We start from the raw sequence: 144179 nt of genomic DNA on the forward strand, positions 1-144179 counted from the left end.
TATGGCTTCATCCATTCTATGAGGAGGAATAGAATTACTCCTAAACGTGCTGAAGATTTAGTGTTTGTTCATTCTAATCTTCGACTTCTTTCAAGGAGGAGGCCCGAGTACAATAGTGGAGAATCTAAGAAGTGGGACATTGGTGGAGATAATTGGGATGAGCCATTTGGAGGACCTGGGTTGCTTGAGGTTGCTTATCTCACACTAGATGAGCCAGAGATGGAGACAAGTATTGTTGAGAATAATGATTATGTTGATGATGATGATGTTGTTGTTCTTTGATAATCTTGTAGTTTAAAACTTGTTATCTTTTTATGTTTTTAGTTTGATGTTGAACTTGTTATCCTTTTATGTTTTTAGTTTGATGTTGAACTTATTATCCTTTTATGTTTTTAGTTTGATGTTAAACTTGTTATCCTTTTATGGTTTGTACTTTAAACATTTTATGTGTATTATTGTACTACTTTGGGTGTTAGTTTACTTATTTGTAGTTCTACATAATTTGAATTCTAGATATAAATGTATTTTATGTCTAAAAATATTAAAAAATGTGTCTAAATATAAAATTTAATTAATTATTTAACCGCCGTGTCGCCGCCGTGTCGTGTCCTTATTTTTCAAAAATTGCCGTATCCCCGTGTCCGTGTCCGTGTCCGTGTCCGTGCAACTTAGTGTACTCATCCACAAGTTGAAAGGAATATCATCTGTTCTTGAGGAGTGCAAGGTCGTTGTCCGAAGTTGATATATTCGTTGTCTCTGCCAAGAAGGGAAACCGGCCGGACTTGGCGATAAATGTGTTCCTTTATGTTTTAGAGAAAGGTTTCATGTTGACGCCAGCTGCTTAAGTATGTTGTATGTAGGCGAGCATGCATGTCCTGGACCTTGTAAGTAATAGAATTCTTTTGGATGCTTAAGACTTAATTTACCCAACTACAAAATTCCTCCTATATGCATGGTCCTAGCTGGAACACACTGGAGATGGAAAATGCTTCCCTTGGATGATTATTGGCTATGGGAGAAGAAGTACAGTTGGTATCGGATTCTTTTGGAACAATTCTTCAACATACTGTCTCTGTTTGTAGGGAAATATGAGACTAATTAACAAAATCAGTAGAGTAAAGAGATGAGAGGTAACTTATTGATTGATTGAGAGCTGAGGTGTGGAAATCAACTCACTGTCTTAAGATAGAAGTGATTTCTCCCTCACATTAAGTGATTAATCCTTGGTGCAGTTTGGATCTGGCAATCAACCCCGAGGATTCAATGGTGATGTGGATAAAAAGAGAGATTACTCACAATAAGACAAGCCGATGGTTATAAGCTGACAGATACAATCAAACTCGTCAGCCTTCATTCGAAGGTATCGACGAAAGGGATATTCAAAAAGAGGCATCGGCAAGAAATGCCCAAGGGCTGACGGGATCATGAAGCTGACGGAATCAAGGCTGAAGGCATAGGGTAAGCTCGACCTTAGTAAGGGATTGCTTGCCATCCACGATTGCGTATATAAGGAAATATCTTGCTCTTCACACTTTGTGATACCCAAAGGGATTCCTGTATGGAAAGGATCCCACGAAATACATCCAAGAAGACTCCTATAAGGAAAAGACTTCTATTCCAAGGAAAAGAGGTCAACCCTCTACTACTATAAAAACCCAAGCACCCTCGCAAACCAAGGTACGCATAATTTACCCTTTCTAGTACTCTAGAGTTGTGAGAATAGTTCTAACTTGACCTTCGGAGGGTATTTGGCCGGTACCACACCGATGCTCTCTGTTAGGTCTTCTTTTTTTGCTGTGCAGGTGCTATTTCGAGCATGCGAGGACTGTGTGGCTTACTGGTGATTTTTTCGACATCATCAAATGGCAAGCTTTTGTTGTGTGCACTCACAGAGCAAATGCCGTGAATTTGTGAATTATTGTTGCATTCTCAAGTGAGTCATTATCTCTGTGTATATATAGCATCACATATGAGAGTTTTTAAGGAAAATCTTAGACAAGGGCCTGCACATTTCCAAGCAAATGCCGTGATAGAAGTTGATTGAGATTTTTCCCTCAACTTTTTGTAACATTGTGGATGTGTTTGTTGGTGAATGTAACATTGTTGAGAAATAACACCATAAATTCATTTTTATCATGAATTAAAAGTTGTTTTGATGTTTCATAATCTTTTTTTATTTTTATTTATTTTTTATTTATATTACATTGTAAACCCTAATTACACTCTGATGAAAAGTATATCAAGTGCTTGATTGTATGATCGATGTAAATTCTGTTCAAGTAACAGTTTTAAAATTTCTGAATTTTGCTTGATCCGTGATGATAGTAAGATATGGGAGTCTATGTGGTATTTAGTTTCTTTTTGAGGCAGTATCAATGTATCATATATATTGACTTGTTTTTCATTCAGCAACGCTGCTGTTGTACTTGTATGGATGAACTACTTGTATTCTCACAAGAGGAACATATAATTGGACGTTTCTTACTATTTGCTTATCTCTTAAGGATCCAAAATTTTAGAACTCTCCCTCCCTTTTGCCTATTAATTAAGTTGTTGTTTATGTTTACTGCCATATTCCATAGGCAATTGAGTAAACAAGGTTCATTTTCACCTCAATGGTCCTTACTTAATATTAATATTTTTGTCTTTTAACATTTGAATATATACGACTCTGGATCTAGCAAAAAAGTCTGAATCGAGTGAGTATTTTACTTTTCATTTTCTTATAAGTACATAAAATTTTCTAGTCTGATATATTTATTTACTCATTTACTCAAGAAAATTTTCAAGTAATTAATAGTGAAATTATTTGTGCTTTTGGAAACGATTCAAGCTGGAACATAATGGTGTGGACACAAAATGCCATGCAGTGAGAGAAGCTATTACAATAATCCAATTCCAAGTCCATTGCGGATGAAGGCACCGGCGGTTCTACTTGTATGTGAGGGTGACCACCCTCACTTGTCAAAAAAAATATTTATACATAAAAAAAAAATTTATATAAATAATTATTTTAAACTAATATGTTCTATGACCAACTTGACTTTAAAAAATTGTATATATATACTTTAAAAAAAATATATTATTTATTAAATTAACCTATTTTGACCACCCTAATAAAAATTTTGAACATTTTTACTTGAGACTCATAAGAATTTGAGTTCAATAAATATAAGAGTAATGCTACTACAACATTTTTACAATAAATTTTATGTGGTAAGCTGTTAATTACTCTAATTCGGGTTCAATATTAACATGTTTTACCCACCAATAATAGACTTACAACTTGTTGCATAAGATTTGTTATGAAATTGTTATGGTCACTTTATTATTCTCATATCAGTATTTGCAATTTGCATTTTATCTTTTATTACTCTCTATTTTTTCTTATTCTCTTTGTTGGTACAAAAAAATTGTAATATTTCATGTATTTGCATGTGTTTTTTTTTTTTTTTTTTTTTTTTGTGTGTGTGACTTTGATATATTCAAATTGCCTCTTTATTAAATTTTGTATAATTTAAGTTTCTTAGTGATCATCCTAAAAAAAATTCCTAGACACTGAATGAAGGAATGTAAGAAATTTAAACAATAGATAATAAAATTTTCTTTTAAGGCTTGAATTCATATTGAAGAATTAATGAAGGTCTAAACGGCCATTATTTCAACTTACCCTTCTGGTTTTCTTATTCTGTCCACTCCTTAATTCTCTCTCCCCCTCCAGCCCTGCAACAACGAATCAAAAAGAAATCACTCATGCAATAAACTTGAAGATTCAAACGAGACACAAAAGGAAGATAAAGGAAGAGATATTTTAGACAATGACAAAGAGAGTAAACGATAGGTAGTAATGGAGAAAAGAGAAATATATGGGCAGTTGAGAAAAAGAAACAACATATAAATGGAGAGATAAGTAGAAAGAATGCGGCTCATAACATTTAATTGACATGTTATTATGAGGTTATTTCTAATAGATCATAAGTAGATAGGTAGTAATATATTATATTGCAGAAAAGAGTACCTTATGGATTATGTGCAATAGTAAATACAAGAGATAGTCTAAAGAATTACAAGCAAACGAAATAGACTGAATGAACTCTACAATGGAACTAATTTCACTAAGACCCAACACAATAGACACTTAGGAAGAATGGACACTTTATTTAGAGTGTAGTACCTATGTCATATTTATGTCGTACCCATGCCATACTGGTCATTTTATGTTATAATTTTTCAGAATTACTTGTGTCACCATGTCGTATTTGTGTCCGTATCCATACCCGTGTCCATATTTCCTAGATAGACACTCAAGTAATGATCTAATAGAAGATTTCCTCAATTACATCACCAGAGCTCTCTTAACAATATCAACATTAGGTATAGGCAGATTGTAGCTTAAACAATTATATTGATCTAGCCGCAGAACAGATTGTAGCTTCACTTGGAAATTAAAATCAACTTACGTACTACCTATTCCTTTGTTCTAGCGGGAATAAATGGTAAAGGAATATTTCATTAAGGAAGAGCAAGGTGTAAACACAGCCCTTTGTTAGTTCTATAGCCTAGAACTAGGACATTGGGGATGGTGTTGGGTGCACGTGACACTCTTTGGATTCTAGCACACACATTTTGTCAAAGCTCATTAATGAGCTTGTTCCAAAAGTCTTCAAAGCAACTTTTTCATTTAGACGTAAATGCACTTTTAGTCTATATATTTTGACTTTTTTCCATTTTGGTTCTTACATTTTAATTTTATCACTTTAGTCCCTAAACCAATTAACACGTGTTATTTTCGACCTTTCCGTTAGTCAACCGACAGAAATAGCTGAGGTGGCAACTGGAGGAATTAAAATATTATAAAAATGCCACATCAGCCATGACACATCAGCATAAAAATTTAAAAAATTAATTTATTAATTTTAACTAAATAAAAAAAAATCAAAACATAATTAAAAATTAAAATTCACTGGAATTAAGATTTAAAGATTAAGAAAAAAAAAAAACTTGTAGTAACTTTCTCAATTTTTCTTATATTTTCTTGTCAACCAAACACAAAATCATCAATAAACACTAAACTCAGACACAGTGCCAAACTCATTTTTCATTTTCCTAGATCTCTCTCTCCCTCTCCCTCTCGGGTCAAACTCCTCTCTTGGCTTTCTCTTATTTCTTTTTCTCCGACGGTCCTCTCCATCGAGTGCCTTAATGGTACTTCCACCGCCGATGAGTGGACTGGCGATTGTTCAAGTCATTCTGGGCTTCGTCTTCAATGGCCCTTACTCTTGATGTTGGTGGTGGGTCGGGTTTGGTGGTCGTGAACTGTGGGTTAAGGACATGCAGCGGCGGTGGGCTATCGTGAGCTTGGTGGGTCAGGCCGTGGGTTGCTGTGAATTTGGTTTTGGCTGGGTTCATGACTTTTGGCTGATTTGGGTTGCTGGGTTATGATGTGGTGGTGGTCGACGGTGGTGTGGTTGGTGGGTTTGTGGTGGTGGTTTTATGGGTAGATTTGGGTTTTATGGGTCTGGATCGGCTACTGCTATTGCTTTTGCTGTGTTGTAATTGTGAACAAGGGTCATAATAATCTTTGTACCACCACATTTGAGATGGGATCGCAATTCGCAAGTAGTAGTGAACACCCCGTTGACCCTTGTAAAAGGGATAGATGAAGATTGAAGGGAGAGAGTGAGTTCAATGACGTTGACGTTGGAAGATGAGATGAGATTAATATATAATATACTAAACTTTCCTTTTTATAATATCTTTGAAATAAATTGGGTTTTGTTTGAGTTTTTGGGTTTTTGAGTGTTTGAGATTTCTAGGTTTTCTTTGATTTTATGATTTTGGGGAAGAAGAAGAAAAACTGATGGGTTTTCAGCATGGGTATTTCAGCATTGGTCTTTGTTCTCTTCTTAGATTTTATTGCATTATTGATTTGATTTTAAGTGGGAAAGGAAGTTGATTCAATGGGTCTAATTTTGAATTCGTGTTCTTGGGTTTAATTTTCTGGGTTTGTGTTCTTGTATTCATAGGCATTTGATTTTATTGTTTTTAATCTTGTTTTTTTTCTTTTTTTTTTATTTAGTTAAAATTGACAAATTATTTTAAAAAAAAATTAGATGCTGATGTGGCATTTTTTATAATATTTTAATTCCTCCGGCTGCCACCTTAACTATTTCCGTCGGTTGACTGACGAAAAGGACGAAAATAACATTCGTTAATTGGTTTAGGGAACAAAAGTGGTAAAATTAAAATTTAGGGACCAAAATGGAAAAAAGCCAAAATGTAGGGACTAAAAGTGCATTTATGTCTTTCATTTATTGAGAAATGACCAAAGCATGGGAGTGGTCTGACTTCTTTTGATGAGAAGTGATGCAAGGCATGTGGGACACCCTGGAGGAAAAGAAAAGAAGAAAAAAAAGGCTAAGGCCATTCGGCCTTGTGGAGAGCTGAAACAGAGAGCCATATTTGGCTATTTTGTGTGAGTTCTAGAGTGAACAAAAACACAAAAAGATATTCAACCACTTGAGAGGTGTAGTCCATGTGAAGAGATAGAGAGAAACATAGTGAGAGTGTGAGAGAGTGAAAAAGAAAAATGAGACATTTTTTCTTTGCTCAAGTTACACACAAGGAAGATAAATTGGTGGAGTTCTCATGGAGTTTTTGAGTGCTACAACCATGGAGATTTTGAGTATTCAGAGGAAGATTTTGCTACTATCTTTGTGGTGAGATTGTATTTACTCATTGAGATTTATTTGTTGTATATCCAATTTATTGTGGACTCAAGTTCAGCATAAACTTGATAGTTGTAATCTTTATTTCATAGTGGATATTTTTCGGAGTTGCCCCGTGGTTTTTCCCTTTACATTAGAGGGTTTTCCATGTAAGATTTGGTGTTCTTGTGTGGTTGTGTTTATGTGATACTTGTAGGTTTTTTTTTTTTTTTTTTTTTTTTTTTTTTTTTGTTTCCATAATATTGCTATTGCTTGGTAGTTATATATTTTAATTCACACGTAGACATTGAGGGGATTAGGATTTTTCCCCAACAAGTGGTATCAGAGTTATTGGTTGCATGAGTTTGATTGTCTTGTACTAAATTAAATGGAGAATATGACTATGAATACTATGGTTAAACTTTCGGCATCGAATTATTCGATATAGAAGCTGATGATGGAGGATGTCCTATATTGCAAGGATTTACATGACCCTATTGAGGGTGATAATGCTAAGCCTAGTGATATGTCAGATAGAGATTGGGAGAAATTAAATAGAAAAACTATTGGGTGTATTAGACAATGCATTGATGTCAGTGTTTTTCACTATGTGTCTTAGGAAATAAAGCTTTTATTGCTAGAAAGCTTGTGAATTTGAAGCTTAGAGAGGGTAAGTCCATTGCCGAGCACCTTAGTGAGTTCCGAGACTTGGTTAATCAGATGGTTACAATGAAGCTAGTAATAGATGATGAGTTGCAAGCTTTATTGCTTCTGATTTCCTTACCTGACAGTTGGGAGACTTTAGTAGTGTCACTTAGTAATTCTGCTCCGAATAGTGTGTTACAACTTGCCATGGTTAAAGATAGTTTGCTTAATGAAGAAACTAGAAGAAAGGATATAGGCAAGAATATTGCACATGCTCTTGTCATAGAGAACAGGGGGAGAAGTAAGAGTAGAAGTTCTAAAGGGTGAGGTAAATCCAAAAGTCGGTCAGAATCAAGAGGAAAATTCAAGTGCTTTTACTATGATAAAGAAGGTCACATAAAATGGAATTGCAAGGCTTGGAAGAACAAACAGAAAGAGGATAAAAATCATTAAAGGGTGAATGATGAGAACATTGCTGCTGTTATAATGTTGGAAGATGAGGTCCTAGCCATAGGACAAGATGATTTTTGTACAGTTTTAGATCCTTATGTTGAATGAGTGATTGATTTAGCTACTTCCTGCCATGTCACTCCAAAAAATGAGTTATTCACTTCATACAAAGCAGGAAACTTTGGGAGAGTGAAGATGGGCAATGATAGTTATGCGGACATTGTGGGAATTGGTGATATTTGTGTTAGGGCTAACACTGGATACACCCTGATTTTGAAGGATATGAGACATGTTCTAGATATTCACCTAAATTTGATTTCCACTCATGTTCTTGATAAAGAAGGCTATGGCAATTATTTCCTTGATGGAAAATGGAGGCTTAGCAAAGGATCATTGGTGGTTGCTAGAGGGAAGATTTGTTGTACACTTTACAAGACACAAGTAAAGTTGTGCAAGGATGTTGTTAGTGTAGCTCAGGAGGATTCTTTGCCTAACTTGTGGCATAGGTGTCTAGCTCACATGAGTGAAAAAGGGTTACAGATTTTGGCAAAGAAGTCTCTCATTCCCTTTGCCAAAGGTACACCACTAAATCCTTGTGACTTTTGTTTATTTGGTAAACAACATAGAGTTTTATTTAATATACCCTCTCCTAGAAAACCCAATGTATTAGATCTTGTTTATTCTGATGTATGTGGTCCCATTGATGTGGAGACTTTAGGTGGCAATAAATATTTTGTTACATTTATTGATGATGCTTGATGAAATGTGTGGGTTTTTGTTTTGAAAACAAAAGACCAGGTATTTGAGCATTTCAAGAAATTCCATGCCATGGTGGAAAGAGAGAAAGGGAAGCCTTTGAAGTGTCTCTATAGTGATAACGGAGATGAATCCACATCTAATGAATTCAAGAGTTACTACTCTGAGAAAGACATTAGACATGAGAAGACAGTTCCTGGTACCCTACAGCAAATTGGTGTGGCAGTAAGGATGAACCGCACTATTGTTGAGATGTATGTTGAGAATGACTAATCTGCCTAAGTCATTCTGGGGTGAAGCTGTTGTGACTGCATGCTGCCTAATTAATAGATCTCCATCAGTTCCCTTGAATTTTGATATTCCAGAAAGAGTATGGATTGGAAAAGATGTTTCTTACTTTTACTTGAAGGTATTCGGGTGCAAGACATTTGTTCATGTGCCTAAGGAACAAAGATCAAAACTTGATAGCAAATCCACTCCTTGTATATTTGTTGGATAGATATGGAGATGCAGAATTTGGCTACAAGTTATGGGATCCAAAAGAAAAGAAGATGATCAGAAGTAGAGATGTAGTTTTTCGTGAGAATAAAAACTTGACAGATTTTGAGAAAACTAAGAAGCCCAAAGCTACAGTTGAAGGTGTTCCTGATCTTACACCTACCTCTTCTTCCTTAGATAATGCCACAAATAGGGAAGAGGTATAAGATGAGGATTATGGTGATGAACCAACTGAATTTGATTTTGATGAGCTAGTAGGTGATGATGTGACAGATATAGATGGTGTTGAGTAGGGGGAGTAGCTTCCTCCACTAGAGATGGTAGAACCTCAGGTGAGAAGATCTACTAAAGAGCGTTGTCCATCGACTAGATACCCCACTTCTGAGTATACTATGATTACTGAAGAGGGGGAGCTAGAAAGTTTTCAGGAAGTATAGTCTCATAAGGATAAGCAAAGTTGGTTGAAGGCTATGCATGAAGAGATGAATTTTTTGAACAAGAATAAGACTTATGACTTGGTGGAACTTCCTAAAGGCAAGAAGGTACTGAGACACAAATGGGTGTTCAAGTTAAAGAAAGATGGTGACAAGTTAGTGAAGTATAAAGCTCGATCGGTGGTTAAGGGTTTCAGTTAGAAACAAGGGATTGACTTTGATGAGATATTTTCTCTAGTAGTCAAGATGAGTTCCATTCGAGTAGTTCTAGGATTAGTAGCTAGCTTGGGTCTTGAGCTTAAGGAACTTGATGTGAAGGCAGCTTTTCTTCATGGTGATTTGAAAGAAGAAATCTACACGGATCGGCTAGAGGGATTCAAAGTGAAAGGGAAAGAACAAATGGTTTACAAGTTAAAGAAGAGTTTGTATGGCTTGAAGCAAGCTCCAAGACAGTGGTACAAGAAGTTTGACTCATTCATGGTGGGTCACGAGTACACAAAGACAAATGCAGATCATTGTATGTATGTTAGAAAATTTCCCAATGGTAAATTTGTTATTCTTCTGCTATATGTAGATGATATGTTGATAGTAGGACAAGACGCTGGTGTGATTGGAAATTTGAAGAAGGACTTGTTCAAGTCATTTGATATGAAAGACTTGGGTGCAGCAAGACAAATTTTGGGAATGCAGATTCTACGTGACAAGAAAGCCAAGAAGCTATGGTTATCACAAGAGAAGTGTATAGAGCGGGTTCTTGAAAGGTTCAATATGAAGCATGCCAAGCCAATCAGTACACCTCTTGGTGCTCATTTTAAGTTAAGAAAGAGATCATGTTCTTCATCAAAGAAAGAGAAGGGAGACATAGCATCAACTATTTATTCCTTTGCAGTTGGAAGTTTGATGTATGCTATGGTTTGCACACGGCCAGACATTGCTCATGCAGTTGGTGTTGTTAGTAGGTTCATGGTTAATCCTGGTAAAGATTACTGGGAGGCAGTGAAGTGGATTTTCAGGTATTTGAGAGGTAGCTATAAATTGTGCTTGGCTTTTGTTGATTCTAAACCAGTTTTGGAGGGTTATGTAGATGCAGATTGGGTAGGTGACCTTGATGGTAGGAAATCTACATCAGGGTATTTATTTACTTTTGCAGGGGGAGCTATATCATGGCAGTCAAGATTGCAGAAGTGTGTTACCTTATCTACAACTGAAGCTGAGTATATTGCAGCTAATGAAGTAGGTAAAAAGATGCTTTGGTTGAAACGGTTTCCCCAAGAATTAGGTTTGAAGCAAGATGGGTATGTAGTTAATTGTGATAGTCAGAGTGCTATAGACTTGAGCAAGAATTCTATGTACCATTCACGCTCGAAGCACATTGAGGTGAGATACCATTGGTTGAGACTAGTTGTTGAACAACAATCATTTGAATTAGAGAAGAGTCACACAAATGAAAATCCAGCTGACATGTTGACCAAGGTTGTGTCTAGAGAGAAGATAAAGCTTTGTGTCGGGTTGGTCGGCATGAATTCTAACTGAAGACTTGGGTTGAGGATCTCCTCCGTAGTGTGCTGGAGGGGGAGATTGTTGGGTGTACGTGACACCCTTTGGATTCTTGCACACACATTTTGTCAAAGCTCATTTATGAGCTTGTTCCAAAAGTCTTCAAAGCAACTCTTTCATTTATTGAGAAATGACCAAAGCATGGGAGTGGTGACTTCTCTTGATGAGAAGTGATGCAAGGCATGTGGGACATGCTGAAGGAAAAGAAAAGAAGAGAAAAAAAAAAAAAAAAGGCTAAGGCCATTCGGCCTTGTGGAGAGCTGAAACAGAGAGCCATATTTGGCCATTTTGTGTGAGTTCTAGAGTGAGCAAAAACACAAAGAGATATTCAGCCACTTGAGAGGTGCAATCTGTGTGAAGAGATAGAGAGAAACACAGTGAGAGTGTGAGAGAGTGAAAAAGAAAAATGAGACATTTTTTCTTTGCTCAAGTTACACATAAGGAAGATAAATTGGTGGAGTTCTGATGGAGTTTTTGAGTGCTACAACCATGGAGAGTTAGAGTATTCAGAGGAAGATTTTGCTACTGGCTTTGTAGTGAAATTGTATTTACTCCTTGAGATTTATTTGTCGTATATCCAATTTATTGTGGACTCAAGTTTAGCATAAACTTGATAGTTGTAATTTCTATTTCATAGTGGATATTTTTCGGAGCTGTCCCGTGGTTTTTCTCTCTATACTTGAGGGTTTTCCACGTAAGATTTGGTGTTCTTGTGTGGTTGTGTTTATGTGGTGCTTGCAGAATTTTTTTTGTTTCCATAATATTGCTATTGCTTGGTAGTTATATATTTTAATTCACACATAGACATTGAGGGGATTAGGATTTTTCCCCAACAGATGGAGATCTTCTAAATTCCTGTCTATATACCAACAATTAATAAATACCAACACATTGAAAATCTCTTCGAAAAAATTATTTCAGCTTTTTTATCAGGGACAACCCATCAAATTTATGATTATTTATAGGCTAGCACATACCCCTTGGATGAGACATAACCATTGTGAACGGATATATCAATTCCAAGCATTATAGCTTACACAAAAATACCATTTAATTAGTACTTCTCTACAAAAACAAGTCTCAAGTGTGTAGGTGAAGCAACACCATCCACTAAGTGAGAAGTTATTGCATATGTGAGAGTATTCGTACTATATTATGGTACGATCACTCGTCACAATTATAAACATCTTTAATCATTGTGCTCTATGAAACCAGTCTTTTTCTCCAATAATTCAAAAATATTCCTCTCCAAATTTTAGTGATTACACTCACGTGATACATGTCAATAAGAGAATTATGAACTGACACTTGATAGTTTGAACCATTTCTTATCACATGAGCATACAATTGTTTGCTCCACCCAATCTACTTGACAACTCATTACAAGACACGTGTCTCATCCACCATTTAATAGATACAAGTAAACAACAGTAGCATAATACCTTCTATAAATCTGATGCTAAACTGCAAGTCGTAGTACTATCATTGTAATTTGTAAAGTTAAGCAGCATCTGTTTTTCTTCAATATCAACTTCCGTCAATACTTTCAAAAAGCCTAAAACTTTCCTCAAGAATCAGATAATTCCAATAATCCAAATCCCATGCTGACTTTCTTTTACAAACAGTTCTTGCTCATTCTCAAACTCACCACAGCTCCAATAATACATCTCAAGCAAAGCAGTATCCACCAAAACAAATGAATCAAAACCGAGTTTCAATACGTCCATGAACCTTTTTCCCATATTCAACATTTGGAAACAAGAACATGACCTCAGAACAAAAGGATAGGTATCTTCATCTGGGTACATATATCATTGGGTACATATATCATATATGGAATCCTTGACCATTTCATGGTACACCAAAAGGGTTCTCTCAAATTCACCAAACTAGGACAAATTTCTCAAAATGGTGTTGTAAAGAACAGAACTTGGGTTACCATATTTTAGTGACTACGCTGCTTGCTTCTACTTTTAGAGTTAGCACCTCCACTTAAGGCTGTTTACGAAGTTAATTTTGATGCTTTGAGGATGCAAGGAATAGAGAGTGTGTGGCCATTTGAGTCTTGGTTCGAAATTTTGAAGGAAAACTTTTGGTTGCGAATAACTGTGATGACTGAGGAAGCAAGTGTTTGCCGAGACAATTTGCAGGGAACTTTGTAATAAAGTACCCATTTATTTTTTTTAAAAATAGTATAAATTAACATCACAAATACGTGATTGATTCAATAAAGTAATAAATACAATAATCGTGGAATATCATTGAGAAATAGAAAGAAGTATTATCAAACTATTTCCTGCAATTCTTCTCGGTATAGAATGGGTAAAGAATCAAGCTACGTATACAAGTCTTGATCTATACAAAACGAATTGGGTTTCGGTGTTTCTTTTGGTTTCATTGATAGCAGAAGAGCCTTACTCGTTTAGGGGCCTGAAAAATTGTAATAGGCTGCTACTCCAGGCTCACTTCGCTTCTTCAAGCTCCGCCCCTTACTTGAAAACTAAAGCGCTAACCCACCTTATATTATTTAGGAAAGCAACCTTTCACGTTAGGCACTCACGTTTTTTGTCTAAGTGGAAGTTGGCGGTGTTGAGTTAATGGAAGTTTTGACACTAAATTGTTGAATAAAAGAATAAACAAAAAACTTTTATTTAAAACTTGACTATTTAAATTACAACACTTAAAAATTATAGGAAGCCTAATGTTTCAAGACTCACTAACACCACACAGCAAATCTACTCTAGCACACTTAGCTTTTACAAGACACGCACCAACTCTCTAGACACCTATTTACTTCACCTAAAACTTTGACTTCTCTTCACCTTACACACTTCACCTTACACATCTTTCACACCTCATTTCACACGTCACAAGTCTCTCACACATCTCATGCCACAAGTGGGAACCAAAGGTTCCAATTTATACAAGCATGAGGTCGGTTAAGCAACCGACATTGAAGCTTCTAGCTTCATCTAATTTCTGCCACCAGAGTTCTAGTAGTTCTAGGCTTTATTTTATTATTATTTTAATATCTAGCCCATGACAGTCTCTTGAATATTCAACAATTTGTGGCTGAGTTTTACTTATACATAGAAGTTTCTACAGATACCTCATAGAGAAATCCAGAAAGAGCATCATGGAGAAATTTCAGGGATGCAAGAGAATTTTCTGGAGAATGAGATAGAGGTGGTGCTTGATTTTAACTGGTGGCGGGCTTGTTGAACTAGATACATGGAATTGGGATCTTTCCTGCATGAAACATTTTTATCGGGAAAGCCTCTTATTCAAAGGACTGATTATTTATAACCCTTTTTGCTTACACGTAAGCCTTGGTAGGACCGGTGGGATGATGATGAGTATATAAATCAATAAAGACCAAAAAGAATAAATGGTAAGATAAATTTTACATCGATGGAGGAAATAACGATTTGGGAAGCAGGGCAAGGATTCTCTACAATGACCACTGTAGACTAATTAAAAGAGATGTAGCGTAGCTTGGTAGTGCCTTTGTTCTGAGTATAAAATGTCACAAGTTCCAATCCTATTATTCCTACCAATTACTTCTCCTCTGGGCAGTCACGAGGGATCCATTAAGATTAGATTAAAATTGGACATACAAAATTTTTTATAGCCAAGGGCCTAATGGACTTAACACGAGAAGGCAAAGTAAGCTCTGCCCTCTTACTATTCTAATATTATTACCATTTTCCAACATAGGGGAGGAATAGTTTATTCCAATTTTATATCATTTGTTGATAGATAGGGCAGAAAACCCCCCTGACGAGAGAGGTCTTTAAGGATATTGTGGAGAGAGTAGAAACTCTTGCTTTTTCTTCTCGCTAACGATTGAAATTCTTTTCTTCCTCATTCCGGCATGATCAAAGAAGCTATGGCTGACTTGGCACCCTTTGAAGACAAGACCTTCCTTTTTCTTTCTATGCTTTTTAGTTTTATAATTGGGAATTATCCCCCTCTTGTTAGGAAGCTAGTGGTTCCTAACGGGGATGGATAGGAATTGTAAGGGAATTGATGAAAATTGTAGGGAAATTGACTTAATTAGAGGTAGTCACTTTCCATAGAGAAATATTAAGAGAGAGAGAGAGAGAGAGAGAGAGAGAGAGAGAGAGAGGAAATGCACTAAGCAATGAGTTGTTATTCTTCAACAATGGAAATGTGATTACAAGTAAGTATTTATAGAGCCATAAAACTATTCTATTGGCTCACATGGCCTTATCCTAATGGACCTATTATTCCCCATGTGCATTAATAATTCCAACATGTGTTAATTGTGATTAACATGCTTGGAATTGTAACTAATTAACTAACTAACTAAATCCGAATAGAACGACAATTATCCATATGCTTATAGCATTCCTAACATTTCCCTCCTCTTCAAAACACCTTGCCCATAAGGTGTTGTTGTAATCTTCATGAGGGGTGATTAGCTACTACACCAATACCTCAAGGCATCTTGACTGTTGAACACACCAACAACTCCATAGCAATTAATCACAGCCCAAAATTTGAGTAAACATGTTTCATTTCGAATTAGATCAACAAATAGAATTAGACCAGCAAATGGACACTCCTAGCAGGACCCTGACCCTTGATTTGTTGGATGATTGAAGCATGCACAACAATCCCAACAAGAAGGTTTACTAGTACACCATCACATATAGGAGTGTGTCCTTCTGGACCAATAAGACCGAATCCTATCATTCTTTGTTGTTTGCAATATACAACATCTTCTTTTTTTGCATAGACCATAGCCAAAGCATCAAGGAACTTGAAACATTCTATACCTTTCCACGTAGCCAATATTTCCTTGTCCTTTGAAACAAATTCTCCATTTTGTAATTACAAAAACCAACTTCTCATTAACTTCATACCCACACATCATTCTGAATGCTAAGGGATGTTCAAATGAATGGTTGGTGAATGGGAAGTACATATCAATCCAAAACATTTCCATAGTACCAACTATATCACGAGGTTCAGAATTTGTCACCTTTGGACAAATCTCCTTTCTGTGCAATAGACCATAAGTACCTAGTGTGATTTTGATCTCTAAGTGATCCTTATTGACGAAGAATGTTGGAGTTATACCAAAATGATGAAGGAACTATTATTCAGTTTTCTTTGTTCACTAAACGCAGTTGATTTACTATTCTCAAGAACCATTGTTTGTTCTTTGAGCTTCTCGGTATTTTTGCTTAATGAACAACAAAGATTATGACATGGATCTTCAAAATCATGGGCAGGTTCAGTTGATTCATGAAGCTGTAACTTGTTGCCTGTACCTTCAAGAAATTGCATCTCTTCTTCGGACATGTTCTTAAGATCCTCTTGCACTCTCAAAAGTTCTTCCTTCATGGCCATGTTAGATTCAACCAAGGCCTTGACTTTCTCTAAAACAACATTGTAAGATTCGTATAAAGCCTTACATCTTCTAAAACTTTGTTCACTATTTGTTGTAATTCTTTCCAAAGTTCTCTTTGGTCACATTCATCTGTCTCAAGATCGATAACTCTGATACCACTTGTTAGGAACTTAGTGGTTCCTAATGGGGATGGATAGGAATTGTCGGAGAATTGATGGAAATTGTAGGGAAATTGAATTAATTCGAGGTTTTTTATTTGAGAACAATTTAATTCGAGGTAATCACCCTCCATAGAGAAATATTAAGAGAGAGAAAGAAAATGAACTAAGCAATGATTTGGTTTATTCTTCAATGATGGAAATGTGATTACAAGTAGGTATTTATAGAACCATAAAACTATTCTATTGGCCCACATGACCTTATCCCAATGGTCCTATTATTCCCAATGTGCATTAATAATTCCAACATGTGTTAAATGTGATTAACATGCTTGGAATTGCAACTAACTAACTAAATCCCAATAAAAAAATTATTATACATATGCTTATAGCATTCCTAACACCTCTACTCCTCTTTCTTTCCTAGCGCACTGCTTTATTGCATGCATTTGATGCAGTATTGAATTACATTCCTATAAGTGGTCAAACTATCTCCCCATCTCAAGGAGATCCTCTACTTTGGTTGGCTAGTGGATCTTCCTCTCTCTGAATTGACATTCTGATTACCCTCGTTGTACTTACTTTTTTGAAGGATCACTCATTAAAGCAGCTTTCTTGAACCTTTAATCTCTCCACATCACTCTTAGGGATTTGGGGGAAGCAGCGGACAATATGACTGAGAAAAAGCTAGCTACTTTTAAATATATATATAAATATATATATATATATATATTTATATATATTTCTTTCCTGCTTGAAGCTATGGCATCCCACCAATCCTAATCCAAAAGGGTGAGTTGATGCTAGGCTAGGGTGGTGCTTTACCTTGTTTGCTCAGTTGTTAATTGAGCTAAATCATTTCCTTTTGAAAAGAATGATGAATTTGCCCACAGAGCGTTGAAATTACTTTCTTTCAAGTGTTTTGATTCATTATACCCCTAAACTACAAGCTAGTGTGCAACGGCTTTTTAGCCATTGTTGTTTGTTGCTTGCAGGCTAAAAATATCTCTTTTGCCTCTCCTCCCTATCTCCATTCTAATTGATTTGCTTCTTCCTTTGCTTTAGTCTGCATTTTTTGGATAGCCGGGATCTGACTTTGATTTCTGATTGAAATGTTAGCTCTAGGTTTTGGGCGACCCATTTGGTTAGTTCAGCTATCGCTGCTAGAAGTCCCTGTCATTGTTTGGCTCTGTACTCCCCGTTTGCGTATCTCACACTCCTAAAGCATATTCTTTATTTCATATTTCATTTTCCTTTCCTGCATTTTTCTTTCTATCTATAGATCGGCTTTGTGCAGATAGATGTTTGCTAGGGGAGATTGGTGCTTGTGAAGTATGCCCTTCTGGTGGGTTGCTGTTCTTTTCTCTGGTTCTTAACCATCAGGGCTTGATGTTAGCATCCTTATTAGAAAAGTTAGGCTTCCTCATTCATTAGACGATGTCGAAGCATAGTGCTACTAAAACGAATTTCCTTTACTCTTGATCTTGATCTACCTTCTATTATCATCGAGGGAGATTCAGAAATGGTCATCAAAGTGTAGAAAGTGAAGATAAATCCCTTACCTCTTTTGGTCACTAGATTGCTTCAGCAAAACAATCTATAGATGCCTTCCGCAGTATCTCTCTCTCATACTCATAGATTAGGAAATTTTGCAGCTCTTAACTTAGCAAAACATGCGAGACATGTTAGTGGTTCTACTATGTGGATGAAAGATGTTCCTACACACCTTCATCATGTTCTTATCATTGATTATGGCTGAGTTTTTTAAATGAAATTTCGAGGTATTTCTTCCCCCCCCAAAAAAAAAAGTGTTACTTTTCTTTAAAATTATTTGCAAATATATCTACATTAAAATAAAAATTCATAACCCCCCCCCCCCCTCCCAAACAAAAAAATATTTCTTTTTAAATTTTAGGCTGGCCAACATTTGTCTATGGATAGAAAAATCAACCTATGTTCCGACCAATTGGGCTAGTGGACTACAAGCCTCAAAAATATTGAAATGGGCCACCGATTGTATTTGTACCGTCTTAGTTTTACTAATGAAATGTCTTATTTTTCCAAATATGGCACAATTGAGCGGGGGTGGCAATTTGTGTTCGAGTGTTGGGTTCGTATCATGTTGATTAATGAGTTTTCGACAATATGGGTCAACACTAACCCGACACGTTTATTAAACGGATCAAGATTCCTCAACCCTAATACAATTTGTTTATTAAATGGGTCAGTCGTGTCGACCCATTTATCAAATTTTATTAAAGTGAAAAAAAAAATAGTATTAACCAAATTGATCTAAATTATGAAAAACCAAAAAAAAAAAAAAAAAAATTTAATATAAAATTCAGAACTAACGAGTAAATGCATCACAAATAATCATTTAAAATTAAAACATATCTCAATATCATAAATAATCGATCACAATATGTTAAAAAAAATAAACCACAACAACTAATAAGTTTATATACCTAGGGTTTGAAGGGTATATTGGTAAAATATTATTTAATAAAATGGGTTAGATGGGTCAAACGGGTTTCATGAGTTGGATACTAATCAGACCCGTTTATTAAACGAGTCAGTTGTGTTAACCCGAATATGACACAAACTAGTTAAGCCTTATTCATAACCTGCTAATTTCATGTCAAGTTGTGTTGTGTTTGCGGGTTGTGTCAAATTTTACTACCCCTACAATTGAGGGATCAAATTTGTACTTAACAAACTTTGTTTCTTAAATTGTAGAAGGAATATTTGTTGTCTCTCCCTCTTTTTTTTTTTTTTTTTTTTTTTTTTGAGAATCAGGAATATTTGTTGTCTTTGATTGGTAAACTCAAAAAAAAAAAAGAAAAAAAGAAAAAAAAAAAGAAGAAGAATATTAAAAATGAGTTAAAAAAAAAATCATATAGAATATAACCTTTGGATTTAGTGTCTAGATTGCACTCTCAGACATTCTTAATAGTAGCTTTGAAAGAAATATTACTGAGAATAGACTAGAGAGAATTGAGTGAGAGAAAATTGTATATTACCTTCACTAAAATGAATATGTACAGGTTTGTACGTTTATATAGATGAACATAGGTTATACTAACAACCTGATGGCAGAATTCCAGGCTCTTAGGAATGGACTCATCTTAGTTTGGGATATATATAGTATCTCCATGGAGTGGGCACTCTCATAGGCAGTGGCAGAGTTAAAAATTTGGGTAAGAGGGCAAGATTAAAAGACAATATTGAAAGTAAAAAATTAATTTGGAAAAAATTAATCGATATTAATATCCACTGAATGAATATTACATTAGGAATAGTAATCTTTATTACTGAAAGTAGAAGATATTTTAATGGAATAACTATTACTATCTATAAGTTTAGTTGTTACATATGGAAAGCTTGTAAAAAATGACGTATATGGAAAATTTATATTTTTGAAAATATATTAATTTTAAAACCTGTTATATGCTCGAAGGAATAGCTATTGCATTCATTTTAAAGAGAAATAACTATTCTTCAATTTAAAGAATAGTTATTCCTATGTAATAACTAATTCATGTAATAAAGATTTAACCAAATGACAAAATTGCTATTACACATGAATAGCTATTCCATTATAGAAGTCATTACACCATACTAAATATACCCTAAAAAAAAACTATATGCTAATGTAATTCTCATACACAATATAACATAAAATGTAAACTTTAATTTAGTTTTTCACACCTAGTTTAATTTACTCAATTGCCCTTGACGATTTTTCATATTTTGAAACTGCTTCATGATTTCTTCACACTCAATAGTCTTGAATACATCTTTCTCAATATATGTAACTAAGCAATCATTTATTCATTGATCTCCAATTCAATTGTGTAATCAATTTTTAATTATGTTCATTGTTGAAAAAACTCTTTCAACGGTAGTTGTCGCAACCAGTAAGATCAATGTCAAGGTCACTAATAAACTGATAGATATAAAATATCCTTTTTATATTTTTACCATTATTTTAATATAAGACTTGTTGGAGTGTAGGTCTATTAGGTGTAAGAGAAGCTACCGTGGCCCGTGGGAATTGAATAAAAGAGAAAACTTAGTTGTCCTTTTGTGTTGGGGTGGTGGGGGGGGGGGGGGGCGCAAATAAGACATTTTTCTACAATATAGTAGTATTATTAGAGAAATTTTAGGAGGTTTAGGGGAGGCACTCCCCCCCCCCTCGCCGTCTTCCCTCCGCCCCTGCCTGTAGATCTATTGGTTTCACATATGTGTTGGAGATATTTCTGGTTAATTTAGGAATCTATAAAGCCACTATTAAAGTAGATGCCTAATTTGTCGTGTGCTAGATATGTTTTAATTTATACCCATATGATGCCCTAATATAATAGTAATGTTGACATTAATGATTTTATTCCATTTCTTCTAATATTATTTCCGAATAAGATTACTTATATTTTATTCATTTCCATTCTTTTATTTTAGAACATCAAAATAAGATTACTTAATATCTTTCTATTAATTTCTTTCATTTCTATCTGATTTTTTTTTCTTTCATTTCCTTTCCATTACTTGCGGTTGGATGGGGTGAAAAGAGGGAGGAAAGAAAATGGTGAGGTAGAGGACTTTTCACTCAGCCCATTGAAATTTTTTCTATCCTCCCCCACTTTTCCATCCTCCCAACTAAACATAGATACATTCAATTCTTTTTTATTCCTTTATGATTTACTCATTCCATTCCTTTATGAACTTCTAAACAAAGTGTTAGGTTATTATGCCTTATTTTAAGTTTTACCAATAAAAATAGAAAGGCTAGTGTTCATTCTATGCCAATTAGGCTTTGTTGCATGTGACTGCGACTAGCAAAATTAGATGAAAATAATTTTTGCAAAAAGAAATGGTGATGCCCTTAAAGGGGTAATGGGTTGGATGTTCATGGACTTTGCTACCTTACAAATGAAATTTGAATAGACTATTGAGCCATGCAGTATGAGTGACTATTGGTTTGATAGACTATTATCATAAGAGGACTTCCAAATTTCTAGGGTGTAGGCATCAAAATTTTTTTTGGACTTATTTTGTAATATTTTTCACTTTCCTAGAAGATGAGCAATTATTAGGTGCCCTTCGAGCACAATGTCATGGTACTCACTTCTCTTACATTCATGATGGATTCACATCAGGTAGTGTATAGATGTGTAAAATTTACACAATCTAGCTTAAACATGACGAACATTAGGTAGTATATAGATGTGCAAATACACAAGTTAGCTATAGTAACTGTGTGTATTTACACGATTACTATATCTGTGTGTATCATTTTAACTTCATCTCTCTCTCTCTCTCTCTCTCTCATCCCAGCAACACTGCCATATTAATCTTTTGCCATTTGAGATCCAATAATCGGTAAAAGCTCAAATCCTAAACCCAGATCCAAAATTCATCAAACTCATATATATCAGCTCCCCTTGGTTCCAGATTGGGCCTTGCTCTGCAAATCAAGGGGTGATGCCCATTGTTCTTGATATGTTGTAGATATCGTGATGATTGGAGATTGGAGGAAGTTAAGCTGCTGGGTGATAATTTTGTTATGGTGGTGGAGGTGGTTGCTGAGATTACTACATTGGAGGCATATGGTAGTGGATTCTTGAATAAGTACAGGTGTTGAATAGTGGGAATTAGGTTGAAGAAGAGAGGGGATTGGGTTCTATGGTGGGAAAAATGAAAAAGAAAAAGATTTGGGTGTGTGTTTACTTAGAAAACAAAGGTAAGACCATGAAAAAAAATAGAGAGACAAAATAATAATAATAATAATAATAATAATAATAATAATAATAAAATGAATGAAAAATTATTATTTTAAGTAAAATAGAAAGTAGAATAGATAATCTAATGTGGGGTGTTTTGAAAAGTGAGTATGTAAAATAGAAAAAATATGTTCTTATGCTAAAATAGATAGAAAATTTTACATAAGCTGATATGAATGCTCTAATATTTCTATACTAAAGTAACTAAACCTAATTTGCCTCTGTCTTGTGAAAGGTTATGGCTTCATGAGACCCCACCTGTCAAACACCAATCTCCATAACTATATAGATGCTTATGTGTCAGTAAATTTCATGGTATAATAATGATAGAGACTCATATTTTAACTACTTCACAACAAATTTTTTAATTACAAATTGTTAATGGTCAATAAATAAGTAATGATAACGGTGGACTCAAATAAATAAGTAATGATAGCAATCACCTAATTGCTATAAGGAAAGTTTTCTTATTAATTACTAACAAAGGAAAAATATCCTTTACCCATAAAAAATCGGGTAAAACCTGAAACTTTCGGGAAGGATAGGATCAGGTACCCATTACCTAATAGATTTGGCCATCCTTACTATACCCAACACACGATAATTTCTCCAAAAGTTGGTCTTAAAGATCAAGGCGATTTAATTTCTCCAACAAGAGAAACTAGCTGGGCTTTTGATTACATCCTACGTTCCAAGTAAGTTTTGATACACTCATACAAGGGCAATTTAATTTTCGCTTAGTACTTTCATATGTGAATGTAATCTACAAAAAAAGGTGGAAATTTTTTTCTAGTAAGAGAATTACATTGCAACGGAACAGGTAGAAATTGAAAAACGTAACAAAAGCCTGGAAAGAGAATTTCTGTTCTCTTTCATGAACACATGCATCATCCCCTTCATAATATGAACATAAACATACATCACATATTTCTTATTAACTTCTCTAATTCACGCTCCCCCCTCTTCAACATTTTTAATTAATGCTTTGGCACTGCTAGCTTCCTTGGCTGTGTCATAGGATGCATGTAATCCAAAAAGGAAATAGTAAACAATCATTACTAGAGTCCATATCCCGAACCTTTCGAACGATGCTTTATCTATAGAACCAAGAAGGAAAATGTTGACGGTAATTGATAATGATGGCAGCCAAGGTACCAAAGGTACACCCCAAACTTTTGGTTCCCTAGCCTGTGGAACAAAAAGCCAAAGCCCGAAAGTTGACAAGAGCCAAATTGGTAGAGTTATTGTATACCCAATCCAACCATCAGTAGATGAGGCCCAATAAATAGCAGTGCCAATTGAAGATCCAAGAATAAGGGCAAGAAACACAATGAACTTGATACGGTTTGCTATTGTTGTAACCCCACTAACATAGTATCGACGCACAAGAAGGCCAATAGCCACAAGCATGAAGATAAACAATGTGGAGATTGAGAGCAAGTTTGAGAGAATCCCAAGTGAAGTGAAGAAGGCAATTACTGCAGTGGCTGCAAGCATGACCACTGTGGCATTGAGAGGAGTCCCAGTTTTCTCATTCACAATGGCGAGCCATGGGGGCATCATGTGTGTACGTGCAATATGTGTGAGATATCGAGCTTGACCCACTGCTGATACAAGCAAAACAGTTGTCATTCCCTTCAATGCACCAGCAGCAACTATGTACTTAGCCCATCCCCAGCCTGCGGCTTCAAATGCCACAGAAAATGGTGCATCTACGTCAATATCTTTGTATGGTTGGATTAGGCATAGTGTCATGGCTAGTAAACAATATGCCAATGTAACAATCACCATTGAGGCAACAAGACCAATAGGAATGTCCCGACCGGGATTCTTTGTTTCCTCAGCCATGGTTGAGACAGCATCAAATCCAATATAGGCAAAGAAAAGCACAGCTGATGCTTGAAAGATGCCACGGACGCCAAATGGTGCAAAATCGCTGTAATTTTTGGCGTCAGCTTTTATAAGGCCTGCAATGATGATGAAGATAATGACAGCAACATGGATGATGGAAGCAATGTAATTGAAAATTGAGGAGCCCTTTGTGCTCATAACAGCCATAAGACAAATGATAGCCAAGACAACAATGGCAATGGGGTCCAGGTATCTATAGTCTGGCGATAAACCATGGGCTACAATGCGGAAATCATTTGGATGGTGGTTCAATAGTGTGGCAAAGTAGGATGTCCAAGAACGGGCAACGGCTGCTCCACCAATCACGTACTCGAGTAGGATGTTTCCGGCAGCAATGAAGGCCATAAAATCACCCAGCTCTACTCTTAAATAGGCAAATGATCCACCTGAAAGGAAAGCAACTTGTTAGCTTTGCCATATTATTTAGCCGTTAATTTGTTCAGATTATTGAAGGGCCAGTAACAATTTTTGTTCAACCGTGCCAGTCAAGGTAAAGGATGTTGTCACGAATTCTCATTAACAAGCAATTAACAAATAAATTGACAACATCTTGAGGATCAAGAAAGTATTAAATCAAAACTATTTGTATTCATCATTCCTTTTTTTAACCTTCAAGTAACACAAGATATGTAAAGATCAACTAGCACCTTTTTTTTTTTTTTTTGTTGTTGAGAGTTTCAACTTATGACGTCTACTTCTGATAATAACTCTTTATCATCAAATCAAGATACCACTTAATTTTTGGTGTAGGTGGGTTTGAACTCCAGATCTCTTATTCAACTATTAGAAACTTTACCAATTGAGTTAATTGGAAACCACCAACTAACACCTCTTGATATTTATAACACATTCAAATCTCCATTTTCCCATTATTATAACTATGGAATTATTAAAATGAATAACATAACATCATTTAAAAAAAAAAATACATACTATATTTTGTGCAATAGGAATGTGCAATGGACAAGGTTATTATCTTGAATGGAACTTATTCATGTGAATTATATATTTGTATAGGAATTTCTCTATTCTCTTTTTATATACACGTATACATGTTATATAAATATATGTAATTTTTTTTTTCAATTAATAAAAAACGTTACATGTTAATTGTCTGAGGTGCCAAACTTTCATAGAAAAGGGTAGAAAAAAAAAGTCAAACATATTATTAGTCCACATATTGCTTTGTGTATCCCTGCTGAACCTTCTCGTTCTAATTACTAAATCAATTATAAGACTTTTTCAACCAAAAGGTGGGTTTGAACTCCAGATCTCTTATTCAACTATTAGAAACTTTACCAATTGAGCTAATTGGAAACCACCAACTAACACCTCTTGATATTTATAACACATTCAAATCTCCATTTTCCCATTATTATAACTATGGAATTATTAAAATGAATAACATAACATCATTTAAAAAAAAAAAATACATACTATATTTTGTGCAATAGGAATGTGCAATGGACAAGGTTATTATCTTGAATGGAACTTATTCATGTGAATTATATATTTGTATAGGAATTTCCCTATTCTCTCTTTATATACACGTATACATGTTATATAAATATATGTAATTTTTTTTTTCAATTAATAAAAAACGTTACATGTTAATTGTCTGAGGTGCCAAACTTTCTAGAAAAGGGGAGAAAAAAAAAGTCAAACATATTATTAGTCCACAGATTGCTTTGTGTATCCCTGCTGAACTTTCTCGTTCTAATTACTAAATCAATTATAAGATTTTTTCAACCAAAAGGTTGAAAGCTTTTTCTTTCTTTACTTCTTTTGCTTTGGTTTTACATGGCTAATTTCATATACAAGTATTTCACAATTCACACCGCTTTGCTATTAATAAATCTAAATTTTGTTTTGGTACTCATCACAACAACCCTCTTTACATGAATTATTTACCTAAAAGCCAGCTTTATTCTTAAAACACATCCTTCTTTACGTAAATTATTATATCAATATCAAGTTGTAATAGCATTCACAGCAAAGATGTTAAAGTGGATAAAAAATTATTTTTAAAAAATTTTAGCTTTCGGCTATAGTAAGCTGTTATCTAGCAGCTCAGCATCAAGTTAAAAATAAAATTCAATTTTTTATTCACCTATCACTATTCCTTTAGTTATAAAATATTTCCTTCTCCTCTGCCCAACGACTCTCTCTTTAATCTCTCCTCACTCTCAGATTTTCTCTCTTATATTTTTTCTCTTCTCTCACTCAGATTTTCTCTCTTCTATTACTCTCTCGGTTATGTTGTGGGTTATGGTGGTTCAAGTTGTGGTTGTGGGTCTCGGTGTTTCAACCGTATGTGGTTCTCGGTGCTTCACGGTGGTTGAAGTCATGGTGGAATGGATTTTGGAATGAATTTTGTGGTTGGGTTGATTTTGGAGTGGGTTCACGGTACTTGAGGTTTTGTGGGTTTTTTTTTTTTTGTTTTGTATTTTTGTGGTGGCTGAAAATTAGTGAGTTCAAGAGAGTCCACATCTCCACTACTCACAACTTACCACATAATGCACTGTGACGAAAATTGTAAAACTTTTTGTAGAACTATCATTTCTCTAAAAATAAAGAATAAGGTACCGTTGTATAGAGCAAGTGCATGAATTTCTTCTTGTTCTATTGAAAACACCAATTGTGTGTGGACTTCACAAATTACGTCAATTTCATGAAGACGAACTAGGATTTCAAAATCAGCTTTTGGACCTTTTGTCCAAAGCATATTCACAATAATACGCGATTAAATATGATATATTGAGTGGTGACCGAATTAAAAAATATACGGTCCATAACTCCATGTTATATTATAAAAACGGCCACCAGTTTCTAGAGCTAGCTCTCACGTTGAGAAAGAAACAACTTAAACTAATATTTTATAAATTATACAAATTAGAGGGCGTATAATAGAAAAATGTGTAAAATTTACCACATTAGTCATTATATAATTGTGTAAATTTACACTAAAACTATTTATTTTTTTTATAAAATTTTTTATTTCTTCTTTAATTAAGTATCTAAGGATGAAGGAAAAGAGTGGATGGTGGTTATTATGTGTGAAGAAATATAAATATTTCAAAAAATAAAGAAAATTTATATTTTAATGCAATATAATGTAAAATAGATGATTTTTGTTGTGGGGTGTTTTGAAAAGTGAGTATAAAAAATAGAAAAAAGTAAGTTCTTATTCTAATATAGATAATGATTTTTGCACAAGTTTATGCGAGTGCTCTAAAAAGTCACCAGAAAATTCTAACTTATCAATATAAAAAGGACACTCTTATATTTAATAACCATTAGGAAAAAAGAAAAAAGAAAACAAAAGTTGTAAAAACTCAAAGTTAAGTTTACTTTCATCGGGCAGAAAACCCGAAAAACAACAATATCCAAAATTAAGTCTAAAAAGTTAGTTTGAACACTCAATTATTAGTACTTTTCAATATTTTCAAATTGGTTCTTTTATAAAAAGTGGTTTCAATAATAATAATGATAATAATTAAAGGAAAAAAATTAATGGATGTTTTAAAAGCATTAGTTTATGAATTATTTTTAAAAACTTTTTATGAAAGTTTTTTAAAAAGAGAAAAAAGTATCTATATATATATTTTACAATTTTTTATACTCTCCATAAAAGTAGTATAAATTTTTTTCTAAAATAGTTTATTAACAAATGCCCTAAGGGGCAAATTAATAAGACACATAATTTTTTTTGAGAGATTATTACAACATGTTGCTAACCCGTAGCTTGAACCTTTAAACTTTTAGATCCCCAAGCAGTTTGTGTATAGGGAGGTACTAATTTAGCTCCCAAACCCTTGACAACCAGACACATAATTAAAAATGGGATTCAAGAGATGACTTAATGGAAATGTGCATAAAGTTTTCCTTCAAAGCGATTAGAATGAATCTTATCTAATGGTAATTTATAGAATCATCCATTTGTATTATTTAAATAAGCCACGTGAGTTATTAAATAAGTCATATAATTAAAAGTACACCTAAATAGTTTTATCAATTGCCACACATAAGTTGGAAGAATTTTCCTCCAATCCAATTAAGTTAAAAAAAATTGGTAAATAATGCATTTCCAAATACTTAACAATTGACACCCCTTAAAATAAACAAATAAATAAAGCTCTATCAAAGCCTAAACATATCAAAATAATTACTCTCTCCTTAATCCTTAACTTAAAAACCCATTTCTTCAAGGCCAACAATTGAAATCAAGGTCCTATGTCAGGTGGGTTTAAGTTATACCTAGTGTAATTTTAAGTAATATTACACTACTCAATATTTTTTAAATGAAAATGAATTTTGACAAATCTACTATTATATTATATTATCTATATATATTCTTTATGTTTGCAAAATTTTAAAGTGATTAAAGATTAATAATTATGTTATCAATCAGTTGTTTAAATTTAAGTTTTTATAATTTAAAATAATGCATAAAAAATGAACTTATAAATCAAATGATAAATAACATCCAATTGACATCACCATTAAAACTTTATAATTAAATGGCCATTAAAACTTGATTGATAGATTACTACAAAAATTAAAAATTCGCAAAAAGACGAAAAAAAAAAAAAAAAAAAAAGCTAGAAAATAAAGATGGTACATACCTGCACTTGGGATCTCAACGCCGAATTCTGTGTAGCAAAAAACAGAGAGCAATGCAGAGACCCCCGAAATGACGTAGGACAATACAACCGCAGGTCCTGCATGTTCTCGAGCCTCAAGCCCTGTGAGGACGAAGATACCAGCTCCAATCACAGCTCCTATACCGAACCACATTAGGTCCCACCACGTCAGCGACTTCTTCATCTCGTGCTGGCTCTGTGCCTTCACGTCCACTAGCTCCGTCTCGTCCGACGACCGAGTCAGCACTCGATCTTTCAGCCTATGTGGTGTGTCCTTCAACGCCCTCAAATAATTTCCCCAGCTCCGAAACGATTCATCAGGGAGAAAATCGTCTTTTGCGCATGAGCACCCTCTTCTCCGAACACTTTCGTCTCCTCTGTATTCTCCCATCTTGATTCAAACTCTCTCTCTCTCTCTCTCTCTCTCTGTTTGTTTCCCAAGAATATAGAGAAAGAAAGAGAGAGAGATGAAAGGAGTATAATGATGAATCTATTTTTGAAGGACACAGGTAGGGAATTAATAAATATTGTGTATATATATATATCAGCTCTAAACGGCAATTCTGGCCACAATTATAAATACATTTATCTAGCTGTATTCTTTTTTATTACTATTATTATAATTTGATTATATAATTAGGTTATTCAATGGAATTCAAATATTTAATTTTCTTTAAAATAGATATCATTATTATTCTTTTTTTTATCGATGTAGCCAACTGTTGAAATTTAATTGTGAATCTTAATATACTGTCATCTAAGATATTGTATTTAAATTTTATCTAACTCATAATTACAACGAAGAGATGCAATTTGAACATGGACATTCCTGCTATTGGAAAAATTAAAATGTGTCACTTAATAAAGCACCTATGTCACTACATGTATATTTAGTTGGCCTATTAATGAGTAATGTGTTGATTTTATGAATCATCACATGTAATGAGTTGGAGAAAAATTTTTAAACCCATTTTAGGAAAAAAAAAAAAAAAAAAAACCTTTGTCCTTTAAAATCTATCTTTGAAAGCTACTTTAAAAGTGACATAGTTTTTTTAAAGTTTTTTTTTTTTGATAAAGTTTTTAAAGGAAATTTGAAGGAAGATTTCTTCAACTTACTAAATAATAACTTAAAATTTGTTTTCCCAAAAATTTTGTCAAGTAATAATTCTTAAAAAGAAAACAAAGAGTAATTATGTTCGTGCATTCACATCAAGGAAAGCAATTGGCTAGAATTAAATGCTAATTCTTAGGAACAATTATTTTTCAAGAAATGTTACTTTAAATAAGTACACTCATATATGGTTACGAGATTTGTTAAAATGAAACTTGAAAAGTCAAAGATTCAAGAAATGTGAAAAGAAGAAATAGAAAAAAAAAAAAAAAAAAATTTAAGTTGACTTGAATGATCCGAGAGTTTCTCTAACGATTGGCGGAAAAGAAGTGGGTTAAAGACTGATATTCTAATATGAGCTATTTGTCTGTGTTGTTATTAAAAAAAATAAAAATAAAAATCATTCAAGCCCGGTAATTTATAGCATTACTTTTATTAATTAGCATAGTCTCTTTCTCAAAAAAAAAGAAAAGAAAAAATTAGCATAGTCTTTGTAGTAATTAACTTGCTCTAGATAGTCGTACTTATACATCAAAGTAAATTAGGTAGTAATTATAGCAGTATTTTTATTAATTAACTTGGTTTACATACAGTAATTATAAATTGAAGAAAATACATTAAAGTATAATTATTAAAGCAGCGTTTTTCATAACTGCCAAAAGATTCGCATTTATATAGAATCTTTCAAACGAAGAATCTAGTTGGACGGCTGGGATTGGATTCATGAGAGGATGATGGGCGAAAATAGCTCAATAGCACCATTTGATAAAATATTTAGCAGTATACCACTATTTGCAAAATTATTAATAATGTACCACTGTTTTGAAACTCGATTATGCAAAACTTGAGTTTTAAATACTCGAGTTTTAAAAAAGTGGTACATTGCTAAATATTTTGCAAACAGTGATATGTTGTTAAATATTTTGGCAAATGGTGTTATTGGGTCATTTTTGCCAAGGATCATGAGTTCGATAAACTCTCATCATGAGTTCGATGAAATTACACATCATCATGCTTCACATGGTATCTCAACTCTCAACTCTCAAGTACACTTGGACTCATGTTTCACATAGTTATATCCCTAAACACACACCAAAATAAATAAATAATTAAAAGATAGTGTATTGAGAAGATCAATTTGAAAGCTTCCTACCACTAGGCTTAGTTGCCTGAGTTGTTCTCGGTACCTTATGTGTCCGCTAACTCGGGGGTTCGATCCCCCGCAATAACAAATTACCTAGCAAAAAAAAAAAAAAAAAAAATTTAAAAGCTTCCTTCTCAAAAAAAAATCAAAATCAAAATCAAAAGCTGGCAAAAATCCTTTTTTTTTTGTTTTTTTTGTTTTTTGCTGAATATATTTTGACCAATTATGATAATGCTTTTTTTTTTTTTTTGGGCTTCAAATTATGCTTTCATACTTTGATCTTGAAATGTATAGGAGCTGAGGTGATTTTGAGAATGAGCAAAAACAAGTTGTAATTAATAAGAAAGTCAATATGGGATTTTGATGATTGGAATTCTCATTCTTGAGGCTTCTCAAAATGGAAATTTCGAGGAAAGTTTTAGGCTTTTGAGAGTATTAAAGGAAGTTAATATTGAAGAAGAAAGATGCTGCTTAACTTTACAACGATAATACTACGACTTGCAGTTTAGCATTAGAGTTATAGAAGACACGTGGTCTAGTAGAATTAGTGTAGTAGTTTGTTACTTCTGTTAGTAGATGCTGCTTCTAATGAATACTGAAAATCTGTCTAATTTACTACAACGGTGAAATTATCCCAGTAAAAAAAGTTGCTAGAATTATCTTATTACACACCTCCTTTCATGCAATGATAGACCTTCCAAAAATTGGGAAAATTATTATATCTGTTGGTGGAGTCCTTTCTTCCCTCACAAAAGGATGTGGGTCTCATTTGGGACTCATAAGTGGAGCCCACACCTCTTATGAGAGGAGAAATAATTCCTTCCGTCATAATTTCTCCTAAAATTCGTCCAAGAATCAAAGTAAACATGGTCAGGGAATCAAAAAAAAAAAAAAAAAAAAAAGTAAAAATGGTCATATTTTTTGGATGTTGGAACACAATCACTGTATAGAATTATGGGGTAATTGATAGGCAAAATATACTAACATGGGCTTTTGGTTAGCTAGAAGGCATCCTACTTCCTACATTCTAAATAAGTTCTGCATAAAATACTTTTTTCATACAAGGGCAATTTAATTTGCTCTTGTTACTTTCATGTGTGAATGAAATTTACAAAAAAGTGGAATTTTTTCAACATTATTACAAAAGAATTACATTGCAACGAAACCAGTAGGAAAAAAAAAAAGGGTAACAAAAGCCTAGAAAGAAAATTTATTTTGTCTTTCATGAACACACATCATCTCCTTCATAATATGAACATAAACTTTTTTTTTTTGGATAAACTGTATGAACAGAAATTACATAAACATATGCATCACACATTTCTTATTTACTTCTCTAATTCAAGGCCCCCTCTTCAACATTTTTCATCTGTTTGGCACTGCTAGCTTCCTTAACTGTGTCATAGGACGCATGTAATCCATAAAGGAAATAGTAAACAATCATTACTAGAGTAAATATCCCGAACCTTTCGAACGATTTTTTATCTATAGACCCAAGAAGGAAAATGTTGATGGCAATTGATAATGATGGCAGCCATGGTACCAATGGTACACCCCAAAATTTTGGTTCCCTGGCCTGTGGAACAAAAAGCCGAAGCCCGAAAGTTGACAAGAGCCAAATTGGTAGAGTTATTGCGTACCCAATCCAACCATCAGTAGATGAGGCCCAATAAATAGCAGTGCCAATTGAAGATCCAAGAATAAGGGCAAGAAACACAATGAACTTGATACGGTTTGCTTTTGTTGTCACCCCACTAACATAGTATCGACGCACAAGAAGGCCAATAGCCACAAGCATGAGGATAAACAGTGAGGAGATTGAGAGCAACTTTGAGAGAATGCCAAGCGATGTGAAGAAGGCAATTACTGCCGTGGCTGAAAGCATGACCACTGTGGCATTGAGAGGAGTCCCAGTTTTCTCATTCACAATGGCGAGGCATGGGGGAATCATGTGTGTACGTGCAATATGTGTGAGATATCGAGCTTTTCTCACTGCTGCTCCAAGCAAAACTGTTGTCATTCCCTTCAATGCACCAGCAGCAACTATGTACTTAGCCCATCCCAAACCTACGGCTTCAAATGCCACAGAAAATGGTGCATCTACATCAATACCTTTGTATGGTTGCATTAGGCATAGTGCCATAGCTAGTAAACAATATACCAATGTAACAATCACCATTGAGCCAACAAGACCAATAGGAATGTCCCGACCGGGATTCTTTGTTTCCTCAGCCACAGTTGAGATAAGATCAAATCCAAGATAGGCAAAGAAAAGCACTGCTGATGCTTGAAAGATGCCATGGACGCCAAATGGTGCAAAATCACTGTAATTTTTGGTGTCAGCTTTTGTAAGGCCTGCAATGATGATGAAGAGAAGGACAACAATATGGATGATGGTGGCAATGTAATTGAATATTGAGGAGCCCTTTGTGCTCACAACAGCCATAACACAAATGGTAGCCAAGACAACAATGGCAATGGGGTCGAGGTAGCTGTAGTCTGGTGCTAAATTATGGGCTACAATGCGGAAATCATTTGGCTGGTGGTTCAAGAGTGTGGCAAAGTAGGATGTCCAAGAACGGGAAACCGCTGCTCCACCAATCACGCACTGGAGTAGGATGTTTCCGGCAATGATGAAGCCCACGAAATCACCCAGCTCAACCCTTAAATAGGCAAATGATCCACCTGAAGGAAAGCAACTTGTTAGCTTAGCCATATTATTTAACCATATATGTTAATTTGTTCTGATTATTGAAGCGCCGGACACATAATTTTTGTACAACCGTGCATGTGTCAAGGTAAAGGATGTTGTCATGAATTCCCATTAACAAGCAATTAACAAATAAATCGACCATATTTCTATGATCAAGAAAGTATTAAGGGTCCGTTTGGATACAGCTGAAAACTGAAAACTGAAACTGAAAAACACTGTAGCAAAATAATTTTTAAATGTATGAATAGTATCGTGGGACCCATTTTTAATGAAAAAGTTGCTGAAAAGTGTATTTTGTGGGACCCATGAACAGTGCATAAAAGCACTGTTTACATAAGAAAAGTCAAAAAGATACAGCTTGACAAAAAAAAAAAATTTCTAAAACGTAAACGCGCGTCTGGGAAGCGCAAAACGTGCTTCCCAAACGCACTCTAAATCAAAACTATTTGTATTTTATCTTTTTTTTAGCATTCAAGTAACACAAGTCATGTTTCTAAAAAAAAAAGAAAAAAAAAAAAAGTAACACAAGACATGTCAAGTTCAATTAAAATTTCCTGATATTTATAACTGGTTCAGAACTCCATTTTCCAATTATTATAACTATGGAATAATTCAAATGAATGACATAAAACAATTTTTAAAAATATATAATATGTTTTGAGCGATAAAAGTGTGTAATAAACATGGTTATCTTGAATTTAATTTATCCATGTGAATTATGTATTTGAAAAGGAATTTTCTCTGTTCTCACGTTATATATATATATATATATATATATACACACACACATATATTAATATGTGTAATTTTTTTCAATTAATAAAAAACATTACATTTTAATTGCGTGAGGAGCCAAACTTCGATAGAAAATGGGAGAAGAAAAAAAAAAGTCAAACATATTATTAGTCTACAGATTGTAGGGAATCAAGCCGAATTCCCAACCTGTGAGAAACAAAAAAAATAGAGAAAACACATGCCAAAGAAAAACAATCACACGCACAAGACAGTATTTATGTGGTTCTGCAATTTGCCTACGTCCATGGAGTTGCGAGGATATCACTATTATCAGGGAAGAATACAGAGTACAACTTGCAGCTACAATATTTTCTCTCTACATAAAACACGGCAACAACACCACACTAAAAAACCCTAATTACAAAAGGCGGTTCCATAATGGGCTAAACGGGCCCAAAACTAGGCTCCACAAAGCCCAACAAATCTCCCACTTGGAGACTAGTTCAATCACCAACATCAAATCGCTATCCTCGAAGAAACAATCCCTCACCCTGCAACTCATCCTCCTGTCCTCAAGCTAGAAGACCAATTGAAGCTGCGCATAGCTTCAACTTCTCAATAATGACACCCTTAGTCAACATGTCTGTTGGGTTCTTAAATCCACAAATCTTCACAAGTATTACCAATTTATCTTCAACAAGGTAACGGATAAAGTGATATTTTGATTGTATATGCTTCGACTTTGAATGAAAAGTCGAATTTTTGGCAAGAAAGATTGCACTCTGACTGTCACTGTGTAGAATGCCCATCTCCTGCTTCTTACCCAATTCGTCTAAGAAACTATGTAGCCAAATCATCTCATTTCCAGCTTCAGTTGCTGTAACATACTCAGCTTCTGTAGTAGACAAAGTAAGAATCTTCTGTAGATTTGAAGCCCATGATATAGTTGTACCACCCAAAGTAAAAACAAACCCAGTAGTACTTTTTCTACTATCAATATCACCAGCAAAATTAGCATCTACATAACCCTGTAGTTTCAAACTTGTACCTATAAAGCAAAGACATGTATCTGATGAACCCTTCAGATATCTCAAAATCCACTTGACTGCCTCCCAATGTTGCTTTCCAGGCCTACTCATGAATCTGCTCACAACTCCCACTGCATGTGCAATGTCTGGCCTTGTACACACCATAGCATACATCAAGCTGCTAATAGCTGAGACATAAAGCACCTTGCTCATATGGTCCCTTTCTTCTTCTATCTTCTGTGACTGTTCTTTGCTTAGTTTGAAATGACTATCTAAGGGTGTGCTAACTGGTTTAGCTTCATTTATGTTGAACCTGCTGAGAACTTTCTTCACATACTCTGACTGTGAAAGCTTCAATGTACCATTAGCCTTGTCTCTAATGATTCTCATACCAAGGATTTGCTTTGCAGCTCCTAAATCTTTCATTGCAAACTGTTTGGACAATTGTTTCTTTAGATTATTAATCTCCTCAATGCTAGACCCTGCAATAAGCATATCATCCACATACAACAGTAATATGATGTAAGAATTGTCAAAAGACTTAACATAGTAACAGTGATCAGCTTCACATTTCTTGAACCCAATTCCATATAAAATTGTCAAATTTCTTATACCACTGTCTTGGAGCTTGTTTTAGGCCATGCAAGCTCTTTTTTCAGTTTGCAAACTAGATTCTCTTGTCCCTGAACAATGAACCCTTCTGGTTGAATCATGTAAAGGTCTTCCTCCAAGTCACCATAAAGGAATGCCATCTTCACATCTAATTGCTCAAGATGTAAGTTTTCTGTAGCCACAATTCCCAGTACCAGTCTGATTGTTGACATCTTCACAACTGGAGAAAATATCTTTGTGTAGTCAATGCCTTCCTTTTGCTGGAACCCTTTAACAACTAATCTGGCCTTGTAACGTTTGCTACCATCATGCTCATTCTTTATTCTGTATACCCACTTATTGTGCAAAGCCTTCTTTCCTACTGGCAATTCAGTTAGTTCCCATGTCTGATTCCCCAACAAGGAATCCATCTCATCCTTCATGGCTAACTCACACTTGCTTGAATTCTCATCTTGTAAGACTTCATCATAACACTCTGGCTCACCACCATTAATTAACAGGAGATAATTTAGAGTGGGTGAATAACGCTGTGGAGGTTTAATGTTCCTGGAAGATCTGCGGACTTCAGCTACAGGTGTACTCAGATCTACCTGTGAATTTACATTCTCTTTATCTTCTTCACCCCTTTTTTGGACAGGACCTTCAGTCAATTCATCTAAGTTGACAAACTCAGATTTCTTTTGATTTATCTCTGTAACATCTGACACTACAGTTGACCTGTCCTTGTACATAACCTGTTCATTAAATATCACATTTCTACTTCTGATGATTTTCCTATTTTGTTCATCTCAAAATCTATAGCCAAATTTCCCATCACCATATCCAATGAAAAAACATATTTTAGACTTTGCATCAAGTTTACTATGAGCATCAGAATCAATATGAACATAAGAAACACAACCAAAAACTTTTAAATGTGAAAACTTTACCTCTTTACAGCTCCAAACCTCTTCAGGAAGTCTGAACTCCATGGGAACTGATGGTCATCGGTTTATCAGATAAGCTGTAGTGCTAACAGCATCAGCCCAAAAGTTTTTGGTAGTCCAGCATGCAACCTCATACTCCTAGCACGCTTATTGAGAGTTCTGTTCATGCGCTCAGCCACACCATTCTGCTGTGGTGTCCTAGGAATGGTCTTCTCCATCCTAATTCCCTATGCAGCACAATACTCATTGAACCCTTCATCTATGTACTCTCCTCCATTATCTGACCTCAAATATTTTACTTTCAAACTTGTTTCTGTCTTAACCAAGGCCTTCCACTTCTTAAAAGTTTGAAATACATTAGATTTATTTTTCAGAAAATAAACCCATACCTTTCTGCTTAAGTCATCAATGAAAGTGATGTAGTATCTTGAACCTCCAAGGGATGCAACCGGAGAAGGCCCTCACAAATCAGTGTGTACTAACTCCAATTTTTTAGCCTTCGGTGTCCTGCTAGTTTTTAAGAAGCTCACATTTTTCTGCTTTCCTAAGATGCGACTTTCACACATGTCAAAATCAATGGACTTTAATTTTGGTAGTTTTTCTTTTGACAGCAGCATCTTCATCCCTTTCTCACTCATGTGACCAAGTCTGCGGTGCCATAGGCTTGTATCAGTACTTGCATCAGCAACTGCAATTGTGTCTCTTGGACTTGAGGTCATGTACAGAGTACCCGTTTTCTTTCCACGAACCAATACCCTAACTCCCTTTGTAACCTTCCAAGTACCACTAACAAATAGTATTGTATGCCCTTCATCATTAAGTTGTCCAACAGAAATCAGATTCCTCCTTAGATCAGGAATATGTCGAACCTTCTCCAGTAACCAAACAGATCCATTGGGCAACAATATCCGGATGTCTCCCATACCTACAACATCCAAGACTGAACCATCAACCAAATACACCTTACCAAAATCACCTGCAACATAATTCTGTATGATTTCTCGGTGTGGAGTGGTATGAAACGAAACTCCTAAATACAAAACCCAATCATCAAGTGGATTGTCTATTGTAAGAATAATGCATCCTGTACCTCTTTTGTTACAACATTAGCAGAATCATCTCCATTCTTCTTCTTAGGACTTTTACATTGATTCCTAAAGTGACCTGTTTTTCCACAGTTCCAATATTGTATTTGTTGGCCTGATCTAGATTTGTTTCTGTTCTGATTAGAATTTCTGGATTTTGATCTGCCCCGATTTGAATTTTTGTCATTTCTTTTGCCTCTTGTCTCAAGGTTTAGGGTAGAACCAGATCCTGAGGTTTCGCTTGCATCTCTTCTGCGAATCTCCTCAGCCAGAATTAAATCTCGTATATTATTGTACTTCAGCTTTTCTTTTCTTGTAGAATTGCTTACTGCCATCCTTATTGCCTCCTAACTGTTTGGCAAAGAAGCCAAAACGATCAAAGCACGAATCTCATCATCAAAATCAATTTCTACAGACGACAATTGATTTGTGATAGTATTAAATTCGTTCAGATATTGTACTACGGAAGCATTCTCTGCCATTTTCAAATTGAACAATTTCTTCATCAGATGCACCTTGTTGTTTGCGGACGGCTTTTCATACATACCGGACAAAGCCTTCATCAGATCTGCTGTGGTCTTCTCCTTTACAACATTGTGTGCAACAGACCTAGACAGAGTTAACCTAATAACTCTTAGAACCTGTTTGTCAAGAAGCGCCCATTCCTCAACCTTCATACTCTCAAGTTTTGTCCCCAAAAGAGGTAGATGCAATTTCCTCCCATAGAGATAATCTTCAATCTGCATCCTCCAATACGCAAAGTCTGTGCCATCAAACTTTTCTATTCCAGACGCCTTTCCTGCTTCCTCTGCCGTTGCTCCCACTCAAACCTAACCCTAGGCTCTGATACCAGTTGAAGGGAATCAAGCCGAATTCCCAACTTGTGAGAAACAAAAAAAATAGAGAAAACACACGCCAAAGAAAAACGGTCACACGCACAAGACAATATTTACGTGGTTCGCCAATTTGCCTACGTCCACGGAGTTGCAAGAATATCACTATTATCAGCGAAGAATACTGAGTACAACTTGCGGCTACAATATTTTCTTTCTATATAAAACACGGCAACAATACCACACTAAAAAACCCTAATTACAAAAGGCGGTTCCACAATGGGCTAAACGGGCCCAAAAATTTTTCCCATTAAAAAACCACGCAACATTATTCGGGTCGGATCGGGTCATCAAACCGGATCAAACAAAACTAGGCTCCACAAAGCCCAACACAGATTGCTTTTTGTCCGTAAACTTTCTCGTTCTAGTTACCTACTTAATCAATTATTAGATTTTTTCAATCAAAAGGTTGAAAGCTTTTTCTTTCTCTACTTCTTTTGTTTTGGTTATACATGGCTAATTGTAGACACAAGCATTTCACACTATTAATAAACCTAAATTACACCTTATTTTGTTTTGGCATTCATCACAAAAACCCTTTTTACAAGAGTCATTTACGTAAAAGCCAGCTTTATTTTCAGGACACATCCTTCTTTTCGTGTAAATTATTATATCAATTTCAACACTGGCGGCTCCACATGCCAAAAAAATGTATATATATATTGTGGGGCCCAAATGATTTACGGGCCGGGCCCATCTACCTGGGGAAAATCCGAAGGCCCAAGCCGAGGAGGGCTATGGCCCAAGCTCGACAAAATAGCCTGTGGATATCGCCGAGGACGGCTCAGTCCTCGGCAGACCCAAAGTCCCCCCCCCTGAAGGAAGGGTAAAAACGGTATAGGATCGAAACCAGGAAGAAAGATCTAAAATATCCAGGGAAAGCTGCTCTTACTGCCATTCAATGCTCTGAACCTGACAGAGCCGCAGTCTTTGGCTTTTACAACCACCCCCAACGACTTTGAATATGGGTTGATGGGACAAGTATCAATTTTGGAAAGGTTGACCTTATACGTGGACAAAGGACAATGAACGCAGGCGAATATAAAAGGGAAAAGGGGTAACCTAAAGAAGGGGGTTGGGAAAAATGGCCAAAAACCAGAGCCACCCAGCCCACCTCCAGGAGAAAGACTCCAGGGGTGAAGGAAAACCGAAACTTGTATGAATACCACAAAAAGCCCACCGCCTGTCGACCAAGGCCTAGCCTTCCAAACCCACGCTCTACAAATGATATTGTTAGGGGCCTTTTCACGTGCGAACCCGACACTGTTACGGTCCGCCACGAATCGCGTCCTTACATATATATATATATTTATATATGCTTGACTGACCTAGCTTGCAAATAAAATAAAATAAAATAAAATGTATATATACACTTGCTAAAAATATGTTATATACTAAACTAACCTATTGTGATCACCCTAATAAAAATATTGAACACTCTAACTTGAGAATTACAAAAATTTGGGTTCAATAAAAATAAGAGTAATGCTATACTTACAACATTTTCACAATAATTTCACAACAAATCTAATGTGGTAAGCTGTTGTTGGTTTTAATTTGGGTCAAATACTGATATTATTTTTTTACCCATCAATAATAACTTTCTGCATAAGATTTATTATAAAAATATTGTGGATGTAGCATTATTTCAAAATTAGTTATGTCCCTCAAACATAATCCTTAGTCACTTTTATAAAATTAAAAAAAAAACTTAAATAACAACAATAAATATTAGCTCAAATAATAGCAAACATAAACCAAGCAAAAACAATATAAGATCAAACAACAACAAGTGAACATATTATTCAACAAAAAAAAGATAAAAATCGCTAACTATTCAAATTGGTAGCTCATTTAAACTATTTAATAAAAATAATCTCTAATTTCATTTTTCTTTAAAAAATGGTACCAAGAAAAATATTGTGAGTTCTTCTTGATGGTGATGATAGTTATACTCTTTATTTTTGGCTTTATAGTTGCAACAATTTTGCTCTCTTTGGCAACTTAACTCACAGTTGTATCAAATATTCAAGTTATCTCTTTATTAGATTTTGTATAATTTAAATTTCTTAGTGACTACCCTAAAATAAATAACTAGAAATGTCACTGAATATCAACGTTTATTAACAAACTTACGGGCGTATTTTTCTTCAACTTTTAAAAAAATGAACTTAATCACATGAGCCGAAACAAAAGTCTAGCATGTGCATGGATTACCTCCGATTCTTGTGAAAAAGACCAATTGTGTGTGGACTTTTTAAAATTACTTCAATTTCATAATGACAAACTGGGATTTCAAAATCGGCTTTTGGACCTTTATCCAAAGCATATTCACAATTATACGCGATTAAATATAATATATTGAGTGGTGACAGAATTCAAAAATATATGGTCCATACTACAAAACTCCATATTATATTAAAAAAAAAAAAAAAAAAGCCACCAGCTTTTCTCAAAAAAAAAAAAAAACAGCTACCAGTTTCTTGAGCTCTCACGTTGAGAAAGGAACAACTTAAAAGTTAAGAGCAACCAGATTTACCCACTCCCACTTAAAAGTTAACGTGACTTTTAAGTGGAGTTATAGTGTGTCTTTGCGTTAGAATTTAGAATTGCTTTCCCTCTCTTTTGTGTGTTTGTTTCTCAAAAAAAAAAAAAAAAAAAAGAGAGCAACCAAATTTAGTAGTCGACAGAAAATTCTAACTAATCAATCATGAAAAGGACACTCTTAATTTTTTTTTTTTTTTGAGAAACTGACTCTTAAATTCAAGAACCATATAAATTATGCATTAAGACAAAATATAAAAAGAAAAAAAAAATTGTACACTCAAAGTTTAGGCGGGTTGGTACGTCCCTGGTTAAAGGAGGTGTCTTAGGTGATAGCTTCAGGGGAAGCATATCTAATAATTAATATTTCTAAGTGAGTGAGTTAAAAAAAAAAAAAAAAAGTTTACTTTCATCCAAAAGAAAAACTGAAGAACAACGACATCCAAAATTCAGTCTAAAAAGTTAGTTTGAGACTTTGAGCTCTCAATTATTATTACTTTTAAAAAAAAATATTTTTCATAAAAGTGGTATCAAAACTTTCTTAAAAAAAATATCCAAAATTCAGTCTAAAAACTTAGTTTGAGCACTCAATTATTGTTATTTTTTTTTTATATTTTCCATAAAATCGATATTAAAACTTTCCTAAAATAACATATTAACAAATTTTCTAAGAGCACCCGTTAACTAGATTCATAATTAAAAAGAAAGCTCAAGTGAATATTATTAAATTTTTTATATTTTCTATAAAAGTGGTATCAAAACTTTTTTAAAATGATATATTAACAAATTTCATAAGATCACCCGTTAATCGGGTCCATAATTAAAAGGGGACTCAAGTGATGACTTAATGGAAATGTGCATAAAATTTTCCTTCAAAGAAATTAGAAGGAATCTTATGTAACGGTAGTTTATAAAATCATCTACATGTATTATTTAAATAGAAATTAGAAGGAATCTTATGTAACGGTAGTTTATAAAATCATCTACATGTATTATTTAAATAAGTCACATAAGTTATTTTATTTATTTATTTTTTTGAAAACCACATAAGTTATTTTTTATTTTATTTTTTTTGATTGGAAAATACTAAACTTTCATTCAAACCTTTGTAAAACTAGTACATCATGTGCACAAGCATGTGCTATTTGACTGGGACAGTCCTCCAGCCAAACCTCCATATTCTCAACATTCTGGGCATGTTGAGCTAACAAGTGGGCAGGGGCATTCCCCTGCCTTTTAACATGTAAAAAATCAAAAGTTCTAAAACCTTGAGCTTTCCTCAGCACTCCAAGAACGATGTTCTGAACCGAAGCCTCAGCTTCAGCGATGCCGTGGATGGTGTTGATAAACAGCTGCGAATCCCCCTCGAACACCACATCCCTAAGGCCCATGTCCTCAGCGAAACTTACACCGATCTCCAAAGCTTTTGCCTCCGTTTCTAACGCTCCGAGAGGTAGGTCCAGTTTCCTGGACATGGCCACTATCACCGAACCCTTCTCGTTGCGCACCATGACACCCACGCCGACCTGTTTCTATCTTGAAAACAGAGCGCCATCAACGTTTACCTTGAAAGAACCCAGTGGTGGAGGCTTCCATTCAACACTGGCTTGGTGATCGCCTTTCGAAATGCACGTCTTCTCCGTAGCTACAAGGAAATCATCAAGAGCTTTCAAAGAGCTCCTCACAATAACCCGACCTGGTCTAATTTTTCCCCCGTGCCTTACCTCATTTCTACTTTTCCAAATACCCCAACAGATCGATACCCATCTCTTCAGTAACCCCGGTTGAGCGTCCCAGCTAGTCCTCAGTCTGTTAAAGGTGTCCACAAAGCTCCAAGACTTTTGGATAACGCAGGGCAGGGAGAGCTTGCTTTCCTTCCAAACCTCTGTTCCACGGTTGCAAAAACAGAGCACATGCATGGCAGTTTCCTCCTGCTTACCACAAGCCTCACATATTTTAGAGCCCGTGATCTTCCTACGGTAGAGAGCATCTTTAGTTGGCAAGATACCGTTACATGCTTTCCACACAAAATGTTTAATCTTGTTTGACAATTTCATGCTCCACACCCCCTTCCAAACCCCATGCACTATAGACTGGTCCGAGCAACCAGAGCTGCCCCCCTTTGCCATGCACTCACGAGCTAGCCTATATGCGCTCCTAACAGTAAACTTTCCTTTCTTCTCTTCAGCCTATACCATTCTGTCCCTTGCAGTCGCCACACTAATCAGAATACTAAGGATTGCCTCCGCATCTTGTGGAAAAAAGAGGTTCCTCACCAGTTCTGTATCCCATTCTAAGCCGTCCTCCCTCAGCAACTCCTTAACCATGACAATTTGGTTCCCAGGTCTCTCTGGAGTGACTACCCTGTAGGTACTACGGGTAGTAAGCCACTGGTCCTGCCACACCCTTATACTCCGACCGTCTCTAACTTGCCATCTCAAGCCCCGTTTGACTAGATGTTGAGCAGCCATTATGCTCCTCCAAGCAAAGGACGCTTTCTTCCCAACCTCAGCATTCACAAAATTCCCGTTGGGGAAGTATTTGGCCCTATAAACCCTCGCAAATAGGGATAAGGAATTCGTTTGAAGTCGCCAGCCCTATTTAGCTAGTAAAGCCAGATTGAAGGACTTTAAGTCTCTGAAACCCAATCCCCCATTTTCCTTCGGAAGGCACATTCTATCCCAGCTCATCCAAGCCACTTTTTTCTCATTCTTGACCTGTCCCCACCAAAATTGTTTCACCATTCCGGTCATCTCATCACAGAGTCCGTTGGGGAACTTGAAGCAGCTCATAGTGTACAAAGGAACAGCCTGTGCCATTGCCTTAATCAGGACTTCCTTACCCACATTAGACAGAAGCTTCTCCTTCCAACCCGTAAGCCTTGAAGCAAGCTTATGTTTCATCTGAGCAAAGGTGTTTTTCTTAGACTTACCAATCAAAGAAGGAAGGCCTAGGTAGGACTCATGAGGTTTGATCACCTGGGCCCCAAACCTAGCCTTAATAGCCTCCTGAACATGAGTGGAGGTGTTTCGGCTGAAAAAAAGAGCCGTCTTGTTCCTATTTAATTGCTGCCCCCGAAGATGCCTCGTAGACTTGCAAAATTCTCTGCACTTCCGCCCCTTCCTTCTCCGATGCCTTGCAAAATATCAGACTGTCATCCGCGAAGAATAGGTGAGAAACACGCGGACCCCTAGCCGAGGCAGCCACTCCTTTCAATGCATTTCTCAGCGCTGCCTTATGCAACAATGTCGACAAACCCTCCGCACAGAGGAGAAAGAGGTATGGGGATAGGGGGTCTCCCTGTCGAAGGCCACGGGATGGGATGATCGTCCCAAAAGGATGGCCATTAAGTCTAATAGCATATGTAACCGAAGACACACATTCCATTACAATATGAATCTACCGCTCATTGAACCCCAACCTCTCCATGATTTTCCGCAGACACCTCCATTCCACCCGGTCATAAGCCTTGCTCATGTCCAGCTTCAATGCCATTTCCCCCTCCTTACCCTTCCTCTTCTTATTGATATGATCCATTAGTTCATGGGCCACAAGGACATTATCCGTGATGAGCCTTTCCGAAAAAAATGCGCTTTGGTTCTCGCATACAATGTCCTTTAATATCACCTTCATTCGGTTGGCTACCACCTTGGAGGCAAGCTTATAAGCCACATTACACAAACTGATCGGTCTATAGTCGGTGACTCTCGAAGGATTTTTTGTCTTAGGGATGAGCACAATGTGAGTTTCATGAAATTTAGGGGGAGCAACACCATGATTAAGAAAATCAACAACAGTTTGAATGACTACAGAATTAACAGTGGACCAATAATGCTGAAAAAATAAAGGAGGCATACCATCAGGGCTTGGCGCCTTCAACGGGTGCATCTGCTTAAGGGCTTTCTCAACCTCTGCTGCCCGAAAATCCTGCATTAGGACCGCATTCATTCTGTCAGTAACTTTAGGTTGAATAGCTTCTAGCATCTCATCACTGACTGTTGGGCCAGCAGACGTGAATAGCTCTTGGAAATACTCAACCAGAATATGGCCCATCGTCTCCTCCTCATCCTGCCAGATACCATTAGTGTCTTTTAGCCTAGAGATGGTGTTCTGTTGATGCCTTTTTGAGGCTTTCTCATGAAAAAAGGAAGTGTTTCTATCCCCAGATTGTAGCCAACAATTCCTTGACCGCTGCTTCCACATCACTTCCTCTGCTGAGAACAACTTATTTAACTCCACTTTTGTCGCATGAATCTCTGCCATGTTGAGCTCACCCCCTGGTAAGCACTCAAGCCATTGGAGCTTCTTTGAAAGTGAAGCTATATTTCGGCCTACGTGGCCAAATTTTGTACTGTTCCAACTTTGTAAAGAGGAACGACATTCAAGCAAGCACCTCCCAAACTGATTTTGGCTTTCAAGGATCCGGCCTCTTTCCCAAGCATTCTTCACTACCTCATCACATTCATCCTCCTTAATCCACATCACCTCAAACCTAAACAATCGTTTCCTTCTTTTATTTCTACTCCTTGGGGGGATAGCTTTCAGGATTAGCATATTGTGATCTGATGAGTGAGTGGCCACGTTGTAAAGTCTTACATGAGGGAACAAAGAAGTCCAGTTTGTAGAGACTAAGGCCCGGTCCAACCTCTCCCATACCCACCCTCGTGCCCCCAGTCTCCTACTCCATGTGAAATCTGGCCCCACAAAGCCCAAGTCTTGGAGCTTACTTTTATTAATGGCAGAGTAGAACGCCCTCATCTGCCATTCCGGTCTCTCTCCACCCCCTGCCTTTTCTCCCCTATGGAAAATCTCATTAAAATCTCCCATACAGACCCAGGGAAGCGCACTCCTTGTGCTCAAGTTCACAAGTAGCGCCCAAGACTCCTCTCTTTTTTTGGTTTCAGGATTGCCATAAAAACCGGTAAAGCGCCATTTCCTATCTCCTCCGTCTTCTGAGACAATTGCATCAATGTGCCTAGGAGAGAAAGTTTGCACATCAACTGTCTGCGATTCCTTCCATAAGAGCGCTAAGTCCCCACTCCTACGAACACTAGGAACAATCATGCCCTGACTTCTTTCCAACTTATGCTTAATTTCAACCATTTCCTCAACATTAAACTTGGTTTCCATGAGAAAAACCAAGCTGGGATCTTCCTCCATAACCGTTTTTTGGAGCGCTCCAACTGTTCGAGGGTTCCCAAGCCCTCGACAGTTCCAAAGCTATGGCACTCATTGTTCCCGGCAGGGCTGCACCGTAGCCGTCGCCTATCCCATTTGTGTGGCTAGCAACTTACCTAAAACAGCAACTTCCGTCTCTAGCTTTGGTCTTTTCCTAACCTCAACAATCTCTGTGATTTCTTCCAATGGATCACGGGTCTTTCGTTTTGCACCTGCATTTTCCTCCTCCACCTCCATGCATGTTATCTCCATCCTAGATTTCTTCTCCGTCGCCTTGGACGTATCCCCTCTCATATTTTCTTTCCCGGTCTTGCTTGCACGTGCATGAGTTTTTCTCCAGTTTGGGCTCTTAGTTCTTTTATAAATTCCTTGCTCAGCATCACTTGATTCTTTAGGCCCAGCTTGGAATATTACCACATAAGTTATTAAATAGGTTATATAATGTTAAAAAAATTTTCATATATATAACTGAAAGTAAACCTAGATGATTTAATCAATTGTCACAAAAAAATTCTCAAAAAAGAAAAAAAAGAAAAAATTGTCACAAAATGGGTTAGAAATTTTTTTCTCCAATCATTAAGTTAAAAAAAAAAAAATCAACAAATAAATGCATTTCCAAATACTTGACACCCCCTAAAATAAATAAATAAAGCTCTATCCGTAGAGCATTGAACTGGCCTCCAATAGATACGGCTAAAGCTTAAACATATCAAAAAATACTAGCCTCATCACACGCGCTTTGCGCGTGCGATGGGACTTTTTTAAAATTTTTATTTTACTAGTCTAGCAAAACAAAAATTTATGTTTTTATTTTATATATATAATTTTTATTTTGAGAATCTAATTTATAAGTGGATAAAGCAATTTGAAAATTAACAGCGCGTGTGATGAGACTTTTTTTAAAATTTTATTTTAGTGGTCTAGCAAAACAAAAATTTGTGTTTTTATTTTATATATATAATTTTTATTTTGAGAATCTAATTTATAAGTGGATAAAGCAATTTGAAAATTAACAAGAGAGTAACCCTATTTTGTAGGCAATGTTTTAGTGGAAGTTAGAGTTGTATTTTTACCAAATTGTCATTTAGTTTTGTCTCTACTTAAACATAGGAGTGTAGAGGCATTTTTGAACCAAAAAAATGAGGAATCCAAACAGGGATAGCCCCTTAAATAATAGTATAGATACTCCCCTCCTTGACTTTAAAAAAAAAAAAAAAAAAAACCCATTTCTCTAAGTCCAACAATTAAAATCAAAGCTATCTCAAAAAAAGAAAAGAAAAAGAAAAAATTAAAATCGAAGCCGTATGGCCAAATCTTTAATTTCCTACGTATTAGCCAATTATATATGGAAGTTAATGTTGACAATATTTTCATAATACTTTAATAATAAAATGGGTCATGATGCTTAGGATAATTGTTAATAAATCATATTAAGAAAGTTTTGACAACACTTTGGTGGGAAATATAAAAAGATATCAACAAAATTAATTATTTATCATTTTCCTATAAAATATTTCTAAAAATAGTTCCAAAATCAATGCCTTTAGGGAATTATTTAACATCTCGCTAATAAAAAAAATAAGTGGTAGATTGTTACTGGTTCAAATTTGAACTTACTAGTGAAATTACATTTTTGCCTACCAGTAATAGTCAATAACAACCTACTACTTAGAATTTGTTGTGAAAAAATTGAGGACATAATTTTTTTTAGAAAAAGATAATATATAAGGCAATCACCTATGTTAACTGCCCCTTCTCCCAAAAAAAAAAAAAAAAAAAAAACCCTATGTTGACTGCCTAATTAAATGACCATTAAAACTTTTTTTTTTTTTTGGAAAAAAAAAAATCATTAAAACTTGATAGATAATCATGATACTAGTAATATAAATAAATAAGAGTGTGACTTACCTCCATTTGTTTTTTGATGGGACATCTTTTTTTATTTTAATGAGAAACTTTCACGTCAATCATTAACTAAACCTTTGTTTTAATGAGAACTAACAAAGTGTACGTTTGGGTTAGAAATGAAAATAAAAATTATTTCACTATTCAGTTTATTTTTGCTATTATTTATGGGCTTCATTACACTTTTTGGCACTATTTATAAGTTCTACTGTACTATTTCAATTAACTTTTACCTTTATTTACATTACTTTCAACAAATAATTTTTCATTACAAACTCCAAACACACCAAAATGTCAAATTCAAAAACAAACGAGAAGCAAACCAAACCTTAAATTAAATAGATTAAAACAAAAATTGAAAATGGAAAAAGGAAATAATGAGCTAGATAATAAGTATGGAATTGGTACCTGCAACTGGGATCTCAACGGCGAATTCAGTGTAGCAAAAAACAGAGAGTAATGCAGAGATACCCGAAACGACGTAGGACAATACAACAGCAGGTCCTGCATGTTGTTGAGCCTCAAGCCCTGTAAGGATGGAGATCCCAGCTACAATCACAGCTCCTATGCCGAACCAAATGAGGTCCCACCACGTCAACGTCTTCTTCATCTCGTGCTGGCTCCGTGCCTTCATATCCACAAGCTCTGTCTCGTCCAACGACCGAGTCAGCACTCGATCTTTCAGCCTATGTGGTGTGTCCTTCAGCACCCTCACATAGTTTCCCCAGCTACGAAAAGATTCATCGGGGAGAAATTTGTGTGTTGCGAAGGAGCACCCGCGTTTCCAAACACCTTCTTGCCTTCCGTATTCTCCCATCCTGATTCAATCTCTACTCTCTCTCTGTGTGTTTGGTTCCTAAGAATATAAAGAGAGAGAGAGAGAGAGAGAGAGAGAGAGATAAAAGTAATGGTATAATGAATCTTTTATGAACCACACAGCTAGCGTATTAATCAATATTGTTTACATACATATAGCTCTATACAGCACGATTTTAGAATTATAAATACAGTTATCTACTTGAATTCTTTTTTCTTTCTCAAAAAAAATAAAAATAAAAATACTTGAATTCTTTTTAATTTTTTAATTTTTTTATTTTTATAGTACTATTATTATAATTTGATTCTATACTATTTAAATTATGTTCTCCAATTGGATTCAAATATTTGATATTTTAATTAAACAATTTTTTTTATATAAAAAAGATAGCATTGGTCTTACCTTAATGATCAATGCAGTCAAGTGTTGAAATTTAATTGGAAAACCTAATATATTCCATCTAAGATAATGTATCTAAGTTTCTTACCTAACCTATAATTACAATAATGAGAGGCAATTTGAACTTGGACATCCATATTGGAAAGATTAAACCGTGTCACTTAACAATGTATCTACATCACTACATGATGAGGTGCAAACTCGTCAGTTACAGTAAGCAGATGGAACTCCCCGTTAGCACCTGGTCCTCTTCAAGAAAGGTGGTCACCGGTGTGGTGCCTGCCACAACGTCTCCGATGCCAAAGTTAGAACAATCAAACTGTTTGCAGAACTAGAAAGTAAGAAGTATCTTTTCAGAATCTTAGTCTCGTACCTTATGCTGCAAATGTGAGAGCTTTATATCTGTGAGCCTGACTGCTAGCCGTTGGAGTGTAAATGCCCTTCTTTCATAACGCCTCAAGCCCAATTATGGGGCTTTTATTAGTCTCCAACGGTTTGCTTTGCTGGTTTCGTAACTGCCCAGGTTACTTGCTGACGCCATTGAATGACCTCCCTTTCCCCGTCGTTGATGGCTTGCTCGTCATCAGGGGGTAACCTCGTCATTACGTTGACCTCGTCAAGGTAACGTGTTCTCGTCAATCCCATCACTACATATATTTTTTAGTTGGCCTATTAATAAGTAATAATGTGTTGATTGTTGAGTTTATGAATCACCGTGAGTTGGAGCTACTTTAAAAAATGATATAATTTTTCTTAATGTTAATTTGAAGGAAAATTTCTTCAACTGACTATATAATAACTTATATTATTGTTATAAATTAAAATGAATATTAAGAAGATAAAGAAATGCATAGAGAAGATAGTAAATAAACTTTATTCTTTAAGTGATCATCCACATAAATTATTATCTATCTTGAATACAAGTGTGTCTTCCTTTGTAATTAGCTCACATATAGACATGGCAAAACGGGCGGGTCGGGTCGGGTCAATCGGGTCACGGGTCAAACAGGTCACGAGTAAAAAACGGGTCATTTTAAGTGGGTTGAAAATGGGTTCGGGTCAATCGGGTTGGGTCAGGTCTGGTTGGGTCGGGTTGACCCGTATTTTTTACATGAAATTTTTTACTTTTTATTTTTTTTTATTTTTTTATTTTTTTTATAAAGAAAACAATATGTATTTGCCATTTGGATAGTTATGCAACATATTACTTGATGTAAAATGCATTATTTTGAATTCACTACTTATATTAAGAATAAACTCAGTTAAACTTATTAATACTTATTCAATAATTTTAAAATTATACAAATCCTAACATTGCTATCTAAAACAAAACAATACAAAGATAAGTAAAACAAATATACAAGTTTTATTTTTACACAATATCAACATTCTAAAAAAAAAAATTACAAATGACTTATTGGATAACTCATTTGATAAAGAATAAAAACATATAAGAAAGTTACAATTTTAAAAATTAATTTTATAATCTATTATCAATTGTGGTTGACACTCTATTTCAATTTGAGATATACATTAAAGTTTGATTGCTTACTTATTTATACCTAGTCTCTTTTATGAAGATCATATCATTGTTAAGCAGCACACACTCTAGGAAATATCATAATTTATTTTGAAAAGCCGTTTATTTTGAACATAAATTGTTAAAAAATAGATCTAAGCATTCATAATTTATGATAATTTGATACTTTGGCTTTACTATTTTCACACTTGTGAATGTGTCTCACACATATTTACAATTTTAAATCTGTTTTTAACTTTACTATAACTATATTATCTTGGCATATACTTTGCTATTTGATATTTAAAACTCTTTACTCATTACATAATGCTCAACCATTTATTTTTCAATTAATTTGCATGCAGTTATGTAAATGTATCAATTGTTTCCTTAAAGCTCACAATAAACAATTAAACCAATATTGTCTTAATTTTACTATTTTTTTTTACCAAAAAAAAAAGTTTTAAAAAAATGGTTCGGGTTCGGGTCGGGTCGGGTTGACCCGCAAAAAACACGAGTCGGGTCACGGGTCAACCTGTTTTTGATTCGGGTCAAAAAAATCGGGTTCGGGTCGGGTATTTTTCGGGTCGGGTCGGGTCGGGTCAGAAAATTCTGACCCGTTTTGCCATGTCTACTCACATATATATACATGTTAAGAATGAGATGGAGAGAACTCTTTAGAATGCAACGCCATGCATTAAAGAATATAACTCCATCCCTTTATGAAAGTAACATCACACACTCTTGTAACTTCATACATTTTACAACACTCCCCCTTGGATGACCACTCACTAAGAATATGCCTCGTTAATAACTTATCAAGGAAAAACCCTGTGGGAAAAAACCGATGGCAAAGGAAAAAGAGTACAGTATTCTTGTGTCACCTTGAGTGCCTTAGGATTGCCTCATTAAAACCTTTTAAAGGAAAACCCAGTGGGAAAAAATCTTAGTGTAGGAAAAAGAGTACAATCAACACATGTCCTTTAAAAAATTTAATCCCTCTTATGAGATCATAGAACTTCCAATGTCCATGATAAAAAGATCCTTGAGTTGATGCATGCCAATGTTGTGCACCATCTTCTTAAAAGTCAAAGTTGGTGATGGCTTAGTGAACATATTGGCCAAATTATCACATGATTGTACCTACTTGACATCAATATCATTGCTCTTCTGGAGCTCATGTGTATAAAAGAATTTTGGTGCAATGTGCTTGGTTTGTTCTATCACCTTTTATATAGCCTCCTCTAATTTGAGTGATACAAGTAGCATTATCTTCGTATAATATCGTTGGACTATTTTTTATTGATGATAATCAACAATTTTCACGAATATGTTGAATTATTGATCTAAACCAAGCACATTCATGACTTGCTTCATGAATTGCAATAATCTTTGCATGATTTGAGGAAGTAGCAGAAATTGTTTGCTTAACATATCTCCATGAAATAGCATTATTTCCATAAGTAAATAAATATCATGTTTGTGATTGGCCTTTGTGTTGATTAGAAAAATAACATACATTAGCATATCCAACTGAATGTGGATTTGATCTATTTGGATAAAATAATCCCAAATTAGTCGTCCCATGAAGATAACATAATATATGCTTAATTCCATTCCAATGTCTTTGAGTTGGTGCAGAATTATACCTTGCTAGTAAGTTAATTGCAAATGCTATATCAGGTTGTGTGTAATTTGCAAGATACATCAAAGTATCAATTGCACTAAGATATAGTACTTTAGGACCAAGAGTTTCTTTATCATCTTCTTGTGGACTAAATGGGTCTCTCTTGACATCAATTGATTGACCTTCCCTTGGAGTGCTCAAAGATTGAGCTTTATCCATGTAAAAGTGTTTTAGGACTTTTTTTGTGTATGTTGATTAGTGAACAAGAATTCCATTTGGAAGATGTTCAATTTGCAGGCCAAGAAATTTTTTTGTCTTTCCAAGATCTTTCATCTCAAATTCATTTTTTTTAACAATTAGCTATTTCTGCTAACTCTTCTAGAGTCCTCACAAGATTTAAATCATCAACATATACTGCGATAATAGCAAATCCAGATTCTAATTTTTTGATAAAAACGCATGGACAAATTGGATTATTCTCAAATCCTTCTTTAAAAAGATATTCACTAAGGCGATTATACCACATGTGTCCAGATTACTTTGACAATATAAGGATCTTTGTAGCTTGATAGAATACATACTTTGGGATGTAGGATTATATGTTTCGGGCATTTTATATCCTTTTGGGATTTTCATGTAGATATCATTATCTAATGATCCATACATATTTGTTGTAACAACATCCATTAATTGCATATCCAAATTTTATTTTGCTATCAAGCTAATAAAAAATCTAAATGTAATTATGTCCATTACAGAAGCATATGTTTTTTCAGAATTAACACCAAGTCTTTATGAGAATGCTTGTGCTACAAGTTGCGCTTTGTACCTTATAATTTCATTTTTCTCATTTTGTTTACGCACAAATACCCATTTATATCCAACAAGCAATACACCTTCAGGTGTTCAGACTACAGGTCTAAAAACTTCACGTTTAATTAGTGAATTTAATTCTGCTTGAATCGTCTCTTTCCACATTTGCAAATCATTTCTACGTCGACATTCATTGACGGTTTATGGTTCATATTCATTATCATTACTTTTGGTAATATCAAGGGCAACTTTATATGAAAATATGTTGTTGACAACAATTTTATTTCTATCCCATATTTCTCCTATATATATATAATGTATCGAGATCTCGTTATTTTTAGGTACCTAATCCTCTTCAGGGGATAACTCATCTCGAGGTTCATTTCCAGGAGATTTTTGTTCATAAATTTTGGATAGATTAATTATTTCTGTGACTTGTTCCTTAGGTATAGCCTCTTTAGTGGCTGCGACTTATTTTTCTTGTACTTTTCTCTTCGGAGGAATTTTATCTTTAACACAAACAGGTCTTCCACGCTTCAAATGATGCTTTGATTTATTTGTTGCTGTATTAATTGATTGTCCTACAGGGACTTCAATCCGTGCTGGAGTATTAGTAGCTAGAATGTGAGATTTCACTATTTTCTTATTGTCGGTGAATACATCCGGCAATTGATTTGCAATTCCTTGCAAATGTTGCAAATGAATAATCCTTTGAACTTCCAGTTTACATTGATTTGTATGAGGATCAAGATGAGATAACGTCAAAACATTCCAAGAAATCTCACGCCGTGCTTCAAGCAACGACTTTTCTCCCCCTAATGGTGGGAAGATTGTTTCATTGAAATGAAAATCCTCTAAATGTGCCTTAAAAACATCACCAATTAGAGGTTCAAGATATCTAATGATAGATGGGGAATCAAAACCCATATAAATTCCAAGTCTACGTTGAGGACCCATCTTAGTGTGTTGTGGGGTGCAATAGGTACATATACAGCACAACCAAATGTGTGCAAGTGAAAAATATTTGGTTGTTGGCCAAGTACAAGTTGCAATGGTGAGAATTTTTGATAAGCAGTTGGCCTAATGTGAACTAATGATGTAGCATGTAATATAGCATGAACCTAAGCATAAACAGGCAATTTTGATTTCATAAGCAAAGGTCGAGCAATAATTTAAAGTCTTTTGATAAGTGATTTAGTTAAACCATTTTGAGTATGTGCATGGGCAACTTGATGTTCAACATCAATTCCAATTGACATGCAATAGTCATCAAAAGCTTGAGATGTAAATTCACTAGTATTATGTAAAAAAAAAATTTCTAATTGGATAATCAAGAAATTGTGCTCTCAACTTAATTATATGAGCAAGAAGCCTAGCAAATGCAACATTTCTAGTAGAAAGTAGACACACATGTGACCATTTGGTTGATGCATCAATTAAAGCCATAAAAAACCTGGATGGACCACAATGTGGGTGTATAGGTCCATAAATATCACCTTGAATTCTTTCTAAGAAAGATGGACATTCAACAACAATCTTTAAAGGTGATGGTTTGATAATTAATTTACTTTGAGAATATACACGACATGGACAATCACTTGGTAAAAGAATATTTTGGTTCTTTAGGGGATGCCCATGAGAGTTTTCAATAATTCGACGCATCATCATTGATCTTGAATGTCCAAAATGATCATGCCAAAGCATAAAAACCTTTGGGTTCAAACACTTCTAGTGTATTGCAACATTTGTTTCAACTGTTCTTATTGTAGTATAATATAACCCAAAAGAGAAAATAGGCTATTTTTCTAATATGAGCTTCTGGCCCTATACTATTGAAATAGTATAAAGAAATTCTTCATTGCCTTCGTTATTGGTTTCAATATAATAACCATTATAACGTATATCCTTCAAGCTGAGTAAATTTCTTCTAGATTTAGAAGAATACAAAGCATTGTCAATACAAAGTTTTGTGTCATTTGGCAATATAATAATCACTCTTCTAGAGTCTTCAATCAAGTTCGATGAACCTGATATGGTATTGACATTGGCTTTGCATAATGTTAAAATTTGAAAATATTTCTTATCTTTAAGAATTGTATGAGTTGTTACAGAATCTGTTAGACAAAATTCTTTACTAGTCATCTTGGAATTAATTTTTACCCGTAAGACCCATGCCACTTCATATATACAAAACATAAATTAAACTTTATTACTTTAAACATAAATAAAGCATATCAAAATAAAAATACTTATTATAATGCGATAATATAGAAAAGAATTAATTGGTATGGACATTTCCATCACCAATCAAGTTATCAAATTTTCCATCATCCTTAAAGAAATCAGAGACGTCAAGATGAGTCGTATCAACTCCATTTGGAAGATCAAGATAATTCATAGGATCTTCAAAATTATTATAATCAACAAAGTTTGTTTCAATTCCTTTTCCCTTTTCTTTTATGGAGGCTTGGTACAGATCTACCAAATGTTTAAGAGTAAGATAGGTACATGACCAATGACCTTCCACACCACACCTATAACACTTATTTTCATGGCCCTTTGATGGTTTATTCTGTAAACCCTTGCCATTTTTATTCTTCTGATGGTAAGGTGTGTTATTCCTTTTTGAAGAATTATGATTACTACACTCTCTATATTGGTTGTTCCAACCACGTCCACATTCATACCCACGATCATTATTTCCTATATGTTTTTCAAATGAGGTTTCATTCGCTTAAGGGAATTGGATAGAATTGATTGGGTGAGATTGATTTTTTTTTTTACTATTTTTTTTTTTTTTATAGTGAAAGCTCATTGTCTTGTTCAGCCACTAGAACACTATTAGTTCACAATACTTTTTTGAACTTATGCACTCAAAATTGCTGCTGTAGAAGCACATTTGAGGCATGATATATGTGTCTTCTATCACATAATTTAATTATGGGCTAATTTTAAATTGCCAAATTATAAATCACTTGCACTTTGATTATTGCAAATTCAAGTGCACATCATATTGAGCTTTTCTCTGGAACTTGTATTTCTCCCACAAATTTATGGGATCTTTTATTATAAAGTACTCACTTTTCATGGAGATGATAGCGAATAAAAATCATTGTTTTCACACTACTAGGATTCATGGTTGGCATCCATAATAATATCTCTAGGATTTATTATATCAACATGGATCTCATCAAGGATCCTTGATACACAATTAGTTTATTAATTTATATCCAAAATTAATAGACATGTGTCACATATAAATTAAATATGCTTAAGATAAAAATAAAAATATCTTATATTTAGCAAGAAACCAATAAGATTATAATCCATTAAATAAACACTAAAAATTTTAAGCATAAAATAATGGGACAAAATGGGCTTCTGCCCTTTTTGGGCAAATTAATTAGCCTTTTTCCCTTCTTTCCAAACTAAATAGGGAAATGCCCCTCTTTTGAAAATCGAGTTTTAAAAAAAAAAAATTATGGAGCCCTATAGTGACGTTTTTAAGGACTTATAGTGACATTTTAAGAACCTATAGTGACATTTTATAACTTGATATTCATGAAATCGAGTTATAGGCAATTTATAAATGTCAAGTTACAAAACGTCACTATAGGTCTTTATAAACGTCACTATAGGTCCTTGAAAACGTCACTATAGGGCTTAAATCGATTTTGAAAAACTCGATTTTCAAAAGAGGGGTATATCCCTATTTAGTTTGAGAAGAAGGGCAAAAGACTAATTAATTTGTCCCAAAAGGGCAGAAGCCCATTTTGTCCTAAAATAATGTGATGACAAATAAATAGGATAATTATTAATTCTTAGAAAGAAAACTTACAATGGGTTAAGAGAACTACATAAATAATCTTTGATGTTTGAAGAACAATTGAAATACAACTTCATTTTCAAAATTGTGTAGAGACTAGTGCTGATGACGTGTTATAAATTAAAGTGAATATTAAGAAGATAAAGAAATGCATAGAGATGATAGTATATAAACTTTATTCTTTAAGTGGTCATCCGCATATATTATTATCTATCTTGAATACAAGTGTGTGTCTTCCTTTGTAATTAGCTCGCATATATATATATATATATGTATGTATGTATGTATGTATGTATGTATATACACACATGTTAAGAATTAGATGAAGAGAACTCTTAAGAATGCAATGCCATGCAATAAAGAATATAACTCCATCCTTTTATGAAAGTAACATCACACACTCTTGTAACTTCATACATTTACAAAAATTATTTTTTTTTCTAAACTTTTGTCAAATAATAATTTTTAGAAAGAAAATGAAGAGTAATTATGTTTCCCAATGCAAAAAAATGGTAATAATTTTCATGCATTCACATCAAGGAAATCAATTGGCTTAAATTAAATACTAATTCTAAGAACGTGTAGACCTAGCTGAGGAGAAAGATTGCCCGAGGAGTTAATAGGTTCAAGGTCAAAGTGAATGTCTTAGCCCAAAGAAGGTAACAGTAATTACCCAAGACAGGTGGCAAAGGAAACTTCCTAACAAATGTGCTATCACCTCTGCATTAAATGCATTGCACCAACTAGACTGGCTACATTAAAGGCTGAATGACACCTGAACAGTGGCATCACAGCCTGTTACTTACTCAGCATGGCCTCAAAAGGAAGGGAAAGGAAGGATGTAACAAGTATCTTCATCAAAGGTTAGAGGAGCCCAATGATTAGGCATCAAATTTTGAGTGAAAGAGAAAGAAAATGGAAAACATACTTGACACGTGTTGTTTCTTACCTTTTTACTAAGTGTAAAGGCTCCTCAGTCGTTTCGAGGAAGACAAAGTAAACAGAAATTCACATTTATTTCTTACACTTTTCTAATCATATGATATTTGCTAATTCTTAGCAAAGAATTGTTGTGATAAGTTTAATTGTTGGCCCAGAATCCCAACTCTACAAGTTAATTGTTGTGGACTTTAGTCCAAGCCCAATACCTTGTTGGGCCTCCGGATTTTTGTCCCACATAGGGGCAAAAATGGCCCATTAGCATTAATTTTTGAAATATTTAGCAACAGAGCACTGTTTCGGAAATAATTAGGGAAATACCACTTTTTCCGAAAACGCCGCTATAGGGCCCGAAAACGTCACTATAGGGCTTAAAAAACGCCACTATAGGGCCCCTTGAACCTGTTATGGGGACTTATAAAAAAAATTTTGCAGGAAAACGCCGCTATAGGGCCCAAAAACGTCACTATAGGGCTTAAAAACGCCACTATAGGGCCCCTTGAAACTGTTATGGGACTTACAAAAAAATTTTGCAGGAAAACGCCGCTATAGGGCCCAAAAACGTCACTATAGGGCTTAAAAACGCCACTATAGGGCCCCTTGAACCTGTTATGGGACTTATAAAATTTTTTTTCAGGAAAACGCCGCTATAGGCCCGAAAAAGTGGTAGATTGCTATATAGTTCGGAAACAGTGTTTCTGAGCAAATTATTTCCAAAATTGATGGTAATGGGCCATTTTTGCCCCACATAGGAGCAATATTGCTATGAGCCTGGTAGAAATCATTCAAAGAATGCCTAATTTAAAGCCTTAGAAGTTCTGAACTCCCTTAAATTAGTCATCATTTTCGTTTAGTCTTCATCATCATCTTCCTATATAAATTCTTCTTGCTTTATTCTTTAAAAAGTGTATTAAAATCATTAAAAGACAACACACATTTCTAATTCTCTATCGACTCCCTTATAGGTGTGTCATTTACTCATTTGTATGTTTGGTCATGGGCATATGTGGGGTTAAGAATAAAACAAGAAACTTTTTGTGTTGGTTTTGAAAAGCATGGGGAGTAGACAGAGAATTAGAAATGTGTGTTGTCTTTAAATGATTTTAATAACACACCAAACATACAACCAGAGTAAATGACACAACAAACATACAACCATCTACAAGAAACTATCTGCACATCCAACCCACGTAATAATAAAAACCCAAAATCCAAAAAACATGAAAACCCAGTTGAATTGCTGAGTATTAATGTTTCTTGCTTACAAATCATAGTAAAAACATATTTCACATACAAGAAAATCAGATAACACCCTTATATTTCTATCCAAAAAAAAAAAAAAAACCCTCCTTATAACATAAGGGGAAGTGATCCACAAATTTTCACAACAAATCCTAGATAATAAGTTGTTATTGGTTATGATTTGCACTCATCCCTAGAATAACTCTTTTGCTTAGCAATATCAACAAGTAATATTATGTCATTTAGGATTTGTTGTGAAAATTATTATAGACATAACATTTTCTCATAATGTAAACCACAACAGCCTATGACTCCATTAAAAAAAAAAAACACGTATATGACCAAACTAAAGGTTCAAAAGAAAAACCCACGTCTCATAGTTCCTGTTATTGGCTTCGATTTATTGTTATACATGGTAATTACCTGAGAAAGACACACCGGAGTTAAAACTGAAACTAGGAATTGAACGGTGGAGATTGGCAAATTGGGAGTGGGTTTCCAGTGATCGTTGATGGGAATTGATCATGATGAGAGGGAATGGAAGGTTTCGAATCTGTGAAGCAGGAAAGTCCCACAGTTTTAAGAAGAGGAATTGAGTGAAAACTGTAGCAGTGCCTTTAAATCTTCTAGAAGTGGCTGATGCAAAGAGTGTAGGGAGTGGCTGCATCGAATTTTGTATGTTGAGAGAGGTCTAAAATATTTTCAATGTCATGGTGCCTCAGGAATTTTTTTTTTTTTTTAAAAATAAGTTTTAAGGTTATTGTTAATAGATAATTTTAAGATATTTTTGATAGCACTTTTATGAGAAATATAAAAAATAAAAAAATTAATTTTTCTTTTTCTATAAAAAGTTTCTAAAAATATATTATAAACTGATATCCTTAGAACATTTGTTAATTTTTGAAAAAAAAAAAAAAAAAGACAACAAATAGTAGTAAGACTATGATTCATGGTTTGAAAAATGAGATATGGTATGTTCACAATATTTTTACAACACCTTTACAACAAATCTTAAGTTGCAAGTTGTTATTGACTATTACTAGTGATGCTTCTTAATAAAAGAAAGACTATTACCAGTGAAAAAAAAGGAAGAAAGTAATTTCAAAATTAGAATCAATGACAACTTACCTTGCCACCTAGCATTTGTAGTGAATGCAGCCAAGGTTATTAGGATCGAAATCCTACACGAGATTGATGAGAGGGTTTAAGGATCGGATTGTAGGATTGACAAGAGGACCGTAAGATCATTTTTTTCGATTAAAAAAATATACTATACATAAACAAAGTAAACAATTGACAGCAGAATTACAAAATATAAAAAATAAAAAATCACCTTCATTGTCAATAGTCTCTCTCATAGTGGCGTCATCGTCGAATTTCTTAGCTTCTCACACTCAGCTTCGACTTTCTAGTAGTCTAGTATCTTCTCTTCTCTTCTATTTCTGTAATTTTGTTTATTAGGTTAAGTTGATGATTGACTAATGATGTGAACCTTAAGCTCTTTATTTTTTATTTTTTTACATGTTTATTTTATAATCTATTTGGGCTAGGGCCACTGTGTTGATCTGTTTACAACTTTTTTTTTTTTTTTTTATCAGTTTAGGGTCTTTGGGCTCCATTTGAAGGCTTGAAATGAGATTTTTTTTTTCCTTTATAGCACATGATCTTTAGTATCGTTATAGGATTGGGATCCTATAAGATTCTAAGATTTTGATTGGAATTTCACACGGATTTCACCTTAGTAGAGATCTTAGTGAGATCTTGGACATTTTAGGGATGTAGGATCTTAGGATCTTAAGTTTCTAAGATTCGGATCAAGATACTGATAAACATGGACATAACACTTTTCTCTAAAAAGTAAAAACTAGAAAGTTCAAAGAACCAGAAGCTAGGGTAAGGATTAATTCCAATGTCTAGTTGCACTAGACCCAATCCAAGTCCCCGGAACCTAAAGAGATTTAAGGTTTTGAACTATTAAATAATTTAATAAGGTTTTGAATTATTAAATTATTGATGACATCATAAATAATTTAATAAGTTCAAAAAAAAAAAAGGAACAAAATTTGAAAAATATGTCTTGTTGATTTTTTTTAAAAAAATGGTGAAATTAAATAATATTTAAGTACATTTTCTCAAATTTTATATAGGACAAATACATTAAAAATACATGTTAAAAAAAAATACGAGTATAATAACACTTAATCCTTAAAATATAGCAAATCATTCCTTAAACAAGAAAATAATTTTGATGTATCACAAATAATAATTCTAAGTATATCAGTCACACTAAATATTAATGATTTAAATTATATATTTAAAGTTTATACATTTTCTAATGAGATTATTTGATTTTTTATAAATATTATATATCTAAGTTTTTTAAACTTAATTTAAAACCATAATTTCTTCACGGGTCTGGGTCTCCTCTGGTTATAAACTTTCCTATTTCCTATCATTTTAATATCCAGATTTAACCGAGTAAATACCCGAGGAAACGTAGGCCCAAAATAATTTATCTTCACAATAGGCATGACCAATTGATAAGCTTGTGATCAACTACACCTCTTGGCATGAAAATAAATTATGCAGAAGTTACATATTCCAGTTAGGAGAAGAAGAAGGTAAGAACAGAGAACTTACAGTAGCTTCAGAGCGAGAATCCACCACCAGAGATTGTATTCTGGGCTGTTCTAATGATGGCAACGAAGCATCATTCCATATGGTCACTTCTGTACCATTTCCCACCCTCCAACGCACTCCCCTCATAATGACATTGCGCCCTTTTTAGATGCTTTTCCGAGCATAAGATCTGAATTGAGAATTAGTAGCTTTCATGATCGAACAGTTTGGGGAAAATTTAGCTTTGAAAATAAGGTAAGAGTGACTATTTATTACAGAGAAGGCGCCAAACTTGTTTAGCCAAAAGTGTGTCGTTAAAAAGACTAAGATCTTTAAGACCCATCCCTCCTCTGATTTTGGTTGACAAAGAGTCTCCCACTTAACCCAATGAATTTTTCGACGGTCTTCCCGTTGTCCCCACCAAAATTTTCGGACTAAACATTCAATCTTAGAGCAAAGACCTAAAGGTAACTTAAAGCAGCCCATGGTGTAGGTTGGAATAGCTTGTACCACAGCATTAATAAGTACCTCTCTTCCAACTTGCTTTTTTCTTTCTTCCTATCAATGATGGTAACCCTAGATAATTTTCATATTGTCTAATCTTGATTACTCCCAATGCAGATTTGGTAAGTTGCCTGGTAGCGTCAAATGTGGCTTTACTAAAGAAAATAGTTGTCTTGCTTTTATTAATTTGTTGTCTAGATCAATTGCCATAAATCTCCAAGATATTAAGCACCTTTTCACACTCTAGTTGATTGGCTCTACAAAAAAGAAGACTGTCACCTTCGGTGCAAAGCAGAAATAGGAATGGTGAAAGAGGATCTCCCTGTTGAATACCACAGGTTGGATGGATCATACTCTTGTGCTCCCCATTAACCAAGATAAAATAGGAGACTTTTTTAATGCACACCATCATGAGTTTAATCCATCTCTCCATAAATCTCATTCTCCTCATCATTGCTTCAAGATAGGACCACTCCACCCTATTATAAGCTTTGCTCATATCAAGTTTAATTGCCATAAAATCATCTTTACCCTTATGTTTCTGCAAGTTATGTAAAGTCTCAAAAGTTACCAAAATATTATCAGAAATGAGTCTACTTTTTGTGAAAGCACTTTGATGTTCCGTAATAATTTTTGTAAGAGCTTTCTTAAGCCTATTAGCCAAAACTTTTGAAAAGTTTTTATACAAAACATTGCATAAATTTAATACGTCGAAATTTAGAGACTAACTCCGGGCTTTTAACCTTGGGAATAAGAGTTTCAAAAGTATGATTTAAATGGAGGAGGGGGGGGGGGGGACAACAGAATTTAAATAACTAAGAATGGATTGAGTTACATCATTACCAACAAGCTGCCGATAGTTTTGATAGAAGAGTGGAAGCATACCATCTGGACCTGGGGCCTTCAACGAAGCCATCTGATTAATTACTGTTTGAATCTCTCATTACATAAAATCTTCTAACAGTAGGGAATTCATATCATCAGTTATCATTCTCTCAATTGAATCCGTGGTAGTACCTGATTGGTTTGGTTGGAGAAGTAAAAGGATCCAGGTAATAAGCAATAATGGTGGCTGCCACTTCATCATTAGAGCTACACCAAGCTCCATTAGAATTTTGAATTTTAGAAATCAGATTTTGCTGGTGACGTTGTGTTGCTCTACTATGAAAATATCTAGAATTCTTATCTCCATGAATTGTCCAAAAAGATTTTGTTCGTTGAACCCACATTTGAGTTTCCTTATCAAACAAATCCTTTATCTCATCTTTTATCTCCAAGACCCAAATTTGAACCTAAGATCATTGCTTCTCCTTTGGCCTAGGTAAGTCCCTCTTTAATTTCAACTCACGTTTAACATTACAAAAATACTTGAACTGCTTCAATTGTGTTTGAACAACCCTTAACAGATAACCACATCTCCTCAAAATGAAAAGGTTTTTGAAATCTAGGTGATTCCAACCCAGCAAGGAAAATCCAAAGTGGTCAATGATTAGAAGTATTTGTGTTGAGATGGTGAACTATGGTCCCTCCAAATTTTAATAACCAATCATTATTGGCAAGCCCCTGATCCAGTTGTTCCCAAATTGAATGCCCATCACTAAAATGCTTTTGCCAAGTAAATTTTAAGCCAACATAGCCTAGGTCTAAAAAACCACATTCATCCATCGAAACTCTGAAAAGATGCATTTGAGATTGATTTCTATTATCCCCCCCGAGCTTCTCAGATAAGCTAACCAATTCATTAAAATCTCTGGAGCATAACCAAGGAAGGTTCATGCGATTATTGAGATCATGCAATAAACTCCATGATCCCTGTCGTAAATGAGTTATTGGTTCCCCATAAAAACTAGTGAATCTCCAAGCATCATTTGTACCTTTATTGATCACAGCATCAATATGATTTTTAGTACTAGTTTCTACTTGTACATCCATAGTATCCTTCCAAAATAGAACCGGTTTGCCCCCTTTATTGTTTCTAGGGACAAAAAACCATATTTCCAAAATCAATATTCCTCTGTACTTCTTTAAGCCTTGCTTCTTCTGCCCATGTTTCAACAATGAAAACGACGGAGGGATATTTTGCCCAGATTAATTCTCCAAGCTCTTTCCCTATATGCAAGTTCCCAAGCTCACGACAATTCCAAACAAGGCAACTCATTGTGTTTAGCGAGGTTGGATAACAGCTTCCAATTCAAAAGGGGTCTTGCCATCAACCTTAGAAACCTGTTTTCACTTACAAGGTAACTGTGGTTGCTCTTCTTCCATTTGGTCTTCCATACACTTATCTAGAACGATTGCATGTATAATAGAGTCCTCAGAACAATTCGTCCTTGCCAAATTTTTCAACCTCAGGTGTTTGGTTTTTCTGGCTCCATGGCACTTGACTCTGACTTTGAAGGGATATTGTGATCAGTTGGAGCTAAATTAGGAATCTCAGAGCTATCACTGTTATTACTTCCGGTAAAAACTCTGTTAGCAATATTAATAGAGGGAGGAATGGATTTCGAAAATACCTCTTTCTGTGGTGAAAGTCGTGGATTGTCAAATTTGTGCAACTCTAAATCAATCAGTTCAATTTGAGATTCAAAAGAATCCTTTGGAGAATAGGAAGCAAACATTTTAGGAATATTGGAGATACCCATAGTCTTAGGAATAATCTCAAGATGGGAACTCTGCACGATATTCTCCCCGTCTCTAGTGATTTCCATATGAGAAATCTCTGGAAATTCAACGCTTCTATCATGTTCTGGGGGCCGGGATGACTCGCCGGTGTTATGGGTAGGCCTAGGTTCACCGCCTTGACCCACTGCCTTCCACTTGTCTTTTTTCCTAGCTTCATTGAATCTTGGAACAATAATCACATTTTTCTTGAACATAGGATTGGCTGGTGCTTGAATCCAAGGGCCGAATTCTTGATCTTCCATAGATAAAGAACCATTACTATTAATCCAAAGTTCGCAGTCTTTGTTGTTGTGATTTAGGCAGCCACACCAGTAACACAAGTTTGGTGATCTCTCATATTTGAAAGATACCCAACTTTCTGGGCCTTCATCCAAAGAAATCACACGACCACAACAAGGAGGGAGATTCACGTCTACTTCCACTCTAACTTGCATAAATCCTCTCCCTTCCACTTCAGAATTATCCATAGACTTATTAACCTTACCAATGGCTTTGCATAAGTCTTCGGCCACTCCACGATTCAAAAAGCGAATAGGAATATCATGGACCTGAACCCATAGTGAAACAATGTCAAAATTTAAGGCACTAATAGGATTGTTATTCTCATACCTTTCAAGCGCAACCAGATGTTTACCAAAGCTCCAAGGTTCACCCAAGAAAATTTTCTCAACCTCCTCTTTATTATCAAATACGAAGAGGAAAATATGATCGCCTATGTTCTTTGCTTTAAAGCCCCTCACTGATCTCTAGAGCGGATTGAAAATCTTGACTATAGCTTCAGTGTTCAGAGCGCATTTGGTAAAAAAATTTGCTGCTATAATATACTCATTCATACTTCTTTCTTTGTTAAAACGAAAATCACCTCCTTCTAGATCATTCAACGAGGGTTTGCTCCAATGTTTCGTTAGACTATCCATGATGCACTCAGAAAAACCACTTGTGTCTCCCTAAACTCACAGAAAAGAAAACCACAAACCCTATTGGTAATTGAGTTACCCTAGGGATAGAAAACCTTACAAGAAGGTACAAAAATTCTACTGGCTAAGGCTTCGCTTGGGAGTTCATAAGGGAAGGAAATGGAATGGAATAATAATAAAGGAATGGAAATGAATGGAATGGAATGAAATGTATTTAAGTAAGGGAAATGAATGGAAAAGAATGGAATGGAATGAAATGTATTTAAGTAAGGGAAATGAATGGAAAAGAATGGAATAGAATGAAATGTATTTAAGTAAGGGAAAAGAATGGAATGGAATGGAATTAAGTAACTTTGATTGGATGTTTTAAAATAAAAGAATGGAAAGGAATTAAAAGGAATGAAAATGAATGAAATGTAAATAATTTTGTTTGGGAGCAACATGGGGGGAATGAAACAGAATCATTTTATGACAATATTACTATGAGACCTCTATTTTAAAATAAAGAGTTGAATATACATGGGTATTTTGGGAGTTTTAGTAAAAAAATCATTAAATCTAATTCTATTCCCTCCAATTCCTCCCAATTTTAGGGGGAATGAAAATTTGAGGTTTTAAGGGAATAGAGGGGAATGAGTGTTCCTTCCTACCCATTCTATTCCCTCCTACTTCGGTTTCGCTTAAGATTTCATAAGGAAAGGAAATGAAATGGAATAGAGTAATAATAAGGAAATGGAAATGAATGGAATAGAATGGAATGTATTTAAGTAAGGGAAGGGAATTGAATGGAATTAAGTAACATTGATTGGATATTTTAAAATAAAGAAATTAAAAGGAATGAAAATGAATGAAATGTAAGTAATTTTGTTTGGGAGCAACATGGGGGGAATGAAACGGAATCATTTTATGACAATATTACTATTAGACCTCTATTTTAAAATAAAGAGTTGAATATACATGGGTATTTTGGGAGTTTTAGTAAAAAAATCATTAAATCTAATTCTATTCCTTCCAATTCCTCCCAATTTTAGGGGGAATGAAAATTTGAGGTTTTAAGGGAATAGAGGGGAATGCGTGTTCCTTCCTACCCATTCTATTCCCTCCTACTTCGGTTTCGCTTAAGAGTTCATAAGGAAAGGAAATAAAATGGAATAGAATAATAATAAGGAAATGGAAATGAATGGAATAGAATGGAATGTATTTAAGTAAGGGAAGGAAATTGAATGGAATTAAGTAACCTTGATTGGATATTTTAAAATAAAGGAATTAAAAGGAATGAAAATGAATGAAATGTAAGTAATCTTATTTGGGAGCAACATGGGGGGAATGGAACAAAATAATTTTATGACAATATTACTATTAGACCCCTATTTTAAAATAAAGAGTTGAATATACAGGGGTATTTTGGGAGTTTTAGTAAAAAAAATCATTAAATCTAATTCTATTCCCTCCAATTCCTCCTAATTTCAGGGGGGAATAAAAATTTGAGGTTTTAAGGGAAAAGAGAGGAATGAGTGTTCCCTTCTACTTAAACTCCCAAACAAGGAAATGGGCTTTCCATTTCCTCCATTAAAACTCCCAAACAAGGGAAGGAAAGAATATTCTAAAATGATTCTTTTTATTCCTTTCCATTCCATTCCCTCCTCCCAAGCGAAGCCTAGAAACTCCCAAACAAGAAAATGAACTTTTCATTCCCTCCATTAAAACTCCCAAACAAGGGAAAGGAAAAATGTTTTAAAATGATTTTTTTTCATTCATTTCCATTCCATTCCATACCTTGACAAATATAATAATTTTTCCAACATTTAGAAAGTCCATGCTTGAAAAGAGGTGTATAGTACATCAAGTGAATAAGATAATTCTAGCAACTATTTTTTACTAGGATAGTTTCACCGTTGTAGTAAATTAGCAAATTTTCAATATTCATTAGAAGAAGCATCTACAAACAGAAACGTTTTGTTTTTTGTTTTTATAAACAATATGAACAGAAACTACTTACATATGCTTCACACATTTCTTATTTATATCTCTAATTCAAGGCCCCCCTCTTCAACATTTTTCATCTGTTTGGCACTGCTAGCTTCCTTGGCTGTGCCATAGGATGCATGTAATCCATAAAGGAAATAGTAAACAATCATTACTAGAGTAAATATCCCGAACTTTTCGAACGATTTTTTATCTATAGACCCAAGAAGGAAAATGTTGATGGCAATTGATAATGATGGCAGCCTTGGTACCAATGGTACACCCCAAAATTTTGGTTCCCTGGCCTGCGGAGCAAAAAGCCAAAGCCCGAAAGTTGACAAGAGCCAAATTGGTAGAGTTATTGCGTACCCAATCCAACCATGATCAGTAGATGAGGCCCAATATATAGCAGTGCCAATTGAAGATCCAAGAATAAGGGCAAGAAACACAATGAACTTGATACGGTTTGCTTTTGTTGTCACCCCACTAACATAGTATCGACGCACAAGAAGGCCAATAGCCACAAGCATGAGGATAAACAGTGAGGAGATTGAGAGCAAGTTTGAGAGAATCCCAAGCAATGTGAAGAAGGCAATTACTGCAGTGGCTGCAAGCATGACCACTGTGGCAATGAGAGGAGTCCCAGTTTTCTCATTCATAATGGCGAGGCATGGGGGCATCAGGTGTGTACGTGCAATATGTGTGAGTTATCGAGCTTGACCCACTGCTGCTGCAAGCAAACTGTTGTCATTCCCTTCAATGCACCAGCAGCAACTATGTACTTAGCCCATCCCAAACCTACGGCTTCAAATGCCACAGAAAATGGTGCATCTACATCAATATCTTTGTATGGTTGCATTAGGCATAGTGTCATAGCTAGTAAACAAATTAATATACCAATGTAACAATCGTCATTGAGCCAACAAGACCAATAGGAATGTCCCGACCGGGATCAAGAAAGTATTAAATCAAAACTATTTGTATTTTATCCCTTTTTTTTTTTTTTTTTTAGCATTCAAGTAACACAAGACATGTCAAGTTCTATTAAAACTTCCTGATATTTATAACACGTTCAGATCTCCATTTTCCAATTATTATAACTATGGAATAATTAAAATGAATGACATAGCACAATTTGTTTTTAATATGTAATATGTTTTGAGCGATAAAAGTGTGTAATAAAACATGGTTATTCTGAATGGAATTTATCCATATGAATTATGTATTTGAAAAGGAGTTTTCTCTATTCTCACGTTATATATGTATACATGCATATATTAATATAAGTCTTTTTTTTTTTCAATTAATAAAAAAACATTACATTTCAATTGTCTGAGGAGCCAAACTTCCATAGAAAAGCGAAGAAAAAAAAGTCAAACATATTATTAGTCTACAGATAGCTTTGTGTCCATAAACTTTCTCGTTCTGATTACTAACTTGATCAATTATTAGATTTTATCAATCAAAAGATTGAAAGCTTTTTCTTTCTTTACTTAATTATTTTGTTTTGGTTATACATGGCTAATTGCAGACACATTTCACACTATTAATAAACCTAAATTACACCTTATTTTGTTTTGGTATTCATCACAAAAACCCTCTTTACAAGAATAATTTACGTATAAAAGCCATCTTTATTTTCAGGACACATCCTTCTTTTCGAGTAAATTATTATATCAATATCAAGGTTTATTAACAAACTTACGGGCATATTTTTCTTCAACTTTTAAGAAAATGAACTTAATCACATGAGCCGAAACAAAAGTCTAGCAGGATTAAAATAAAAGCATGTGCATGGATTTCTTCCGATTCAATCTTGTGAAAAAGACCAATTGTGTGTAGACTTCTAAAAATTACTTCAAATTCATAACGACAAACTAGGATTTCAAAATCGGCTTTCGCACCTTTATCCAAAGCATATTCACAATAATACGCGATTAAATATAATATATTGAGTTAGAAAAGTTATATAATGTTAAAAAAATTTCATATGTATAACTGAAAATACACTTAAATGATTTTATCAATTGTCACAAAACAATTCTCAAAAAAAAAAAAAAAAAAATTGTCACAAAATGGGTTAGAAAAGGTTTTCTCCAATCGTTAAGTTAAAAAAATTTCAATAAATAAATGCATTTCCAAATACTTGACACCCCCTAAAATAAATAAATAAAGCTCTATCTGTAGAGCATTGAACTGGCCTCCAATAGATACGGCTAGAGCTTAAACATATCTAAAAATATACTCCCTCCTCGACTTAAAAAGGCCATTTCTCAAAAAAACCCAGGTTTCTCCAAGGAAAAAAAAAAAAAAAAGACTTAAAAAACCCATTTCTCTAAAGATCCGTTTGGATACAGCTTATTTTGCTGAAAATTGAAAATACTGTAGCAAAATAATTTTTAAATATGTAAATAGTACTGTAGGACCAATTTTTAATATTTTTTTCCTAAATAAAGTGTTTGTGGGTTCTGTGAACAGTGCATAAATAGTGCACAATGTCTCCTACACAGTGTAATCTGCGTGCATGAACAGTGTAGTTTACTGTTCATAAACCTAAATACACTATTCATGTCTCATGAACAGTGCAAGAGGAGTTGAAAAAAAAAAGAAACGCAAAAAACACAAACGCGAAATCATCCATATCCAAATTAAAATCGAAGCTGTATGGCCAAATCTTTAATTTCCTACATATTATCCAATAAAATATGGAAGTTAATATCCACAACCATTTCATAATACTTTAATAATAAAATGAGTCATGGTACTTAGAGCAATTGTTAATAAATCATATTAGGAAAGTTTTAACGTCACTTTTGTTCCATTAAATATTTCTAAAAATAGTTACAAAACCAATGCCCGCCATAAGGCATTATTTAACACTTCCTTAATAAAAAATACGTGGTAGGTTGTTATTAGTTCAAATTTGAACCTACCAATAAAATTATATTTTTGCCTATCAGTAATAGTTAATAACAACCTGTCACTTAATATTTGTTGTAAAAAAGTTGAGGACATATATCTTTTTTTTTTTTTTTCAAACGCTCTATTTGTTTTGATAGAAAATTGTGTGTAAAAATAGTTTTTGTATTTTCCAGTATTTGGTATCATAAAAAAAATGAGTCAAAGGAAAACTATTTTTGGTCAACATAAAAAGTATGACTTATTTTTATAGATTGTTTTTCATTAAATTTTTTGGAAAACAACTATATCTCACTGCAAACTAAATAAGGGAAGTTAGGAGGATGTTTTCAATTCATTTAAAGTTTCTACCAAATATTCACCAAAAAAAAAAAGTTTCTACCAAATATTAGAAAAATAAAATAGTTTTATAGAAAATGTTTTTTAAAAAATGACTCATTTTCTAGAAAATATCATTGCTAAAACAAACAGAATGTTAATATATAAGACAATCACCTATGTTAATTGCCTAATTAAATGACCATTAAAACATTTTTTTTTTTTTGAGAAAAAAAAATGACCATTAAAACTTGATAGATAATCATGATACTATTAATATAAAGGCTAAATTTCAAAACTCACCCTCTAAATTTCAATACCTTTCATTTCAGTCCTTTAAGTTTGCCATTTGTCATTTAAGTCCTCTAAGTTTTAAAACACCTCAATTTAGACTTCCGTTATCTTGCCATCCACTTTTACCGTGAAATTACCAAAACTACGTTGTTTTTCCCTTAATTAAAAATTTGATTTTTATTTTAGTATTTATTTCCTAAAAAACATTAATTAAAAAAAAAAAAAAAAAAACTATTTGGTAAACCCACCCTCCACATAAAATCAATAAAAAAATCCACCCCAAAACCACACCCTAACCTGAAAATTGAGAGAAGAAGAGTGAGAAGTAGACTGAAATTGAGAGGGGGAAGGAGATTGAGATTGAGTTATATAACTCTTCCATGAACGACAGCTACCATAGGATCCATGGTGAAGTTCTCAGTCACGAAGTTGCCTGGAAACTTACCTGTGATGATGAGTTTGGCAATGAGTTTCACTCATCTGACATTATCTACAAGAAAGCCGTTGATAAAGGAATAGCAAAGATCAAGCCTTTTATGGAACTGAATTCTTAAAATATGTTACTATCTCACAGTGCTTAATGGGTTCTAATTGGCAAAAGATTAGGAATGGGGTGGGTTTTTCTTTGGTGGGTTTATCGAATAGGTTTTTGTTTTTAATTTCTGGATTTTTTAATTAATATTTTTTAGGAAATAAATAATAAAATAAAAATTAATTTTTTATTAAGGCAAAACGATGTAGCTTTGGTAATTTAATGGCAAAAATGGATGGTAAGATAACAAAAGTCTAAATTTGGGTGTTTTGAAACTTAGAGGACTTAAATGACAGGTGTCAAATTTAGAAGACTATAGTAAAAGATAGTGAAACTTAGAGGGTAAATTTTGAAATTTAGCCTAATATAAATAAAGATGTGGCTTACCTTTAGTAGTTTTTTTTACTAGATATCTTCTTTTGTTTTGACTAGCTAAACCTTTGTTTCTGTTTTAATGAGAACTAACAAAATGTCAAATTCAAAAACTACCGAGAAGTAAACCAAATCCAAAATTAACTAGATTACTACAAAATTTGAAAAAAGAAAAAGACAATAATGAGCTATATAATAAGGATGGAATTGGTACCTGCAACTGGGATCTCAACGGCAAATTCAGTGTAGCAAAAAACAGAGAGCAATGCAGAGATACCCGAAATGACGTAGGACAATACAACAGCAGGTCCTGCATGTTGTCGAGCCTCGAGCCCTGTAAGGACGAAGATCCCAGCTTCAATCACAGCTCCTATGCCAAACCAAATGAGGTCCCACCACGTCAACGTCTTCTTCATCTCGTGCTGGCTCTGTGCCTTCATATCCACAAGCTCCGTCTTCTCCAACGACCGAGTCAGCACTCGATCTTTCAACCTATGTGGTGTGTCCTTCAACGCCTTCATATAGTTTCCCCAGCTATGAAAAGATTCATCGGGGAGAAATTTGTGTTTTGCGAACGAGCACCCTCGTTTCCAAGCACCTTCCTGCCTCCCATATTCTCCCATCCTGATTCAACCTCCACTCTCTCTCTACGTTTGGTTCCCAAAAATATAGAGAGAAAGAGAGAGCTGAAAGTAGCAGTTTAATGAATCTTTTTATGAACCACACAGCTAGCGTATTAATTAAGAGAATAAAACTCAGTCATCAGGCTAACGAATCTTTTTATGAACCACACAGTCATCAGACAGATCAGAGACGGAACCAGGATTCATACCTGGAAGGGGCCAAAGCTTAAAACCAAAAAAAAATTATGAAAATAAAAACTAACATCTATTTCATATTCAAGAAAATACTACTTACAAAATAAGTATTTCTTAAACATTTCATATTATAAAACACATCAACAAAATATAACATATAAAATAAGTGTTTCTTATTTTGTGTGAGATTTTTGTTTAGTCTATATTTATTTATTTTTATTTTGGTTTTGTAGTTAAAGGGACATGAATTTTATTTATTTATTTATTTTCTTGTAGGTCAATATCTAAATATTTTAGAGGATGAGAGACAAATATAAATAAATAAATAAATAAATAAATAAATAAAAAAATATATATATATATATAAAGGCAAATCTTAATTTTTTATACTAGTTTTTTTTTTTTTTTTATTTTTTATTTGGGGGTGGGGGGCAATGGCCCCCCTCTTGCATAGTGTAGGTCCGTCCTTGAGACAGATCAATTTTTTTTAGTACTATTATTATAATTTGATTGTATACTATTTAAATTAGGTTCTACAATTGGATTCAAATATTTGATATTTTAATTTTTTTTTTTTAGAAAGATAGCACTAGTCTTACCTTATTGATCAATGCAGTCAAGTGTTGAAATTTAATTGGAAAACCTAATATACTCCATCTAAGATAATGTATCTAAGTTTCTTATCCAACCTATAATTACAATAAAGAGAGGCAATTTGAACCTAGACATCCATATTGGAAATTAAGATTACAAAGTGTCACTTAACAATGAACCTCAATCACTGCATATATTTTTAGTTGACCTATTAATAAGTAATAATGTGTTGGTTGTTGAGTTTATGAATCACCGTGAGTTGGAGCTACTTTAAAAAAGGGACCAAGAGTTTTCCCACCAGAGTGGTTCTCCCCGATCATGGGAGAGATCGCATGAGTTCACCAAGTGACTGTCAAATTCTCCTAGCCGACATAGGCATCACAATGCTGTGATGGATGCCATGAGCCGAGCTCTATGAAGAGTGGCTAGGTCGCCATTCTCTGTCGAGATTGAGCGTGCACCAATGTCGAGATGTTTTAACCGACCACCATTCATTTCATACAATGGTAAGGCTGACCTTGTTGAATATATCAGTCATTACATTTAGATGACGTCCTTGTATAGTTAGAATGACACATTTATGTGCAAGGTGTTTCCTTCCAGCCTCGGACCTACAGCTTTAAGATTGTTTAACGGGTTAAGGAAAGGGTCGATTCGTAGTTTTGGTGAGTTAATCCAAGAGTTCGGGGCTCGGTTCATGACTTGTAGTTGGGTGCCCTAACCCGTTGACGTAGTGTTATCCATGAGGATGGGGGTTAGGGAAACCTTTCGGAGTTATGCCAACAGATTGGGACTCTCGCAGGATTCTGAGTTGAGAAGGTGGCTGCTAGCACCTTTAGATTGGGACTCCCACAGGATTCTGAGTTGAGAGATTCGTTAACCATAAGGCCCCCCGAGAGCATGCATCAGCTTATGAGGCGAATAGAGGAGTATAAAAGGCTGGAAGATGATTGACAGCAAAGTAAGGGCAAGGTGCCTGCCATTTCTCAATACGCAAAGGATCCACGGCCTGGGGGCTTCTAGCCGAGGCTGAGGAGGGAAGTGAGAATTCAGGAGCCTAACGCCTGGACCGAGGAGATCTACGTGGCATTCAAAGAGCTCGTTCATAAAATCCTGGAGTGAATTAAGAACGAATCATACTTTCGGTGGCCGAGCAAGATGGGAGGTGACCCAGCAAGAAGGAATTAGAACTTGTATTGCAAGTACCACCGAGAAAAAGGACATACTATCAAGCAGTGTAGAGTATTTAAGGATCATTTGGACCAATTGGTGAAGTCGGGGCACTTAAAGGAATTTGTGGTGGTGTCCGAAAGGCAATGCTACGGGGCAAGCATCAAGAAAAATAAACTTGTGGGATGTCCTAAACAAGTTAAGGTACTTGTGGTGAAGTCCTTTCTTTCTTGTCAGTGGAGTCCTTTTTTCCCTTACAATGGGATGTGGGTCTTATTTGGGACCCAAGAGTAGAGCCCACACCTCTTGTGATGGAAGACAAGCATTGTATAGAAATATGGAATAAGTAATAGGCAAGATATACTAAATGGGTTTTTGATTAGTTAGAAGACATCCAACATTCCAAATAAGTTTCGATATAAAATACTTTTTCCATATAAGGGAAATTTAATTTGTTCTTGTTACTTTCATGGGTGAATGTAATCTACAAAAAAATTGGAAATTTTTGACATGTAAAAGAATTACATTGCAACGAAATTGGTAGAAATTAAAAAGCGTAACAAAAGCCTAGAAAGAGAATTTCTTCTTTCTTTTATGAATACACACATCATCTCCTTCATAATATGAACAGAAACGTTTTGTTTTTCGTTTTTATAGACAATATGAACAGAAACTACATAAACATATGCTTCACACATTTCTTATTAACTTCTCTAATTCACGGCCCCCTCTTCAACATTTTTCATCTGTTTGGCACTGCTAGCTTCCCTGGCTGTGTCATAGGACGCATGTAATCCAAAAAAGAAATAGTAAACAATTATTGCTAGAGTAAATATCCCGAACCTTTCGAATGATGCTTTATCTAAAGACCCAAGAAGGAAAATGTTGATGGCAATTGATAATGATGGCAGCCATGGTACCAATGGTACACCCCAAACTTTTGGTGCCCTGGCCTGTGGAACAAAAAGCCAAAGCCCAATAGTTGACAAGAGCCAAAATGGCAGAGTTACCGCGTACCCAATCCAACCATCGGATGAGGCCCAATAAATAGCAGTCGCGATTGAAGATCCAAGAATAAGGGCAAGAAACGCAACGAACTTGATATGGTTTGCTGTTGTTGTCGCCCCACTGACATAGTATCGACGCACAAGAAGGCCAATAGCCACAAGCATGAAGATAAACAGTGTGGAGATTGAGAGCAAGTTTGAGAGAATCCCAAGAGATGTGAAGAAGGCAATTACTGCAGAGGCTGCAAGCATGACCACTGTGGCATTGACAGGAGTCCCAGTTTTCTCATTCACAATGGCGAGCCATGGGGGCATCATGTGTGTACGTCCAATATGTGTGAGGTATCGAGCTTGACCCACTGCTGCTACAAGCAAAACTGTTGTCATTCCCTTCAATGCACCAGCAGCAACTACGTACTTAGCCCATCCCATACCTACGGCTTCAAATGCCACAGAAAATGGTGCATCTACATCAATATCTTTGTATGATTGCATTAGGCATAGTGTCATAGCTAGTACACAATATATCAATGTAGTAATCACCATTGAACCAACAAGACCAATAGGAATGTCCCGACCCGGATTCTTTGTTTCCTCAGCCATGGTTGCGACGGCATCAAATCCAATATAGGCAAAGAAAAGCACTGCTGATGCTTGGAAGATGCCACGGACGCCAAATGGTGCAAAATCGCTGTAATTTTTGGTGTCAGCTTTCGTAAGGCCTGCAATGATGATGAAGAGAAGGACAGCAATATGGATGATGGTGGCAATGTAATTGAATATTGAGGAGCCCTTTGTGCTCATAACAGCCATAACACAAATGATAGCCAAGACAGCAATGGCAATGGGGTCGAGGTATCTGTAGTCTGGTGATAAACTACGGGCTACAATGCGGAAATCATTTGGGTCGTGGTTCAAGAGTGTGGCAAAGTAGGATGTCCAAGAACGGGCAACCGCTGCTCCACCAATCACGTACTCGAGTAGGATGTTTCCGGCAGCAATGAAGCCCACGAAATCACCCAGCTCAACCCTTAAATAGGCAAATGATCCACCTGAAAGGAAAGAAACTTGTTAATTTGTTCTGATTATTGAGGGGTCGGAACATAATTTTTGTTCAACCGTGCATGTCAAGGTAAAGGATGTTGTCATGAATTCCCATTAACAAGCAATTAACAAATAAATCGACAATATCTCTAAGATCAATAAAGTCTTAAATCAAAACTATCTGTATTACATCCTACTTTTTTAACATTCAAGTGATACGAGACATGTTAACCTCAACCAAAACTTCTTGATATTTATAATACGTTTAAATCTCCATTTTCCAATTATAAAAATGACATAACACAAATTTTTTTTTAAATATATAATATATTCTGAGCGATAAGAATGTGTAATAAACAAGGTTATCCTTAATGGAACTTATTCGTGTGAATATATTTGTATAGGAATTTTTTCTATTATCTATTTATACTAGTGTATAGCCCGTGAGTATGCACAAGTATAATTTAAAAAAAAATCATAATTATACAGTTCAAATTATTCATGATATTAGTTTATACTTTTATTTTAATTATATATTTCTAAAATATGTAATAGTTTCTTTTTATATATATATAATTTAGAATTTAATTACTCTTAGACTTTTCAATTTTTGCACATAATAATTCACTTGCCACAAAAATTAAAAACTTAGATGGACATGTGATGAAAAATTGGACTCCAATTGAAATCCAATTTAGAATCTAATTGGATTTAAACTCTTCGATTTTTACACTCAATAATTCAATTGGCAAAAAATTAAAAATAACACGTGGCACAAAATTGAAAATCCAATTAAAATATAATTAGATTTTTTCTAAGTTTTTACTATATATATATACACATACTAGTGTGTAGTCTCATGCATATATACTAATAAAATTTAAAAAAAAAAATCACAATTATACTTTTTTTTTTTATAGAAGAGATTTAAATTATATATAGTATTAGCTTACACTTTTTTAAATCATATATTTCTAAAATATGTAATGATTTTTCATTATATATATATATATATATATATATATATATATATAATTTAGAATTTAATTGGATTTAGACTCTTTGGTTTTTTTATCCAATAATTTACTTGCCATAAATTTTTTTTAAAAAAATAATGAATACATGGTGGAAAATTGGATTCCAATTGAAATCCAATTTAGAATCTAATTGGATTTGAATTCTTCGATTTTTACACTCAATAATTCACTTGGCACAAAATTAAAAATTAAATAAGACACATGGATTTAAGGTGAACCATATTCAAACGAAAGAAACCGTACATCATTTGAAAGAGTGTGTTTGGCTATATATATATATATATATATGTGTGTGTGTGTACTTATTTTTTCAATTAATAAAAACATTACATATTAATTGTCTGAGGTACCAAACATATTATTAACCTACATATTTCCTTGTGTGTCCCTAAACTTTCTAGTTCTAATTACTAACTTAATCAATTATTCGATTTTTATTTGTCAATCAAATGGCTGAGAGCTTTTTCTTTCTTTACTTCTTTTGTTTGGTTATACATGGCTAATTGCCGACGCAAGCATTTCACAATTCACACCGCTTTTCTGTTAATAAACCTAAATTACACCTTTTTTTGTGTGTGGTATTTATCACAAAAACCCTCTTTACATGAATCATTTACCTAAAAGCCAGCTTTATTTTCAGGACACATCCTTCTTTCCGTAAAAATTATTAGTATATCAATATCAAGGTTTTTTTTTTTTTTTTTTTTTTTTTGAGGAAGAATATCAAGGTTATATTAACAAACTTACAGGCAGATTTTTCTTCAGCTTTTTAGAAAATGAACTTATTCACATGAGCCGAAACAAAAACTTAGCAGGATTAAAATAAAGAATAAGGCACCTTTGTAAAGAGAATTGTGCATGAATTTCTTCCGGTTCTAGTGAAAAAAGACCAATTGTGTGGACTTCTAAAAATTACTTCAATTTCATAATGACGAACTAGGATTTTAAAATCGGCTTTTGGATTCTGAAACTAGGATTGTCCAAAGCATATTCACAATTATACGCGATTAAATATAATATATTCATGAGTGGTGACCGAATTCAAAAATATATGGTCCATAACTCCATATTTTATTATAAAAAACAGCCACCAGTTTCTTGAGCTTACTCTCACGTTGAGAAAGAAACAACTTAGAGCAACCAAACTAAAAATTCTGATAGAAAATTCTAACTGATCAATCATAAAAAGACACCCTTAAATTTAATGCCCTTAAAATATCTATTAACTTTTCTCTTTAATTGTTATTATGATGGTTGAAACCGCTTTTTATAAGAGAATAAATTTGAAAATATTGAAAAGTAATAATAATTGAGTGTTCAAACTAACTTTTTATACTGAATTTTGGAAGTTGTTGATATTCGGTTTTTCTTACTGATGAAATAACCTATTAACAAATTTTTTAAGGGCACCCATTAACCGGATCCATATATAATTAAGAAGGCGATTCAAGTGATGACTTACTATGGAAATGTGCATAAAGTTTTCTTATAAAGCAATTAGAAGGAATCTTATCTAACGGTAATTTATAAAATTATCCACATATATTATCTAAACAAGTTATGTGAGTTATTAAATAGGTTATCAAAAGTTTTTTTTTTTTTTTTTTTTTTTTTAAAGGTCATATAACTAAAAATACTCCTAGATAGTTTTATCAATTGCCATACAATGGGTTGGAAGAATTTTTCTCCAATCATTAAGTTAATTATATATATATATATATATATAATGCATTTCCAAAAACTTGACACCCCTCTAAATAGATAAATAAAGCTCTATTTGTAGAGCATTGAACTGGCCTCCAACAGATACAGCTAAAGCTTAAACATATCAAAAAATATACTCCATCCTTGACTTAAAAAACCAATTTCTCTAAGTCCAACCATTAAAATCAAAGCCCTACGGACAAATCTTTAATTTCATACTAATTAGCCAATTATATATGAGAAGATTGTGTCCACAACATTTTCACAGTATTTTAATAATAAAAATTTTCTTTAAAAAAGTAATGTTAACAGGTAATGTTAACAAGTACTTTCATGGTAATTATTAATAAATCATATTAAGAAAATTTTGACATTATTTTTGTGGAAAATATAAAAAGATGTCAACAAAATTAATTGCTTTATCATTTTCTTATAAAATATTTTTATAAATACTTCCTAAACTAATGCCCTTAGAGCATTTTTTAACATTTTTCTGATAAAAAATAGATGGTAGGTAGTTACTGGTTCTAATTTGAACCTACCTTTAAAATCACATTTTTTTCCTGCTAATAATAGTCAATAACAACATGTTACTTAGGATTTTTGGTGAGGATATATATCCCTTTTTTAATAAATAAGTCAATCACCTAGTTGATTTCCTAATTAAATGACCATTAAAACTTGATAGATAATCATAGTACTAGGAATATAAATAAGGGTGTGGTTTACCTCAAGTAGTTTTTTAAATTGACATCTTCTTTCATTTTAACAAGAAACTGTGATCTTGTCACCCACTAACAACACATTTGTTTCAACGAGAACTAACAAAATGTCAAATTCAAAAACTACTGAAAGTAAGTTAAATCCCAAATTAAATAGATTACTACAAAATTTAAAGAAGCAAAAAGAAAAGAATGAGCTAGATAATATAAGGATGGAATTGGTACCTGCAACTGGGATCTCAACGGCGAATTCAGTGTAGCAAAACACAGAGAGCAATGCAGAGATACCCGAAATGACATAGGACAATACAACCGCAGGTCCTGCATGTTCTCGAGCCTCAAGTCCCGTGAGGACGAAGATCCCAGCTCCAATCACAGCTCCTATACCAAACCATATTAGGTCCCACCACGACAGTGTCTTCTTCATCTCGTGCTGGCTCCGTGCCTTCATATCCACAAGCTCCGTCTCGTCCAACGACCGAGTCAACACTCGATCTTTCAGCCTATGTGGTGTGTCCTTCAATGCCCTCACATAGTTTCCCCAACTACGAAAAGATTCATCTGGGAGAAAATTGTTTTTTACGAACGAGCACCCTCGTTTCCAAACACCTTCCTGCCTTCCGTTTTCTCCCATCCTGATTCAACCTCTCTCTCTCTCTCTCTCTCTATGTGTGTGTGTTTGGTTCCCAAGAATATAGAGAGAAAGAGAGAGATGAAAGTAATAATATAATGAATCTTTTGATGAAGCACACTGCTTGCGCATGAATAATATTGTTTACATATATATAGCTCTAAACAGCACGATTTTATGATCATAAGTACAATTATCTACTTGAATTCTTTTTTTTTAGTACTATTATTATAATTTGATTGTATACTGTTTAAACTAGGTTCTCCAATTAGATTCAAATATTTGATATTATAATTTAAATAGTTTTTAGAAAGATGGTAGTCTTATTGATCAATGTAGCCAAGTGTTGAAATTTAATTGGGAAACCTAATATACTCCATCTAAGATAATGTATCTAAATTTCTTACCCAACTTTATAATTACAATAAAGAGAGGCAATTTGAACATGGACATCCTTATTGGAAAGATTAAAAAGTGTCGCTTAACAATGCATCTACATCACTACATATATTTTTAGTTTGCCTATTAATAAGTAATAATGCGTTGACTATTGATTTTATGAATCACCGTGAGTTGGAGCTACTTTAAAAAAGGATATAATTTTTCTTGAAGTTAGTTTGAAGGAAGATTTCTTCAACTTACTAGATAATAACTTAATTTTTTTTTTAAAAAAAAATTTGTCAAATAATAATTTTTAGAAAGAAAATGAAGAATAATTATGTTTCCCAACAAAAGAAAAAATGTAATTATTTTCATGCATTAACATCAAGGAAATCCATTGGCTTGAATTAAATACCAACTCTAAGGATCAATTACTTTTCAAGAAAGGTTATTCAAATAAGTAAACTTAGATTTGGTTACGAGATCTCTAACAGTTGAAAAGAAATGTTCGAATCACAACTTTGGACACAACTTGTCACATGATGAGTTATGAGTAGTTGAGAAAAAGTGGTGGATCTGTACTTCTACCCAACTTGCCATGACAAGTTGTGGTAAAAATTGTACAATAAGTTGTAGTTCCTAGGATTTCATAGTTAAAATGAAAATTGAAAAGTCAAAGATTCAAGAAATGTGAAAAAAAAAAAAAAGAATGAAAAGGTATCAAAGAGTTTCTCTAATGATTGGTGGAAGAGGAGTGAGTTAGAGAGATTCCAGTATGAGCTATTAACTACAAAAAAGCTGCTTATAGTAGCCTTTTTTTTAGTAGCGTTCAGAAAAAATGCCACTATAGGTATCCTATAGTGGCGTTTTCTGAAGATGCTGCTATAGGGATACCTATAGCTACGTTTAGAGGGCTCTATAGTGGCCTTTTTTTTTTTTTTTTTTTTTAGTTCCCTGATATATATATATATATATATATAGAGAGAGAGAGAGAGAGAGAGAGAGAGAGAGAGAGAGAGAGAGAGAACGTTTAGTCAAGCTGTGGCATAAAACCAGTGTTTTATGCCAGCCAATAAACTCCTGCCACGTGGACAATATTAAGTTCCCACTTAAATCCCTCTCCAAACAGACTGAAAATAGAGAACGAAGAAAAAACTCAAACAAAAGCTCACCACCATAGCCCTCCCTCTTCCATCTTTGCTTGCCTAATCCTCCACCACACCACACACTGGAGCTCACCGCCATAGAGTTTGCCGGAGCTGTGTGTGAGAACAAATTAAGAAAACCCATCTTCCATCTTTGCTTGCCCAAACCTCCATCACACGACACACTGAAGCTCACTGCCACAAAGGTCGCTGAAGCTGTGCGTGGAGCTTGGAAACATATCGAAGCTGCCATGAGCCACGATCCAAAGGTTTTTTTCATGATTTTCCCTTTTTCCCAATTTGGATTTTGAATTATTGATGGGTTTTTCTAGGTTTATGGGTTTTTCTATTTTCTTATTGCTTTTTGATTATTGAACGTAGAGGGTACTGCAAAAACTTCAGTTGAAGGTTTATTTGCCACTATAGATGTACAGGTAATCCTCTCTAGAGTTAGCTTTTTTATTTCTTCAGTTTTCAATTGGTCCTGGACCTGTCAAGACTTATTGTGTCGATTCAGATACCTTACCCAAGACTCTGGTCCAAATGTTGCAACAGTTCAACTAGTGGTCATCTTATTGGTTCAAAAATTGTATTGATTATATATGTTGTGTCTATTAATTATTGCTTGTTGGATTTATGAAGAATTGGGATACATTCAAGGAATTGGTGAGGGGTTAGAATTGAAACTCCAAATTGATAACTTTAGAGGACATATGTTGATAAGAAAGAGTCAGTTGGATTGTGAATTTAGAAGATAATATGAATAAAGCTTATATGCTTGGTTGGGGGTACTCAAATGCCATCACAATTGTAACAACTAATCTTCTCTTAAATGCTTGATTGCTAATGCTTTGAGCAACACTCTCTCTAATATCTTTTTATTGGATTTGTTGGGGTTTTTGTTGGTTGGGTTGTTGGGCTTTTTGTTGCTAGATGCACAAAATGATTGGGGGGTTTTGTTGATCAGGTTTGCTTGGTTTTGTTAAATCATAATGGAGTAGAATGGATGTAAGTAATGGAAAGGAAAAAAGAAGAAATGAATGGAAATGGGGTTTTGTGTTTTACGTAGAAACCACATGGGGTTTATGTATTTTTCCCTTATTTTGTTATGGTATTACTATTAGTATTATGCCATTTTTGGATAAGTAATGGAACTTTATTGACACCAAAAAAATAATTACCCAAGCATATAGGATGTATACAATTGGGGACATTGCCCATGTTTCTAAAGGAAATTGTGATATCAAATTTGTGGTTGTTGCTTTCTTTCTTTTCTTGTTGTCTTTGCCAAGATCATCATTTTCTTTCATTTATAGCACGAAATATTATGCTTTTATTTAATTTAATTTGTTTTGCTTCCTTGCCATAGATTTGTGGTAACTATAGTTGGTGTTAAGGGTCCCTCTGTTATTTTTTTTCTTTAATTTTTTTTTTTTGTTTACTGAACCCTTGGATCTCATTTTGTTTCAATTTTGATATGTCTGATGACTAAGTTTTATTGTTAAGTATAAAGCTTGTTGATTTTGCTTGGGTTTTAAATTTGGGATATTAGCTATGGCTGAATGTGCAGTGATTGAACTAAAAGTGACCTGCTTGTAGTTGGTTTGTGTATAGATCTCTTGGCTTTGGCATTAACCGAGAGTAAGTTCCAAATTTCAGAACATTGGCTGATTTGAATGCCTGATGTGAGTGTGGTAATCATCAAGATCATAGTTGCTACTTGAATGAGCTTTCATATGTAATTGTTTCTTATTAGGATACCCCTTTGCTTATATGGACAATAACGATAGAGATAAGTAACCACACATTTAATGGCTTTGAGTTATCAATTCTTGAGCTAAAATATTTATTTTTGTTGTAATTGTATAAGTATTCTACTATATTTTGTGGTGTTTGTATCCCTTCCTTTGTAGACTTTGTTAATAATTTGAATTTTAGCTTGTAATTATTTAGAGGGAGTCTATGTATGTTGCTTGTATATACTTATCCCAAAAAAAAATGTATGTTGCTTTTATATAGATTTTCTTGTTACTAATACAGTTTGTATCACTTGTCAAATAATAAGTTTACTAATATAGTTTGTTGCTGACTTGAGTTTGTATGATCTCATGCTTGAAGGTGACTACTAATCTATTCCTAGCTCTACAAAATCCAGAGAAATGTCTTTGCCCCTTTTGGAACATTGGTTGAAGACATCCAGTAGAGAGCATCACACTTCAAAAAAGTTTTAGTTTTACAAATTCTTTATGTAATCAAGTAGCTCATGTAATAGCAAAGGAAGCTATCAAGAGAAATTCTAAGGGAATTTGGGTGGAGGAATGCCCCCTTTCCTTCTTAATTCTGTATAGATAGACAAATATATGGTAGACTAGGAAGATATTGTATATGCTCTAGAACATGTCTTGTATGCTAGAGATTTGATATTGTTTCAAAAGCCTTTCAGTCAGAGGTGTCTTATATTGTACTGAGCAAGTTTGCTTTGTTTTGAATTTTTTTTTTTTTCGTAATCTTTGACATAGGTTGTGGACAAATGCTCTAATGATTATTTATATATCAATTGGTTTGGTAATGGTGTACTAGTGTTTTTAGTATACTTTGTACATTTGAATATATGGAATTAGGATACATTTCAGGTTCATAGCTTGTTTTGAAGCAAAAGATCATAAAAAGAAAAATCTCAATGCAAATCATGAATGGAAACAACATATGTTTTTTTTTTTTTTTTTTTTTTTTTTTGAGATATGATTGAAATTCATTCAGCAACAAAGAAACAATACAAAACCAGTCAACACAGTAGTTTCAGAAGCAAGGAAAAACAAAAGGATTAGCACCAATCTAGACCACAACTAGACTTAATTACAAAGAGACCTTAAAGCTTACAAAAGTTACTACAAAAAATCTCACTTGTTAAATTCATAAGAACCTCTTATCACTTATACAAAAGTTGCAAAGGAAATTCAACATGAGATCATTCACTTGTTAAATATGTATCACTAATTGTGCACTTACTGTAACCGAAATTTGTTAAAAAAAGCAAAATAACAGACATTTTAACAATTCTTTTATAAAATCAAAATTACATGGATACTTGTTTAAATTCATAGACAGGTCATGAATTTCGAAATAATACAAGCCAACTAATACTTCTGTACCATACAAACTAAAATTTGACATAATAACAACTCAATTTAGAATAAAAATTGAAATAAAACCTGTCACAATTTAATTTAGAATAATACCTGTCATGATTTAGAATACAAAAAGAGAATTATAAGATTACAAAGATATCTGAAATAAAATCTGTCACAATTAAATATATATATTTTTTAGAAAAGTTTCTAATTGAGAATACATTCACCTGAAATAAAATCTGTTGCAATTCAATTCATAAAAGATCATGTGATACATCTTGAAATAAAATTTGTCACAATTCTTTTGGGAAATTTCTAATTGAGAATACATTCATCTAGAATAAAACCTGTCATAGTTCAATATACAAAAAAAAAAAAAAAAAAAAAAATGGACCCTACATTGGGAATACAAAAAAGAAGATGGTTCTATGTCTATCCACCACAATTTAAACATTATGTAACCAAAAAATATTTGCTTCCCAATCCATTCTCTTGGACACAAAACTTGTTTGTACATCAACTTTCTTGGAATTGTTGTAATGTACAACAAAATACAAAATAAAAAAAAAAAAAAAAAAAAAAAAAGAATGAACACAATTAAAAAAAATTCAATATATTCTAATTAAATGCTAAGTGGTCATACTGTAAATGATGATTGGTTGGGATGTATATGCATAGTAGATGATAATGTAGAAGGATATGTCACAGTTGGCAAAGAATCCTAAAGATGATTGACAAATAAAAAAATGAATAAATAACAAAAACATCTATTACAGATGAAAGTTCAAAAAAACGTGTATAAACACCCTTGAACGTTTAGACCCCCAAATTACAACTTAACCAATTCAAGCAATATGTCAAACAACAAGTGTGCGGAAACTTAACATAAGCTATAATATGGAATTGGATAAAAACTATCTAAGCCAAAACAAACACAATCCACAGCAGATAATAAAAAGGCAAAGATAGAAAGAGGAAGGAAGATGCAAACACAAAGACAACACGCGATGTGTTATCGAAGAGGAAACCGAAGCTCTCGGCGTAAAACCTCTCCGCCGCCCTCCAAGCGGTAAACAATCCACTAGAAAATACAGTTGGGATACATGGACAGCAATAGACCCTCCAAGCCTAATCTACCCAGTGCACCTAAGCCCTCCAAGCTTCTTGCTCCAACGAGGTTGCGCGAACCTTTTTCTTTTCTAACTTCCCGGATTCCGCTACTAGACCGTAGCATCAACCAATGAAGATTGGTTCCTTCCTAACTGCTTTCCAGAAATCCAAACAACTGTCTCACAGTGATGATGATGGTGAGAACCAGGTTTGGTATAATGCCTCTCAAGGATTTGACAATGGAGAGGAAGAGAGTTGAGGAATTTGAAGAGACTCTAATGTATAGATTGTGGGTGAATCAATCTTGTTTTTCTTTAGGGTTTCTCTCTCAAAATTCTCTCTGGAAGCTCTCTTTCAATCGTGGGCAAAAAGGGTATTTATACTGGAGTGGGAGAGGAATGTGAAACGTCAGGTTTAACAAAACAGGGGTGGCTCGCGGCTTGACCTCGCGGCTTGACTAAGTCGCGAGATCCAGTCGCGAGATAACGGTATGGCCAGTTGTCCTGTTTTGTCCTGTAGTGCTCCAGCTTGCATGATTGTTCACCTTCCAGCATGCTTGGCACGTGTGCTGCGTCTGGTGGCTTGCAGCCGCGAATCCCAGTCGCAAGTCTCTGTTTTCTTGCACACTCTTGAGCAATCTTCACTCTATCTCACTCACTACCCTTACATCAAACCCACCTAAATACAGGGTTACTAAATGCTGAATTACAAGCAAATTTGACACGGAATAAAGCCAATTAGATGGTTGAATAAATTTAACCTTACAATCTCCCCCTTTGGCTATTCCGTGACAAAACCCTAAAACAGACTCTAGACTTAATATGTGAGTTGGGAACAGTTGAACAAAACTCACTCACACCTAACTCTAGAAGCTGTGAAGCACTTGAATCATATGAACATAATACTCCTGAAACACAACAATACACCATGATCATTGTAAGCAGAAAATCATAAAATGCATATGAAACAGGCAATATGTGATCAAGCAAAGATGGAGTTAAGAAACAAACCATGGCTTGATCAACCAAGTGAACACCACAAGGTAGTGATCACAGTGCTCATTCACACTTGGAATGAACACAAGGACATACAAGTTAACAAGCACAATGCAAGATACTTGTATGTTCAACACTCAACCAATGCATAGTACACAAGGTATATACATCTAGGAACAATCCTACAAGGGCACAAGAGTGACAGTACATAAATCAAAATGCAAGACATTTAGATTGAAGTACTGATTTCAACATAGTATAAAGGCTGCATTAAGCAAGGTACATACCATAAAGCCTACAAACCTATGCATAAAAACATTAACCCTAAAAGCTTACAAAAGCACATGGGTACAAACACATTATATTGAATAAAAACTTAAACAATATAAACTAAAAGTGCTTAAAGTTTCTCCCCTTCAAAATGATGAGAAGCTGTGATGCACTAGGAACATATATACTTGTAACCTGAAACACTTGCACAAAACACATTAGACTCTCAAGGTAAAGCAAGTAATAAAAGGACAAGTATAATGTAACAAGTAAATTGCGATCAAGTAAACATGATGTGAAACATGTGAGCAACTTGATCATACACCAAAACAGTCATATATAAATGACTACAATGATCACATAGCAAAGCAAATGATCATCCGAACATGCATTCAAAAAAACACAATAGCATAGGGATATATGCATGTCCAAAGCACAAACATGATGCAATGAGAACAACAAAGCATAACTCAAAGCACCATAAAGCCAACAAGAAAACAAGCAGAACAAAGTTTTCTAGTTAACACAATGTCTTCTCTACCTTGGTATATGCATCTCCACTATGGAAAATCTCTCCCCCTACAAATGTGCACGAGAAATAGAATTTCTCCCCCTAAGGATGTGCACAAGAGTCATAATAAGAGTCATATAGAAATGACAAAACACTCCGGAATACTCTCTAGAGTATACTCTCCCCCTTTTTGTCAGGAATAGACAAAGGGTCAAGGAGAAAAAAGGGCAAGAGATGAATGAACGAACAATGATAATGATGTATGAGGGGTGCAAGATGAATGAGAAAATGAAGCTCAAACCTAAGACAAAGTAACATGCTACAAAGCATAAGGTAAACATGACATGCTAGGATGAAGAAATAAGGTAAAGACCAATGCATGACAAGGGTAGCAAAGGTGTGTGCAAGAGGTGGCTAAGTGCATGCATGACCAATGCATGAAAAATGCACATGTGGGGCAAAGTGTGTTAAAATACACAACCAATGAACCAAACATGTTCCTAATGAGGAAACATGAGAAACTCCAAAGTTTGGTACTCATCGGAGTCTAAACAAGCGAGAAAATGTCTAAGAGGCATTTTATCAAACACCTAGCATGCACACTATGAACAAAAATGTGAAACAATGCATGAACATCATGAAATCCACCCTTAATACATGTTCTTTCTGCCACAAGGGGCCAACATCCAATGCATATCAACAAAAGAAACCAATCCCATGAAGAAAATTGACAAAAAATAAGTTTTCCCAACCCCTATGATGAAAATCCCAACCAAGAGCACAAAACTCTCCAAAACATAATCTAAGGATCAAAATCAATGAAAAGAGTTTATAATTACCTTAGAGATGTTAATGGATTGAAAAACCATTCAAATTGGTTGGGTTTTGACGTAAAATATTGAAAGAGGGGTTTTAGAGAGGATGGGAGAGGTTTAAAACAGGTTTCCCACGAAAAAGCTCTTTAAAAAGCTGATTCTGGGCGACTCGCAACTAGCGAGTCGTGAGCCGAGTCGCGAGTGAGCCGCGAAACCTCTCTGTATGAACTCGCAGCTTAAACTCGCGGCTTGCAAGCCGCCAAACCGAGTAGCCAAAACTGGCAGCTCACGCAAGTAGCCAAAATGAGTGGCCAAAAATTCTGACACTTGTTTTTCAAACCAGAACATGTTTAAACATTGAAAAACAAAGTAAGCACTAAACATAAACACAAAAAATGATAAAAATCACTTCCAAAAACATATAAAATGATTAAAAATATTTTTGGATTAATCCATATAAGATTGAGCACACACACATCACATTTAGACAAGTACAATCTAACAAATGAATAAGACATTCATTGAACATTAGGCAAGTGTGTTGTGTGTGTATCAAATGTGGAATAGTCCTTAGTCTAGAGTGAAGGTTCAATGATCAATTCAATCAAGTCATACACAACTAGTACTAAGTCAAGTGGTCTATCTCAATTATAGAAATGAACATATATGACCTCCCACAAGAAAATGATTACATAAGATTGAAGCTTTTCATTTGGCTTCTTTACAATTCATAACATTTGATCATTTTGAATCAAAACATCTCATTTTGAGATTGATGCCTGAAATTTGTGATATTTCAATTTGATGAACAAGCCTTTGGCTTTTTAGGCATCATACATTTTCATATAAGTCGCTTTCCCTTTTTCCTAGTCGAATACTAGTATATGCGACGGCTTTTGCAGCTCATTATCTCTTTTCATTTTGAGATTTACATTTATTGAGCTCTTTAAGTAATAAAAATAAAAGAGTGGGAAGAGATATAAGCACAAGTCTACGCATGTATCAAAACCAACATGATTATTGACTAATCATTCATGATAAGCTTGAAGATCGATTTACAACAATCACACAAAGATGTCAAGATTTTTCCATGAAGATATAAGTGCAAAAATAACAAGCTAAGCTCATAAATGCACAAAGCCATTTGTACAAAGATACAAGGCCAAACTCACATGTGATATGTGCTCAAACATATACGATCAAACTTTTTGAATTTTTCACTTTTTATGTGGTTTTGGATTTTTTACTCACACAAAGCAGAAACATAAAAGTAAGATCAAGAACAAAACAATGCATACAAATAAATGCAAGATGCACAAAATGTATGATGATATGACATTTAATGCAAGAAGGGTCCTACAAAGATAGAAAGAATTAGATTAAGGACCAAAAAGAGCACAAGCTCAACCATATGAACCCTTCCTCATCCAAATGGAACGATTGTTTGGAATGAGTGTCTCAAGAGAAGCGAGACGAGGGTTGGAAGAATGAGAACCGGAGATGCACATAGTCAATGAGTTAAGAGCATTAAACATTTTCTTTAACAACATGCTATTTTCACTCAAAACCGGTTTAGCTTTCAAAGCACAACTTCCAAAAAGCTCAAGTTTCTCTTTTCTTTTGATTCTCTTAAGAGCTTGAAACTTAGAGCAATGAGGTCTTAGATGACCAAAGGCACCACAATGGTGACAAACAATGTGTTTAGGTCCACTAGGCTTTTTGGGAAGGGATCTAGCAACATAGTTTTGTTCCCTCTTCAACTTATGACATTGAGGTCTTATATGACCAATCACACCGCAATGGTGGTAAGTTGGAACAAACTTAGATCCATTCAAAACCTTAGGTTGAGACCTAAATGAAGGCTTTGACTTAACAGCCTTTCTCTCCACCTTTTGATTTCTTTTATGTGGAGGAATGTACACCGATTTGTCCTTTAAGGTAGAACACACACTAGGCACAAAATCGGGTACCACAACATGATTGCAACAAATATTTTCATCCTTTTTAACAATAGGTTCAGCAATCAAACACTTGGCATGCATCTTAAGAGATTCATTTTCACATTTAAGATCATCAACAAGTTTGTTAGACAGAACAAGTTTAGCATCCAAGTCCATATTCAAACATTCAAACTCTTTCAGCTTTTCAAGAGAAATTTCAGCAAGTTTTTTATATTTCTCAACCAATTTGTTGGATTTATTGAGCTTAGCAATCAAATCATCCTTTTCAAAAAATAACTTGCTCAAATTCTTTTGAAACTTCTTAGCATTTTTCTTCAAGAGTTTGTCATCAACATCCATAGATTCAAATAACATGTTATCACACTTATGAGGATTAACACTCATAGAGGCATTTTCATAAACACGTGGCATGTTACATTCATCACCAACCAAATCATACAAAGAGGCATACAAAGCACAATCCATGGAAAATAAACACAAGGGGTCAAGGATCACACTTAGGTATTTAAACCACAACAAGTATACCCGCTCTGATACCAATTGAAAGTTCAAAAAAATGTGTATAAACACCCTTGAACGTTTAGACCCCCAAATTACAACTTAACCAATTCAAGTAATATGTCAAACAACAAGTGTGCGGAAACTTAACATAAGCTATAATATGGAATTGGATAAAAACTATCTAAGCCAAAACAAACACAATCCACAGCAGATAATAAAAAGGCAAAGATAGAGAGAGGAAGGAAGATGCAAACACAAAGACAACACGCGATGTGTTATCGAAGAGGAAACCGAAGCCCTCAGCGTAAAACCTCTCCGCCGCCCTCCAAGCGGTAAACAATCCACTAGAAAGTACAGTTGGGATACATGGACAGCAATAGACCCTCCAAGCCTAATCTACCCAGTGCACCTAAGCCCTCCAAGTTTCTTGCTCCAACGAGGTTGCGCCGAACCTTTTTCTTTTCTAACTTCCCGGATTCCGCTACTAGACCGTAGCATCAACCAATGAAGATTGGTTCCTTCCTAACTGCTTCCCAGAAATCCAAACAGCTGTCTCACAGTGATGATGATGGTGAGAACCAGGTTTGGTATAATGCCTCTCAAGGATTTGACAATGGAGAGGAAGAGAGTTGAGGAATTTGAAGAGACTCTAATGTATAAATTGTGGGTGAATCAATCTTGTTTTTCTTTAGGGTTTCTCTCTCAAAATTCTCTCTGGAAGCTCTCTTTCAATCGTGGGTAAAAGGGGTATTTATACTGGAGTGGGAGAGGAATGTGAAACGTCAGGTTTAACAAAACAGGGGTGGCTCGCGGCTTGACCTCGCGGCTTGACTAAGTCGCGAGATCCAGTCGTGGGATAACCGTATGACCAGTTGTCCTGTTTTGACTTGTAGTGCTCCAGCTTGCATGACTGTTCACCTTCCAGCATGCTTGGCATGTGTGCTGCGTCTGGAGGCTTGCAGCCGCGAGTCACCCGCGAGTCCCAGCCGCGAGTCTCTGTTTTCTTGCACACTCTTGAGCAATCTTCACTCTATCTCACTCACTACCCTTACATCAAACCCACCTAAATACAGGGTTACTAAATGCTGAATTACAAGTAAATTTGGCATGGAATAAAGCCAATTAGATGGTTGAATAAATTCAACCTTACAACAGAATAATTTATACTAAGTAGAAAAATCAAATACATCATATACCTGTACAAAACTTGTGGAGCACAATGTATTTGCTATAACTAACGGGTCCAACCTTGCCATCGAAGACTCCTAATTTAAAAATGTAAAGGTTTATTTTTGAAAATATTAGCAAATGTATATATTATCTTGAAACTGAATATATTGTAATTAAATAACCTCAGTTTGACTTTGTTGTTGATGCACTGACTCCCAATGTGGTGTCAAGCTTGTATTTGCAACATCTCTACAAAAAGTAATTTTATGAACAAAAAAATTAAATACTAAATTAATACTACAACTCAATAAGGTCATGTAATTACCCCAAATGTTTATGTGTTGGACAATTGGTTCTCACATGGCCCGTTTCTTTGCAAATGCTACATTTTCTCTTCTTCATCAATTGTTTTTCTTTTGGATGCTTTTGTCACAAAGCTTTAGGCCTTCCCTTTGATGGAACATGTGGAGGGTCTCACAAAGAAATTGGAAGATTTAATAATACTTGACTGTTTAATGTAGTATTATTAGGACTTCCTAAATCATCAACATCATGAGCATCTTGCATGGTTAGAAGCTCCTCATGAACTTTTCGTAAAGTTTGTCCAAGATGCTTGTATTGCTTCTCTAATTGTGACCCTACCTCTGCAACTTCCATAAATTGAAGCATCAAACTATTTCTCATCATGGTAGAAGAAACTTAACGCTCCACCTATACAACATCACTAGATATGTCATGTACAATGTGCTTCTTGGCATTAATTGTCCATCTTTCTAGAATATAATGTGATGGAAGAAAGTGCACAAGGGATTTCTTCTCAAAAATAGCTAGGATATGTCTATAAATAATACCAACAAACTCAAACATATGGCATGTACAAATAGCTTTTGTCTCAACAATATCAAGAGACACTTCATAAAATGGACTTTCTTTCCCATGAGCTACCACCTTGTATATCTTCTTCACTCATTCTTCATGATATTTGGATGCCCTGTATTTTTTACTACAAAATAACTCTTCTTGAAATTTCACAAACATCTTTCTTGTATAAACTTTTGCTACCTCTGCTTCCAGCTTATAACATGTTTTCAAAATTGGCACTGAATTTTTTGTCTTCACATCTTGTTCTTTCTCTTTAGGATAACGTGCATTCAAAGCTAGCTCATATTGATATACAAATTCACTTATCGTTGTACTCGAACGAACATAATCTTTAAAAAATTTATTCATGCTTTCACTCCTTTGAGTTGTAGACATCCCGGCACAAAATGAGCTTCGTAAGTAAGCTGGAACCATCTTTCATGCTGCATATAAAGATTTCTCAACCAATCATTATCCCCCAATCCATATTTCTCCATAATCTTACTTCATTCTAACTCAAACTCTTCAATAGTGATTGTATAATGGATGCAATGGAAAAATTCTTCCTGAAAATGTGGATATTTATTATATACATGGGATAATTGTTCTGGAACTTTCTGTAAAAGATGCCACATACACAATCTATGAGTTGCATTTGGCAATACATTTGCAATTGCCTTAGCCATAGCCTTGTCATCGTCTGTTATAATTGTAGAATGTGGATTTCTAGGCATTGCATTAAGCCAAGTCTTCAACAACCATGTATAAGATTCTACTGTTTCATTGACACGCAAAGCACATCCAAACATCTTAGATTGATGATGGTGGTTAACCCCTGTGAAAGGAATAAAAGGCATCTTATAATGATTTGTTTGGTATGTGGTGTCAAAGGTAACGACATCTCCAAAATATTGGTGTGCCATTCTTGACCTAGAATCTGCCCAAAAGCAATTACCCATGCACCCATATTCATCAACTTTAATTGCATAAACAAAACCTGGATTTTTACATTGACTCTCAATAAAATATTTGTACATTTCCTGAGCATCTCCATCTTGAAGCAACTTTCTTCTTTTACTACCCAAATAATTTTGAATATTAGCTAGAACACATCCAATATTATAATTAGCACTAGATTCTTTACTTAACACAGACATTATCTTGCTTGGGGCTATACCTAACTCATTGAGTGTGTCTATAAGATTCTTTTGGACACTTGTTATCACTCTATTCCCACGAAGCAAACTTGTAATCTTAGGGGTAAGAAGCTCATGATTATGACCCTCCACAAACTTACATACAATCCATGTATCATCAACTTTCTTTAAACCTATCATTGTTTTGCATCCCACTCTTGTTTCTGCATGCTTTGGACCTATTCTTCCATTGTCTTCATTACATTGACGACGTAATCCTTCCTTCAAACAAACATATTCAATTCCAACCCTTATTTTATCTTTATTCTTTCGAGTATGATTTACTCATATACTAAAACCCTTTCACCTTGCATATACATTATAATATGCACGAGCAGGCTCTAAGTTTTCAAATACCATATCAAGATGTGGTTCTAAATGCCTATTGCATGCAAAAGGTTGATTTGAATTATCCAATGACAAGTCTACATTATTTTGATCTTCGTTTATTTATGACTCATCATGTACTAAGTCATCCACCATATCACAAAGTGAGATTGTTTCAGGTTCTTTGTTGTTCACTCTCATATTTTCAATTCAAGTAATTTTATATTTCAATATGACCTATAAAAAACAAAAGAGAAGAATAATTCATAAGCAACAGTTAAGAATAAAATTAAAATTTGTGCTATTACAATACTAAACTTACCCAATTTGGCAAACTTGTTCTATTACAAAATTAAAATTTAATTAGAAAATTTTACGCTAATATTACAACTATCATTAATAGTAGGAGAAAATTGACATTGGTACATATAGCTCCAAGTACATAAAACAGTTATCAAATTGCTCTAAGTACATAAAATAGCTATCAAATAGCTCCAAGTACATTGGTACTTTGGTACATATAGAGAGAAAATTGACATTACAAGGAGTAAATTATATTTGAAACTAAAAATATTTTAATAGCTATCAAATAAATGATACTAGCTGTGCCCCAGAGGCTAAAGTTGACAGCGAAGAATTCAATAACCATAGTAAGTAAACTTGTCAAAAAGGCACCTGTAAGAAGCAAAATTGAAAGAAATACAAATCCAACCAAAAAAAAAAAAAAAAAGAAAACAATTCAGTCAAGGTTTTTTTTTTTTTTTAAAGGAAACACAAATTGAAAAATTGAAAGAAATATATATAGGAAACAATTCAATCCTATCATACAATAAATAACATTCTTTTGAATCTTCTAAAATTGGGTTAGGTAACTACCAACCTAAAAAAAAAAAAAAAAAAAGGAAACACAAATTGAAAAATTGAAAGAAATATATACAGGAAACAATTCAGCAATCCTATTATACAATAAGTAACATTCTTTTGAATCTTCTAAAACTAGGTTAGGTAACTACCAACCCAAAGAAAAAAAAAAAAAAATCAGACTCAATTTAGTTAAGCAAAATTGTGCATAATCTATGTTAAATGACAGTCATCTCCTACACCTTATGCCATGGACTTGAGCATTAAGCTGTCATAGTAGAGCCATACACAACAAATAGGACTGCATAAAGATATAATGATTTGCATAAAAAAATAATCAAACAGGACAACATAAAGATATTTGAGCAAACATACGCATGGTATTCATTAGCAGATAATAGAAACTATGGTCAAAATTTTCCCTGAAAAATTTTCATTGGCAAATAATACTCTCTTAGGTATCAAATTAGCTATTACACTTTATTTTTATCAATGTTCTATATCTACAGAACATTTTTTTTAGTGGAAAATCTGAAATATGAGTACATTAACAGGCTATGAATTTTGGTGCCAACATTCATATAAAAGTTCCCATTAATAAAACACTATAATTTCCATTCATTGGTAAGTGAAGAAAAGATAGAGAGAGCATGCCTTTGCCATGACAGATACAAAAGCATTTAAAAGAAGATTAGTTGTTACAATTGTGACGGCATTTGAGTACCCCCAACCAAGCATATAAGCTTTATTTATATTATCTTCTAAATTCACAATCCAACTGACTCTTCCTTATTAAGACATGTCCTCTAAAGTTATCAATTTGGAGTTTCAATTATGACCCCTCACCACACACACACAGACCTTAAACTAGTTTAAGGAATTCATAGAAAGAATAAGATGTGTTAACATATTAGAAAGTTTTTTTTAACTTAACCAAAAACAATTAAAAAAGAAAAAGAAAATACAAATGTAACAGAAGGTTAAAACCTAATTTCTTGCACTATCTCTTTCCTCTTTAAATAGGACATGTCAAGAAACTAATTAGATGAAAAAGATTGTGACATGCATCACTTCCATTCATACAAGATTTTCCCCAACTAGTTCTTAGAATTTCCTTGAATGTATGAATGGAAGTGATTCTAAGACTTGGGTAAGGTATTTCTTCAGTTTTCAATTGGTCCTGGACCTGTCAAGACTTATTGTGTTGATTCAAATACCTTACCCAAGTCTAGACAGGTCCAGGACCAATTGAAAACTGAAGAAATAAAAAAGCTAACTTTGGAGAGGATTATCTGTATATCTGCAGCAGCAAATAAACCTTCAACTAAAGTTTTTAAAGTACCCTCTATGTACAGCAATCAAAAAGCAATCAGAAAACAGAAAAGATGGAAGATGGGATTTCTTAATTCGTTCTCATGCATAGCTCCAGCAAACTATGTGGCAGTGAGCTCTGGTGTATGGTGTGATGGAGGATTGGGCAAGCAAAGATGGAAAAGGGAGGGCTGTGGCGGTGAGCTTTTGTCTGAGTTCTTTCTTCGTTCTCTTTTTTCAGTTTGTTTGGAGAGGGATTTAAGTGGGAACTTAATATTGTCCATGTGATAGGAGTTTATTGGCTGGCGTAAAACACTGGTTTTACACTACAGCCAGACTAAACATTTTCTCATATATATATATATATATATGAGGGACTTATAATGGCGTTTGTAAAACACTGCTATATCTCAACCCCAAAAACAATCGAGAGACCTATAGCAACATTTAAACAAAGGGCCTATAGTGGCGTTTACCTATAGCAGTGTTTCATAAATGCCACTATAAGTCCTTTTTCTAAATAAATAAACAACCGAATTTTTTTTTTTTTTAAGTTCCCTCATATATGTGTTTGTGTATATATGTGTGAGGGACCTATAGTGGCGTTTGTTAAACGTTGCTAAAGCCCAAACCAAAAAAAAAAAAAAAAAAAATTGAAGGACCTATAGCTGTTTTTAATAAACGCCACTACAAGCCCTTTGTCTTACAAGGGCGTATAGTGGTGTTTGTGAAATATTGCTATAGCCCAAACCCAAAATTTTTTTTGAAGAGCCTATAGAAACGTTTAATAAATGCTGCTATAGGGCCTATAGTGGCCTTTGTGAAACGTTGCTATAGCTCGACCCAAAAAAAAATTTTGAGGGACCTACAGTAGTGTTTAGGGCCTATAGTGGTGTTTGTAAAATGCTGCTATAGCCCAACCCAAGAAAAAAAAATACAAAATTTTGGGAACCAATAACAGCATTTCAGAAACAGAACCATAGGTCCTGGTCTTGCAAGGACCTATAGTGGCTTTATAGCCCAACCAAAAAAAAAAAAAAATTAGGGACCTATAGCTAGGGGTGACAATTTATGTTCACGTGTCGGGTTCGTATTGTATTGACTTATGAGTATCTGATTATATGAGTCAACACTAACCTAACATGTTTATTAAATGGGTCAAGATTCCTCAACCCTAACATGACTCATTTATTAAACGGGTCAGCCGTATCGAACTGTTTATTAGATTTTATCAAAATGAGAAATAAAATAGTTTTAACCAAATTGATATGATTTATGAAAAACCAAAAAAATATAAATATTTTAAATATAAAATTCAAAACTAATGAGTAATTGCATCACAAATAATCATTCAAAACTAACGCATATCTCAATATCACAAATAATCAATCATAATATGTCAAAGAAAATAAACCACAACAATTAATAAGTTTATATACTTAGGGTTTGAAGGGTATATTGGTAAAATGTCATTTAATTAAACGAGTCAGTCATGTTAATCTAATATGACACTAACTCATTAAGCCTTAAACCATAATCTGCTAATTTCGTATTGTATTGTGTCGGGTTCACGGGTCGTATCCAATTTTGCCACCCTTACCTATAGTAGCATTTCAGAAATGGCACTATAGTCCAACCCCCCCCCCCCCCAAAAAAAAAAAAAAAGACAAACAAACAAACAAACAAAATTTGAGAACCTATAGTAGCGTTTCAAAAATGCCACTATAGGTCCTGATCTTACAAGAGCCTACAGTGGCGTTTGTAAAATGTTGCCCAACCCAAAAAAAAAAAAAAAAAAAAAAATCATAATCATGTATGTACATCTACTCAAACTTTTGAATTTTTTCCTTTTTTTTTTTCCCCACCAACCTCATTAACTCCTCCACCTTCCCACCTACCCCCATTATCTCATTGGCAATAAATTTTCGGACAAAGTTTAGCTATAAAATTAGTTGTAGCCTAAACCTACAACTTTACTTAATATCTTTTTATTGGAGGTGAATTTTGATAAATCTACTGTTGGATTACATTTTCTTCTTATATCCTCAATGCTTACAAAATTTCTATAAAATCTAAGATCAATAACTATGTTATCAATAAATTGTTTAAATTGCAAGTTTTTATAGTTTAAAATTATGCATAAAATGTAAACTCACAGGTCATATAGTAAATAATATCTAATTGACACAAAATTTGATATGTATATTAAGAACATAAAGAACATACAATTCTGTTAGGTTCGAAAAGTTTAGAAAAATTGGCAAATCGTGAATATAAACTTGTCTAGATATAGATCCTAGAGTCCATAGGCATTATTAGACAATGCTTAAAGTGATACAAGTCAAATTCAAGAATACACAAGCTGCAGAAAGAAGAGTTCAGAAACTACTTGGTTCGATCGATCGAAAGACAGGCTCGACCGATTGAGATTCGTATTTGTAGAATTTTAATTAAGCCCAAACAGCAGTTCAAGCCCATGAAGGATTAAGGTTTCAAATCTACTTCTCCTAGTACATAAAAGGAAACCTTAAGCATGTTTTTATTAGGCTTTTTAGAGAGATTAGAGTGCATCTTGTGCCTCTTTTGTAGAGCTAGGGTTTTGTACCCAAAAGCTCTCTAATGTATTCTACCGGTATTATTCCTTGAAGAATCTCAAGATCCGATATTGTAGAAATTGCTGCCTTTTCTAGTCATCAAAGGTGTTGATGATCTAAACTTTCAAGGGTGGTCTTGGAGTCACAAATAGAAGAGTTTGTGTTTTTTATCACAAGTGTGGGTGCTTGTGTTACAAAGGCCTAATAGAAAAGGAGTCTGTGAATTCGGAGCTTGCATGTGGTCGTATTAGTAAGTTCTACATGTGGTAGCAATAGGATGTTAGTGGTCTAAGTTTTATTGTACAAGCTTTAATTCTTTCATAGTGGATTTACTTTTTACCTTGAGGATATCTAGGTTAAATCTTCCCCAGGTTTTTTACTAGTTTGGTTTTTCTAGTTCATCATATCGTTGTGTTATTTATTTTTATGTTGCTTTGCATGATATGATTGTTTTGTTTTAACCAAGATTTGAATAATAAACTTAAGTATTCACTTGGTTAAATAATTAGGTTAAACAATCTTGTTTACAGGGGTCTAAAACCTAACAAATTCAATGGTTAGATTTTTAAAATATGTTGTAATGTGAATGATATTGAGTAAGGTTGTAGCCTTAGGCTACAACCAATTTTGTAGCTAAATTTTGTCCTAAATTTTCCCCACTAACCTCACCCACCCCTATTCTTCTCCTTTTGCTTTTCCTTTTCTCTCATCTTTTTCACTCTCTTCATCTCTCCACTCTCTCAGTTCTCCCTCTCATTCTCTTCCCCCTTCCATGGACGGAACTCACATGCTTTGCCACTCACGGCTACCAACACCACTATCTTCTCCACTCCATGGCTAGATCATCTCTTTTTGTCTCTTCAAACCCAAAAAAATGACCTCTCAAACCCATTTTTTGAGGTGGGTTGAGGTTGTGAAAGCGTGGAGATCGTGAAGCCGTGGTGGAACCATGGTTGTAGCTGGGTAATAGTGGTGGTGGAGGTTAGGTTTCGATGTTGGGTTTTATTTTTTGTTTTGTTTTTTGTTTTAAGTTTGTGGTTCCAGTGGGATTTTGGTGGGCAGGACGGTGGACATGGTGGTGGCTTGGTGGTGCCAAGTTTGTGGTTGGTTTGGTGTCATGGTGGTTGTCGTGTGATAGTGACTGGGTTTTTGGATAGTTTTTTAATGGGTTGTGGCTAGGTTAGTGGTTGGTTTTTGTTTGGTTTGTGGGTCGGTATTTGCTGGGTTTATGGGAGGTTTGGTGTCACAGTTGTTAGGACATATGTGATTCACTTGTTAGGAACATATGTCACTATTTTATGTAATTGACTAATCCTTTGACAAAATACACTTTACTTGTATTTGGATAGATCTAAGATGTGTTTAATGCTTCAATAAACAAAGTTTCAAGTTCAAGTGTTAAAGCCATGCAAGTCTGTCCAAGATTCAAGTGTGAAAAGTGCTATTCATTAAAGCTCGACAGCTAGCATCTATCGAGTCTTGAAGAGCTGTTCCAATCCATGGCTTGACAACTGCTCGACAGACAGGTATTTGTCAAGGTTTATGAAACTCAAAATTTCTTGTCTGTTTTTCATCCAGTCTCTGATTGTATGTTTGGGCTTTCTTTTCTCACAGCCCTAAACATATAAAAAGATTATTTTAAGGGCCGTCAAAAGAGACACAAGTTGCACAAGTGTTGAGTAAAGTTTGTTCAAGCAAATTGTGACCGGAGATAGAATTTGCCCTAATTCATCTTTCTTATGAAGAAGCTACTGTGTTTGTGCATTGTAGGGTTTTGTAACCAAGGAGCTTCTCAATCTTTATCGTGTGATGAACTAAAGAATTTTGCAGCCAACAACCTTTTCTAGTTGGTGGTTGCAGTCACGTACTGAGATCCGCGCAATTGGTTAGTCATGTACTGGGAGTCGTGCATTAAAATGAGAGTGTCACTACAAAACAAGTTCAATTGAGTATTGGGGTAAGGGTTCAATTGTAGGTTGGTATAAGATACTAGGATTCATTTACTTATAACCGCTTGTTTTGATAATAGTGGATTCTCGGGAGTGGTGACCTTAAAATCACCTGGTGGAGTTTTTACCGTGCAGGTTTTCCCCATTCGTAAACAAATCACCATGTTAATTTAATTTCTGTTGCATACTTAGTTTAATTGGTGATTTGTTTGTTCTACCACGTACATTACATGTTAATTTGATTAATTAATAAACTTGACTAATTAATCAATTAATTTATCACAAGGGATCAATACGTTTTTGGCCTATCAAGTGGAATCAGAGCAGACACACTATGATTTAGGTTAATTTTTGTTGTGTGATCCATTGACCCCTGTTTGTCATGGATATAGGACAATTTCTCATTATACCTCCTTTATTTGATGGCACTCATAATGGAAAGTACGCATGAGAGCTTTCTTGTAGTCTCTAGATTAGAAAGTATGGCAAGCTGTGAAGATAGGCTGGATCAAGCCAAAGGAAGCACCAGTCGATTGGGATGATGCCAAGATCAAGGGGGTAAACTTCAACAACAAGGCATTGAATGCTTTGTTCAGTGCAGTCACTAATGAGGAATTCAAGAAGATATCTTCCACTGAAACTGCAAAAGAAGCATGGACTATCCTCTAGACAACCTATGAAGGAATTAAGGTTGTCAAGGATTCGAAACTTCAGAGGCTCGCTACAAGCTTCAAAGAGATCAAGATGGAGGAGGATGAGTCGTTCGATGAGTTCTATGCCAAGCTCAAGAACATAGTGAACTCAACTTTTAATCTTGGGGAAATCATTCCTAAATCCAAGATTGTGAGAAAGGTGCTCAAATCTCTACTTGAAAGATTCCATGTCAAGATCACCACGATCGAGGAATCAAAGGACATCGATAAGATTCCTTTAACAGAACTGGTTGGTAATTTGTAGACCTATGAGTTAGGTTTAACAAGAATTGGCAAGTCGGGTTAGGGCAAGAGTGCAATGTCAATGACATTTGTATGCTTCGGCATAGCAAAAGTGCAATGTCAATGACATTTATATGCTTTGGCATAGTAAAAGTGGAATGTCAAATACTTAACATAATTGGGTATTTCTTTTCTCTCTCTTATATGCCCATGCATGAAATGCTTAAAAAGAAAAATATGCAAAGAAAATAAAAAGAAAAAAGAATAAAATGCTTTAAATATGATTGAAAGCGTGTATTCAAGGCGATGTGGGAGTTATAGGATGTACCTTAAAGGTGATAGTCCCCATTAAACAGTTATGATTGTGTGTGAGTTAAAGTGATTTTCTCATATCTCAAATTGTCATAACATGTAGACACTTATGCAATCTTGAGATGTTTTTCACACATAACATGCAATATTCTTTGCTACTTTTGATACATGTGCAGGTACAATGTGATTTGGCCATCACACGGTTTATATGTGTTAATGTATGCTCACTAAACTGTCTTGACTTGTTTTTGAAATATAAAATTGGTTAGACTTCTTGTGTGTGTGTGTGTGTTTTGGGATCAAAATGCTTAACACTTTTTTTTTTTTTGTTAAGAGATGCTTTTGAGAGGTCAAAATGTTGTTTGAATCCTTGGTTGAGTTGCATGTTTGATTGCATTAACATCTGTGTTTTTCTCTTTTTGAAAAACTGTTTTAAAGCAACCTTGACAGCTCCTCGACACCTCTCGATATCTAGCTTATCTATCGAGCTCTTCAGTTGCTTTTTATCGTAATCTCGACACCTCTCGATAGCTAGGTGGATTGATCGAGAAAGTTTTTGTCCCCTCGATAGCTCCTCAACAGCTACCTTGATCCATCGAGCTTGTTTTGCTGTGGACACCTCTGGACACCTGCTCGATAGCTGGATCTATCGAAGCCTTTTAATGCTCGACACCTGCTATCTATCGAGAATTATTGAATACCTATATATAGGGTCAACGCAATCCGGTCTTCATTTTCCTCAATCTCTCTTGATCTATCTGTGTCCTTTCACCTCCCAAACCTCTCTCACTCACTCTAAACCTCTTCCTCAAGGTGTTTTCGGCTCAGATCAAGTTATTCCTCACTTGGTAAGGGTCCTAAATCCCTCATATTCATGCATTTCATGATATTTTTAATTTAAGTTTTTGGGATTTTTGAAAATTTTGGGGATTTTCAAAATCAAAAAGGTTTTTGCAAAATTTTTGGGATGGGTTTCGAAGATTTGATCTTAAAAACTTCATACATTGCATCTCATGAGCATTATAACTATATTTTCATGCATTTAGATGTGTGTTATATATGTTATCTGATTATGTGCAAGTAGGATTGGATTGGGCTGAGCCCATGATGCAATTTTTCTTTGCATGTCACATGCTTATGCATTTTCATGCATATGCCCTTTACAATCTATATATTTTTATATATTTGAACTGTTTTGGGACTTTTTTGAGTGTCTCTTTCTCCCCCCCCCCTCCCCCTCACTCTTTAGTTTACGTTAGTGCGTCATGGCACCAAAACATAAGTCTACTCCTTCCTAGAACCCTTTTCGTTCTGGGGCATCCACTTCGTTTAATCCTACTCCTTCTTCTATTCGGTTTTGTGATGAGGATGCCTAAAAGAACATCTCGAAGAACTTCTCTAGACGAGGCGTTCATTCGAAACGCCAAGTCATTTTGTCAGACTTCTCCGACACTGACCTACCCACTGTCATTCACAGTTAAGGTTGGGAGTCACTGTGTGACGTCCCAGTCACCTATCCATCTGTGCTGATCCAGGAGTTTTACTCCAACATGCATGGATTTGATTATTTAGTATCTCTTTTTGTTACTCGCGTTCGAGGTACATGCAAAGTTGTCACACCGGATATTGTATCCGATGTGCTCCATATCCTGAGGGTAGAGCATCCTGACTACCCCGGTTGTCAAAGACGAGCTTATTTCTGCCTTTTGTGAGCGTCCTTCTGATTGGGGCGATCTTCAGTTTACTCCATGTTCGACCTTTGCTAAAGGTCCTAGATTCATGAACATGGTTATGACTTTTGTTCTTCACCCTCTTTCTCATTATAACTTTATTACTAAGCCCCGTGCTCGATTTTTGCTTTCTTTGTTAGAGCATCTCACTATAGATTTTCCCTTTCATTCCATTCTTTCTATCATAGATGTCTATAGGGATTCGGCATCCTATGATAAGCTCATCTTCCCTTCAGTTATCACGCGGATCTTATGCCATTTTTCTATTCCCTTTCCCGTTTCTGACCACTTTCACATTATGTGTGCCAATGACGCCGCTACCGTTAAATGAAGCGAGGTGCAGTTTCATTCGAGGCAGTCCGGTATGGCAGCTCCTCCCACTCCTTCAACTCCATCCACCTCCGCTCTCTCTACTTCAGCGGGAGGTGTGACTCTGGATGCGATGAGGATGGAGATGCTAGCTCTTCCGGCACTAACGAGATGTCTACTTAACACTCTTACCCTTTGTCACTCATGACAAAAAGGGAGAGTAGTTTTAGTTATGAGAGTAGTCATAGTTAGGGGGAGAGTTAGTATAGGAGATTTTTGTCAAGGGGAGAGTGCACATTGAGGGATGTAGTGAGGACTTGATGTATTTTTTTCTTCTCTTTCTATTTGAGATACATTATTCTTGTACATGGGTCTTGTGACCATTATTGACATACATTGTTCTTATATTATTTATATAGTGATGTATGTTTTTATTTTCATCTATCTCTTCATGTTTTGTTTATTTTCTTTCTTTATACACATGTTTCTTATATTATATATGCAATCTATTATTTCTGTTTCACACTAAGATGTCGTGATGAGTTTTGTTTAAAGTGTTTCAGAAATACAGGTTGTCAAAGTCTTTTTTGCCATAGACTCTCTTCTTGCAAAGTTTTTCAAGAGTTTGTATTAAGATAGATTTTATTGTATTCAACAAGTGAATATGAGTTGAGTGATTTATGACTTCTCTCATATCTCATTTGTTAGTTGTGGTTTTGTCACGGATTGCCAAATGGGGAGATTGTTAGGACATATGTGATTCACTTGTTAGGAACATATGTCACTATTTTATGTAATTGGCTAATCCTTTGACAAAACGCACTTTACTTATATTTGGGTAGATCTAGGATGTGTTTAATATTTCAAGAAACAAAGTTTCAAGTCCAAGTGTTAAAGCCATGCAAGTTTGTCCAAGATTCAAGTGTTAAAAGTGCTGTTCATTAAAACTCGACAGCTAGCATCTATTGAGCCTTGAAAAGCTGTTCCAACCCATGGCTTGACAGCTGCTCGATAGACAGGTATCTGTCGAGGTTTATGAAACTCACAATTTCTAGTCTGTTTTTCATCTAATCCGTGATTGTATGTTTGAGCTTTCTTTTCTCACAACCCTAAACATATAAAATGATTATTTTAAGGGCCATCAAAAGAGACACAAGTTGCATAAGTGTTGAGCAAAGTTTGTTCAAGCAAATTATGACTGGAGACATAATTTGTCCTAATTCATTTTTCTTGTGAAGAAGATGCTGTGTTTGTGCACCGTAGGGTTTTGTAACCAAAGAGCTTCTCGATCTTCATCGTGTGATAAACTGAAGAATTTTGCAGCCAACAACCTTCTCTAGTTGGTGATTGAAGTCGCATACTAGGATCCGCACAATTAGTTAGTCACATATTAGGAGTCGTGCATTAAAATGAGAGATTTCACTACATAACAAGTCCAATTGGATATTGGAGTAAGGGTTCAACTGTAGGTTGGTATAAGGTACTGGGATTTCTATACTTGTAACCGCTTGTTTTGATAATAGTGGATTCTCGGGAGTGGTGACCTTAAAATCACTCGGTGGGGTTTTTGTCATGTAGGTTTTCCCCATTTGTAAACAAATCACCGTGTCAATTTAATTTCCGCTGCATACTTAGTTTAATTGGTGATTTGTTTGTGCTACCATGTACATTACATGTTAATTTGATTAATTAATAAACTTGGCTAATTAATCAATTAATTTATCATAAATGGTCAATACATTTTTGGCCTATCAACAGTGGTTACTATGTGGAGGTGGTGTGGTTAAGAGGGTGGTTGCTATATGGAGGTATGGTTGAGAGTGTGATAGAGAGACAAAAATTAAAGAGGAGTGATATATTTTTCAAGGTTGTTCATCATTTTTGTTTGATGTTTAAGGGTTGTTTATCGTGTTTGTGTTTGATTTTTCTAGTTCTTTAAATTTTTGTCAATTTAGATCTGTTTTTGTTGTATTATTTTTTTATTTTTTTGATGGGTTGTTGTTTTACTTTTATTTTTATCTGTATATGGATTTTTTTTCAAATTTTAGAGCATTTATATCTGTTATTGTTGCTTTATTTTTATTTTTGAATGGGCTGTTGTTTTATTTTTATTTTTATTTGTTTATGGAATTTTTAAAATTTTAGAGCATTTAATTTTATGTTTCATAAATTTTAAAATCTATTTGATTTATATGAAATTATAGAAAAGGTGTAATAAAAAAATTTCCAATTCTATGTTTCATAATTTTATGCTTTCAAATTTTAAAAAATTAAAAAAAAATAAAAAACTTTTGATTACCAAAAATTATAAGGGTAATCAAAAAAATATTTTTTGGTGGTTTTTGGCTATAGTTGCCATTTAAAACGTTGCAAGAGCCCATTTTTTTAAAAAATATATAAGGGTCTATAGTAGCGTTTTAAAAATGCCACTATAGGATATGGACCTATAGTGACGTTTTTGTAATACACTACTATTGGTCTATAGTCACGGTACAATAGTGACGTTTGTAACTACCACTATAGAAAACACCGCTATAGCCCAAATGGGCCAATAGTGGCATTTCACAAACGCCACTATAGGTCCAGTTTTTTTGTAGTAATTTGACTATTCTGTTAAAACTTTGAAAAGAGAAAATTATTCAAGATGGGTAATTTATAGCATTATTTTTATTAATTAACATAGTCTTTATAGTAGGGGTAATTAACTTGGTTCAGATAGTAGTAATTATACATTAATGTAAATTTTGGTAGTAACTATAACAGTATTTTTATTAATTGCATGGTACTTGTAGGAATTAACTTGGCCTAGATAACAGTGATTCTTCTCTTTCTTCTTCTCAAAAAAGATAGCAGTAATTATACAGTAAAGTATCTATACAACTGTTTAAGGAGTTTTCCTCTATTTGGGATGAACATTTTGTTGGTTTAAAAATACCCCTACACCCTAGGCAAAACTTAGGGACAATTTGGTAAAAATACTTCTTTAACTCCAACTAAAACAATAAAGCATTGCCTACAAAACAAGACCACTCTCATGTTGGTTTTCAAATTATTTATCTATTTATAAAATTAAATTCTAAAAAAATATATAAAAAATGAAAACAATCTTGTTTATGTAAAAAAATAAATTAATTAAATATCGTTATCTCATTAAAAAAAAAAACTCTTAAAATTACTATAAAAAAAATTATTTTTTTTATTTTTTTTATTGCTTATTAATCTATCTATCTATATATATATATATATATATATATATCCTATTCACTTATTATAATAAATTTGTATTCGCTTTTATATATGTGATTACTTTACAAAGTTGAAAATTGTTAATTTTTAAAAGGGCTAGAAAAGAAAAGAAAAGAAAAAAGAAGAGCCTATGATCAACTTGTAAATGAGTGTGTGCTCAGAAGCTAATAATTATTAAAGCAGTGTTTTTCATAACCGCGTAAAGATTTGCAGTTATATAGAATCTTTAAAATGAAGAATTTACTTGGACGGCTGGGATTGGATTCATGAGAGGATCATATCGCAGGTCCAATGAAGACTGGGACCCACTTGATATCATATGTGTCATGTGTGAAATCTAGAAAAATTGTAAGAGATGTTATCTAGTTAGAGGTCGCTTCCTCCTTGCCATTACAGAATACAGACGACACGAAAAATCATTATGATACTTTTTCGTTAAATTATACTTTTATGTTTGGATTATATGATAGTAGTACGGATTAGAATAGGGTGCAATAACTAGGGTATCGCATACTTTGCGATTGACCCTTCTCACACAAATTTTTTTACAACTATTATTTTTTAACTTAACTTTGTTACATCTTTTTAAATTTTTTTTTTTATTCAAGAGTTGATATTGAAATTTTTTTTTTTTTTTAATTATCAATCTTAACCCTTGATAGCAATTGCATCCATCAAGTACTGCACCTTATCTTAATCCATATATTTCAATAGCTTTAAGAATAAATAAATTATTGATGTTATAGTAGTCATATTACTATCTTTTTGAACCTTTGAAGTTTATATTGGTCACACTTAGACCGTGGGAATGTTTTGTCTTAATTTCTGGTCAACATTTGAGAGGGCCACAATGATGGTGTATAATAATTTGAGTGTATGCCTTGGATAGCCAGATTCATACTTATTATTATTATAATGGACCATGATCCCGTGCAATACTTAAGATTTTTCATTAGTTGCAAATACTCACATTTCTTTCATAAATTTTTTTTATTTCTTTGTTTTTAACCTTGCACTTTTTATTTTTTATTCAAGGATTGAGAATGAAATTTGCATTTTGAATTCTCAATCTCAACCATGGATAACTAACGCACATGGTGGTGCAAGATATTGCACCTTATCTCAATCTTATCTATATATATATATATATATATATATAAACCAAGGCCTTTGAAGCTCCCACAATTTTCTACGTCAGTATAATATTAAAAAATAAATAAAACCAACAAAAAAACGTAATAAACCCAATACACAGAGGCTTTCCCTTTCACGATGCTCTGCCTCCCGATGCTCTGCCTTTCCCTTTCATGATGGTCTACCATCTCTTCCCTACCTTCCTCTACCAACTCCTCCTCGATCATACCCACGGTAAACCAACAGCAAAGCATTGCATTGCATCTAAAGACCCACCATACCTACAAACCAACAGACATTTTCTTCCTCAGAATCGATCTCCTTCCTCAGACCACCGATTTGACACAAACCACTCACATCCAACCTTTACAACCCAGAAACATCGACCCATTTGTCGTGGGTCCCACAAGCCCATGGCCACAGATTCCTCAATCTAAACCCACCATACCCACCATGCCCACCATATCCACAGACATCTTCTTCCTCAGAACAAAGGTCAAGCTCCTTCCTTAGACCACCCATTTGTAAACTTAGAAATTAAAGAAAGTTTTATTCATTGGCCCTCCCTCAAATTATAGAATCTCCTCCTTCAAGCTCAGAATATTGAACTAACCCAATAAGAGTAAACCCCCTTAAAAAATAACAATAAAAAGAAGAAAAAAAAAATCTGTCTACCCCATTGAAGCATCGCCTTGCCTTGCCATGCACTCCTAAACTAGTCCAACTGGTGGTACAACTCTCTCACTCTATCGTTCTGTCTACTATCACTATTGTATAGCAGTTCACAAATGACATTTACCTATTTGACTGACAAAAAGTAAAACCTTTGGCTAAATGTATTGTAAATTGTGATGTGAACTTTTTATTTTTTTTGCTAAATTGTGATGGTAAACTAGTTGTACAGCATTTCACACATTATATAAAAGTACATAACAGCTTTGTTTTTGTTTAATATAATAATAATAATAATAATAATAATAATAATAATAATAATATATATTTGCTAATAGTTTGTTGAGTTTATGATATGTAATAATTATTATATACTATTAAACAATATAATTTAACCCAAAAATTATAAAATAAATAGTGTAATCTATAAATATATATATATATATATATATATAACCAAAGCCTCTAAAGCTCCCACAATTTTCCTCGTCAACATTAATAAAAATAAAAAAAACTATTTTTATCCCAAAAATTTCAGCTAAATAGTTTTGTAATATTAGCCTCCAGAACTCGATAGTTCTCTAATATCACAGCCTTCAACTCGAACCTCTCTCTCCCTCAAGCACAACTTGTCTCTCTCTATGTTGAGTTTTTCTCTCTCCCATGGCAAACCCAAATACAACCCTCATGGCTACAAACCCAAACCCAAACACAAAATTCATGGGTACAAATCCATTTGCAATCCGTGGTTTCATTGTAAACCCCACCTCCAAATCCCCAACTCTCACCATCTATGAAGTTCCAAAAACGTCCCAAAGCCATCAACTCTCTCACCACTTCTCATCCAAATCCCAAGCAAAAATTCTAAAAATTTCATGAGTTAAGGTCATTAAAGACTTTGAATTGAGGAAAATTTTCTGATTTATGTTTCTAGGGTAGTGAACAGAACATCAGTAGTGTCTTTAATTGATGCTACTTTATGAAGGAAGTGTTGGGTTCTGGTGTGAATTGGCACATGTTGATAGTATTGCCAGTCAAAGGATGTTTTCGGTGCATTGGTTTGTTGTGAAGGGTAAAGGTTTGGTTCATAGAACTCAATCATCCCCAAAGTGTTTGATGAAATGTCTCAGTTATACTCTCCACCATCAAACTCAAAATTCATAATATTATTTTGCAACGAAGCATATCCCATATCCATTAAATAGGATTATGTATATATTTTCTTTGGATTTTACCTTGATTTCCGTTATTGAGTTGTTTTCCCATCCTATCTGTAGCAGCCTTGCTGCAAAAATTAATACCAACTTGAAACATTGAGCATTCTTTTTGGCATGTTAGAATTTTTGTGAATGAATCAAGAAAACAGAGGATCAATTCTTGACAAAGATTTTTGTGAACTCCAAGACCAAACAGCCTTCTCATAAGCTCATCTCTTATTTATTCAACCCCGAGTTTAAGATGAAAATAGGAATCGTTGTCATGTATTAAACTCAGCATATTACTTGGGGTTGGCCTTAGAAATTACTTTTGTCAGTTTGATCTATAAAGGATCATATTCAGTTCAATCCATTAAAAATATTATAATTTTTTTATTCAATAAGTTTTTCCTAAAATTTTGTCAATGTTTCTTTTCCAATTAGTTATGTAATTATTAAACAAAGACTTGAAGAATAAAATTCCTTAGCCTCAAGTCAAAATCATTATGTCATGTGACCATAAAATTTGTGTTCGTATAACTATGCTAGAGTAAATCTTCAGTAGTATTTAAGCTTGAGTTAGAATATCTAAACCTATTTCAGGCCTATAATTTATGAAGTAAAACATGTCATATCAAGAACAAATAAGATATTTATAAATAAAAAGTATAAAGACATATTTTCAAGTGTAGATTAGGAGTTGTACATTAAGAATTATGTTCCGCCATCACGTATAAAAACAAACCACTCCATTGTTTATTGCAATAGTAAGAGAAAATAGTATAATATCTTTCAAAGGACCAACAAAGAAAGCAATGGTGCAACCCATGCCTTTATTTCCTTGAGAATTTTCAAATATTGTAGTAAAAGTCATTTTGGTAGCTGTTGTATCTCTATTTACTACCAGTTACTTGAATAACAGTTTCTTTAGTTTGCGAAAGTGGGGGTGTTTATAACTTATTTGGATGAATTTGGCAATAAAATTATCTCTAAAAGTAGTTAAATCATTAAATTATTATCCCTAGGGTTTATTATGAGTTTCTTCTTTTATATTTTTGAGACAAATTGTATACTCTTAATACTTTTTTTCCCTTAAGCTCTTATATTTTAACTTTTTTGTGCTCGTGTAAATTATGAGTATCATCTACATTTTTTTAATAAGTAAAATAATGAATAAAAAAATAGTTAAATGATATATTTGCCTATCAAGGTTTGTGTTCTATCATAAAGTAAGCATTCATATATATATATATATATATATATATATATCATTCAATTAATCTAATTTTTTGCGATAATTGATATATAATTGTTAAGTTTCATTCAAATGTAATAATACTTTTATAGTACGCTTTGAGCCATAGTATGTAGAAGATGAAATCTTATTCTTTCCAAGTGATTATTAATTTGAGAAAGTAAATATATATAATTTTCTCTAAAACAATCTCATGCATCGCACGGGTTAGAAACTAGTTATTATTAAGAAAAGTACTATGTTCACAATATTTTCACAACAAATCCTAAGTGATAAAATGTTATTAGTTGTTATGGGTGGGCAAAAAAGTAATTTAAGTCGTTGATTCAAATTAGAACTAATAACAACTTACCACATATGAAAGACACCTTAACCCGCAATTAAACTTATCAAAAAAAAAAAAAAAAAAAAAAAAAAAAACCATCACATGCATGCTCTCACCACCGATATCACCTAATAGTGTCTCCATCAACCCCAGCCATGTCTCCACTGTTCCAACTCTTCACCCCATTCCCTCTCCCCCAGTTCGGCCCCTTCCTTCTCTTACTCCACTGGTGCCAACTCCAACCCTCTTCTCTCTTGTTGCCATTCCCATCCCCCACCCACCTCTTTGCCACCAAGGACCACTACTCTTACCCCTGCTTTTCCAGCTCCGAATTTTTCTAAGATTGTTAACAAATCCCCATGTCTCTCTTGCTTATTTTTGTCCATATTTTTTTTATAATTTACAAAATATTAGGAGGACCATATTTTATATTATTTTGGTTTGTTTTGTGTGATATTTTGGAAGATTTAATTTTGGATTTTTACTGTTGTGATAATTATATTTTGAAAATTAAATTAAGTTTGTAATTTTTTTAAAAGATTACCACTCCAACTAACTCTTCTTGATTTTTTGTCTTTTTGAAAAATGTTTTAGCTTGAGCTTGTGTCAGTAGGTTTTGCTTTCAGGTTGTGTTGTGTTTTCCCTTTTCTTGTGCAGGGGTTATTTTGTTGTAGGTTGGCTTTTGTGATTTTGATGTGTGTTGTTTTGGTTGTTTCATTTGTAAGGTTTAATTGTGTTTCTTAGGAACATGTCTTGTTTTCTAATTCAATCTTTTCTTATGGTTTCTTGTAGTTGTATCATTTTGTTAAAATGCTGAACATTCACCTTGGATTTGTTTTAGAGGCAAATTGGTTAGCCATATTTTGCTAGTAGGCATGTGGTTATGCTTGTAGGCACTGTGTAGAATCACTATGTAATTCCTAGGACCACTATGCATTTAAGTTTTCTTGTCTTTAAAAAGCTAATGGTATCAACTTGCTGACATTATAGTAACTGGGCTAGCGTTCTGCTTGCCATTGTCAACTGTACTTTCTTACTTCCCCTGTTGCTTTTGATTCTTGAACACATGTATATATAGTCTACAACAAATGAAGAAGGCAATTGCTCTCTGGAAAATTAGAAGTGCGATTCTTTGGCATCAAAAGTCTAGGGAAACAATATCGATGCTATAAAAATAGGGGATGGAAATTGGATTTCAGAGTCTAACCATATTCGACATTTATTCCTAGAGGGCTTCAAAAATCTATTTGAAGAAGAAGTTACACTCCCAGCTAATTTTGAAGGGCTGATTAACCCGACAATCACCCAACAGCAAAATGACATCCTCTGTATCATCCCCTCCCTAGAGCAAATCAAGAATACTCTTTTCCAAATGCAAGACTTGAAGGCACTGGGCCCAGATGGATTTCCTGTTCTATTCTACAAGCATTACAAGCCTATTGTTGGGGAAGCAGTAACCAAAGCAGTTACATCATTCTTTGAATGTGGAAGGATGCCAAAAGAGGTAAATAGCTCTCTAATTGTCATAGTCCCAAAAACACAGAATCCATCTTTTAATAATTTTAGACCTATAAGCTTGTGCAATGTTGTCTATAAAATTATTTCAAAGCTTCTTGTGTCTAAGCTTAGGCCTCTACTCCATAACCTTGTATCTCTCTACCAATCTGCATTTTCTCCGGGAAGATGGATTGTTGAAAATCAAGTGATCGTCCAAGAGCTGCTGCATAGTTTTAAGACAAGGAAAGTTAAATCCGAACTTATGGCCATCATGCTTGACCTCCGAAAGGCCTATGACAGGGTTAATTGGAGCTTCTTGAAAGTAGTTCTTACAAGATTTGGGTTCAATGACACTTTCATCATTTGGATCATGACGTGTATATCCACAGTATCCTTCGAAGTGTTAGTGAATGGAGGAAAATCCGAGCAGTATAAACTGGGTAGGGAACTGAGACAAGGAGATCCCCTGTTCTTATATATCATTATTGGGCAAGAGGTCCTCTTAAGAATGCTGGAGCGTGACATGGCAAGGAAAAAGATAAGTGGAGTCAAAGCAAGCTTAGGGGGGCCTGCAATTTTTCATGTGATGTATGTTGATGACATAGTTCTCTTCTCTAAAGCTTCCAGAAAAGAAGCTACCTCTCTTGTGGAATGCTTAGAAAAATACTGCAGCTCGTCCAATCAAAGTTTAAATAGAGGAAAATCCGGGGTGTTCTTCTCCAAACACACTCACTCTCAAGCCCGAAGGGAAATAAAGCACGCCCTCCAAATGAGAAAGTTAAATAAAGATGCAGTATATCTCAGTGTAGGAGGTAAAAATTTTAAGCCAATCATAAAATGCCACATCAAAATTTAGTGGCAAATTCTAAATTAATGTCATTAAATTAATTAAATTACATGATGACATGTGTCATCCAAACTGATATTACATTGACATGTTGAAATTCGCCACGTGTCATTTGACCCACAAGATAAAGATAAATTTCCTATTCAAAATTTATGGATAATTATCTTTATAAATAAATAAAATAAAGATAAATTTTCTATTCAAAATTGATAGATAATTATCTTTATTAAAATATGACAGTTTTTAGACCCCTTAAACAATTGATTAAACTTAGGTAATTAGCCAAGTTGTTACTTAGTCCAATTAAACAAGTCTAGGTTAACACAATATAAAAGATCAAATCATGCAAAGCAGCGAAAAATAAATAACACACAATATGATCACCCAGGAAATCAAATCGGTAAAAACCTGGGAAGGATTTGACCTAGCTATCCTCAAGGTAAACTTGAATCCACTATCTTGAAAGAATCGAAGTTCATACAAAAGGACTTACAAGCACCCCCGCTTGACTTCCTAATGCTACCAACCAGTAGAACTTACTGACACGACCACGTGCAAGCTCCAAATCCATGGACTCATTCTTTCTTGGATTCCCACCAGCTACAAGCACCCCCGCTTGTGTATTCTTTAAGCTTTAATGGCAACAACTGAATTGATCATCAAGGTGTAGAAAATATCTCTTCCTTGAAAACCCTAAGTTTGTGTAAAGGAAAGCTCCTCTAGATCTCACAAGAGATTTACACAAACCGCAATATGAGCAACACTAAAACGTGGCTAGGGTTTGCCTTTTATACTTAGGACAAATAAGAAACTCTAAGAACATTTTAAAACAAATAGGGCTGAGTTGGAAAATTCTGCAGAAAAGCGATCTGCCCGAGCTTCGATCGGTCGAGCCTAAGCTTCGATCGATCGAGCCAGGCCGAAAGCCACAGTGCTTCCTGCTTTAAACTCGATTCCAACTTTACATTGACATACAACTTTGAGCTAGCTTTAAACACTTCTAAACACATTGTTTTGATCATGGTTTGCCAACAATACAAATTAGAGTTCTAAATACATAAATTCCTAAACTTTAGAACCTAACAAAATAAATTAAATAGAGATAACTATTTATCTTTATTTATTATTATCTTTATCAAAATATGATATTTATCAAAATAAATAAATAGAGATAATTATCTCTAAGAAGAATTTGGGCCAGTCAAAAGTCTACTACATACTTTCAAGTATATCAATTCGAAGTGGAGTTTATCCTCTAAAATCACTATAAATAGAGGACATCCCTTCTCATTTTGAACACTAAGTTTTCAAGACGTCAAAACTCTAGAGAAATTCTGTCTCAAGAACACATGAAGAACATTCAAATAAGTTCTTTGAAGTTCTATTGGAATTAAGCTGAAAAAGCCTCCATAAACTTCAACAAACCTCAAATCCTTGAAGCTCAACGGATCAAGCCTCTAAATCCCCAAAGAACTTCAACCTAAAAGCCTTCATATTCAAAAACTTGAAGAACAATAAATCTCTAATAAGCTTGAAGCTAGAGATTTGTTATGGAGACCGTTCAATCCATCTTTCAACTAAAGTCAAGAAGATTCCTTGTTCGAGTCAAGTTCAATGAAGATAGAATCAGAGGGTATTCTTTTGTAAAAGAATTGAAATAGAGATTGTACTCGTTATTCATCAATACAAATTATTATTTGCAAACTATATTTCTTTTCAATTGTCTAATTTTCTACAATTGGAAAAAATTTGTGTTTACATTCAGGGCAACCATGTTTCTCTCAAGAGCTCCGATCAAAGATTTCAAATATATTCAAGAGAGACATGAAATCCAGACTCATGGGTTGGAGAAGCAAATGCCTTTCATGGGCAAGACGATGCACTCTCATCAACTCTGTTGCCCAAACCATCCTAAACTACATAATGTCCTTATAAGGTTGAATTTAATCAACCATGTGTTGGCTTTATTCCGTAACAAATTTGCTTGTAATATAGCACTTAGAAACCCTGTATTTAGGTGGGAATCATATAAGGGTAGTGTGTGAGAGAGTGTGAAGAAATGCTCAAGATAGTGCAGTGAAGCAATGCTCAAGATAGTGCAGTGAAGCAGAGACTCGTGGCTGGGACTCGCGGGAGGCTCGCAGCTTGCAAGCCGCCAAAAGTCGCACATGCGCAGAGCATGCAGGGGAGCTGAACAGTCATGTCACCTGGAGCACTACAGGACAAAAATCCAGACTGGCCATTAAGTTAGCTCGCGGCTTGAACTCGCGACTCAGTCAAGTCGCAAGGTTAAGTCGCCAACCAGTCCTGTTTTGGAAAAACTGACTCTTCGCATTCCATTCTCACACTAGTATAAATATCCCTCATTCCCACAAAATATGTGTGGCTATTCAGAAAGAAAAACCCTAAGAGAGGTTTCTTCAAAACACCCACCCAATTAGAGAGAGCTACTCATTCTTAGAGAGAAATCTTTGTAGTCTCTTCTTATTCCCTCTCTCATTGTCATACCTATTGAAAGGAGATTTCTATCCAAACACTACCCACACCCATTTAGAGTGTTGAGTGTTTTTGGAGTTTTGGGAAGCATTGGAAGATGCCAAGGATGGCGGATGCTATGGATTACACCGGAATCCGGTAAGCTAGAAAAGAAAAAAGGTTCGGCGCAATCTCGTTGGAGCAAGAAGCTTGGAAGACTTAGGTACATCGGGTAGATTAGGCTTGGAGGGTCTATTGTTGTTCATGTATCCCAACTACATTTTCTAGTGGATTATTGACCGCTTGGAGGGCGGCGGAGAGGTTTTACGCCGAGAGCTTCGGTTTCCTCTTCGATAACACATTGTGTGTTGTCCTTGTGTTTGCATCTCTCTTCCCTTTATCTTTGCCTTTTATTTTCTGTTGTGGATGTGATTTTAATTGGCTTAGATTGATTTCCAATTCTGTTTATAGCTTATGTTCATTTTCCGCACACTAGTTGTTTGTCATAAAGCTTGAATTGATTAATTTGTTTTTGGGGGTCTAAACGTTCAAGGGTGTTTTATACACATATTTGAACTTTCAGTCCTCATTCAAAATCCCCTCTAAGATTTGTGACAGCCTCGATGCAACAATTAGAAGGTTTTGGTGGAAACCCAAAGAAGTAGATGGCAAATTTCTTGCTTGGAAAGCGTGGGACAAATTGTGTCTACCCAAAAGTAAGGGTGGACTTAGGTTCAAAAAAGCCAAGGATACTAACGACGCTTTACCTGCAAAGTTAGCTTGGCCAATTGCCTCTAAGCGTGACAGCTTATGCATAGAAATCTTGAGCTCGAAGTATAAAGTGCGGCAAGATTGGCTGCATAAACCCCCTCCAAAATCTGCCTCACCAATTTGGAGAGCTCTAAAAGCATCATTATCAAGGGTGCTTGCTACCTCATCGGCGATGGAGCATCAGTTAATATTTGGCAAGATCCATGGGTACCATGGATCCAAGGTTTTATCCCCAAGCCCAGAATTGCACCCACAGTGCAAACTCCTCTCTTTGTTACCCAACTCATTGATCATGCTAGCCACAAGTGGAATATCAGGCTTGTTCACGCAAGATTCGAACTAGAATCAGCCTAAGCAATTCTCTCAATACCTCTGCTAACCCGAGCCAAGCCAGACAAATTCATTTGGTCACCTAATCCTAAGGGAAACTTCTCAGTTCACTCAGCTTATGGAATAACTTCAAACCAATCAAGCACTCCTATAAATACAAAAGTACAGTGGAAAAGACTATGGAAGCTTAGAGCACTTGAAAGGATCAAGATGCTTATGTGGAGGATAAGCGTCAACGCACTTCCAACCAAAGACAACATGTCCAAAAGGATAGAACAGGTGACAACATGTTTCTTCTTTGGTTGGAACCATATTATCCTTGAGGGAGATGCCAAGAGCTGTTTTGATCTGCTAACTTCTGAAAAATCTCCCAAGCATGGACCATTAGCAATGTTATCAATAATGTGTTATGTCTTAAGCATTTATTTTCAGTTTGTCGCTTTTGTTGGGTCAAAAGGGATTGCAATGCTGCTGCCCATGCAGCTGCAAAGCTTTCCCTTAAGTTCTCTTGAGTCTTTCTATTTCAATAAAGACAATTTGCCTAGAGTGCCCATCCTTTTTCTATTTTTGAATGAAATTGTAGCTTATAATAAATAAATAAATTGTTTTTGCTTTTATTTTACCGATGTCTATGTTGAACTATCTCTTAAATTTTCTTTTCGTTTATATTTATGTATAATTATTGCACCGAACTATGGTAATTTTCTGGTATATGTTGAATCAAGAAATAAAGGAATTCCCTTTTCATCCATTTGACGAAAATTGCACCCAAAGAACAAAATTCCTTCAAATGTTGTGTGGCTAAGAAAAACTTCAAGCATAGGCCATAGGAATATAGATGGATTTTAAATGTAAGAAAATGGTTTAAGGGATCTGTTAGGAATATTGATAATCATAATGAGAAGGTTTCACTTGCCTGTTAGAAATATCTCCTTTATTGTTAACAATATAAAGTGAGAGAGAAAGACTGAATAGTCTGTATATTGATGTGTAAATAATAATGTACAATAATGAGCCTTATATAGGCTAGGTATGTGTGCAGTACAAATAATATGAGTAAACTACAAGTATAGTATACTGAGCTAAGCCCAATGGGATAATCTAGTCTAAACTATACACTAACATTCCCCTCAAACTCGAGATGGCAAGGAGGAAGCCAACTGGAGTTTGGATATAAGATCTAGAAGATGACTAGGCGGGTGAGTCTTGGTGAAGATATCAACAGTCTGGTCAGCAGAGGAGATGTTAGCAAGTGATGTGGCAAACGATCTCAATGTGCTCGGTACATTCATGGAAGACATCATTATGAGCAATGTAGATAGCACTATGATTGTCACAATAAAAAGGAGTGGCAGTGGGCTATGGAGCATCCATGTCAGCCAAGAGCCAACAAAGCCAAATAAGCTCAGAGGTGGTGTCGGCAAGGGCATGATACTCAGCCTGAGTATTGGAATAGGAAACCACATCCTGCTTCTTGCTACGCCACGAGACAAGAGAAGTACCCATCAAGAAATAGAAACTTGTGATAAAGCATCGATCAATCAGATCACCTGCCCAGTCCACATCTGAATAAGCATGAAGCTCGAGAGAAGACCAAGAGGAGTAGTGGAGACCATGATAAAGTGTGCCCTTGACATATTGGAGAATCCGAAAAAGGACAGCATAGTGGACAGAACGAGGAGCATTCATGAACTTACTAACCATATCTACGGCATGTGAAATATCCGGATGAGTAACAATGAGATAGATCAGACTACCAACCAATTGACAATAGCGAGTAGCATCAATTATAGGTTCACCATCTAAGGGTATGAGCTTTGCATTGTATTCCAAGGGAGTGGAAACAGTATTGTTGTCGGTGATACCAGCTTTGGAGAGAAGATCAAAAGCATATTTAACATAGGAAAGATAGTATCCATTAGAGGATGAGGTAATCTCAAGCCCAAGAAAATAGCTAAGAGTGCCCAGATCTTTCATCTCAAAATGCTGACTAAGGAAGTGCTGAAGAGAGCGGATACCTGCAGAATCATCTCCAGTAATAATCATATCATCAACATAAAGAAGAATAAGAGTGATACCTGCAGAGGATCTTCAGACAAAGAGAGCAGTTTCATGAGTACTCAAAGTGAAACCTTGCTAAGCAACAACTAAGCTAAACTTTTGAAACAAAACTCGAGGAGCTTGCTTGAGGCCATAAAAAGCACGGCGAAGGTGACAAACTTGACTGCCTGAGTGTGGATAGCTAAGGGGTGATTGCATACACTTCTTCTTGGAAGTTTACATTGAGAAAACAATTCTTCACATCCATTTGATAGAGAGGCCAACGGCGAACAGCAGCCACAGCAATGAGACATCTGATAGATGTAAGGCGAGCAATAGGAGCAAATGTTTCCTCATAGTCAATGTCATACTCCTGAGTAAAGCCCTTGGCAACTAGGCGAGTCTTGTATCATTCAACAGATCCATCAGCCTTGGTCTTGATCTTGTAAACCCACATACAATCTACTACATACTGACCAAGAGGCATATCAACCATATCCCAAGTGTGATTATTATGAAGGGCATCTAGTTCTTCGTTCATAGCTTGCTGCCAAAGAGGGTCAATGTGGGCCTCACAATAGGTGTGAGGTTCAAAAATGGTGGCAAGAGCAAAAGAGCAGTGATAATCAGTGAGATAAGGGGGAGAAATGCTTACTCGAGTGGAACGATGAAGTTCAGGACCAACAGGAGACTCAAGAGAGGGTGGTGCCACAGGATCCAAGACAGGCAAGTCATATGCTGGGGACAGAACTGGAGATGAGTCATCTGGAAAGGCAGTCGATGTCGAAGAATCCTTCATAAGTTTAGGATAGAGAGGGAGTAAAAGATCAATAAAAATAGGAGACTCTGAAAAAGAGGACGTAGGAAACTGCTGAAAACTCGTGAAAGGACGATGTTCCCAAAACTCAACATGACAGAAGACATGAAAGCGATGAGAAATGGAATCATAGTCGCAAAACCTCTTTTGAGATACACCATAACCAAGGAAAAAATAGAGATGAGTACGAGACTAGAGCTTTGTTCATTCATAAGGAGGAAGAGAGACAAAGCAAGCATAACCAAAAACCCGAAGAGAGAAGTAGTCAGGGGTTTGACCATAGAAAAGTTCGAATGGTGATTTGTTATATGTAGTTGGTGAAGGAATACGATTAATGGTGTACATAGTAGTGAGTGTGGCCTCACCCCAAAAGCACTCAGGAAGAGAGGCAGAAATGAGAAGGGTGTGAACAATATCAAGAATGTGACAATGTTTTCGTTCTACACAACCATTTTATTGAGAGGTGTAAGGACAAGATTGTTGAGGAAGGGTACCATGACTGTCTAAAAAGGATAGGAAAGATTTATCATTATATTCTTAAGCATTATCTGATCGAAAGACTTTGATAGTGTGATTGAACTGTGTTTCAATCATGTTATGAAATGTTTGGTAAATAGACACAAGTTCAAACCTATGATGAAGCAGATAAATCCAAGTATATCAAGAAAAATCATCCACAAATATGACAACATATCTAGATCTCTCCCCTCAGTAGCAACAGGTGCAAGACCTTAAATATCATAATGTATAAGATCAAAAGGTGCAAAAGAAAATGAGTAACTATTATTAAAGGGCAATTTTGTTTGTTAGCCAAAATGACAGGAAGTACAATCAAGTTTTTGAAACTTAACTAAACCTAAATGACCTTGAGAAGCTAACAACTGAAGATGAGATAAGGATGGATGATCAATATGAGCATGCCATAGATTAGGTGAAGGGGTGGTCGTGGTTGCAGTTGCAGAAGTAACTTGTGAAGGAATCCTAAAGTCATGAACCTCAAACATGCGACCAACCTTATGGCCTGTCCCAAGCACTTGACCCGTCCGGGGATCCTACACATCCACACCATGATTAGTAAATAGAAGATCTATGCCTAATTCACAAAGTTAACCAACAGAAAGCAAATTCAGGGATAACTTTAGAATGTGAAAAGTGTCACTAAGGGATAAACAAGGAGAAGAGATTGTTCCTTTATAACTAACAGGTATAGGAGTTCCAGTAGCAGTGTAAATGGTGATGGGGTGTTCTAAGGGTGCCTTATTAGAAAATTGAGATTCATCAGGTGTCATATGGTTATAATATGCAGTATCAAAAAACCAAGGTTGTTTACCTGAGGTGACAGAAAGGGCAATGGAAGTTTGGGATAAAACTTGTTGAATTACGCCTCAATATCAGCCATAGTAAGTGAGGAAGCCAAAGATGGACCCGTAGGAACCGATGGATCTAAAGGACATTTACAGCAGCTGCCTGAGGAAAAGAAGCTTTATTCTACTTTTGCATAAATTTCTGCAGTTTGCGACAAACTGAGATGTCATGGCCTTTGGCACGGCAAAACTCACAGTGAGTACCTTCGGAAGACTGAGAAATGGGACGCCTAAATTTTATAGTGGAGGAGCAGTGAATGCAACAATGGGAGGCTGTGGAGATGGTGTAGTCAATACATGATCAGATGATAACATGTGATGAGTAGGCCGACGATTCTCCTTAGAAATGAGCTCTTTGACTGCAACATTAAGAGAAGGAGTAGGAGATCGACTAAGTAGAGAAGCCCTAGTTGGCTCAAAATCCTCACGCAAACCCATCATAAAGTGCATAAATTTACGGCGATCGCGATATTTGACAAAGAGCTCACTGTCCTTAGAACACACTAGTAGAGGATCTGCAGCAGAGAGTTATTCCCACATAGTAGAAGCCTGAGAATAAAAATCAGAAATAGACTGACCTGTCTCTTGGCGCATTTGATAAAGTTTTGATTCAATGTGGAACTCCAAGCTTGAATCATTAGTGCAATTATAGTGATCGGCCAAAAATTTCCAAGCAGCCTCAATAGTCTCAAGATGAGGAAGAAGATTATGAATGGAGAGAACAGAAGTATTGATAAACCAAGACAAGATCTTACTTTGAATACTCTCTCATTCCTCTAGGCGTTCTTCATAATCATCAGCTGTAACAAGAGTCTTTGAGGCATCTTCAGCAACTATGGCTTTGGATTTAGGTTTTGGTACTGGCTTAGGAATTGAACCAGTCACATATCTCCATAGTTTACGACCCTTGAGAAAGACAGTCATATTCTAAGACCATGCATGATGGCTAGTAGGACCATCCAACATAACAGTAATAGGACGAATGATATCTCGTTCGTTTTATTGAGCCATAATGAAGAAAATTACCAAAAAGTGGGATTTAAAGACCTTAAATGAAGAAACGAGACCCAAAATCAGAATCTACACGAAAAACTGAGCAAGAGAGACCCGATTGAAATATTTTGACTTTGGTCAAAGTCAATGGTCAAAGGCTTGGTCAAAGTCAACGGCTTGGTCAATGGTTCGGTCAAAGTCAACAACTCGATCAACGACTCGGGATGCTGACGTGCGTTGACATGGTAGTGTGACATCACCCTAGGGCTGATGTGGCAAGACACGATATGGAGCAGATGCATGGAAGCGCATGATGGCGCTGTTCCCAACACGTGAAGCGCATGTGAGATACTGACGGCGTGTGGAGTGCATGCTCGTGAGGCAGAAACTTCAGCCGATGCATGTGAGGTGGTTTCTAGCGGTTCTTGGTTGGGTTTTGCTCAGGATTGTCAGATCTGTCAATCTGTGCCTTGGCTTTGGTAGTTTGATCAACAAAAATGATGAAATCCAAGTGTTCTAGGGGCTATGGGCCTGACGCGATGACTCGCTTCTGACAGTGGCTAGTGGATGAAGGTGATGGCAACGGAAGAACACTGGAGATGTCCACAGGAACCAGAAAGTCAGAGGAATGGCTCTGATACCATATTAACAATATAAAATGAGAAAGAAAGACTGAATAGTTTGTATATTGATGTATAAATAATAATGTAAAATAGTGAGCCTTATATAGGTTGGGTATGTGTGCAGTACAAGTAATATGAGTAAACTACAAATACAGTATACTAGGCTAAGCCCAATGAGCTAATCTAGTCTAACCTATACACTAACATCTATCAATTAAAGACTTCCTAGTCTTTAGGAAGATTTAGCAGGTGGTTCAACTTGTTTTTTGGTTTATTAGTAGTTAAGTTTATTTGTTTTTATCAGTTGAGCTTGTAATTGTATAGTGAAGAATGTAAGCTGTGAAGTATGAGTAATAAAAACAAGTTGATTTTTGAAGAAATTGCCTCACTTCTTTCTTATAAATTGGACTGGTGCTGCATCTAAATTTCTGGGTTGTTTATTATCTTCCGAAAACCAATCAGGTGGTTTTCTCTGGAACTCATTCTCTTGCAAATCACAACATCCTGGTTTCCCACTGTTGATTTATTGTCTCAATGCTTGGAAATGAGAGAAGCGATGTGCACATATCTCAGCTCACCACATGACACTTACCCTCCAAATTCAATGCAACAAAATAAGGGATCAAAGAAAAAAAAGATAAACAATATTATTTTTCTGCTCCTCTGCACTACAAGATTACTACTATCGAAACCATACCTAAAACTTCATCAAAGGCTCATTATTTCTCATTTTTCCTTCTTACAAATAAAAGCCTTTTTTACCATCTATTAAAATGCCTCATCTAGTTAACACACCCAAAAAGGGGTAAAAAGAAAATCCAATTGCATGCGGAAAGCAAATTGCTTTCAAACAACTGCGCCATTGAATTCAAACCATTATTGTGCCTAAAAGAATCGGTTCTTTTGACAGGAGCTTAGGCTAAAAAGAATGAACTTTAGCTAAATTCAGAAACTTTGCTGCAATGACATTAAATCTTTATGTACAAACCAACAAATGCTGCATAACATAACACTACCAGTAAACAAGAGCTCTATTGACATATAGACTTCGATTACATGGCACAATTTTTCAAGAATTATTTCCAACAAAATACATAATTCAAGCAAAGAAGGTGGGGAAAAAGTGTGTTTCAAGATCAAATTTCTTTGAAAATGTCAAGTGGCACAACACTGTGGCAGCCCTTCCATTATCGTCACTACCAATTTAGAAAAAGCAAGTTGGCTACTTAACTGCATCCAAAAAAAGCTTTGTTCTAGAAAATGCATTTGTTAGAAGCACCCTTGTCCAACTCAACATGAAGGCACTCTTTAGCCTCTCTACATATTTCATTGTAAAGTGCAGTGCCATAAAACAAGTACTACTTATCCCATATGGGCTCAACCCATCTGCAAAAAAATCGTGGAAGAAGACAAGATTAAACAAAACAAAGTTGGTAACCAAAGAATAAAGAATTTCTATGATATCTATCAATAGAGACACCACAAGAAAATAAGTAAAAATACTGATTTATATAGACTTATAGAATTGTGTGGTTAAATGATTAAATGTACCATATCCTAATAGTTTAAGCTTTTAAGATAAGCGGTAATTTAGAAATTTTGAAGGAAGATATCTTTAACAAAAATAGATACGTATAGATTATGTTGGATACCAATAAAACAGTAGAACTTATAAAATAAGAATTAGTATCATGCATTGTGATTTTTTTTTTTTTTTTTTTTTTTTGGAGGATACAGAGATAGACTTCGTAATCATGGCAAAGAGACAAAGAAAAGGGCCACCATCACCATCAGTTCGATCGGTTTCCTGCCACCGTCCATATCCTGAAGAAAAATCTATGGAGCATCAACACAGTCCGGCCATATTAATACCATCATACCAATCTTTGATGCCGATCACGGGAAAAAGGTTGCAAGTGGTCAAATCTTTAAGTGAAAGAATACCAACTCTCATATAATCTAAGGAATGATATGTATCCAAAGGGTACTAGACTACTAGAAAAGAAGGATGCAAGTGGAGGAAAAAGAAAAAAGGCCGGCCTCTAATCCCTGAGTGCCCAGTTTGACTAATCACTAATGGGATTGGCATCTGGTGCTTCAAATTCAGCTTCTCCGGTATTTTTCACTAAACATGTTATGTTTCCTTTTATATCTCGTGACTCGTCCATTCCATGGAGGTTGGCTATGGCTGGGGCAAGAGAAAGGAGGGGATTTCGGCTTACTGTTTTTATTTTTTTTTAAATTATAAACCATCGTGGCAACCACATGACAGCTTAGTTGACAAAAATAAACTCTATGAATCTTTTTTAGGGTGGTCGTTAAAAATCTTAAATTATACAAAATTTAATAAAGAGTAATAAAGTAAGAGAATTAAAATGATAATAGAAAAAAGAAAGGAAAATGGATGATATTTCCTATAACTATGAGCTAAGTGAGTTGCTAAGGAGGGCAAAATTATTATAATTGCAAAGCTAAAAAGAACATAACTATCGGTACTACCAAGGAGAACTCATTCTAATTACAATATTTTTCTTAAGTCCTTTCAAGGAAAAATGAAATTAGAGATTATTTTTATGTAATAGGTTGAGAGTGTTACAAATTTGAATGATTATTTTTCTTTTTGAATATGTATTTTTTTGTTGAATAATTATTGTTTGTTCAAGTTTTGTTTCTGTTAGGGTTATTATTGTGTTATTTTGGCATTTTTTTTTGTTGTTGTTATTTAAGGGTTTTTATTTTCTTTTTTGGTATAAAGGGTTAAGGATTATGTTTAAGGGGCTAGAATTATTTTTTGAGTAATTCTACATCTACAACATTTTTAAAATAAATCTTACACAACAATTTGTTATTAGTAGGTTAAAAAGTGATGTCAATATTGGGCCCAAATTAGAATTAGGAACCAATTTTCACTTATCAAATAAGATTTTTTAGAAAATTATTATAAAAATGTTTTGAATGTATTTATTTTTATTGAACCTAAATTCTGGTATTCTCAAGTGAGGGTGGTCAATATTTTCATTAGGGTGGTCAAAATAGGTTAGTTTAGTGTGTGTGTGCGCGTGTGTGTGTAAAATTTTGCAAGTATATATATACATTTTTTGACAAGTTAGGATGGTCCTATGACCACCTTGAGTTACAAATGGAGCCACCCCTGAAAATAATAATATTTTAATATCACCGTTAGACACATCAACTTTTTCAATCTATCGCTTAATAACATGAATTATTTTTATATAATAATAATAATAATAATAATAATAATAATAATAATAATAATAATAAAAATAAAAACAAAAGGTTAGAAACTAAACTAACACATTTGAAATGTTAAATACCATTTTGTCACATAGGAAAAACGATAGGGACCAAATTCATAATTTAATATTTTTTTTAATTGTACCTATGGTTTTCAAACCGGACATTTAAAAATAAAATAAATAAAAAAAAAGGTTCAAGGTTTTGAGGTCGGATTGCAAGGATTATTTTGATGCAATACCAAAAAGTTATGGACTAAATTGACATATTTGAAACATTAGAAATTATTTTTACACATAAGACAAATGATAGGGACCAAATTTGTAATTTACCATTTTTTTAATTATACCCATACATGTGTATGTGCATGGGATTCTATACTAGTTGAAGTTAAAGATAAGGGCATCATATCCTGATCAAAACCATCAAAAAGGGTAAAACTACCTCTTGGCCTTGAGACTTGGCTAAAATCATGTTCTTCTTAATGTGAAAATCAACTATTTAGCCCTCTTCCTTGAAAAAAAGACCCTCCTGTGAAATATTTAGGATAGTCGCCCTGTTTTGGATCTTGATCATAGTAAAATTGAGTTTTCCTTGCATCTTGATATCTTAAAAAACAAGTTTCATGTTTTTTTTTTTTTTTTTTAAAGAACTCAATGTTTGTAAAATCAAGTTGTACATGTATTTAAGTAAAACTTGATATCATTAAAATCGAGTTCTTTGTATTTTATTTTTTTTAAGAAGAACGTGATGACAATGAAATTGAGTTCCAAAGCAAGCTTACCGGCCTAAATATTTCAAAGGAAGGCTTTATGTCTAAAATTTTCAAAAAAGAGGGCTAAATGGCAGATTTTCACCTTCTTAATCTATATATACTATAAAACCAAGACCTTTGACTTTTTGTTGACCTCATGAGAGCTTGCCACATAAGCTTTGTTGTGCTCACAATTTTACACATCATTAATATTGTTTTTAAGTTTTATTTTTATAAAACCCCCATTCGACTCTGAAACTGTAAAGTCACAAACCCTACTCCTCTCTGTTTGGACTCCTCTACCACCTCAAGTATTGCCTCTCAAGCTTATTACGGTTTTTTTTTTTTTTTTTTTTTTTTTTTTTTTTTTTTTTTTTTTTTTTTTTTTTTTACTTTTGCATTGCTACAATTGTTGTAGAGGATCCTAAAGAGGTATTTGTGAAGCTCTAGAAAATGTTCTTATTGATGAAGACTAGCAACAGAGCTTACTAATTGTCTATGCATGGTTTGTATCAGTTTTATGTAATTATTTGCAGTTGTGATATAGGAATTTGAGTTAGAGAACATGCAACCCTTCAATTTGAAGTTAGAAATTTGGTTTTGATAATCAAGTGTGCTATTCTTAAATCACTACCGTTGTTTCTTTTCTTTTCTTCTCTTTTCTTCTTCTTCTTCTTCTTCTTCTTCTTCTTCTTCTTCTTCTTCTTCTTCTTCTTCTTCTTCTTTTTTTTTTTAAGTTAAGGCATTTTTTCTATTAATTTGTGATTGAGATATTTTTCTTCAATACTCCACCATAGAATTGAAGTTGCCCATCTAATTTGATGGCAGCTTTTGGCTGGCACGGGTTAGTTTGAAAGTTTAAAGCTAAGATGTCTAAGTTTACTTCTTTATGATACTTTGTTTTTTCTAAAATTTTAATATCTTGCAGGTTCATTCTCAAGTGAATTTCCAATAAATCATTACAAATTCTGAGTTTCTAATGATATGCCACCTTTACTAAGCGTACAATTTTAGTGATCCAGAAATTACATTCATATACAAACTTAAGCACCATTATTTCTTATGATAATCTCCCTTTGGTTCTTAAAATTTTTGGTATGTGGTTATATATCTTCCACAAATTAAATTAATATGCAAAATAAAGCATAGTTATTTCATATGATAATCCCCCTTTGGTTCTTAAAATTTTAGGTATGTGGATGTTGATATACCAAGAATGTATTGACTCCTTGTGATAAATTAATTGATTAATTAGTCAAGTTTATTAATTAATCAAATTAACATGCAATGTATGTGGCAGTACAAACAAATCACCAATTAACTAAAGTATGTAGTGGAAAATAAATTGACACGGTAATTTTTTTACGAATGGGGAAAACCTACATAGCAAAAACCTCACCGAGTGATTTTAAGGTCACCACTTCCGAGAATCCACTATTATCAAAACAAGCGGTTACAAGTAAAGGAATCTCAGTACCTTATACCAACCTACAGTTGAACCCTTACCCCAATACCCAATTGGACTTGTTCTGTAGTGACAATCTCTCTTTTTCAATGCACGGCTCTCAATATGTGACTAACCAATTGCGCGGATCCTAGTACGCGACTTGATCACCAACTTGAGAAAGATGTTGGCTGCAAAGTTTTCAGTTCATCACACGATGAAGATCATGAAGTTGCTTGGTCACAAAACCCTGTGGTGTACAAACACGACAGTTTCTTCAAGAGAAAGAAGAACTAAGGCATATGTCTTCGGTTCACAATATGATTGTGAAAAAAAATTTCATTCAGTTGCATCAGTTGTGATGGCCCTTAAAACAATCCTTATATATGTTTAGGGTTGTGAGAAAAGAAAGCCCAAACATACATTCACGGATTGGATGTGTGAGGGATTTTCATAATTCGCTCCAATACCAATGGGCTTGATCTGCAATCAAATGCTATAAAAGATTTGTGCCCCTCATCCTTCACCAATTGGTCGTTGGATGGATTGGTAAGGCACACAGTCCGATAAAATGAAAATCAGAACTGAAAATTTGAATTTCATAAATCTCGACAGATACCTTATATGTTGAGCAGTTGTCGAGCCTTGGGCTGAAACAGCTCTCTTTAAACCTCAATAGATGCTAGCTGTCAAGTTTTAAAATCCTGCACTTTCTGACTTGATTCTTGGACAGACTTGCATGGCTTTAATACTTGAAATTGAAACCTTGTTTCTTAAAGCATTAAACACATCCTAGATCTACCCAATTACAACTAAAGTGCGTTTTGTTAAAGGATTAGCCAATTACATAAAATAGTAACATATGTTCCTAACATTGAATCACATATGTCCTAACAGATGTGGTTATATATCTTGACAAGTTCTAAAATTATCTTGAGTTTCTTCAGTTTATGAATCTTTGTTTTCATGGTTGATTGGTTTTTTTCCCCTTTATAGGAAGGTTTTTGCCTTGAATGTTGTTGGTGTAATCCCAAATGAACTACTTTGAATTTCTTCTTCAATTTGAATGATTTTATGCTTACGGTTACATATACCAATCTAATTTTTATGCTTGTGCTAGCATTGCGATTGCTCTTTGCTCTTCGCATGAGGAACTATTACATCAATGGAAACAAATGAGGGTAATTTTGTTGAATCGAACTAAATTTAACTACTCTATTTAATTTTAGTTATATACTGTTATTTACGAATTCAATTTCTATGACTAATTTGCTTTTAGACTTTTAATTTATTCCCCAAGTTTGCAATTGTCTCCAAAATTATTAAACTATAATACCAGATGAAAAATGAAAAACAAGATAGAAGAGCCTTGCTTGGATCTACTAAGAGCATCCTCATCAGCCCATGTATAGTCTTCTATTTTAGAAGAAAGTACAAATTTTACATATTTTGAGCAAAAAAACACCCACATCAGTGGGTGTAAAAATGTGTAAAATTGTGTAAAAATTTTCACGAGCTACAGAAACCGTGTAAATATACACGGTTATTGTAGCTCGTTTATAATTATTTTATTAATTTTTTCTCTCTCCTTCGCCTCACTTTCACCTCTCTCTCGTTCTATCTCAGACTCAGTCCCTCTCCTTGTCACTGTTGCTCTCAGATCCTTCTCTTCAATCTCAGATCCTTTTCTTCAATTTGATATTCCGGCTAGCCAAAATGATGCCACCGGAGCAACATCCTTCGCCTACACCGCTCAAAAACTCAGATCCTCTTCCAGATCGCTCAAAAACTCTTGACCCCTGCGCCGAAGCAACATCCTTCGCCATCGCCCTCATGGGCCTCATCCCCTGCGGCACCTTCCTCCTCGGCCTCGCCGGCATGGTTCAGACGTGGAACAAGCGTAGCCGATACAGCGAGCTCTGGTGGGACCCAAACGCAACATGCGGTTTCGTCTAGCTCGACAAGAAACCCACCTGGAAAAACTCTATCCGACCAAGCGTTTGAAGCCTGGAACCTTGGAGGAGCAGAGCAACACCAACGCACCTGGGTTTTTGTTTGGCTGCTCAGAAAATCATCTGGGTTTTTGTTTGGCTGCTCATAATTTTGCTTAGAATATTATTATTTTATTTTTTTAAAATTTTGTTGACTGTTTATGGGTTTGATAAGAATGAATTAGCTGAAGATTTGTGGGTTGAAGACGGTGGCTGGGTGGGTTGATGATGGTGTGGGTAGGTTGGCAGTGGGTGTGAATTGAATATTTTATTTGAATAAATGTGCATAATAGACAAACTGATGTGGGTGTTTTGTAAAAGTGAGAGTGTAAAATAGAAAAAGTAAGTTTTTGATGTAAAATAGACAGAATCTTTTAGATGAGCTGATGTGAATGCTCTAAGATTTCAAAGCTTCCCCTGGGTCTTACCTATTTAGTAGTCCGTACAAGCCATAATTGTGTTTGCATGTTGAGTTCTCTTTCTACTACTGATTATTATTGGCACATGTATGACTTCTTGCGGAGCATCCAAAATTTGGTCTTTTAGGAATATTGATGCTGACAAACGGCAAAAAAATAAGGATTTTTCAATTTCAGATTTTGCAAAAGTTTTTATGGAAGAAAGGATGACAATGGTGACAAACGTAATTTATATAGAAGTTTTTTTTTTTTTTTTTTAAAAGGAAAATATAGAAATTAAATGTTATAAGTTATAACTAATATGCAAAAGAGAATGAAGATCAAGATTGACATGATATCTTTCCACTAAGTTACATATAGAATCTGAGTAATAACCAAATTCCACTTTGATGAGTTGTTTGGACATGAAATTTTTTTCATCATTTTGATGGACATTTTATTCACAAATAACATTTTGCGATGAATACTGCATATTTTATCAATCTCTCCATCTATTTTCAACTTTTACTGTATCGCAATTATTTATGTTTTTTCATTTTCCAATTTATTTTGTATTGGAATTATTTATGTTTTTTTTTTTTTTTTTCATTTTCAAGTGATTGTACCTTTAAGCAAAATGAAATATATTCTATGCGGTAAAGTGAAATATATTTCGTGCATTGTATGGATTAGTAACTAGTGCCTTGTAAAATGAAATATGAAGGTTGAATTTTACTGAATATTCAGTTATTCAAAAATAAATGAAGAAATCGATTTCCCCCTGTAAAATGGAAGTTCAATTTTACTAAATTTTCAAAAATCGAGTTCCCCCTTCTTAGTCTAAGTTCTTTAAATAAATTCTGCTATTATTTTAAAAAAATCAGTCAAAAATAATTAAATTGAATAAATTATTGGATTTTGATTAGTCTGTGTTATTTAAATCCTTAAAATCAACATGTCATCACGTGGGACAATATAACATAATTAATGAAATCCTTAAATCCAATCCGATTTACAATACAATTAACCCAATGGAACAACAAAAGTTATCATAAGAAGTAAGTACTACAATTAACACAATCTCAAATCTTAATAGGATTTTTTGAACTAATTTTTTTAATTTAAAAAATAAAAAATAAAAAAGAGAGGAAAAAAATTTGTTGCCAAACAAAGAAAAATGAGCTGCTTTGGAGGGAAATGCAAGACCAGACCCAACCCAATCTTACTCGGCCAAAAACTAGAGACTTTGAGAAAGCAAAGGAAGACCAAACGAAGAACTCGACTAGGACAAATGAAGAACTCATCTTTCCCAAAAAAATAAAATGATAGTAGCGTGAATGAAGAAAACAGGGGAAGGAGAGAAGTGAGAAAAAATAGAAGTGAACGAAGATGAATTTAAATGCTAGGTTTTGAGGTAGAAAGGTAAGGGGAAGGGATATCAAAATTCTTGGTGATTACGTGACTTATCTGTTTAGCCTTACTTTCTATTTTTCGAGAAACATACTTTCTTCTACCAAAAAAAAAAAAAAAAAAAAAAAAAAAAAAAAAAAAAAAAGAAAAAGAAAAAGAAAGAAAGAAAGAGAAACATACTTTCTTATATCCCAATGTAGTGCTCTCTATATTTTGACAAGAGTTTGACTTACCTTCTTATGATTGAATATATAACAGAATGTGGTAGCTGTCCTTTCACTGTTTATCATGATTCTTAATATCAATTAGTTTTGGAATGATTCTTAAAAAATAAAAAGTTCTTTTGGAATTTTCTCCTTTTTTCCCTTTTCTTTTAGGAAAAAAAAAATCCTTTTGGACTTTTCTAAGCATATACTTTTAGGTAAACTAGCTTTTGATAATTAACTTTATATAACTAGATATGTACTAAGTTGTAACTTGTAAGAACACTAGTCTATGATTATTTTGAGATGTGGTATAATGTATAATTTATTTTATAAAATTTAATTGTAGATAATTTTTTTTTCCTAAAAATTAAACAATTACTAAAAGTAATTTCTATCTCTTTATTTTTACAGATATATAATTTTATCATTTTTTGTGTTTTTGATTGATATTATACTTTTTTGAAGTGATCCATATTCTTCTAACTATTGTTATTATGCATTATATTTCCTCATTTCTTTTGGTACAACTAAAATTTTTAAGTTTCAAATTTATAGTTCAAATTTCTTATTATCTTAAGGATATTATCATGATAATCAAAACTTATCACACAATTACAATTGATATTACTCAAATTCTCACTTCTAAAGAATCTAAACTAACTAAGGATTAACTCAAACAAATATCAAACCAAAACTATAAGAGAGAGTGAGAGGACTTGTGATGGGGAACTCAAAAAAATCAAGACCAAAACAACCCAACGCAAATTTATTTTAAAAAAAAAAAAAAACATAAAAATTTATCTACCTAAAGTAGAGTCGCAAGTATAATTATCAAAACCGTACTGAAGTTTATATTGGCTGAAGATTTGGTTCATTGGTTCAACTAGTGGTTCATTGGTTGAATTGTAAGTTTATTAATTAATTTAATAATATACTTGTGGGGACCGGTCCAAAATAATAGGCTGGCTGGGCCCTAGGCCCTACCGAGGACGCAGCCCGTACAAGGAGACATCGTGGTCCAAGCGATCCTTATTTAGGCCCACGGGCAAAGAGAACATGTTCGAGGAGTAATTTCTCCTCGAATACTGCAAAGTCCGGATCAAAGGTGCATCCAAGCCACTATAGCCCATCTTCTAAATATGTAAAAAAGAAGGAAACCCGAAATATCTCAGCAAAGGCTGCCACCACCACATTAAATGCATTACAACTACTCTCCTGGCCGCATTAATGAAGAGAAGACCCCTGAACAGTGCTACCTTGACTACCGCAACTCACAAAGAATTGATAGGGGAGTCTGATGGGACATGTGTTCAAGTAGGGGTTTGGATGGTCAACAAGTGTAAAGTCTAGATGATTGGAGAGGGCCTATATAATATGTAAAAGTCCCCCAAGAGAGGAGACGGAGAAAAAAGAACAGAAAATACTGCAGAGAAGTCTTACTGCATTGATCTGTGTCCATTAATCAAGTTTTTAGCCTTATTATCTAGGAGGGACCTCTCTTCACAGTGGCATTTTCGTTCTTATTTCTGTATTCCCTTAACCCATGCAACAAATCGTTTAAACTAACTGAAACCAAGTTCTTTAGCCCATACTCTACAAAAAATTCATTGTGTGGGACTTTTTGGGCCAAGGCTTGACCGATAAGGATTGGGCCACTAAAGTTGTGCTCCTACAATTGCTGCCATCTGTGGGGAGAACTTAAGTATCAGTAGGCACAACGGTTAAGCATGGCAGGACTAGGTCCACATCAAGAGAATCCCCACCAAACTAACCCTCAACAAACAGAACCTATTGAATCTCAGTGACAAAATAATCCTTCCAACCCAAGCAACAGAAGGAATCATGAAGGAAGTGTACATACCGCCCAGACGAGCCAAAGTCATACCTAAATAGGTAGTCACGTATCTCAAAGGCGAAACAACCATCAGGCCATGCAGCGAGAGATAGATGACCTGAAAAGAAGGTTACGACGTGCCCAGCGAATCGTTTAAACTAACTGAAACCAAGTTCTTTAGCCCATACTCTACAAAAAAATTCATTGTGTGGGACTTTTTGGGCCAAGGCTTGACCGATAAGGATTGGGCCACTAAAGTTGTGCTCCTACAATTGCTGCCATCTGTGGGGAGAACTTAAGTATCAGTAGGCACAACGGTTAAGCATGGCAGGACTAGGTCCACATCAAGAGAATCCCCACCAGACTAACCCTCAACAAACAGAACCTATTGAATCTCAGTGACAAAATAATCCTTCCAACCCAGGCAACAGAAGGAATCATGAAGGAAGTGTACATACCGCCCAGACGAGCCAAAGTCATACCCAAATAGGTAGTCACGTATCTCAAAGGCGAAACAACCATCAGGCCATGCAGCGAGAGATAGATGACCTGAAAAGAAGGTTACGACGTGCCCAGCGAAAGCAATCTCCCTCCAGCTCAGATGCATCCTTTAACGAGGAGGACGTGATTTATCGACAGAGGTCAAAAACACCCCCAAGTGAGACCTTCTCTTACGAGAAGGAGTCTCGCCCTACACGAAGGTATGAGAGCCCATCTAGCAAGGGATTAGGTAATGACGCCTTGAACAAGGCATTGGATAAGATCTCCAGATCACCCTTCACGCAGAGGATTGAAGGGGCTAAATTACCCCGACGCTTTAATCAACCAACGTTTGCCATCTACAACGGCCGAGCAAACCCGGTGGAGCACGTGAGCCAGTTTAACCAAAGAATGGCCATCTACTCCCAAAATAAGGCTCTGATGTGCAAAGTTTTCCCATCCAGCTTGGGGCTAATGGCGATGAGATGGTTCAACAGCCTAAAGACAAATTCCATAGGCTCCTATAAGCAGCTCACTCAGGCTTTTTGTTCTCGCTTTATTACAAATAGCAGAGTCCCACAACCCCTAAGTTCATTATTATCCTTGTCCATGCGCGAGGGAGAGACCCTAAAGGCGTACTCAGATAGGTATTGGGAGTTGTATAACGAGTTGGATGAGAACCACGATGATGTCGCTATCAGCACATTCAAAAGCAGTCTCCCCACCGAGCATGGCTTAAGGAAGTCTCTCACTGGTAAACCCGTTTACCAACGTTCATCAGTTCATGGATCGGATTGACAAGTACAAAAGGGTGGAAGAAGATCAGTTACAAGGAAAAAGAAAGGAGAAGATCATTCCCCCTAAAGGGAATGATTTTAGGTCGGAACGATACAACCCTAACCAGCCAAGGAGAGATTTTTCGAGACAGGCTGGACAAAGCAACATGCAAACGGTTAATGCCGTGTTTAGAGAGCCAGTACAGCAAGTTTTGGAGAAAGTGAAGAACGAACCCTTCTTCAGATGGCCGAGAAAAATGGTTGGGGACCCTTCAAAACTCAACCAAAACCTGTATTGTCATTATCATCAAGACCATAAGCATACCACTGAGGATTGCAGGAATCTATGGAATCACCTAGATCAGCTGGTCCGAGAAGGAAAGTTACATCACCTTTTACACCCCTCAAGCGGTCATCTGGGCCAGGCAATGCAAAAGCCTCGAAAAGATGTATCATTAAGACCTCCCACGGGGACGATACACATCATCTTCGCTGCTCCAGGAAGAACCGGGTCATTTCCTTCCAGGGTGCTGTCAGTGGCTCGGCTCTCCGCCGAGGACAGGGAAAGAGAATCTAAAAGGTCTAAAAGGGGAAGCTCTTTAATATTGGGATTCTCGGACGAGGATAAGAGGGGAACTATCCAACCTCATGATGATGCCTTAGTGGTTACATTCAGAATCGGAGGTTTCGATGTGAAGAGGGTACTGGTAGACCCAAGCAGCGCAATAGAGATAATGTACCCTGATCTATACAAGGGGCTGAACTTAAGGCCGGAGGATTTGACGACTTATGAAGCTCCCCTTATCAGCTTCGAAGGGAAGACCATTGTACCAAAAGGGCAGATCAGATTACCCATACAGACCAGGTCAGAGGTGATAGAGGTAATAGAGGTGGACTTTATCATGGTCGATGCTTACTCGCCCTACACAGCGATAGTAGCCAGACCATGGATCCATGCCCTAGAGGCCGTATCTTCTACACTTCATCAAAAGGTAAAATACCCATCCAGAGGTCGAGTGGAAGAGATTCGTGGAGATCAGGCCATGGCTAGGCAATGTACGGTGGCTGCCGCCTCACGCCAGTCCAATGCTGAGTCCTCGACTTCTGAAAACTTATAGCAGTCAACCACCTCGGCAGGGCTAATCAGTGGGCTAGCCGAGGAGATAAGGTGTGAAAGTTTGGAAAAGTTTGCAGTCGAAAACGATCCAGAGAGATTTTTCCAGGTCGGCTCAGAGTTACCTCCTCAAGAAAAAGAGGAACTGGTAGGATTTCTGAGGAAAAACGTCGACGTATTTGCATGGGACGCGTACGATGCCCCGGGGGTTAACCCTAGTCTCATTTGTCACCACTTGAATGTTAACCCATCTTCCATTCCAAAGAAGCAACCACCCCGACGTCCCTCGAAAGAACATGGCGGTGCCGTTAGAAATGAAGTGACGAAGCTGAAGAAGGCGGGGACTATCAAAGAAGTCTTTTACCTCGAATAGCTGGCAAATACGGTGGTGGTAAGGAAGAAAATGGGGAAGTGGCGAGTCTGCGTGGACTTCATAGACTTGAACAAGGCATGCCCGAAAGACCCATTCCCGTTACCTAGAATAGACCGGCTGGTAGATGCGACTGTAGGCCACCCTCGAATGAGCTTCTTGGACGCCTTCCAAGGCTATCATCAAATACCACTGGCACTAGAGGATCAGGAGAAAACGACTTTCATGACACCCGTCGGAAACTACCACTATAAGGTGATGTCTTTCGGACTAAAGAACGCAGGGTCAACCTACCAAAGGATGATGACCAGAATGTTCGAACCTCAGCTAGGCAAGGTTATTGAAGTCTACATAGGCGATATGGTGGTAAAAATTAAGATAATATCCGAACACGTGAAAGACCTGGAGATCATCTTTGGCATCTTAAGGGAGCATAAGTTGGGGCTCAATGCTTCCAAGTGTTCATTTGGGGTCGAATCTGGGAAATTCCTAGGGTATATGATAACTCATAGGGGAATAGAGGTAAGCCCAGATCAAATCAAGGCGATTAATAGCCTACAAACTCCTCGGAATAGAAAAGAAGTGCAGAAACTCACTGGCATGATCGCAGCGTTGAACCGATTCATATCACGATTTGCAGACCGATGCCGACCTTTCTACCTCTTAATAAATAAGTGGAAAGGGTTTGAGTGGTCGGAGGATTGTGTCTTGGCCTTCCAACAACTCAAAGAATACTTGTCGCGATCACCCATCATGTCTAGCCCTGAGGCAGACGAGGTACTGTTTGCATACATAGCAGTAGCCCCTCATGCTGTGAGCTTGGTTCTGATACAGGATGATAATGGAGTAAGCAACCAGTGTACTATGTAAGTAAATCATTACATGAGGCCGAAGTGCGCTACTTACCATTGGAGAAAGCAATTCTGGCGATAGTACATGCCACACGGAAACTCCCTCATTATTTTCAGGCACACACGGTCATTGTTCTAACCCAGCTTCCCCTTCGATCGGTGCTCCGAAGCGCCGATTACACAGGAAGGATCGCCATGTGGAGTGCACTCTTGGGTGCTTTTGACATTAAGTACATGCCTAGGTCCTCTGTCAAGGGACAAGTCCTCGCGGACCTAGTTGCAGAATTCGCTGAACCCTCTGTAGAAACAATGACAAAGAAGGAAGACATGGATGGAAAATCGGTTGGCACAATCTCAGCAAGGGAAATCTCACGTTGGAAAGTCTACGTGGATGGTGAGGCCAACCAAAAAGGATCTGGAATTGGGCTAGTTCTAATATCGCCCGAAGGTATTGCCATTGAAAAATCGCTAAGACTCGGGTTCTCGGCTACGAACAATGAGGCCGAGTACGAAGCTTTGATTCAAGGAATGATGATTGTTCAAAAATTGGGTGGAAAGGCGATGGAAGCGTTCTCGGACTCCAAATTAGTCGTTGGCCAAGTAATGGGTGAGTTAGAAGCTAGAGATGCTAGAATGCAAGAGTATCTTGGTCGAGTCAAACGCCTGCAGTTAGACTTTGAATCCTTCAATCTGACGCATGTTTCCAGAAGTGGGAACACACATGCAGATTCGCTGGCCACTCTTGCCACGTCCTCTGTGCATGATCTACCGCAAATGATCCTGGTTGAGGATCTATGCCAGAAAAGTTCAATTAGAAGATACACTGCTCAGGTCCATCAGGTTAGAAAGAGTCTCAGTTGGATGGACCCTATAGTGAACTTCCTCAAAGACGATACATTACCAAAAAGAAAACTGGAAGCCGAGAAGATACGGAGGAATGCTCCTCGGTTTTGGTTATCAGAAGACCACAAGCTCTACTGGCGCTCATATTCTGGGCCGTACCTATTATGTATACACCTAGAGGAATCCGAGTCCTTACTTGAAGAGCTACATGAGGGGATTTGTGAAAGTCACACGAGAGGGAGATCGCTGGCACACAGGGCACTCACCCAAGGATATTGGTGGCCGAACATGCAAAGAGAGGCCCAAGAATATGCAAAGAAGTGTGATCAGTGCCAGAGATTCGCCCCAAATATCCACTAACCAGGAGGAGTCCTTAACCCCCTCTCCAGCCCCTGGCCGTTTGCTCAGTGGGATCTTGATATTGTCGGTCCTTTCCCTAAAGCAGCAGGGAATAAGCGATACATAATAGTCGGCACCGATTATTTCACCAAATGGGTGGAAGCTGAACCTTTGGCCAACATTAGGGACGTGGATGCCAAGAAATTCATTTGGAAAAACATAATTACGCGCTTCGGAACTCCTCACACCCTCATCTCGGGCAATGACCTTCAATTTGATAGTAAGAACTTCAGGGAATACTGCTGCGAGTTTGGAATCACAAACCGATATTCCACTCCTGCCTACCCCCAAAGAAATGGGCAAGCCGAGGCCGTGAACAAAATCATAGTGAGCAGACTGAAAAAGAGGTTGGATGATGCAAAGGGGAGATGGGTGGAAGAGCTCCCACATGTTTTATGGACCTATCGGACGACGTCGCGGCGGTTAACGGGCGAAACTCCATTTTCAATGACTTATGGGGCCAAAGCCATACTCTTAATCGAGAACAGCTTCCCCACATTGAAGTCTAACACTTTTACCCCAAACAACAATGACGAGTTATTGGGGAGAAGCCTAGACTTAGCCAAGGAAAAAAGGGAAAAACCAATGATCCATATGGCCTGTTATCACCAAAAGCTAAAGCAGGGGTATGACGTTAATGTAAAGCTGCGACCTTTGAGTCCAGGTGACCTCGTGATGAGAAAGATTCTCGGCAGCGCTAAGAACCCTTCCTAGGGCAAGCTGGGACCAACCTGGGAAGGACCGTATCGCATCACATCTGTGGCCGGAATAGGTGCTTATTACCTAGAAGACGATGAAAAAATTGTACCTCGCCCGTGGAATGTAAATAATCTAAGAAGATATTATTATTAATAAAAACAGTTCTGCCTATGTTTCATTCCATGATCATCGCATACCCATTGGTCCATTTCCATTTATATAGTTTTAAACAGAACCTAAGTCTTGCATGGTTCCTCGGACCACAGACTTAGGGGAAATTAATAACTTGAGGCATCTATCCAAGTTTTAAACAGAACCTAAGTCCTACAGGGCTACTCGGACCACAAACTTAGGGGAAATTAATAACTTATGGCATCTATACAAGTATTAAACAGAATTTAAGTCCTGCATAGATTCTCGAACCACAGACTTAGAGGAAATTAATAACTTATGGCATCTATACAAGTATTAAACAGAACCTAAGTCCTGCATGGCTCCTCGGACCACAGACTTAGGGGAAATTAATAACTTATGGCATCTATACAAGTATTAAACAGAACCTAAGTCCTGCATGACTCCTCGGACCACAGACTTAGGGGAAATTAACAACCAAAAACTCCTGTACAATTTTTAAGGTACGTTCGTAGTTGCATGTAATAGCCTCTATTGTTCTAAGTTCGCCACACAGCACTACTCTATTTCATTTGCTTATATTAGTGGAATCTTAAGGATTATTGCAAACATCAACTAGAGGAACAGTAGCATTAAGTTTGAACAAAGTAATGAAATTATCCCAACATCAGTTATAAATACAAAAAGTGAAATGAGAAGAAGAACATTCTATATTGATAAATTGAGAATAGTACAAAGGGAAGTCTTTACAAAAGAGCAAAAGATAAGACAACTCCTTTTTTTTTTTTTTTTTTTAAAAAAAAGAAAAGAAAGCGCTAAGCCCTAGAAGCTAAGCCTCAGCAGGAGGATTCTCTTTCTGCTCTGGCTGAGGAGGAGGAATCTCGGAGACGGACTCCTTGACAGAATCCTTGGCCTTATCAAGTAAGGGGATGGCATCAGGAATAGCCATGGCCTACTCAGAAGCTTCAGAAGCGCCGTCAGGAATCTCACGGATCTCAGGCAGGAAGAAAACCTTCTCGGGCAACCTTAAGGCCGAGTTTGTAGGAATCCCTGCAGCATCAAGGGCATGAGCCCATGAGATGCTGCAGTAATCCCTGCATACCTCTGGAAGCTCCTCAAAAAGCCTGGCTTCAATCTCATTCGCCCCAAGCTGATAAGAAGCCTTCCTTTCAGCCTCGGCTGCCTCCCGAACTAGCTGAGCCTTTTCTTTAGCCAGTCGGACCTCCTCCTCAACTTTTGGCTTGCTTAGAAGCTTCAGGAGCGCCGTCAGGAATCTCACGGATCTCAGGCGAGAAGAAAACCTTCTCGGGCAGCCTTAAGGCCGAGTCTGCAGGAATCCCTACAGCATCAAGGGCATGAGCCCATGAGATGCTGCAGTAATCCCTGCATACCTCTGGAAGCTCCTCAGGAAGCCTGGCTTCAGTCTCATTCGCCCCAAG

General features: G+C 35.2%; 5 protein-coding genes and 1 pseudogene across 5 annotated transcripts in view; 1 reads left to right on the forward strand and 5 right to left on the reverse strand.

The window, feature by feature from the left end:
- The window catches only part of LOC115990686, a 2318-nt gene extending 1996 nt beyond the window's left edge, over window positions 1-322 (forward strand). Inside the window, exon 2 of the mRNA XM_031114493.1 lies at window positions 1-322. This exon is cut by the window's left edge and continues 319 nt beyond it. Within this exon, the coding sequence (XP_030970353.1) occupies window positions 1-282 (282 nt within the window). The 3' untranslated portion in view covers window positions 283-322.
- Window positions 323-23132: 22810 nt separating this feature from the next.
- LOC115992376 (cationic amino acid transporter 1-like) lies at window positions 23133-29414 on the reverse strand. The gene is made up of 2 exons (XM_031116558.1): window positions 28902-29414; window positions 23133-24662 (listed from the first exon to the last, which is right to left on the reverse strand). The coding sequence occupies exons 1-2, from the start codon at window positions 29308-29310 to the stop codon at window positions 23314-23316; spliced, it is 1758 nt and encodes a 585-aa protein (XP_030972418.1). The 5' UTR covers window positions 29311-29414; the 3' UTR covers window positions 23133-23313.
- Window positions 29415-32510: 3096 nt separating this feature from the next.
- Window positions 32511-49610, reverse strand: LOC115990688 (cationic amino acid transporter 1-like). Its single transcript, XM_031114494.1, has 2 exons — window positions 49202-49610; window positions 32511-33859 (listed from the first exon to the last, which is right to left on the reverse strand). Exons 1-2 carry the CDS (start codon window positions 49608-49610, stop codon window positions 32511-32513), a joined length of 1758 nt encoding a protein of 585 aa, XP_030970354.1.
- Window positions 49611-56246: 6636 nt separating this feature from the next.
- LOC115990689 lies at window positions 56247-65256 on the reverse strand. The gene is made up of 4 exons (XM_031114495.1): window positions 65089-65256; window positions 63505-63639; window positions 60399-60528; window positions 56247-56671 (listed from the first exon to the last, which is right to left on the reverse strand). Exons 1-4 carry the CDS (start codon window positions 65254-65256, stop codon window positions 56247-56249), a joined length of 858 nt encoding a protein of 285 aa, XP_030970355.1.
- A 3462-nt stretch (window positions 65257-68718) lies between these two features.
- LOC115990690 lies at window positions 68719-73720 on the reverse strand (annotated as a pseudogene).
- A 2625-nt stretch (window positions 73721-76345) lies between these two features.
- LOC115988384 (cationic amino acid transporter 1-like) lies at window positions 76346-81827 on the reverse strand. Its single transcript, XM_031111925.1, has 2 exons — window positions 81419-81827; window positions 76346-77738 (listed from the first exon to the last, which is right to left on the reverse strand). Exons 1-2 carry the CDS (start codon window positions 81825-81827, stop codon window positions 76393-76395), a joined length of 1755 nt encoding a protein of 584 aa, XP_030967785.1. The 3' UTR covers window positions 76346-76392.
- Window positions 81828-144179: the final 62352 nt, after the last annotated feature.

The sequence above is a fragment of the Quercus lobata genome, chromosome 5 (assembly GCF_001633185.2).
Source record: "Quercus lobata isolate SW786 chromosome 5, ValleyOak3.0 Primary Assembly, whole genome shotgun sequence".
NCBI classification, from domain to species: Eukaryota; Viridiplantae; Streptophyta; class Magnoliopsida; order Fagales; family Fagaceae; genus Quercus; species Quercus lobata.

What these genes read in the sequence shown, in the direction of transcription:
- LOC115992376 (XM_031116558.1), bottom strand. Translation starts at nt 29,310, where the DNA reads ATGGGAGAATACAGAGGAGACGAAAGTGTTCGGAGAAGAGGGTGCTCA. An exon ending in CGTTGAGATCCCAAGTGCAG is followed by an intron (nt 24,663 to 28,901) that starts GTATGTACCATC and finishes CTTTCCTTTCAG; the next exon opens with GTGGATCATTTGCCTATTTA.
- LOC115990688 (XM_031114494.1), bottom strand. Translation starts at nt 49,610, where the DNA reads ATGGGAGAATACGGAAGGCAAGAAGGTGTTTGGAAACGCGGGTGCTCC. An exon ending in CGTTGAGATCCCAGTTGCAG is followed by an intron (nt 33,860 to 49,201) that starts GTACCAATTCCA and finishes GCTTTCCTTCAG; the next exon opens with GTGGATCATTTGCCTATTTA.
- LOC115990689 (XM_031114495.1), bottom strand. Translation starts at nt 65,256, where the DNA reads ATGAGTTGCCTTGTTTGGAATTGTCGTGAGCTTGGGAACTTGCATATA. An exon ending in ATATTGATTTTGGAAATATG is followed by an intron (nt 63,640 to 65,088) that starts GTTTTTTGTCCC and finishes CATAACTTGCAG; the next exon opens with AAACATAAGGGTAAAGATGA. An exon ending in CTCCGGTGTGTCTTTCTCAG is followed by an intron (nt 56,672 to 60,398) that starts GTAATTACCATG and finishes AAAAACATATAG; the next exon opens with GAAATAATGATCGTGGGTAT.
- LOC115988384 (XM_031111925.1), bottom strand. Translation starts at nt 81,827, where the DNA reads ATGGGAGAAAACGGAAGGCAGGAAGGTGTTTGGAAACGAGGGTGCTCG. An exon ending in CGTTGAGATCCCAGTTGCAG is followed by an intron (nt 77,739 to 81,418) that starts GTACCAATTCCA and finishes CTTTCCTTTCAG; the next exon opens with GTGGATCATTTGCCTATTTA.